Raw genomic sequence first — 144,179 nt, 5'->3', positions numbered from 1 at the left:
CCGAGCAAGTGGTGCTCAAACGAGCATTGTACACGCACATAAAACATGCATATGGTGGACTAGATGTGTCTAGTCATGTAAACACTCCAATATAGCATTGAGGTGGAGTGTTGAAAGGTAATAGCGATTGCGGTCATGCAATGCTATATTGGATGGGTGATAAGGTAAAGTAAACACCTTGCTTAAGAGGGGGTGTTGAGAATGTAAGCTTCGGTGTTTGCAGGTGCGTATATGTGAAAGCACTCTTATGTGCTTAAGATTATATGGTGCATGAATATAGATGAGAGATGTGGAGTGAAGTGTGCCACATTGGTGCACACATGTAAAGTGTGGGTTGTATGGTGTCACAAGGGGACACACATGGAAAGTGTGAGGCTACATAAATGAGGCCTTAACTCTTCTATAAAAGTTTAACCATTGTATGCAATGAAAATGAAAGAGAACATTTGTTGAGTGTGCATATTGTGTGTCGTCTGTCTCTAGCCATGGAGTTCCTTGTCTATTACAATCCTCCATGATAATGTGTTAATCATTTTGTACACACCATGATCAACCCCACATTGGGTTTCTTGACATAACTCCGTCCCTAATCCTCTACCCCCTTTACACACCCCCCACAATTGTTCAGGACACATCAAAGGCAGGACATACCTAGGGAGCTTGTCTCTCCTATGGTTAGACCTGACACCATGACCCACTTACACGATTTCTTTTTTGTATTCCACTTCTATACCATTGCAATCGATCGTGGTAAGCAATGCACAAACGGCCATGGAAAGTAAACCGTACTTGTCGAGCAAGCCCAATAGCTACTAACTACCAAAATTCAGGTGTCAATGTGTTCAATTATGCTACATCGTGTTGTCACAACACAAAGGATGTCTCATGCACCTTCATGGGTACCTCTCGTCAACATTGACAACTTTGCTTCATCCACATGTTGCTACGAGGAACCAGACCAGTGGTCTTCTAACTACGTAATATCTAAGTATGCATGAGCACTCACATAATATCTGCACCACAATATATACAAGTTTGGGTCCTCAAGTGTAGGACAATACTCTCAGCCTGCTTAGAGTTTGACCTATCTCCCAAACTAATCAAACTACATCTTGTGCACAATAAGAAGACTAGCACTACCACCAAGGAGAGACCACATATAAAGGTTTTCAATTGCATGCATTGAAGATTTCAACGAAAGTATCGTCAGCTCTTCATCAATACTCAACTTTAAATTCTTATCCTTCATCATCTTGCAAGCCCACCAATGAATTGTTGCCTGCCCCAGAATCCCCCGAACATCAACACCTATGTCAACCCATGAGTGCAAATCCCAACAAAAACCGGCCCTATCCACAAATTCAACAACCCTATCACCAACCAATGGGTAATGTTAACCCTCAGATGAACAAGGTGAAAAATTCAGAAAATCTAATGCAGAAGACAAAGGCCAAGGCAAAAGTGAAATGAAAGACGAAGGCGCGCCAAGAAAAATATGGAAACACAAGAAGTGTAGAAAAGTCCTAAATCAAGGAAAAAGGTGCACAAGAAAAGTGCAATTCAATACTTTTGTAAAAGAGCGCAAGGCGCATCATGATTTATTTTAAGAGTGCCAAGCTCTCACCCATGCAATTTGTAAAAGTAGATGGGTAGTAGGAAGGAAGCTAGGAAGATAGGAGGACAAATAGGGAAAACGGGCCTAGGCCATGATCGGCCATGTAAAAAAAGGGGATAAGGGGATGACCGCCCAAAAGGGATTTAGGGTTTTGTATATAAATTTGAAAAGTGAATGAGAAACTCATTTTTGTGTGTAGCCAAAAGTGGCTCTCATCTTCTTATTCTTTCTTACTTGAGCTTGTGCTTGAGAGAGGGAGTGTAAGAGTGTGAGGGAGTGAGTGTGTGAGGGTGAGGGACCGAAGAGGAGAAGCTCTCCATCTTCTCCTCTCTTTTTCTCTTCTCTTCTCTTCTCTTCTCTTCTCTTGCTCATGGCAATGGAACTTGGAGCTTGGAGCTTGCTTGAAGCTTGCACTTGGATCGTGGAGCTACCGAAATGCTCAAGAGAGGAGGTAACTCGATCGGGCATGGAGATAAGCTCACTACACCCATAGATATGAATGGCGCGTCGGCTATGTGAGAGGTAGCCATTAGTGCTCGGCTTGGAACGCTTGAAACAATAAGAGGCCCATGGGTCTTGGGGGTTGATCTTTCTCCTACATATTGTTTGATGGCTAAAATTACTATTTATCTCTACTCTCTTTATTTGCCATTTGTACTACCACAAGCATAGAAATATGAGTGTCAAGTTCGTCCAAAGAATCCTTCGTAGAAGAGGCAAACTTCTCCAAAGAATCCTTAGTAGATTGAGCCATATGCTCTATCCAATAATCCATAAAATCAATCCATACATGCTTGAATAAGATTGAATCCATGAAGAATCAATACCACGAGCTTGCTTGAACACTTGAATCTCCAATATGAGCTTCAAGAGGCTCAATATGCTGAAATCTTTGAAATGCCTTTAATCTTGAAGCCTATCCTACTCCAAAATGATGGTAGAGAAGCCTTTTAAGATTGGGAAGAGCCAAACATTGAAGAAATTGAAGCTTCCATGTCCGTGGCTATGGTTACCCTACTATGTATAAGGGTTTTTAGCCAAGAGAATGAAGTTCAAAGGTTAAGAAGTGTGTCACTAGGAAGTTACTATATGTATATCCAGTACATCACGTGCGTTCAAGGTCGATTTATAAATATTCTTATCTATGAATTTTTCTTGAATAAAACATAACCCTTTTCTATTCAATTTGTAAATAACCCCTTTATATTACACCCTTTTATATGTAAAAAATGTATAAAAATAATATTTTAAAAATACCTTATTTTGAACCCACATGATGGACACATATATTCATGAGTAACTTACCTAAGGAAGTGTGTATCCCTGTTGAGAATGACATATCAAACTTGTCCAAGAGGTAGGCAAGCAATAGGCGAGACATTATTGACTGTATCAACTGGAAAGAATGAGTAGGGAATTCTGCACAAAATACGATGTAAATTTTGGGAGTTGATCCGGCTATCTCCTGTGTGTCATGCCTCAAGTTTGGTTGTTGAAATATTTGCTATCCACCATGAGAGCTTCAGTCAAAATCTTGAAAGAGAGAGAAAACAGAAAGTCTATCTTGAAAAGTAACTGAAGTTCTAACCAAGACAAACTCTATTCACCCTATCTTTAACCATTTTACCCTCAAAATAGCTTGTTATTGATGCACAACCTACCATTTTGTTCCAGATGCCTCTAACTTTTCCTTCAAGTAATCCAATTAACTTTGACTAGTTGTCCTTGGTCTCCTTGGTCACTACACTTGTCCATTTTCCAAACTGACACTCTGTCCTTGAGTAACCAGGAAGTAACAAGACTGAGAAGGAAATCCAAGAAAGGATTGTACTAAATGGATCAAAAACCAATGCTCTAATACCACTTATCAAGGAGAGGGTTGAGAGGTGAGACAAAGGAGAGCAGAAAGAGAGAGAGAAAAGAGGAGAGAGAAAGAGTGACAAGGAGGGAGAAAAAAGATAGAAAAGAAGAGAGAGAAGCCATGAAAGTTGAGTACATGCAAGTGAAATGAGCGATAGTAATTGTATTATGATAAAAGATGTCAAAGATTACATGTCTCACACCTTGTATACCTATGTTAGTGTGACAAGGTATTATTAATAACTCTCTCTCACTAACACTTACATTGCATCTTTTGAAAGCAAAACTAACTTGTCCTTGAAATGTTAAGCAGAATAGAATAGTACAGAGCAATACATATCCCTATTTTATTTTATATGGGGGAATAACACCTTTCCCTATAATTATTTTTAAAAAAGAGATTTATGCCAACTCTTCATCATGCTATATAAATAGCATAGTTGTCTTTTAAATATATTGCTACCTTCCCATCAAGAACTTCACAAGCTACGTGAGTGGAATATAACGTGCTCAAAGCCTCTCATCTTCATCGCCATAATAAGACATGCTAGGTAAGAGAAAGTTACTCATGACTTTTTATTTGCATTAAATGTAGCTTATTTACAACCACTGCAAGGTCCCAAGAAACCTTACATTCTTCATGTACTCACTTTTGACTAGAGAAACTTACACTACAAACAAGTAACTTACTTGGAAGGAATTGCTTAGGGTTTTAAATTCACTATTGGCAATGATGTCCATATGATTTAGAAAAGTAAAGTGGCATACTTGGAAGGATTTTATTGGACCTTTAAGTTTCACCATCATGAATAATGTTGAAACATTTTTAAACAAGTTCACACATCGTGTAAAGTACTTGTGAACATACTAACTTCACACTCGTGCAAAACCCACAAGTTTAATCATTCATGCAATGATAGTAGCTTTGATATATGCATTAATGTAGGCCACTGTATGCATGAATCTATAATAACTTGCCATGGAAATATTACCCAAATCTAGGCACAACATTCATCAACAAGGGATCAACAATAGCCATTGTTTATGTATCAATATATGAGAACATTGAATATAAATAATACTAGAAGATAATTTGTTCCATGCATCAATGTAGATGTAAATTTAGAAGCTTGAATTCATGCATTCATGCAACAATGTAGTGTATACATTAAATAGAGCTATCTTTATGTTAGTTCATGCATTAGCAATAGTTTTGATTCATGCTAAACATTGCCACAAAACAATATTCAACTCATGCATGAGTATGCAACAACTTTACATGGAATAAATTGAAAGGAAGGTCAATTCATGAACTAGAAAGAGCTTCTAACCATACATCAATATATAAGAATGTTGCTTAGAAAAAAACTAGAACATGGATCATTTCATACATTGATATAAAGCTTTAATTCATTTATACATGAGAATGTTGCATGAAAAAAAAGGACTAAAAATGTTTCCTTCAAACAAAACCAAAACACAAAACGCCCTTCCCAACTCTAAGTGGGTGATGAACCATATTGAAGATATGCAAGTGTAGTTTTCTTAGTAGGTCTCTATGTAGTGCCTTAAACACACATAGAGCCTTGAATAGAGACTTGTTACTCTAGATAGAAAGGCTTGCTTCTCACACATTATAGAAATAGTGAACACCCTTTCCGATGTTTAACTACACGTGTCTAACTAGTGCCTTGAGCAGACACTTATCACTCTAGATAGAAAGACTTGCTTCTACCACATTATAAAAATACCAAAGGCCAATTGCTATGCTTAACTGCATATATCTTACTAGTTGAAAGTTGGAGCGAAAGGTCAAAGTACAATAGAAGCAAGAAGAGAGCAAGAGCTATGGAGGTTCAAGCAAGAAGAAAGAGAGCAATGTGTTGGAACTCCAACGGTTACAATGTGTGACCTGCCTTCCCCTTATTTTTTAGTCACCACACCTGCAATGTATAGGTGTGTAGGTCTATATATACAAATAGAGACAACTAGGCACAGGTAGCCTTTAACCCCCAACAATCTCCAACTTAAAGGTGAATGTGCCTTAGTAAGGAGTATGAGAACAATGAGAGAAGTACAACGTGTACATAGAGTACAATAGGATGAGGAAAGACGAATGTGCCTTAGTGAGGAGTTTTAAAAAAAAAGAAAAGAGAAATGTACAACATGTACATAGAGTACAACAGGATGAGGAAAGACAAATGTGCCTTAGTGAGGAGTTTTGAAAAAAAGAAAAGAGAAATGTACAACATGTACATAGAGTACAACAGGATTAGGAAAGTTGTCATCTCATCCTATGCCCAACAACTTCCTAAGGAAGGCATATTGTTCCACAGGGAGACTTTTACTAAGTAGATTTGCAAGATTGGTATTCGTAAGTATTACCACAAATCCTATATCCTACCATAGCAAATCCATACATTTACAATACCTTTAAGATATCTCATGATACCCTTCATGGCATCCCAATGTCACCTACCAGGTATAGCTATATAATGAGGGCACAACTCCCAATGCAAATGCTATGTCAGGATAAGTGGCTATTATGGCATACATCAAACTATCCACCACTGCGGATGCATATGGAACCTTGGACATCTCGATCTTCTCATCATTTGACTATATATAATCGGCCTGACTAACCTTCACATGAGAAGGTAAAGAGTAGCCAATAGCCTTACCATCCTACATATGGAATCACTTAAGTACTTTATGGATGTACTCCTTTTGAGACGAGTAGAGAAGTCTCTTAAGTACTGTAGATTGCTTTTTGCTGCTCCATATAACTGCTGCACTACCAAGGGAAAACATGAATCCACTTGTAGATCTTCTGTCTAACCCAATCTACATCTGTGTATCCAAAGATCTATACGTCCTTACCTGCCTCATAAAAAAGTCCATAATGTAAAGTGGACTTCACATACCTCAATATACGTCTAACTGCATCCAAATGAGGCTTTCTAGGCATCTGCATAAACTAACTAATAAGGCCAACAGCATAGCTCAAGTCTGGCCTTGTGATAGTCATGTAAATCAAACTCCCTACTATCCTCCTGAACATAGTAGGGTCTTCTATCTCATCCCCAACGTCAGCACTCAACTTCACATTTTTCTCCAATGGTACTGAAAGAGGCTTACATGCTGTCATACCATACTTGGATAACATATCCAAGCCATACTGCCTTTGGGATAGCCATATACCATCATCACATCTGATCACCTCAATACCAAGAAAGTATCTTAGCTCACCCAAATTTTTCATCTCAAACTTCTTCTTCAAGAAGTCCTTAACTTCAGCAATCCCATTGTCACTGTTACTTGTAATAATCAAGTCATCCATATAGATGACTATGATGACCAAACCTACATCTCCCTTTCTCACATAAAGTGAGTGATCAGCTCAGAAATACAAAATCCAATATTGACAAGATACTCTCCAATCTTGTCAGACCATGCTTTAGATGCTTGCTTCAGCCCATAGAGCACCTTCTTTAACCTGCACACATATGTGGGAAGCTCTATATCCTCATAACATGCTGGCTACTCCATATACACTTCTTCTTGCAATTCACCATGCTAGAAGGAATTCTTAACATCCATTTGTTGCAAACTCCAACCTTTGGCTATTGCCAAGGCAATCACACACCTAACAGTTTCCATCCTAGCAACTGGACTAAATATCTTGTCATAATCTATGCCATATGTTTGAGCATAGCCTTTTGCAACCAGCCTAGCCTTATACCTGCTAGCTTGTAACCTGCCCATTTGTCCGCTTGCGGGACACGTCTTAGCAGCCCATCGGGAGGAGGGTCTAGAAGGCTCCGCCTGGCACTCGCAGGGAATGACAGAGGGGCTGCGATCTAGGTCTTCCCGAGTCTGCCCCGAGCGGAAGTGTCCAGATGTTCCCACTTGGGATCGACCTGAGGTCAGGGTTCTTTTCCTATCAGCAAAGTCTCTAGGAAGGAGCTAGCACCGAGCTCCAGTTGTATCACTTGGTGTAGGAACAACGGAGTCGATGCATATTCATGCTGCACTTGCTTCATGGAGAATGGAAAACGAGAGGGATGCGAAGCTCAACCTCTCTGCCATATGGCATAGCCCCATTCCTTTCCCCTAAAACAAAATAAACCGAAAATTCTACATCTTCTAACATGAGGTCTTCATTGTCTTATCATCTCATTATTTGAGAAAAGTTCCCAGCTAACCGGGACCACCCTTCCGTAGGACGGACCTAAGTCACATCCACCGCACTTTCCTTAGTTTTCTTTAGTTATTTAATTACCTAACACATTATGTTTTGGCATGCAAAATCAGCTTCCTTAATTAAACAAATTAATCACGGGTTCCTTCACGTAACTTAGGAACTAACACAAAAACAATGTCAACCAAGTTCCTCTTTCTCAAGTATCTGTTCTTTATTTATCATAATCCCGAATTACATCCAATATCATGCCCGAAGGCCATCGCAGCAATCTACAAGATCGCTTTTCCAAGTTCCACCCGTAGACTAGTACAAGGGCCTCGAGATCTCATCTCGAGTCACGTCGGCCTCTTGTGCGGGATCTAGAGGCAAGGAATTTACAGCCAAAGCCTCCCTTGGCACCCAAGCATCCTCCCGCTCTAAGCAGTACCCATGGAGAGACCTCTCGTGGTGGCTTAGGTCCATATATCCAAAGCGGCTAACAACCCCCTTGGATAGGGCTAGGCAAACAGTCGGAGATAACTATTCCTGCCTCTCCCTCCAGGCTTTCAGCCTGAAGCATTAAATATTTTCCTTGAATTAGTTCCTTGAGCAAAGAGATCAAATAATGCACCTAAGTACAAGCACAAACATTTCCGAGGTTGCTTGTGCGACCGACTGCTAAGGTGTCACTCTTTTTTTTTTAATGCTCCCAACACCCGATCTTGGGTCTTTCCGCGACTTGGCGAGATCCCAATAATTTCGAACAAGATACGCAAGCAAATGGTCTTGGTAAGTTGACTTATACTTGCCCTTTTCCCTTGGGTTTTATCGTAGGGTATCTTGGTCAGTCAAGGCAACGGACATACCTCATTCGCAGCCCAACCAAGGGTCTTTTAATCTCTAATTCCAACCAAGCTCAGTTAACACACATGGTAACACATGATTCCTCATTTAAACTTTCAAGATGCTTGTCTAGATGCATGTGATCCTTCCAATTCTCTTAGTGCGGTTCTATGCAGGATTTCCCAACCATCATGCATGTTGTGCATTTAGGGGGAGTAAAACATTTTGAACTAGGGATAATAAAAATTTTTCTTTTCTTAAAAATCTTTAGGGGAGGGTTCCTATGGCCCATTACATTCTCTCCCCCTTAGAGGAATCAAGATGTCCTCATCTCGAGAGGACCTGGGGGTATTGCTGATTGAGAGTATCTTCGTCCATCAAGGTGGCATCCTCTTCGGGATAATCTTTCCACTAGACGAGGTATTCTCTCAAGGTCCTTGAACTCAAATGCCTCTCCCTAACATCTAGGACTCTATCAGGCCGTAGCTCAAGGACTCCTTGGCTAGGCATTACAACTTGTTGATTATCAAGTACATGATTTGGATTAGGTAGATACTTTTTCAATAGGCTAACGTGGAAGACATTATGAACCTTTAGGGTTTCGAGCAGCTATAGTCTGTAAGCATTAGGTCCTAGGCACTTAGTGATCTTATAAAGTCCACAATACCTTGGACTTAGCTTCTTGTACTCTCCCAAGGATAGTGAACTCTTTTTAGGGCGTACGCAGATGAAGACCATATCGCCTTCAATGAAGGATCTGTCTTGCCGTTTCAAGTCCGCGTAAGCCATCTGTCTATCCTTGGCGGCTTGGATGTCTTGTCTTATTGATTTGATTTGATCATCCATGTCTTCCAGCATCTGCCTCGAAGCTTCTACCCTCATGGTTGGATCCAAGAAGCTCAAAGGAGTACAACAATCGTGCCCATACAATGCTTGAAAAGGGGTCATCTGAATACTTTGTTGGTAAGAGGCATTGTAGGCAAACTCAACCAGTGGCAAATATTGAATCCACCTTTTGGGTTCACGACAGCAGTATGCCCTAAGCATATCTTCAATGACTTGGTTGACTCGTTCCGTTTGACCATCAGTTTGGGGATGGTAAGCTGAACTGAAATAGAGTTGAGTCCCAATGGCCTCGAAGATTAGCCCTCCAGAAGCATGATGTGAAGAGAGAGTCACGATCACTAATGATTCTTCGGGGTAACCCGTGCAGTTTGAATATTTCCTTGATGAATAATCTAGCGATGTCTGAGGCTTTATAGTTTGTCTTGACATGGATGAGATGTGCAACCTTGGTGAGCATATCTACTACAACCATAATAGAGTTGTATCCTCCCTGAACTTGGGGTAGGCCAACAACAAAGTCCATACTAATGAATTCCCATTTCATTTGGGGAATGTCAAGTGGTTGCAATTTCCCATGCATTTTGACATGTTCCGCCTTAATGCGTTAACAAGACAAACATTCCATGACATATTTGAGAACATCACCTTTGAGCCTATCCCAATAATAGCTCTTCCTGTGACCGCATTAACGGTCTTGGCATAGCCAGGATGTCCTGAGAAAGGGGAGTCATGGGCTTCCCAAATTATCTTCTGCTTGAGCGATTGGCTTGTAGGGATATATAATCTTGTCCTAAAGTAGACAAGTCCACTACTGGCAGAGAATTCTTGATACTTCGTCTTAAGCTTTGGGTCTTGATCCTTGATGGGAATCTCCCTTAGCAATTTCTGGTAGATTGGGTCATGACATGCCTCTTCTCTAGCTAGCTCAAGGATTGGGTTGTTTGGCATTGATACCTTTGTGGCTAGAGATCTTGCTATTCATGGATCTTGCAAAATAAGAGAATTCAAAAATGCCTTGTGACTGAGTGTATCGGCAACTATATTCTCTTTTCCAGGCCTATATTTGATTTCAAAATCATACTCTTATAGCACTTCGATCCATCAATGTTGCCTCATGTTAAGCTCATTCTAGATAAAGATCCATTTAAGGCTCTTGTGGTCCGTCACTAAGGTAAATTTGTTACCCAGCAAGTAATGTCTCCAAAGTTTGAGAGCATGGATGATAGCCAACAGCTCCAGATCGTGGGTGGCATAATTCCTTTCATGGCTCTTCAGTTTCCTTGAAGAATATACTACGGGATGACTTTCTTGTATAAGCACACATCCTAAGGCAAGTGCGCTAGCATCAGTTACCACTTCAAACTCCTTACTAAGATCAGGAAGTTTCAGGATGGGTGCTGATACTAAGCTTTGCTTTAGTTTGTCAAGGCTAGTCTGTTCGGCAAAGTGACCATACAATTGCTACTTGCTTCTCTAGTAGATCAGTCAAAGACGCTGCAATCAAAGCATAGTTTTTTATAAAGATCTTATACCATCCTGTCAATCCAAGAAAGCTACGTATTTCTTTGACAGAAGTTGGTGTTGGCCATTCCAGAACGTCTCTGACCTTGGTTGGATCTACTGAAATTCCTTCTGCTGATACAATGAATCCCAAATATTCAATCTGCCGCTTGAAAAATGCACACTTCTTCTTCTTGGCATAGAGCTTGTGTGCTCTCATTGTTTCAAGAACAATGCGAAGCTAGGGTTCATAATCTTTTTCCTGTTTGGAGTAGACTAGGGTATTGTCAAAGAATATGAGTACGAAGTCATCAAGATAGGGCCTAAAGATATCCTGCATTAACCTATTGAAGGTAGCAGGAGCATTTGTCAACCCGAATGACATCACTAGGAATTCAAAGTGTCCATATCTTGTGTTGAATGCAGTCTTCGGGATATCTTTTTCCTTGATCCTTATCTGATAATATCCAAATCTGAGATCTATCTTAGAGAAGATCTTCGCACCTTGAAGATGGTCAAGTAATTCATCTATTCTTGGAATGGGGTATTTGTTTTTAATGGTTGATTGATTCAACCCTCTGTAGTCAATGCATAGCCGAAGCATTCCATCTTTCTTCTTTTGGAACAGCACTGGAGCTCCCCATGGCAAACTACTAGGACAGATGTAGCCTTGGTCTAACAATTGCTTGAGTTGCTCTTTCAGTTCAATAGCTTCCGGGATGGACATCCTATACGGTCTCTTTGCGAGACAGGTGCAAATCCTAGCGCCAGCTTGATTTCGTGGTCGACTTCCCTTTGAGGAGGAAGTTCTATTAGGAAATACATCTGCGTATTTCTTTAACCATGAGGGTTCTTCCCCAGATTCTTGATTCTGATCTAGCTTATTTAGTTTAATCAGATAGATAGGTAGGCCCTTTCTAGCTCCTTTTATTATCCGTGTTGCTTTTGCCAGCTGAATTTTCGGCTTACCAGTCTCTCCTTGAGTTGTAACTAGTTCCCCTTTAGAATTTTGAAAGGAGACTTGGCCCTTTCCACAGTGAATGTGGGCATCATTGGGTATTAGCCAATCCATTTCGAGCAAACATTCATAGACACCTAGGCTCATTACCTTGAATCTCACCGAAGTCGGCTTCCCACCCAGTAGGAATTTCACCTTAGCAGTTTGCCTAGTACAAGAGACCTCACGACCATTTGCCAATTCCACAAGTAAAGTAGATGCATCTATTGTGGCTATCCCTAGCCTTTTTGCACAAATCAGTGAAATAAAGGAATGTGTATTGCCACAATCGATTAGGGTTTTGAAGCTTTTACCTTCATAATCTGATGGAGATTGGATCACCAAGAATTGGCAATTTGGACCCTTCTTGTGAAGAGCGGCGTGAACCGTTGCCCTCTTAATGTCAGCATCCATGGATGGATCTTCTTCATCACCCAGCTCCTTGTTGACAACAGTAGAGGTTCTCCCTCTGGCCATGATGGGGGCTCCTTGGCCATGGGCGGCTCCTTGGAATTGCCCTTGGCATTGTCCTCTGCTAAGCTTGGGATACTGCCTCTTGAAATGTCCAGGCTCGTTCCAATGGAAGCACTGGAGATTGCGGCCATTACCTTGTGTAGGAACAAAGTTGTTGAGAGTATTGGTCCTAGCTTTCTTCCTTTGTTCCTGATTCTGACCCTGCGCTCTCTTAGTCTGAGCCCTATACATTCCCTTGTTCTAATCCCTGTAAGGCCAAGTCCTATTGTTCCTTGGCTTGGTTTGCATCTCCTGTATTTTTGGTGCAGCTCAAATGAGTGAGTCTTGTAGTTCCATTGGGCGCATTGATTCTAAGCGGGTGTTTATGGGTGGATTTAACCCATCATAAAATTTTGACACATGTTGTGTCGTATCCATTGGAGGCGCGTACTTTAAGAGAGAGACGAACTTTGAATAATATGCATCAAGGGATAGTCCAAGCTGCTTCAATTCATAGAATTTGTTCATCTTCTGTGTGCGGTAGGCAGGTGGCAGATACCTCCCTCGCACAGCTTCCTTAAGCTTCTCCCAAGTGACTGTCCCTTCCGAGATCCCTTGATCTCTGCCCCATTGTTTCCACCAAAGTCTTGCTTTGCCTTTAAGCTTAAGTTTGGTAAGCATAGCTTGGTTAGTAGGTGCAGTTCCTGCTGCCTCAAAATAGTCCTCCATGGACTCGATCCAGATCTCGGCATCAGTTTGAACAGTCCTTCCCTTGCCATCAAATTTAGGTGGCTTGATTTGTTTGAGAAGAAACTTCTTCTCTTGAATCACAACTGTACTTAGTGCAGGGGTCAGACTTGGACAATAAGATTTTTTATGTTAAAAACTTATCAAACGTTTCTCATGTTACGTTAAGATGACTAGCACAACTTTTAGCCAATTGACCTAATCTCTTAACTCCTTTGCCAACATTTACAATCAGGATAGACAATAGTAAGAAGTCTTATTCATTCAAGAGGGCATAGCCCTTTGAGTACATTTATTTTGAGAAAGTAGAACAAACTGTTTGGTACATTAATTTAGGGAAAATAGGATTGTGTTACAATCGACTACAGGGATTGAGTAATAATATGGAGTGGGGTCATGGATTTTCAGGAATCGATAAGTCATAGGAAGCTTGGGGTATCCCTTCCTTTGATACCCATTCTTCTCATAGCGCCCTAGCACTTTGATTCTGTCGGCAGGGATCACCCGAGTCACTTCTTCATACACATACTTGTTCTACTTGACATGCCATCCGCCAACATACAAGGTTGCGTTTGCGTGAGCTTCAACAAAGATGAACAGCTTCACGATCTTTAAATCCTCCATCCACTTGATTCTCTTCAAGTTGATCTGAAGGTACGCAAGTCAGTGGGCTGCTATATAATATATTCCTGATTCTCCCATCCATCTCCGTTCCGCATACAGGGGTGAAGGATTATAGATGTGGTCCAGAATATTCATCATGCCTAGCCTTTGTCGATAATCCGAAGCACGCATTGTAGTCATAAACATAACCTGGAACACTAAGAATTTGTTCCATGCCTCATGACTCTGCAGCTCACCATCCATAAGTGAACAAGGAAATGTTCTCAACAGCAAACATTGCTCTACTCCACTCACCTTCTCCTGGCCATCCCCTTATTCCCTTTACTTTCCTCCATTAAGTTCCTTTGTAAATCTTAGATTCTGTTGGTTCGCTCTGATACCAACTGTAACGTGCCCGTTTGTCCACTTGCGGGACACGTCTTAGCAGCCCATCGAGAGGAGGGTCTAGAAGGCTCCGCCTGGCACTCGCAAGGAATGACATAGGGTTTGCGATCTAGGTCTTCCTGAGTCTATCCCGAGCAGAAGTGTCCAGCCGTTCCCACTTGGGATTGACCTAAGGTCAGGGTTCTTTTCCTATCAGCAAAGTCTCTAGGAAGGAGCTAGTGCCAAGCTCCAATTGTACCACTTGGTGTAGGAACAATGGAGTCGATGCACATTCATGCTACACTTGGTTCATGGAGAATGGGAAACGAGAGGGATGCGAAGCTCAACCTCTCTGCCGTATGGCATAGCCCCATTTCTTTCCCCTAAAATAGAATAAACTGGAAATTATACATCTTCTAACACGAGGTCTTCATTGTCTTATCATCTCATTATTTGAGAAAAGTTTCCACCTATCCAGGACCACCCTTCCGTAGGACGAACCTAAGTCACATCCACCACACTTTCCTCAGTTTTCTTTAGTTATCTAATTACCTAACACATTACGTTTTGACATGCAAAATCAGCTTCCTTAATTAAACAAATTAATCATGGGTTCCTTCACGTAACTTAGGGACTGACACAAAAACAATGTCAAGCAAGTTCCTCTTTCTCAAGTATCTGTTCTTTATTTATCATAATCCCGGATTACATCCAATATCATGCCCGAAGGCCATCCCAGCAATCTACAGGATCGCTGCTCCAAGTTCCACCCGTAGACTAGTACACGTGCCTCGAGATCCCATCCTCTTGCGCGAGATCCGGAGGCAAGGGATTTACAACCAGAGCCTCCCTTGGCACCCAAGCGTCCTCCCGCTCCAAGCAGTACCCACGGAGAGACCTCTCGCAGGGGTTAGGTCCATATACCCGGCACAGCTAACAACCCCCTTGGATAGGGCCAGGCAGACAGTCGGAGGTAACTGTTCCTGCCTCTCCCTCCAAGCTTTCAACCTGAAGCATTAAGTGTTTTCCTTGAATTAGTTCCTTGAGCAAAGGATCAAATAATGCACCTAAGTACAAGCACGAACATTTCAAAGGCCGCTTGTGCGACCGACTGCTAAGGTGTGACTCTTTTTTTTCCTGATGCTCCCAACACCCGATCTTGGGTCTTTTCGCGACTTGGCAAGATCCCAATAATTTCGAACAAGATATGCAAGCAAATGGTCTTGGTAAGTTGACTTATACTTGCCCTTTTCCCTTGGGTTTTACCGTAGGATATCTTAGTCCCTAACTCAAACATTAGCTGGTCAGTCAAGGCAATGGACATACCTCATTTGCAACCCAACCAAGGGTCTTTTAATCTCCAACCAAGCTCAGTTAACACACATGGTAACACATGATTCCTCATTTGAACTTTCAAGATGCTTGTCTAGATGCATGTGATCCTTCCAATTCTCTTAGTGTGGTTCTATGCAGGATTTTCCAACCATCATGCACATTGTGCGTTTAGTATAGTTATACCCCTAAACGACTTTTATCTCTCTTTATTCCTAGAAATGAATACTGATTTCTAATGCATTGGATCACATGTGATTTGCGTCTATGAAAGTCTAGGGTTTTGTCTAACAATGCAAGTGTATCTTATGAGCAGAAATTAACATTTCATGTGTTTAACCATGATTGCGAAATGTGAATTCTAAATGATTATTCATGCACTGAACTGGTTAAAAAGCTATCATTTTATGTGAAGTAAGGCGATAACCTTATCATTTTATGTGTGTAGAAGCTATCATTTCATGTGAGGAAAGGCATTAATCTTATCATTTTACGTGAGTAAAAGCTATCATTTCCTGTGAGGTAAGGCATTAACCTTATTATTTTACGTGCGTAAAATCTTATGCGAATTCAACCTCTACCGTTTCGCGCATACAACTTAGTTCTTAGAATAAACATAACCTTATGCACGACATTAATCCTTTCATCCCTTCCACAAGAAATAATTCCTAAATTAATTTTTAATGCTTAGAACCTGGGCTTGATTTGTGTGTGATGCGTTGGTCGTTCCGCTCGCCCCTCCAGCATTACCGGTGGCTTGGGCACCTATGCTTCCCGCGACTTTCTTCTTAGGAGCCATTCACCTCGCGGAGATTGGGCAGTCCAAACCTTGACGGTTTCGGTTTGACATGTTCGGTTGGGAAAGACTGTTGGATGGGGTTCGTTGCCGAGAGAGTGGTTTGGATGACTTGTGACGGTTACTCTCTTTCTCTCTCTTCTTCTTTTTTTCTCTTCTCCTCCTTCTTTCTTTCTCCCTCTCTTCTTCTTCTTTTTTTCTTACTCTCCTACTCTCTCTCCCTCTCCTTCTCTTCTTCTCCTTTCCTCTACTCTCTCTCTCTCCTTCTCTTCTTTTCCTTCTCTCTTATTTCTCTACTCTCTCTCATTCTCCCTCTTTTCCTTCTCTCTTATTTCTCTACTCTCTCTCTCCTTCTCTTCTTTTACTACTCTCCTCTTCTTCTCTTCTCTTTCTCACTCCTTCTTTTTCTATCTCCTCACTCCTTCTCTCCCACTACTTCCCTTTTCTCTACCACTCCTTCTTCTTCCCTTTTTCTCCTCCTCCTCTTCCTCCTCTTCTCTCTCTTCCTTCTTTCTCTTCTCTCCTTCTCCTTCTCTCCCTCTCTTCCTCCTCTTCTCTCTTTCCCTCCTTCTTTATTTTCTCCCACTACTTCCCTTTTTTTCTACCACTCCTTCTTCTCCTCTTCTCCTACTTCTCTCCCTCTACTTCTCTCTCCCACACCTTCTTTTCCTCTCTGCTTCTCCTTCTCTCCCTCTTCTTCTCTCTTCTCTCACCCACTCCTTCTTCTTCTTACCTTCTCCTTCTCTCTCCCTCTTCCCTTCTCTTCCCTCACAATCTCCTTCTTAGCCTCTCCTTCTTTCTTTTCTCCCCACGGCACAAAGCAACCAGGGGGGCCCCAGAAAGACAACTTGTTTGGGGGCCCAAGGAGGGTCCCGCAGCATTTTGTAATTGGGGAGGGGGGGGGGGGGGGGGGGGGGGGGGTGGGTTGACTAGGATCAAAGGCTGCAGATGGCCCGCATAGTGTTGATGGGGGGAGGTGACATGTGGAAAGCTGGGTGGTGGACCAGCTAGCCGCCGGACCAGCAGCCTAATGTTGCGGTAGGTCATGGGGGGGAGGGGGGGACACCATTTGGATGGTCAGGGTGATACAGCAATAGCGGCAGGGTGGCTACGGACAAGGGCCCAGGGCCTATTTGGCAGGATAGCGGGGCGATAACATGCGTGAAATGGGGCATAGCCTCTATCTCCTCTTCGGGGAGGGGAGAAGTCCTCCCCTTATATAGGGAAGGGGAGGGGATAGGTGGCATGGCCACCCTCCACCTGGAGGTTGCATTCCTCCCCCCCATCATCCACCACTCCCACTCTCTCTCCCCCTCCCCCGACTACCGTCGGCGGGGAGAGAGAGGGGGGAGTAAAAAAATTTAAACTAGGGATAGTAAAAATTTTCCTTTTCTTAAAAATCTTTAGGGGAGGGTTCCTATGGCCCATTACATAGCTGAACCGTCTGCATTATGCTTGACTTTATAAACCCACTTACAGCCAATAGCTTTCTTACCTTTAGATAAGGGTATCAAATCCCAAGTCTTATTGGCTTCTAATGCAGCCATCTATCTCCTCATCCATTGGTGCATCCCAATGAGCATGACCAACACCATCCTCAAAACAAGTGGGCTCAACATACTCAACGAGTTTCACTATATAAGCATAATGGTGAGCTGCATAACCTTCAAAACCAAATCTTTTAACAGGATATTTGACCCTGCTAGATCTATGTACCACCGAATCACTCAATGGAGCCTTTACATTACTATGAGCTCTCTGTACACCTAGTGTCCTGACTGAAGGAATGCCAAGCTCATCATCCAAACTCTCTGAACCACTAGAATCTCCATCAAATCCCAAATGACTGGTAGATGCATCATTACCATCCAGCACTTTCTTTTTTCATTTGTCCTTCCCTGCAACACTTATAGATCCACCTGAAGATGTGGGGCTACTCCTTAATCTCCCAGACTAAGGGCTCACTATAGGTGTAGTACCAAATGATGTTTCTGGTCCACTAAGACTCTATGATTCTTGTTTATCATTCTGCACATAGCTGTCCTGATCATTATCATCATCCAAAACATCACCAGCAGGTGTATACCAACTTCCCATCTCATCAAAGACAATATCCCTGCTCACTCTTAACTCACCTGTGGACAGGGTTATAACAGCGATACCCTTTCTGCTCTAAAGAGTATCCAATAAAAACACATTTTTCTGCCCATGAACGTATGCAACACAGCCAAATACCTTCAAGTGAGATACATCAAGCTTCTTGCCAGTAAAGCATTCTTCAGGAGTCATCCCATGAACTGAAGCTGTGGGAGTTCTGTTCATAATGTAGACAGTAGTATGGACAGCCTCAAACCAAAAATGTTTGGGCATATTCTTTTCAGCTATTAATGCCCGTGCAACTTCTGCAATATGCCTATTTTTTCTTTTTGCAACACCGTTTTGCTGTGGGGTATACCTACAAGTAAATTGCCTATTTATCCCATGAGTCCTCAAGAAGCCACTGAACTCATTAGAGAGGTACTCTCCCCCTCCATCTGATCTCAAGCACTTCACTTTTAAGCCTGTTTCTATTTCAACAGCTGCCTTAAAAGATTTGAAGTGCTCAAACACATCACTCTTTTCCTTCATGAAGTATACCCATAGCTTCCTTAAACAGTCATCAATAAATGTGACAAAGAATTTGCTGCCGCCAAGAGATACATTCTGTGTAGGTCCCGAAACATCTATATGTACTACATTAAGTATATTTATGCTCACTTCTCTATCATGTGAGAAGGATTGTCTCGCCTGCTTCCCAAAATGGCATGCTTCATAGACTTTATGCAATTCTGCAACTCTAAAAGAAGGCAACCATGTAACCAATCCTCTGGACTGCATTAATTTCAGCCTTTGCACATTTGCATATCCAATACATTTATGCCATATTTCAATATCTACAACTACTTCTTTTCCTTTAGCATACATAGCAGCATCCATTGTAAGAATTCCAGCATCTAAGGTGAACATTCAGCCAACTCTACTTCCTTTTGCAACCAACCTGCATTTATCGTTAAAATCTTCTACAAAACAACCTTTTGCATTGAATTGGACCTGCAACGCCTGCACTACCATTTGGCCAACAGACACTAGATTCTTTGTAATTGATGGAACATGTAATACATCTATCATACTCTTTGTCTGGCCATCATACAAGGACAAGGGAACCTTTCCAATGTGTAAAATTGGGTGGCATGAATCATCACCCATCTGCACATAACCTGGGTTTTATAAGTCCTACATCTCTCCAAACCATTCAACATGACTGGTCATATGATTAGATGCTGAATCAACATACCATACATCATCATGTATCCCCTTTCCTGTAACTGCATTCATCATATGCTGCATAACACACAGATGCTCATTTTTGTCTTCATTCTGTCTCGTGAAGACGATGCATAGTTTCCTTGCTGCAATTTACCACTGTGAATATCATCCTTCTTTGCATAGCAATGGGCTGCAATATGGCCTATTTTGCCACAATAATGGCAAACAATAGCAGAATTTCCAGAGCCTCTGTTCTGCCATCCACCCCTTTCTCTAGAGCTCCCCCTGCCTCTAAAGTTTCCTCAGCCTCTAAAAACCTGCATTTCACCAAACTGTTGATTGAACCTGTTTCGCTGGTTATCGCCAGCACGTCCTATACCATGGCCTCTAGAAGAGGATCTACCACGTCCCCTTCTTGAACTTGAGTAAAATGATTGGACCTGTTCACCATTTCTTTCAGACAAATCACCCTGCATATTGATGTCTTCAGTAATCATGAGAGAGATCAACTCATCAAAATCTGGAAATGGCTTCCGTACATATACTAAAGTAACAAATGATTTCCATGCCTTCTCATTGTCAAGGCCACTCAGAGTGGATGAAACCAAATCATCATCATCCGGAATTGCATCAATCGCTGCTAAAGCATCTGCAATGCTTCTCACCTTCAACACATACTCATTGATAAACATTTTCCCTTTCTTCAAGGCATTCAACTCTTGCTTGAGTTGAATCTTTCGTGCCTTTGTATTTATTGAAAACATGCTCTCAAAAATTGTCCAAGCTGCATGTGAAGTTTCTGCATTCCTGATATGTCCCAACATAGTATTATCAATGATTGCAGGTAGCCAGTACATCACCTTTTTGTCTTTCGCATTCCACTCTTTCCATGCTTTTAACTCATCTGTAGTCGGAGGGATACCCAACTCTGGCTCCTTTTCTTCACCTGAAACAAACTCATAAAGGCCCTTTCCAATGAGGCAGTTCGTCACACGAAACTTCCATGAAGGGTAGTTGTTCTTGTCGATCTTCTCAATAATGGGATTTCCACTGTTCTCTGTCATTATCACAAACAAGGATACAACACAGAAAGCTAGTCTTCTGCAATCTTTCACAACATGTGCACAGCAATACACCAAGCAACCTTTTTCACTAATTGCTCAATAGTACATGTAATCTGTAACATGTTTGCAAATAAACCTTATGTTTGCTTCCTAAAAACACCTCAAAAATTATAGATTCGCAATCTGTAACCTATGCACCCACTTTCGGTTAATACAGCCGAAATCATAGTGTACCTCGAAACTGTTGTCTGCAACCTTGCGGCTCTAAAATGGGGCCTGAAATGGCCTCAAACGCCCAAAATAAATGTGGGAAAGCCCTACATGGTTGATCTGCAAAATATACAATGATTTTCTCGTACACCAAATCTCACAGCAATCTGAGATTTTTGCTTGATCCTGCTTCCGATGCCTCCATAGGTACTATCCAAGAGAGAGAGTGGAAGAATGGGAGAGCTTCTTACCCATTGCTTGCTTGCTCGAACCTTACTAGAAGTGCAAGAAAATATGTAAAAACAGCGGGTACTAGAAGTGCAGGAAAATATGTGCCACCACATACAAGAGCAGTTGAGACACCAGGTAGTGGAGATCAAAATGGGTTAGATATTTGGTTGATAGATTGACATATAATGGGTTCATGAAGATGCATTATGCTTATATGGTTTCTTATATACAACATGTGGAACCTACTTGCTTTGAGGAAGCAATGGAAAGCAAAGAATGGAGACAAGCTATAGATGAGGAGATGGATGCATTGAAGAAAACAAGACTTGGGATTTAGTGCAATTACCTCATTTAAAGAAATTGATTGGTTGCAAATGGGTGTACAAAGTTAAGTGCAAATAGGATGGTTCTCTAGAAAGGTATAAAGCAAGGTTGGTTGCAAAGGGTTATGCACAAACATATGGATTGGATTATGAGGAGACATTTAGTCTAGTGGCAAAGATGACTATAGTGAGATCAATGATTGCTTTGGCTTCTATATATGGCTAGAAATTATATCAAATGGATGTGAAAAATGCATTATTGAATGGGAATTTAGAAGAAGAAGTGTACACAGATTAGCTTGAAGGATATGTGAATCCAAAATACCCGCATCATGTATGCAAGTTGAACAAGGCATTGTATGGACTGAAGCAAGCACCAAGAGCCTGGTGTGAGAGGAGTAGTAGATTCTTGTGCAGTATGGGATTTCAATAGAGTATGGATGATTATTCGTTGTTTTGAGACATACATATCCATGTCTCAATCACCTTCCATTGTGCATCTATATCGAATCTGTTATCTACTTTCAAAAACATGTTCAATAGACCCAAAAATAAGCAAAGGTAGAGGTTTCCAACCTTGACACCTCTAGCACAAAACAGGGCTACAACATGTAGTCTTCCATGAAGAATCACCAAAAGATACTTGGTATTTGTCATCATCCAACTATCCAACTGAAATAAGGCTTTCGTCCAAGCTGGGATATGATGTACATTATGAAGCATAAAAGAAGCACCAATATCAAACTACAGTTTAATATCACCTATGCCAATGATATCCAATGTAGTGTTATCTCCCAGTCTAACGAAACCTATAACAATACAATAGCTATGAAAATAATGTTGATGCAAGATAACATGGAAGGAAGTCCCCAAATCAAAAAGCCAACACTAAGAGTAAGTGGAAAATGCATCAGTTAACTGAGTAGCATTAAGAGATGAAGCTACAAGAATATACTAATTAGAACTATACTATAAGGCATTTATATCATTTATCTTCACACTAGACTCCAGCATAATCTCAATGGACTTTACATTTTCCTATACTTTTTCCTTGCCTTTCTCATTGCACCTATCATTGTGCATTTTATGGCTTACTATGGGATTGTCCACGAGATTGAACTTGCCTTTATTGGGCTGCAAGTCTCTACCATGGTTATTATTACCATTTCTGCCTCTAATAGTAAGTGCATGGGATTGTCCGCAAGATTGAGACTTGCCTCTATTGGGCTGTGAGTCTCTACCATGGTTATTATTACCATTTCCACCATTTCTACCTATAATACTAAGTGCATGAGAAGTGTATGCTACATCAATATTCTTCCTCTTTACTTTTTAGTAAGTAAGGCCCTCTCTAAAACACTGCATTTAAAACCACCCTCCAAGGGATTATCACTTATAGTAGTATGAAATTATCCCATGACTCTAGTAGTGTGACAAGAAAGAACATAAACTTTATGTTATCCTCAAACTTAATGTCCTATGAGATAAACTGGCTGAAAATAGAGTGAAACTCATTTAAATGAGTAGTATAGGCGTTCCCTCCTTCATGCAAAGGTCCACAACCTTCTTCAACCAATAAAATTGAGATCCAGGATTCTGCTTGTCATAAAGATCAAGGATCTTCTTCCATAACTCAAATGCAACACCCTCAGTAGAGATAACATTAAAGTACACATGCTTAGATAATGACACTATGATAGTGGACTTATATAACTCATCAAGCTCATCCCAATCGTCTCTATCCCAACCTTTTGGCTTTATGCCCTTTATTTTCAATGGCCTAACCTACTTCTTCTATATCAATACTTACCATCTTTGCATCTTCTAGTATTTAAAGTTGTTACCATCAAGGTTTTCAACGTTGAAAGTAGCACTATCGATTGGATGTATGAGAACTACCTACCATAATGACTGCAAAGTAAAAGAGTATGGACTATTGTAATTATAGCAAAATAACCCCAAAATTGAGCTAAAAGGGTGAGCAAGAGGTGGGAAACAAAAGAGTATATAGTTGTCCACAAACAAGGTAGAGTGCTTAAACAAGGTGTTTGTGCTCAAAGAAACTGCTCACAAATAGTATTCACTATTGTTGTCCATAAAACCACAATAAATGATCATGCATTAGTAGGAAAATTACCAAAGAAATAAGCTCCCACGTTCGGTTAGCAATCCGGGATCTATAGAATGCAACTAGTAGTGTAGCAATCAAGTACCAAGAAATGTCAAAGCATATAGAGTGTCGAATACATAAATGCATACAACCAATGTGTATCAAGCATCCACCATTGACAACCCACTAATAGTGATAGGTATAGGGTATCCAAGTACTCAAAAGCAAATCAGCCCACACGAGTCAATATCTACAAGAACAATGTATGCTTATATTAACTAAGTACATACATAGACAAGAGATTCCCACTACTATCTCTAAAGGGCCAAGCTCTGCAAAGTAAATAAAAATTTCTCAAATTAGAAGCAAATCTAGAATGTTTAAGAGTGCAACAATGCTTAATACATTAAGGATATAACATTCAAGAGTACATACATCCAATACATCTTCGATCCATAAGTGAAGAATCACTAAAGCAAATGGCTAACACCTAAATGCATCCAACATAGCTCAAATTCAAGCTTCAAAGGTCAGCATAAGCATATCCAAGCATAATCATCAATGTCGAGCATCAACATAAGTATATGGAAGACTCGAATAGTATGTAGCCATATAATATGTAAAGCTCTCTAATCTATAAGCTTGTTGTCCAAACTAGAATTATTATATTATGTTTAAAATAGAGAATTAAAATTGTACAAAAATAGGCCTATGAGTGCTCAAACTTGTAGTTCTCATCATGCTCGTCATTTCTAGCTATATAACACCTCAATTTGATATTGTATGCAAAAGTTATAGCCAAAATACAAAAGCGTTGTCAAGCTACCATAGTTGTCCACAACTTCTACATCATGCTCTCTATCCACTCAAAATGGATAGAATGGATGCTTCTAAGCTCAATAAGCACTCAGTAAGGCTTAGCTAAGCCTTAGAAAGCTTTTCAACCAACTTAGAACAAGTATTGAAGGTAGGGAATCCAATGCATACCTCAAATTGACTAAAATGGGGCTGCCATGAAAGTTGTAAGTCAAGCTCTCTACCCTGATTGAATACAATGTCAGTGAAGCTCCTCGCTCCAATACCAAATTGAAAGGTGGAGCACAAGGTGAAAGCATGAGCAGAAGCAAGAAGAAAGTGAGAGCTATGGAGGTTCAAGGAAGAAGAGAGAGACCAGTGTGTGGGAACTTCAATAGTCACAATGTGTGACTTGCCTTCCCCTTATTCTATTGTCACTAAAAGAATAAAAAACAAAGAGACAATGATGGGTGACTACCACTTGCAGTGTACAAGTTTGCGGGTTTGTATACGAGTAAATACAGGTGGTTGAGCAGAGGGGACCTTTAACCCCCAATACTACTTTAGTAATTCTATAATTGGGGTAAATATGTGATGTGTAGATGCAAATCTTCTCTCATCATTTGCCATTTTTAAAATGAATTTTATAATAATATGCTTTAAGAAAAACTTATTTTTCCATATGTGATGAGTAGATAGGCACCACCTTCTCCCTTGTCATCTTCATCCTAATAGAGTGATGTAGAATGTCTCGACCTTTGTAAGCGCTAGGGATGCCATCAATTGCTTTAGCTCTTCAATGACTTCTAGCAACTTATTTCCTAGTCTGGTGTGGCTACCTTCTTTTGTGCTTCGTTAAGGCATCATCAACGAAAATCAAGAATAAGTTTATCGTAGATCAAGCATCTCCAAATAAAAAAAGATCATGCATGTTAAATGGATAAGGGAAATTAATTATGGGTTTTCTGCAAGGGTCGAGCTTGGTGAAGTCTATAATGGTTCAATACAACCCTTTTAAGTGGAATGTGTTCATTTGGACAATGTTGGTGGGGTGGCCTCCCACTTGCTTGGCTCTCTTGAGACACACCATTTTGAATGCATCTTGCTTTTTGCACTATAATTGAAGAGGCCTCTTGGCATAGGTTTTTGGCTTGCCTAATCAATCAGATCATATAGTCTCTCCTATCTCAAGTTTGGAGTTTAGTTATATTGAAAGCTCCGGGCATCCACATGACCTACTTTTTTTGCATTACAACTGAAGAGACCTCTTTTCGTAAATTTTTCGCTTGCTTGATCAATTAGTTCATACAGTCTCTCCTATATTGTGTTTGGAGTCTAGTTAACGAAAGCTCTAGACATCCACAGGACTAGGTTTTTGGAAACTTGAAATTGATAGGACCTATGTAACCATTCGTGCTTGTGATCATCCACTTTTTATGTTTTTGGGGATGTTGGTAGCTTAATTGGACTACCTACCATGCTTTCATTTTTAACTTCCACTCTAGTGTGCACAATCATATGGGCCATTTGCAAGGTCTCCTTTAGTGGCAATTGAGCACCATTGAGTATGCAAGCCTTTCTAATGTCCCTGTTTGACTCAGATTGGGGCTTACGAGAAGGAGATGACTATACAAGACACATATGACTAGTAATACCCCCTCTTAGACCTTAGATGTGATTGAAGGTCAAAGAAGATGGAAAGGATTCGAGGGTGATAGAAAGTTGATCTTCTTTGGGAAGAGAAGGAAGCACCGATACTTGAGTAGAAGGTGCCATCATGGTGACATGAGTAGATGTAGCATGGGCCCTGTGAGAAACATGTAGAGAAGTAGGAGGAAGAAGGGTTCTCCGAACTTCTCGATCTATCAAAGCAAGATTGTGGCTCTAAACATCGATCTTCACATTGCTCTTTGTGACAATCTAATTGATGGAACCACCTATCGAAGGAAGACTCAATGATCTTCTCATATGAGCCATCAAAAGCATTGAATTGGTGGTACTCCATAACTCCAAAACATGCAAACACATAAGATTATGATGTGTTTTGGCGTTTGCTACTTAAACTGAGGGTAAACCAACTACATCCTACAAAGAGAATTTGTAAATGTCCCACACATTTTGTAAAAGCTTGAAAATGCAAAAAAATTGTATTCTTCGTGATATAGCAAAATGAGTGTGGTCTTCTCCTAGAATCTCAAAGCCCTAACTTTGGCTCTAATACTATGTGAGAGTGTGCCACATAGAAGAGAAACAGGAAAAGATAGAGAGGGAAAAGAAATACAAAAATCAAATAAGAGAATGGAAAAAGAAAATTTGCACTAAATTCGAATGAAACCTAAATACAAAGTCTGACTAATTAGTCCACCTTGCACATAGCCCAAGGCATCCACAAGGGCACTGAATCAGGCTAATGACAAAAGGTAGCACTTGAAGATGGAGGAGTGTCCTGGATATTTCAATCTGTTGAAGATCTACAAAAGAATGATGACTAGCCAACTAGGATACTCATGTAACTAGTAGAAATATGTCAAAATTGGTCAAGTGCTACTTGTACAAATAAAAATGATGGTTCATACAAATGAACATTGATCAATTCAATCTAGCTAGTGTGAAGGCAATCTAGATTTACTAATAAAAAAAGTACAAGCTTGAAAATAACAAGCCAATGTGAACACACCTAAAACTGACCAAAAAGGAAATGCATGCTCTAAAAAGGCATGCCTCCTCCATGAAAACACATGGCAACTAACTAACAAAGCTCCTAATATCCTTATATGAATCAAACTAAGGCTCACAAATATGAGATAATTGTGCAAGTTGACTCAAATGCCTAGTAATAAGAGCAACAATAGCACATTGACACACACACGCGCGTGCTCTCTCTCTCTCTCTCTCTCTCCCAATGAGATAGGAGGGTAGTAATTTTGGTGCGATAGATGGCATGCATGTAGCTTAGTTGTGCACGAGGTGATTGAGTGGTGTAGATGCGAAAAATGTAGACAATAATGCAAGGTAGGCATGATAGGTGGCGTGGATTAAGGCAGACAGGAAACCAATGATGATATTCGTCCTACTTCGACTGCGGGGCGTATTCTAGCTATAGCAGATCTTGGCTTATGCTAAGTTTTGTGAATTGGTTGTCATGGAGTGGAGCAGGGCTCGTCCTCGGAAGGATAGACTGAAAAGGGGAAAGGTGTATAGAAGGGGACAGTGCCCCGTCTACACCATTAGATATGTTGGTCAGGGCTTCCTATGGCGGTAATGAGGGTTGCATGCTCTCCACCTGGAGGCGGGAACGGTCACAAGACTTCTAGATGTGTGGTGAGAGGAGGACCTGAGAAGCTCAGCCTGTCAAACCCAACTCTTCTCCCTGCGCTTGACTATCATTGCTTGTGTGTGTTGATATTATCTACACAAGGTCACAAAACTCATTGTTTATTTATATACGTATTTATGAATCCATGTCACTTCATGAGGATAAAAACCAATTGTAAAACTCAGGATTGTACTAGAGTGTGGCACATGCATCCAGTACTCGTGGCAGCTTACTTAATAACGATAGATATTTTGCAACATCGAGTAGCATGGTACCTTGTCCGAGTCTACTGGCAACATGTAACTCCTCCTCAGTGAGAACCTTATCAGCCAGAGAGTTCTCTCGGCTAGTTCCAGCTAAGTCAGTACCTCAAATGGTAGTTAGTACTCGAAAGGAAGTCGGTGCCACATAGCTTGGGTCTCTTTGAGAATGCCATTTAGCCAATCACTCATGTGAGACCCATGTCCGCAAGGACGTATACACATGCAAATACTTTGAGTTTAGCATCCAACTCAATTAAGCATTTTGTGACACTTCTATATTCAACGAGGGCTTGCTCGGTTGCTATCTCATGCAAGGTTCTAGGAGTTTCCCTAGGCTTTAGCATAGCTGGGGGCTCAGGACTAGATGAGCAAGATTGGTCAACATTGGGATTGCTTATGCTCTCAGGGTTTCCACGTTTCTCCTGAGGCCTTGCTACTATCATGTAATGGTTCTCCTTGGATGTGGCCAGTATAGTCTTGTCACCCTGTTGTGACAGTGTTGTATCCACTCTTGATTGGTCAATGTGTGTTCTATTGTCGATGGATTGAGTGTTGCAAGCAACCGTTGATGGTAATGGTTGCTTTGATTTTTCAGAGCACATGGATGTGTCTAAGGTTTCACTGCTGTTAGGAGATATGGCAATGGGTTCATTCGTGGGTGGACTCGTTGCTTTATTCCTTAGCTCTTCGGCACTCTTGATCTCAATCTTCTTGAATTCTACAACCACTTGCAACTTCCATTGTTATTTTTGTTGTTTTCTCTTCTCTTTCTTAGGTAATCGATGTGTATCCCTGGAAGACTCGGGACCTTGAACTAGGTCAGTCATTGATGTGCTTCGTTGGGCCTCAGCATTCTCTTTCTCTAGTGTGCCCTCATGGGACATAGATGCGGCCTGCTGAACAGCCCTACTAGGTTGTGAGGGTACAACTGCCTCTCTTTTTGGAGAGTCTAGCTCTTCAACTAATTCCCCTCTCTATAGCTCTAGGGCTTTAGGTGCTCTGGAAGTGTTGGAGTTGTCAAGGATGTTGGTTGCGACACCTCCTCCACTCTAGTCACATTAGGTTGCATAGGCATATCCTTGGGCCAAGAGCTACGGGTGGTGTCATGTCCCACCTCTTGGACATCTAGAAGTTTAGATGGAGATAGGGGTTGGGATTGAGCAGCTACACGTGATGACTATTGTTGTGCTTCTGGTGTCCCTTTCGGGAAAGAGGGTGTAGGAGACTTGGGACTCCTAAGTGGCTTTGACACTAGCTAGGAGATTTGCTCGTGGCTATTAGATGATTCTGCCATTTTCTTTGTTGAGCATTTATTCTTGCCATGAGCAATGTTGTGCGTATGATGTTTGTTATCCACTTGGGAAATCAAAGGCTCCTTGGGCACTAGTGGCTTTTGCGTACCCTCAATGATTACATCTAATATCTACTTGTCAAGCATGCTAGGCTGAGGATCTACCCTTCGATTAGTCCCGTTTGGTTTCTTGATTTCGATCGTGAGGGGCTCGGTCACTCCAATGTTTTTGACTCTAGACTTGGTTTTTCGTTTAAATTTCCTCCTACGCTTCTTTGCTCTTGATACGATCTGGCCTTCACCTGATAGAGGAGATTTAGCAGGGGGTTTTGGTATCCAAATCCATCAGTTACCTGTGTAATACCCTTGAGCATGTAGCAACACTTTGGATAACCATCTCGATGTTATGTTGGCTCTCCATCGATGCCTTCATCTATAAGGCTTGGGCTTCTTTTGGGGTCTTTTACAATATTTGTAAGTCCAAAGCCCGTCCTTGGCATTGTCTCCTGACCTTCTTGTTTCAAGCATGGCCTCACTCAGTGGTTCTCGTTGTTTAACATGTGCTTGTATCAACTCTTTCAGTAGGTCCTTGCTCTCATAACTACGCTTGCCTGTTATGTCAGCACCTTCCTTGCCTTTCCCTCGAGGTTCGATGAGGTCACCCTTGCTAAAGGTTATGACTATCCTCACTCCTGGTAGTGTCAAGTGTATCCTTTGTGCTACATAGTCGGCCTCACACTTGGTCGCCCTTTTGAAGGGTCGTCCAAGGAGGGTTTCCTTTCCACAACTAGCACTATTTGGAGGAACATGGAATAGGACATGCGAGCTTTCAGTTTCAATAGTTACAAGGATTTTGCACTTTCCTATGAGTGCTTGTGGGTGTCCCCCGTATGGACTAATAGTTGCATTAGTCAGTGTGAGCTCTGGTTGACCTAGTAGAGTCCATGCTTCATAGGTCAAGGTATTAAAATCTGCCCCTTCATCGATGAGAGCATTGACACTATGCTCTCTTTTTGCAGTGATTTGACCCTAAGATAAGCAGGCGGTACTATGTCTTCATTTTCCAGGTCTTGGCTTATAAATTTAAGCCTTCTGACGAATGCCCTTGAGTCCCCAACTGCACGACCAGATGTGGATTCTCCACTGATGTCTTGGATCGTCTGTGCAGTGCTATTCAAGGTGCATCTATCTTCAGGACTGTCATGTCTAGTCATCCTCGTAGTTGTAGCTTGAGGTTGATGCATTCCGCTTTGACTAGATGTAGTCCGGACGCAATCTAGACATGTTTTTATGGTATGGCCTTTTTGCCCTTGTTGGCTAGATTGGCCCATTGAGGTTCTAGAGTCTCTATTTGTCTTTGCTCGAGTATGGGCTTTTGGTTGCTCTTTTGCAAGTGAGAATCCATGCTTGGGTAGAGCCATTACTACAATAGGATCTAATTTGGAGGACCTATCACGCTGCGTGTTTTCTCTCCAACCTACTTGGGGGAGATGCAGAGGGGGCAGCCCCCTCTGCGGGGGTCCCAGGGGACTTTCCCCCCGGCCCACAGGGCCGTTACAGTAAACACCATGCGCGATTTGAAGGACCATTCATAACCAAGTTTTGAACTACTTGCTCTAAATTTTAGTCTAGTGATAGGTCTATGATGTGCTTTTGGGTCTATATGGTCTCTGTGTCGGTTTCGGGGTTTATGGGTCAAATATCTTAAAAAATCCACATTCGGCCCAGTAGGTCCGAATTGCAGGGACCGAATGCCCGATTCGGCCCGTCCGAATGGCTAAGGGCCGAATGAGAAAGGGTCGAATGTAACTAGTCCGAATGTTAAATTTGACCGGTCTGAGTGCATTTGTCCGAGGGCCAAGTGGCCAAGTGGGCCGAGGGCCAAATGATAACTTGTTCGAATGGGGTTGGCCGAGTGGACCGAGGGCCGAATGGCCGAGTCAGGTGGGCCGAGTAGCAAGTGGTCCGAATGCTTCACTCGGATGGGCCCAGTGAAAGGCATCCAAGCGTAGTTGGCCAAGAGCCGAATACTAAAGGGCCGAATGGATTGAGTGGTCCAAGGGCCAAATGGTTGAGTGGTCCGAGGGCTGATTCTGGGACTCGACCTAGAATTGCCTTCACTTGGACGGGCCGAGCGCAATGCATTTTTTCGTGAGACTTCCAAGAATTTGTCACGTCGAGTGATCGAGGCCTTCCTACTTGTTGAGCACCTCCAGATCCAAGCTACTTATGTAGGGGAAGGTGTGGAATTACCTGTGCTGGGCAAATAACTCCTAGATGACAAGATCAAAGCAGGTCCACGCAATGAAGCTCTCTCCCTTTCTCTAGCTCTCCTGAAACCCTGCAATGCAAAATGTGGCCTTTCTTGCCACTCTTGGTCCCTTATCACCTTGCCCACGCTTGTACTCACCTTAGTCTTGCTTTCCTTACTAATATTTAACCCAAATTTTCATTTTTTGCCCTTCTTTTCCCTGTTTCAACCTATTATACAGCAACAGAAAACCCTATTGTGTGATCCAATATTTTGCTCCTATCCTTCCTAAATGCAAGAAAAAATCATAAGGGAAATACCTATACTACTCCACCATGCTTTCCCAAGTCCAAAAACCAAAAACCTACTTAGTAAGGAGATCAAATACCTCTTCAAACTCCCTCACTTCCTACCTACCTACCTCAAGCACCTGTTCGGGGAAAACCCTACTTCAATGCTCGATTCAAAGCGCGTAAGCGCTCAAGGCTAGAATTTATTGGTCCTGGCAATAGAACCAAAATGTGGGAGCTCTCGCTCAACCACCAAGACCCACGGACTGCTTATTGTTTCAAGCGTTCCAAGCCGAGCACTAATGGCTACCTCTCACATAGCCGACGCACTACTTATCCATGATTGTAGTGAGCTTACCTTCATGCTGATCGAGTTACCTCCTCTCCCGCGCACTTCGATAGCTCCATGATCTAAGTGCAAGCTTTAAGAAAGCTCCATCCTCAAGCTCCACGCTCCAAGCTCCATTGCCGCGAGCAAGATAAGAGAAGAGAAGAAGAGAGGAGAAGATGGAGAGCTTCTCCTTCCTGGTCCCTCACCCTCACACACTCACTCCCTCACACTCTCACACTCCCTCTCTCACGCACAAGCTCAAGCTAGCAAGAAGAAGAATGTTAACCCCAACACGACAAGAGCGAAAGAAGGCAGAGAAGACGTAGGGCAAAGGCGAAAAGAAGGTAGCCGACGGAAGGAAAAGAAGGAGAAAAGCCCAAAAGCACAAGGACAACCGTCGAAGACCAAGGCAACCATAAAAAGGGAAAGACGCATAAAAAGCGCACTCTAAAATCTTGTAAAAGAGTGCCGGGCTCTCACCCGTGCTATTTGTAAAGATAGAAGGGTAGTGAAAAGAAAGCAAGGAAGAGAAAAGAACAATGGAAAACAGGGCCTGGGCTATGACCGGCCATGTAAAAAAGGGAAAAAGGGAATGACCGCCCAAAAGGGAAGTAGGGTTTTGTATATAAAGTTGAAAAGTGAATGAAGAGCTCATTCTTTGGTGTGGCAAAACTAGTCTTCTTCTTCCTCTCTTTTTCTCTCCTTCTTCTTGCTTGTGTGTGCTCTTGAGAGAGGGAGTGTGAGAGGGTGAGGGAGTGAGCACGTGAGAGAGTGAGGAATCAAGAGGGTGAAGCTCTCCACCATCTCCTCCCCCCTTCTCCTCTTCTCCTTCCTTCTCTTCTCTTGCGCGCGCGGCTATGGAGGATGAGGCTTGGAGAAGGAGGAGGCTTGAGGATGCTTGAGCTAGCATCAAGAGTCGTGGAGCTACCAAAGTGTGAGAGAGAGGAGGGCACTCGATCAAGCATCAAGGTAAGTTCACTGCATTCGTAGTATCGACGGCGCGTCGGCTAGGTGAGAGATAGCCATGAGAGCTCGCTTGGAACGCTTGAACAATAAGCGGTCCGTGGGTCTTGGCGGTTGAGCGAAAGCTCCCACATTTTGGTTCCGTTGCCGGGACCAACAGATTCAAGCTCGAGTACTCGCGCACCCCATATCGAGCACCGAAGTAGGGCATTCACCCTGAAACGGAGCTTGAGATAGGTAGGAAGTCTGGTGTTTTTGATCTTCAGAACAGGTAAGTGTTTTTGAACAATCTGGTTATTAATGGCTGGAAAACATGGAGAAATTGGTTCAGTGTTTTGTTTTCGATTCAAGATGTGTTTAGGATAGATTAGCAGTAGGAAATCACACACGAAAAGGCAGAGGGATGCTACTGAGAAACAAGGGAGAAATCACAGGAACAAAGGGAAAAAATGGAGTAGATGCAAGGTAACGGCATAAGGAACACCAGGGAAGGAACTTGGAGGGTGTAGGGCAGAACTAGCAGAGTATAAAACTCTGGGGGGGGGCAGGAGGACCCCATTTCCAACCAACAGAGAGCGAAAGAGGCAGAGAGTGAGAGAGTGAGCGAGCTGGGCAGCTGTCTGATCGACTAGAGCTAGGAGGACATTGCATTCGGCGACTTCAGGTAATCGATCTCATCCGCCCCACTCCAACTTTGTCATGGGGTAATCGCACGACCAATAGGATAATACACCTAGTGAAAATCGAGCAAATCGGTGTGCCGGACCCATCGGACCGGCGGAATCGGACGGCCGGCCCAGTGTTCGATTCCCAGAATCGGACACTCGGACAACCGTCCGATCGGACCTCCCGTTCAATCACTAACTCGGACTAATTGGTCCGATCGGATGTGCCACGTGGCACTCGGACCGACCAGTCCCTTTTTTTAAAATCAGACGCTCGGACCAACTCGTCCGACTCAACCATTCGGACCACTCGGATGGCCCGACTCGGACCCACCCGGTCCGATCGGACGGAGTAATACACGCCACCAGTCGGACCATGTCCGATCGGACCTCCTAGAATCAAACCGATTCCTCGCACACTCGCCCGTCCGATTCTTGAGAATCGGACACGCGGACCCTAAGACCCCCACTTCGCCCTAACATACCTGGTCCGATCCCCACAATCGGACCACTGGTAAATCGGACCACTGGTAAATCGGACGTCCGATTCCCAGAGTCAACCCAGAACAAAACCTGACCCATCTAGGAGCACACTGGGGCACTCCCCCAGTGGTCCACCCCCCACATGTGCAACAGGAAGCAACATGGGGCCCTGTGACCCATGAGGCGGCCAGGAATAGAGTAGTAAAGCCTGTTAGGCCCAAAACGAACAAGAGTGGGCAAGACACAGGGAAAGCACTCATAGCACTTTGATCGAATTTCCGCACTTGAAGAACACTTAGGAAAGTCGAAAGCCTGCTTGAGCACGAGTGCACAAGGATAACACAATTACGAGTGGCCCTAAGTTGAGCACTGCATTCAAAAATTAAAAAGAACTCACTCAGATAAATTGCCAAAAAAACCCACCACTAGGAGAAAACCCAAGCGTGACAGACGCGCAGAGCACAGGGCAGGATCAAGCAAGGAGCAACAGCGACAAGGATTTGACTGACAACCAGGCGTAAAGATTTCACCATGACAGAGGGAGTTCTAGATCATCGGTTTGCGGGGGAGCTAGATGTTAGCACGTTTTCGGAAGCCATACAGCAAATGGTGAGCAGTTACGATGCGCACGCCCGGTACGAACACCATGGCAGGACAGCGGAGGCAATTATTGCAGACCTAGAGGAGGAGAGGAGGCTAGCCCGCAAGGCGTTGCAGGGCATAGCAGACTATAATAGGGACCAACAAGCCAGGAGCCTAAGGCAAAGCATGGAGTTGCATGAGGTGCAGCGAGTGCTGAACTTGGCTGGCCGAAACCGAACAGACCAGGAGAGAGCACTCGAGGGAGACCTGACGCTGGGCGAGCTCCTCATGAAACGGCTGTTCGATAACACCGCGGCGAAACAAAATGCCGCTGCACTAGCAACCTCGCTACTTGCAGGACTAGGGGCAACCCAGGGCTCAAAGAGCCAAGCCAAAATACCTATTGTCGCTAAGCAACTCGACAAGTACCAACCACCGGACGACCCGTACAGCTTTGTCGAGCAGTTCGAGCAGGTCTGCGAAGCCAATGGCCTCAATGACCAGACCCAGCGTTCGCAAGCATTCGGACTTTGCTTAAGCGATAAGGGTAGGACGTGGTATACAAGTCTAGATAATGTAGAACGAGCCAACTTCAATAACCTCAAGGATCTCTTCGTTAAGAGATTTACCGAACCCGGATACTCTGACAACCTGCTAGTGCGTCTGATGAACGTCAAGCAGAAGGAGAAGGAGGGCATCCGCGACTACGTCACCCACGTTAGAAGTCTCCTTAAGAGAATCCCCTTGGGCGAAAGACCGACCGACAGGGCAGTGTCAACCGTGTTCATCAGCGGGATTCGGGATGAAGAATTGTACAAAGCACTAGCGGGCAACTCGAGCTTGCAAAGGGACGTGGTGGCTAGAGTTTTCTAGGAGGCCATTAGGGTCGATGACCAGCTGAGGGAGCGGAGCTCCAGGAGCTCAAACCCGGAAGAAGTCAACCCACGGAGTTTAGAACAAACGCCAACCTCTAGCGAGCGATCCAACACGTCATCCCACGATAAGGGGAAGTCCGCCGAGGCAGACCATGGCTTGGCCGAGGTCAAGACAGAACTGGCCAAAATACAGGACATGTTAAGGCGACCTACGCGTCAGCACACCCAGTGCGTGTACTGCGGAGGAAACCACCTGCCAGCAGAATGTCAGGACCCTAGGTCGAGACCCTGCACCAACTGCGGAAGGTTCGGCCATGATGCCGCACACTGCAGACTACCACGAAGTCCGCCGTACACGCAGCCCTACGGCCAGCTCCATCCGGCTAACAGGCCACAGCCATTATACGGAAGGGGAGCTCCTCTTGCCCTACCAGCACCTAACGATACGAAGCCAGCGGTCCCTAGGCTGGACATAAACCCTACCGGTATCCCTAGGCCACCTAGTCCCTATGTGACCCACCCACCGAGCGATGCTCCTGTGCATTACGTAGAGGAGCCCAGTGACGAAGAACCCTACATATACCCGTACGTCTCGCATGACGACAAGGGCAATGCAATCCTCATGGATTATCGACCAGTACCGGTGATGGCACTAGGACGAGGACGGGGTAGAGGCCTGGGAGGGCAGCCACCGAATCCAGTCACTTGTTGGACGTGTGGACATCCCGGCCACGTCGCGTCAAGGTGCCCAGAAAGAGAGCAGCAAAATAGGGACAAAGCCGACCAAAGGTGTGCAGAGTGCGGAATCACTCATCTTTTTATAGATTGCCCAAAGCGGAAGCCGCCTTCTGGGACGGCTAATTTGCCATCCGTCCCGCTGGGACTGTTTGGTGTTGAAAACCCCGATGGGGAGGCCACACCTATCCCTCTACGAGTGATGACCCGAGCACAAACGAAGCAGGCCGGCGTCTCTCTGCCAGGACCTAGCAACCTCGACGCTGTCTCTGTAGGAAAGAAAAGCCGTAGGCGGAAGAAGAAGAGGTCAGAGGCTAAGGTCGCACTAAAAACCGACAGCATCACGACCTTGCCCCACGGCAAGAAAGTCTCAGATGCAGAGGCAGAAACTTCAGCCCCTAGAACTGCGCAACCGGAGAGCGCTAAGGTGGGGGAATACCCACACCCCAGGCGGCAATTGGAAGCCATAGAAAAGGTAAAGGCTTCTGTTTGTGTCCTTTAACTGAATAGAGGAGCACTAGGTCGCCCGGCTCAAACTCTCGTTGCTTGACGTGCTTGTCAAACCAGGTTTTGTGTCTAGCTTTCTCACAAATAAGCGCATGGGTGGCTAGCAGACGTACCTCCGATAGGCGTTCTAGCTCGACTAAGCGTTGTGTCCATGCCTCCCTCCCCTCCCATCGTTCTTGTAGTGCTATCCGCAGGCTAGGGACAAAGAATTCTAGGGGGAGAATAGCTTCGGTCCCATAGGTTAGCCTGAAAGGCGTTTGTCCGACGGCCGTCTTATAAGCTGTTCGGTAGGCCCACAGGGCCGCCATCAACTTGTTATCCCAGTCACTTCGTGAGGTTGAGATAACTTTGGTCAGGACAGTGATGAGAATTTTGTTGGTTGACTCAGCCTGGCCGTTAGCCTGAGGGTAGTATGGTGAGGATTTGCGATGGATGATGAGTAATGTGGATAGGAGATGGGCTATCACTTCGTTGATGAAATGCGTTCCCTGGTCTCGTTGACCAGTTCGATGGGGCACCCAAAACGCGAGATCACTTGTTCCCATAAAAACTTGGCAGTTGTCCTAGCATCGTTTTTCCGCGTGGCTCTCGCCTCCGCCCATTTGGTGAGGTAGTCCGTGGCTACCACTATATATCTAGCCTGTGAATATTGTGCCGCAGGGCTGATGGGTCCAATGAAGTCAATACCCCACTTTTCGAAAGGTTGGCGAGCGATGACCGGGGTTAACTCCATCTGATCTTTACGGATTGGGACCCTCGTCCGTTGGCACGCATCGCAGTGTTTGACAAATTGTGAGGCATCCCGGAAGAGTGTGGGCCACCATAGCTGGGACTGCAACACCTTCCGTGCTGTCGTATCCCCGCTAAAGTGTCCTCCTGCAATGCCGTTGTGCGCCTCTGAGAGCACATCGTGCATCTCATGCTCACATACGCATCTACGTAGCAGACCGTCTTGCCCTAGCCTATAGAGCTGGCCTGCAATCAACTGATAAGGCTGGATTTTCAGGATTAATCGCCTAAGTCATGCCCGTTCCATTGGTCGTTCGGGCAGCCCCTGCTCGAGTACTTGGACTATGTCGTCTGCCCAATATGGTATCAGGTCGGCCCTGAATAGGTCTTTTTTGCTGGACATGCGGAATAAGTGGCTATCTGGTAATTCGTCCACTATGCCTTGTCCAGCAGCTTCTCCTGTGGGTATTCGGGACAGATGGTCAGCCATGTAGTGTTGTTTTCCCTTCTGTACTACTACTGAGAAGTCGAACTCTAGGAGCAGGAGAAGCCATCGTGCTATACGTCCTGTAGCGCAAGGTTTGTTGACTAGGTAGAGTAGAGCTTGATGGTCGACAAAGAAGGTGAAGGGGGTGGCAAGGAGGTAATGCCGGAACTTCTTCACGGCGAACACCATAGCTAATCCCTCCCTTTCTTTTGTTGAATAGTTCATCTCTGTTTCAGTGAGCTGCCTACTTGCAAAACTCACTGGGTAATCTAAGTTATGCTCACCTGGTTGGCACAGCACCGCCCCCACGGCGAACTTAGAAGCGTCGATGTGTACGTGGAACGGCATGGTCCAATCTGGGGGTCGTAGGATAGGTGCTGTCGTTAGGGCTTTTTTCAGTTCCTCGTAGGCTCGCTGGCAGGCTTCGGTCCACTCGAAGGCAATTAGCAGCTTGTACAATGGCCTAGCGATCAGCGCGTAGTTTAGTACAAACCGCCGGTAGTATCCTGTGTGACCTAAGAAGCATTGAACCCCCCTATAATTACTTGGGGGTGGGAGGTCCACGATAACCTTGACCTTTGAGAAGTCCGTGGCAATGCCATTCTTGGACACCACGTGTCCCAAGATGCAACCGTGCTTTACCCAAAACTGACATTTCAGGGGGTTGAGAGAGAGACGATATAAACGGCACCGTTCAAAGACCGCGCGGAGTTTTTCGAGATGCTGGTTCCAAGCCGAATGGACACACAGGTCATCGACGAAGACCTCCAACTCCTTGCGAAGCATATCCTTGAATATGGTGCACATGAGGCGTTGGAAGGTGGCGGGGGCATTGGTTAGCCCGAATGCCATGACTACATAGGCAAAGACGCCCCACTCAGTGGCGAAGGCGGTCTTATGCCTATCTGCAGGGTGCACTTGCACCTGATTGTATCCCGAGAAGCCATCCAGGAAACTGTAGGCTTCCTCACCTGCCACCCTCTCAAGCATGTGCTCAGTGTATGGTAAGGGGTAGTTGTCTCTCTTTGTCGTTGCGTTTACTTTCTTATAATTGACGCACACTCGAATCTTGCCGTTTTTCTTCATCACAATGACTATGGGTGATACCCAGTCCGTGTGCTCAATTTCGTAAATGAACCCGGCTTGCATTAGCTTGTCAATTTCCTCCTTGACAGCATGGGCGTACTTGGGATTCATGGGGTATGGTCGCTGCTTGACCGGCATTGCATCCGTCGTCATGGGTATGTTGTGAGTCACAACACTCGGGTCCACCCCTCGTAGCTCGTCTAGGGACCAAGCAAACACATCCCGGTACTCCCGCAAAAGAGTGATGAGGTTGGATTCTTCCTCCGTGGTCAGGTCCTCGGCAATGAACACCGGTCGGGGGATTTCCCGTTCCAGGGCTAGGTTTATCTCCTTGACCTTGACTGGCCCTTCGATGGGTTCGCGGACTTGCCCTTGGCGTTTGGCACTTAGCAGAACCACCACCCTGCCCCCTTTTTTGAATTTCGAAAAGCGCTTAGGGAGGTCTCGCGGCTTTCGTTGTTCTTTCGATCGCATGTCGTTGGAGCGCTCTGTTTTATTCTGTCGTAGTCGTCGGCGCCTCAGGTGGATGGGCAGATCTCCCCTGGTGCGTCTGGCCGTGGGTGGCCTAGGGATTTCCGGGTCATCCTCCGAAGTAACTTTAGATTCAGAGTCGAATTCCTCATTTTCACTAGGGGAGGTGGTCTCTCCTGGCGGCCGCAGTTCGGAGGGCGACTCGGTTCTAAGCAGGGCTGCCGCTTTTGGTTGGGTCAGGCCGGCCTGCTTAAAATCTACAGCCCCCATTTGTTCCAACCACGCACGATTGCATTTCGCACACATGACCCCTTGGTCCATCCAGAGGGCCGGCCTTGGCTGTGGTTTTGCATCCGCTCGGATTTGTTCAATCTCTCGCCCTTCGGTATCATATTCTACCGGAAGATGATGGGTATAGGATGAGATAACATCTATTCCTCATCCTGTTGTACTCTATGTACAAGCCGTACTGGTAATGTCGAGCTGGAAACACTGGATGGAGAGGGAATCGGCTTCTTTAACGGCAGTCGAATCAAAAAGTACTATCTGCCCACGCACCCACTGCATGAACAACCAATGGTGGAAACGCTCGTTAAAATACGAGTAGCCACACTTACAGAAATCGAAGAAAATGAGGACGAGCTTGTAGAACCCGCCTACCTCCGCATCACGGTCACGGCCAAGCAAACGTGCTCCTTCAATGCCCTGATCGACGAGGGGGCGGATTTTAACATCTTGACGCATGAGCATTGGACCCAACTTGGCGCTCCAACACTTCATCCCACAGCAACCAGATTGAACCCATATGGGGCCCAATCCTACCTGCTCCTTGGCACATGCAGGGTTGCAGTTTCTATCGAGACTGAAACTATTCCCATGTTGTTCTATGTCCTACCCGATGCTAGGAAGGCATGCGCAGAGTCACTGCTCGGGTGAACTTTTAAAAAGCAGACCCGCTGCAATGTTGATTATGAGTTACAACGCATCCACCTAACAATCGGAAATGTGGCAATTGTCACAACTTTCAACCAGCGCCTCGTAACCCCAGCATTGCTCAACGGACAACCATTAGAAATGGTTGCACACAGGACTAAGAAAGAGGGCCGCGCATATCTACTACACCCAGATCCCCATGCACCGCAACCCGCCAAACCTAAGGCAAAACCCCAACAGACTCGCTTGCACTGGGTGCCGAAAAAGCTGTGGGATCAGTCTACAACTAGACGCGCGGATCCGCGAAACACATACAAACCTAAACTTAGAAGACCAAAACACCGTCATCACAAGCGCCGCGTGGATAAGAAAATATGGGTTCCTAAAACCCTGCTGCATGCACAAGGCTACTATGAAGGGAATGCCTTGCTGTGGATCCCCAAGGTCCCAACTGACACAGGCCCTGCTCCTACGTCAATCGTAAAGTCCGGTCCTCTGACACTTCAAGACCACGAACCGCACAATCCATCCCAGTCATCCGACTCCTTTGAGAGTCATCCCACAGGCGTCATACACGCCCAACGGCCCAAGCACCGGCCACTACTGCCGGCGGTATCACCCAACCACCCTGGCCCGCAACCCAGCAGCCCTGCCGACCGCCCTAGCACGGTTCCTAAGATCAACCCTGACCCATCCATTCAACCGTTGGCCAAGCCGCTGACTCAAACAGGCCCCCACCGGCAGCTCTGTGCCGACCGAACCTCTAGCCCCAGCAAACCTCAACCACCCGACGGCCTTAAGCCTTCCTATGAACGGAAGTCATTCCTAACGCTGGCCGCGGACCTCGCTGAGGACATGGGGGTTGATGTTGTGGACTGCATCAAACAACTCGACGCCACTTTTGTGGCACTGGCCCTTAGCTATGACCGCCTAGACTTGGGACTATTAGCGGAACCCCTTGCAACGGACGTGCGCACTATGCCTTGCTCTTGGGAGACTTTCAAATTTGCCTTCGCACAAGCTTCACGCTCTGCCGCTGAGCTACTCGCTCGCAAGGTCTCCGAAGAGCAAGCCATTAGGCAACGCCTCATCTCATTGTTTGACCCGTGCACGATGTCCAGCCTCACTAACCAAGAAACAGCAAGGTTGTCCCACCTCGCGGACACCGAATCTCCCTTCTTGAAGCAATGGTACGCTCTTCGATTAAAGTGGACAACAGAAGGATGCCGCACAATGACCAACGCCGAACAACGCCGAGCCATCAAGACGGCCGAGTATGATCCCACATACGTCGCGCCCACCTCGTATCGAGTGTTAACCACTCTTCGAGGTCGAACCATGGACGATCATATCTTAGGACACCCCTATCTCGATCGCATCCTGACAGAAGAGGAGCTCCACATCGCAAGTCGGATCAACTCCGGAGATTTCCTTACCGATGTCCTCACATACATCACCCACGTAGACATCCGACCCTGTGACCTGGACCACGCTGCACACCTCGAATATAACCCCAACTTCTACGATTGGCTCCTCCACAAAAAAACCTGAACACATGGAGCCCACACCCCAATCCTGGGACGGATTTTTCTTTTCCTCCAAGGAAAGGTGGGCAGGAAATTAGTGGGGCAGTAAATCAGTAAATCTAAAAAGCAAACCAAGCATGAAAGTTAAAACTAAAAGTGAACCACGCATGAAAAACCTCCAAATTAAAATGCCATGCAGGAACAGGTGAAAGAAGTTGAATATATATATATATATATAATGATTACAAATGATGAAGTCTGTTATGGTTGTCCTACAAATTGGTTGTCAAAAATACTAAGGAGCGAGTTGACTGGATGTACAGGTAGTGACCATGGCAGGCCAAGACAAAGTGGGCAAACTCCCTTTTTCGGAGGAGGAACAGGCGCGGTACGGCCTCATGGTGGAAACCAGAGCATTCAATCAGCTGAAGTTCCGCCATATATTCAACTTGGAGGATGTGGTTATTGAGGAACCAGCGGTGCGACGAATCATGGAGCAATGCCACTTACAACGGTACCTGGAAGCAGTGGGCCGGAGAATAGACTATGCCCTGTGCGCAGAGTTCCTACACACCTTCAACAAAAACAGAGGCACCATCACAGTACGGGACGCAGGAGCCACCAAACAGGTGCAGGTTGAGCTGACCCCTGAACTGGTAGAACGAGCTCTGGAACTTCCGAACAAGGTGGAGAAGAAGCCGAAAAGGGACGTCTACGCCATGTTGGGAATGGACAAGGTAAAAGTCCACACCAACGACGGAGTCAACTTGGCAGACATCCCTGATCCAGAGATCCAGCTGCAGGCAAAAATGATGCATGCCAGCTAAGGAATAAGCTAGCCATGACCCAAAATATCTGAAGATGATAAGGGAGATTTTGGAAAAGGACCAAAACTCCGGACTTAAGGTCAAGTAACAAGAATTCTCCGTCAATGAGGGACTTGTTTATTTTAGGACAAGATTATGCATACCCTCAAGCAAGAAACTCAAACAAAGAATACTTTGGGAAGCACATGACTCCCCCTTTTTGGGCCATCCTGGATACGTCAAGACCTCAACATGCTCAGCAAGAGCTAAAGGCTTAAGGGAGACGTGCTCAAATATGTCACGAAATGTTTGTCTTGCCAATGCATTAAGGCAGAGCATGTCAAGATGCCTAGGAAGCTGCAACCTCTTGACATTCCCCAAATGAAGTGGGAATTTATCAACATGGATTTTGTTGTTGGGTTACCTTCAATGCAAGGAGACTACAATTAAATTATAGTTATAGTAGACATGCTCACCAAGGTTGCACACCTCGTTCCAATCAAGACAAACTATAAAGCTTCAGATATTGCCAGATTATTCATCAAGGAGATATTCAAACTCCATGGGTTACCTAGAAGGATCGTTAGTGACCGTGACTCCCTCTTCACATCTCACTTCTAGAGAGGGATATTCGTGGCCATTGGGACTCAACTCTGTTTCAGTATAGCCTATCACTCTTAAACTGATGGCCAAACAAAGAGGGTCAACCAAGTCATTGAAGATATTCTTAGAGCACATTGTTGTCGTGAACCGAGAAAGTGGATCCAATATCTACCATTGGTAGAGTTCGCCTATAATGCTTCCTACCAACAAAGCATTCAAATGACACCTTTTCAAGCATTATATGGGCATGATTGTCGTACTCCATTGAATTTTTCAGATCCTACCTTAAGGGTAGAAGCTTCACAGAAAATGCTCGAGGAATTGAATGAGCAGATCAAGCCCATTAGACGAGACACTAGAGCCGCCAAGGATAAGCAGAAAGCCTATGCAGATCTAAATAGACAAGAGCGACTCTTCAAAGAGAGAGATATGGTTTTTATTCATATATGAGCCAAGAAGAGTTCCTTATCATTGGGAGAATTTAAGAAACTAAGTCCAAGGTATTGCGGGCCCTATAGGATCCTCAAGTGCATAGGGCCCAATGCCTACAAACGCCAACTCCCTGAGAACGTAAAATGTTCAAAATGTATTTCATGTTAGTCTACTAAAGAAATATGTATCCAATCCTAGCAAAGTACTCAATGATCAACAAGTTGTAATGCCAAGCCAAGGAGTCCTTGAGCTCTGGCCAGATAGAATCCTAGACATTCGAGAAAAGAGATTGAGGAGTAGAACTCTCAAAGAGTACCTCATCCAGTGGAAGGACTATCCAGAAGAAGATGCCACATGGATTGACGAGAGTACTCTCAACCAACAATACCCCCAATTCCTTTCAAGATGAGGACATCTCGATTCCTTAAGGGGGGAAGAATGTAATATTCTCCCACCTGTGACCATAAGGCCCTCCCTTTTTATTAATTAAATGATTTTTTATTTTTTCCCCCTCCACCATATTTTGCATGGCAGCCATCCACCTGGTCACCTTGATGGGGATAAAGGGAGGGGGGGCCTCCATGCCAGGCCATTTCCCTCTCCCCCCCTCGAATACTACTATAAATCCCCCCCCCTTAGATGAGAGAAGAAGGGCATTATTAATATTATTCTCCCCTGCTGAGACTGGCTGAAGGAGAGAGAGAGAGAGAGTGTGTGTGTGTGTGTGTGTGTGTGTGTATGTGTGAGAGTGAGAGTGAGAGTGAGAGTGAGAGTGAGAGTGAGAGTGAGAGTGAGAGTGAGAGGAGAGAGAGGGAGAGAGGGAGAGGAGAGAGAAAGAGAGAGGGAGAGAGAGAAAGGGGGAATCTCCTTGGAAGCTTTCAAGCTTCCTCTCCCCCCCTTTGAGAGGATTCCCACGTCTGTTTCCCCTTGCGGGGAGTCAACTCCTTTGTAGCTCATGTGTGTATCTGCGAAGAAAAAGCCGAACTTAATGCCAATAGGCATATTCCATGGTGGATTCTGTGAGGTTTTGCGGTGGATTCTGTAAAATTATATTTATTTATCGGGGTTTGTACACAAGGTGGATTCCTTGTGTGAAAAGTTGATGGGAACGCCTATCCTTTTCAGGCGTCACGTTAATTTAATGTGCAAGTGGGTGATTCCATAGAGGGTGATTCCGCAAAATACATATTTAAATTAATGGGCATTTATGAGTTTAGAGTACACACTCATATTAAATTAAGGTTATGACAGAATTCCAACCTATTTATTTATTTTGTACATGAAGACTGCTAGGTATTCACTTTTATCGATTTAATTTTATTTATTTTCAAACAATTGTGAATGCTTCAGTTGATGTAGAGCAGACGATGGTGGCACTGGGAAGCACTGGGCGATAGAGTGTATTCAAGTTATTTAGAAGAAATTATCATTTTTGATGGGCGTGCATCTTAGGCGTGGTGCCAATATTTATTTTGACGCACTTATTTATTGAAGCGCTTGACATATACTTATTATTTTGTATGTGCATGGACACACGATTTAAATATTCATTATTGGTCATTGTATTTGGGCACAGCCCGAATCTTGGGACGCCCAACCGCTTTATTATTTATTTAGACAAAAGCAAACACAAAAGCTAAAGCGTGCCAATTGTAAATTTGGGCTATTTTTTAGCTTGGAGATGAATAAAATATTAAATACATGCTTTGTGGAGCGCTCACACAAGGCATCGGGGGAGATTGTACCTAATTGGTCTTTTTGCTTCATGTCATGCAAGTCTATTCTCTTGGATTTTGAGCAAAAAGTAGAGTTCTTTGTTCTTGGGGACCTTCCAGTACTCGCTACATACGCATACGACATCTGATTTGCGCATTAGTGATATCGGAGCGAAGCTGAGATCGAGGGCTTCCAATCGCTTACCATCTCGTGCGAAGGCGAATCTCTTGGAACGAACGGGCTCTACAGTCAGTCTCGCGATAATCTGTCAATACCAGCGTGTTCTTGGTGGTGAAGAACCCTTTGCTACGCAGTCGGATCGTGAAGGACCAGTCTCTGACGGCGAAGGACTACCTCCCAAGCTCCTTTGCAAAAGTAGTCTTGTTAACAGAGAACCAGGTGATTAAGTTTGGGAGTATAAGCTTAATAAAGCTTAAGAAATAAACTTAAGCTTCAAAATTCAAGAATCGATGGTGGTAGGACAAATTGATCAGCGTTGACGTCGCCAAAAAGCCACTGCCGTCCTGGTCATGATGATTTAAAAAAGAACGTTTTAATTAAGCTTTTAAAGTTAAATCTTAAAACTCTTTAAGCTCTTAAGCTTAAAGCTTCCACTCTTCAATCTCTCCCATAGTAGCAGCTCACACTGGCTAATCTTGAATCAATTTTCGACCTCCCTGCAAGCCCCTGTTCACACCTGCATTGTGACAAAGACGAATTTCAGCAATCAGAGAATCACACGTAGACTATACGGAAGACGTATCCGCTCGGAAGAAGGCCGACATCAATTTTCGTAACCGCGGAGAAGAAAGATTGCTAAAAACCCACTTTTTTTTTTAAGTAAGCCTTGTAAACCCGACCTTGAGCTACGCTCATCCTATCTAACAGGATTTCAAGTTTTTGAGGTTGTTTAAAATTTTGTAGGATGACCGATCAAAATATGGAAGATTTTATGGCCAAGGGTGATTTATCGGAACCAATGATGGAGCAAAAACTGGACCTGATTATGATGCAGCTTCAAGAGGAACGAAGAGCACGTCAAACTTTGCAAGCTCAATGGGCCAGTCTTCAACGATCTACTGCCGATCAAGATGGACCACAACCTGAAGATACTATACGATGTACGATTGATGCGACACTTGAAGCACAATCTATTCGGAAAGAAGTCAAGATAAGTAAAAGAAATTTCAAATTTCCTACTTTCAATGGGTTACGTGATGGAAATACTGCACTTGCTTTTATCAGTCAGTTTGATGATTATTTCCATGAAGAACAGTATGCCGAAAAAGACAAAATTAAGTGTGTCACTAATCATTTAGTGGATAGAGCATCGCTATGGTGGACTGTTGTCCACAAAAGCATTGATTGTCCTACTACTTGGGAGACTTTCCAAAATAAAATTTTACAGAATTTTCTTGCACCCTAGTTCCACGAAAAAGCAATCAAATAGTGGGATCTTCTGCAACAAAGAGATCATGAGCCTATTTCACAATATACCGAGCGTTTCTAGAATACTTTATTGCAACTTCGAATGCTCGAAGATATACCTGAGGTGACCCATAAGTGCAAGTTTATGTCTGGTTTGCTTGGTCACTTCTATGTGAAAGTGAACATGTTCAAGCCAACGACTCTCGAGGATGTGATTTCCTTGGTCCATGATACTGAAGATAAAACTCAAGGACGAGAGAAGCGACCACAACAATTCTTAAACAATGGTAACTTCGATACAAAGCAATTCAATTCTAACTTTCAAAGATTCAATCAAAACCGCTGTGTTCCATCTTCATTCCGTAAATCTTGGACACGACCCCCTGCTTTACCATCAAACACAAATCCAAATCCTAAGTCATCTTTTCAGTCAAATCCCAACATTCCTAAACTTCCTGCTATTACCAATAATGTTTCTAAAGCCAAATCCATAGACTGTTATAAATCCCATCAACCTGGACATCTAGCGGTGAATTGTCAATCCAAAAAGCTAACTGTTCGCATCAACTACTTGGGAGCAACTGAAGATGAAGACCATGAAGAAATGCCAAATTTTACGAAAGACGATAATGATAACGGTACTACTTCAGATACTTTACCAGGTATACCAAATTCCCATTCTTTATTAACAATGAAATGTCTTGTGCATGGTAAAGAATAAACTGTTTTACATGATGATGGGAGCACACATGATTTTATTTTTGCAAAATTGGTCAAAGAATTGAATTTACATACTATTTCCACTCATTATCGCATCAAGGCTGCATTCTTAGGCACTAGATACAATGGAACACAAGAAGTGCATGACTTAGAAATTAAAATTGGTGATTATGTTGAACGTAGAAATTTCTTAGTTGTGCCTTTGCAATCCAGTGACATTATCTTAGGAATGCCTTGGCGTCATTAGTATAATCCCGATATAGATTATTCCACGCATTCAATGAAGATTCATTCTAATGGAAAACAAATCACATTACATGGTATGCACACTTCTGATAATTTTCCATTGCTTAGTTATACATAGACTAAACGTGCATTAAGAAAAGGTAGCAAATCCTACTTAATCTGGGTGAATGAAATTGAAGTTAAAGAAAATAAGATGCATCCTAGGCACGCACAATTTCTTTCACAATTTAAAGATTGTTTTGCTGCTGACTTACCACCTGGTTTACCACCCACACGTCCTGAAGATCATAAAATAGACTTAATTCCTTCTCAACCACTATGTAAAGCACCTTATAGACATAATCAAATTGAACAAAAAGAAATTCAAATTCAAGTTGAAGAATTGTTAATCCGAGGACTCATTAGGCCCAATAATTCTCCATTTGGTATACCTGTCCTATTAGTTAAAAGGAAAAACAACACCTATAGGATGTGCATTGATTATCGTGCCCTAAATAAGATCACTATCAAGAATAGATATCCGATCCCTAGGGTAGACAACCTCATGGATAAACTACAAGGGGCTGCAAAATTTAGCAAAATAGATCTTAAATCTGGATACCATCAAGTACGACTGGACACATCTAACATTTTCAAAATTGCATTTAGAACTCAATTTGGACATTATGAATTCCTTGTTATGCCTTTTGGTTTAACTATTGCACCAGCCACATTCAGACGTATGATGAATCGCATATTTTTGAAGCATCAGCATTGTGTCATTGTTTTCTTTGATGACATACTGGTTTTCAATAAGAATGAGAACGAGCATTATAAATATTTATTCTTGATTTTTAAATTATTGAAAGAAAATGAATTATATGCTAATCCTGAAAAGAGTGAATTTTTCCAAACCCAAATTGAATACTTAGGACATATTGTTTCATTTGAAGGTATTAAAGTTGACCTTAAAAAGATAGAAGTAAATTTGAATTGGCCGATACCTAAAATTGTACATGAATTACATTTTTTCTTAGGTCTTGCTAGCTTTTACAGAAAATTTGTTAGAAATTTTTCATTGCTTGCATTACCTTTGAAAAAATTATTAAAGAAATGTATTATATATAATTGGTCTAAAAATCAGCAAAAGTCTTTTGATTTATTAAAACATGCCTTAACACATGCTCTTGTATTACAACTCCCTGACTTTAATAGACCATTTTTCCTAGTAGTCACTAACGCTAGTGGATCTGGAATAGGAGCTATCCTTATGCAAGATTCTCATCCCATAGCCTACTCTAGCTGTAAGCTTAAACCCTCTGAACTCAAGTATTCTACCTATGATAAGAAATTGCTAGCTGTAGTACAAGCTTTACGTCAATGGAAGCACTATTTAATGGGATCTGAATTCATGATTAAAACTGACCAACAAAGTATCAAACATCTCCTTAGTCAAACACAAAATCTCTGACCGTCGTATTAAATGGGCTGCTTTTATTCAAAGTTTTCATCCACTTATCCAATATCAACCCGTAAAAGAAAATTTGTTGCCGATGCTTTGAATAGAAGACCAACTATTCATAATATCTCTGTAATCTCTTTTGATTCCCTTATCCCTATGAAAGATACCTATGACCAAGACCCTAGTTTTCAAGCTGATTGGAATAAATTAATTGCCAATAACTGGATTCCAATTGATTCATTGTCTTATGCTGATGGATTTATATTTTATGAGAAAAGTTTATGTGCAACTATTCCATTTAGATCATTTGTGTTGCACGAAATTCATTGTCCCCCATATCAAGGCCATAGAGGTATTATTTTCACTTTACGTACATTGGTTGAAGATTTTACTGGCCACAAATGGAATCTAATGTTTCTAACTTTATATCTGAGTGTTTAATTTGTCAAAGAGTTAAGCGACACCATGGTAAGCAATATGGTTTGTTAATGCCTTTACCAATTCCTGAAAGACCATGGGAACATATTTCAATGGATTTTATTACTGGTTTGCCTAACACTCAACTTAATCGCGATATGATTTGGACTATTGTAGATCGGTTTAGCAAACATGCATATTTCATTCCATGCAAGAAAACATTAACTGCATCTCAAGCTGCTCAATTGTTTTTGAAAACTATTTTCACTAACCATGGTTTACCAAAGGTTATTATTTCTTATCGTGATTCTAGATTCTGCAATAATTTTTGGACTACTTTGTTTCCTAATTTAGGAACAAATATTGATTTTTCATCTGTATTTCATCCTGAAACAAATGGGCAAACAGAAGCTACAAACAGTACAATCTTGAATCTTTTACGTGCATACACAATTTCAAAACCATAAACATGGGATACACACTTGTATTTACTTCAATTTACATATAATAACACTCCACATACAGCTACACGAAAAGCGCCTTTTGAAATCATTTATGGATATAGATTGCCTACACCTATTACTTCATTGTCAAACAAAGTTAAGGCTGCTGATGATATTGCCAATATGCATGCTACTATTTTTTATGAAGTTAAAGATATGATTGTGAAAGCCCAACAATCATATACTAAATAGGCAAACAAGAAAAGAGAAGCTATGAATTTCACAGTTGATGATTACGCTTGGTTATGCATTGAAAAGAGAAGACTACAAAGTGTTGAGAAACACCCTGTTGTAAAGTTATCTCCTAGATTTTATGGACCTTTCAAAATCATTCACAAAATTAATGACAATGCCTTCAAATTAGAACTACCCCAACATTGGAAAATCCACAATACTTTTCATATCAATTTATTATGAACTTTCAAAGGCCAATTACCTGTCCACCCCATCTATGAAAATCCTCCTTTGTTAGAAGAAGAAACTGAAATCCTTGAACTTGAGATTATTCTAAATACCAACTTTATGACCACTAGAACTGGCCGTAGATATTCTAGATATTTGGTGAAATTTAAAAATTATCCAGTTGAAGAAGCCCAATGGATGTACGCTCGTGACCTAAGTGCTTACCCCTCACTGCTCACTCCACATTGAGCTAATAGCAATTGAGCCTCAATTGCTATCCCACCCCGGGGGTATGATGCCATGAGGCATATTCCACAGTGGATTCCGTGAGGTTTTACAGTGGATTATGTAAAATTATATTAATTTGCCGAGGCTCGTACACAAGGTGGATTCCTTGTGCGAAAAGTTGATGGGAACGCTTGTCCTTTTTGGGTGTCACGTTAATTTAATGTGCAAGTGGGTGATTCCATAGCAGGTGATTCCACAAAATACATATTTAAATTAATGGAGGTTTATGAATTTTGAGTGTGCACTCGTATTAAATTAAGGTTAGGATAGAGTTTCAACCTATTTATTTATTTTGTAGCTGAAGATTGCTAGGTATTCACTTTTGTCGATTTAATTTTATTTATTTTCTAACAATTGTGAATGCTTCAGTTGATGTGTAGAGCAAGCGGTGGTGGCGCTGGGAAACACTGGGTGATAGTGTGTATTCAAGTTATTTAGAAGAAATTATCATTTTTTATGGGTGTGCATCTTAGGCGTGGCACCAATATTTATTTTGACGTTCTTATTTATTGAAGCACTTGACATATATTTATTATTTTGTATGCGCATGGGCACACGATTTAAATATTCATTATTGGTCATTATATTTGGGCACAATCCGACTCTTGGGACGCCCAATCGCTTTATTCTTTATTTGGACAAAAGCAAACACAAAGGCTAAAGCATGCCAATTGTAAATTTGGCCTATTTTTTAGCTTGGAGATTAATAAAATATTAAATACATGCTTTGTGAAGCACTCACACAAGGCATGGGGGGAGATTGTACCCAATTGGTCTTTTTGCTTCATGTTGTGCAACTCTAATTCTCTTGGATTTTGAGAAAAAAGTAGAGTTCTTTGTTCTTGGGGACCTTCCGGCACTCACTACATATGCATACGGCATCCGATTTGCGCATCAAAACTACATGATGCCTCCCAAGTGAAGTAAGGTCCAATCGAGCGTGAATCCCGCATCACTCGATGGAGCTACCGGTCAAGGAACCGCGACACTTGGCAACTAGGTGCATTCCATAAATCTGACTCTGGTAGGAATCTTTTAAAACGTAGATCGATTGCATTAGGTAGGGAAAAGTATTCATGCAAAAATCTATGATAGCTAACCACCAGCTAGGTTGTATTATAAAATCATGTTGGAAATTGTGTTTTATTGCACTTTGATATGTTATTGAATGAACAATTTGCACAAAGATTACGCATTGGTGCACACTGAAATAAAGGAATCTATTGTTTTTATTTGTAGAGCATTGGATTTATGCACTAGCATTGGCATGCTTGAGAGGTAAAAGAATCTGAAAAATGGTTTATCGGATAATAACGCTAATTCGACACTCTAGAGCCAGGTACCGTTACGATGTTAAGCCCTATGAACGGGACGATAAAGCATAGTCATCATTAGAAAGAAATCATACTTTTGCATCACGTAATTTGCAATAACTAGAAAGGTGGGTGTAAAGGCTTGAGTCAAGTCCGTGATGATCATGAGTTGCCATGAATCGGTTAAGTATCTATGGGTTGTTGCAATACCAAGCTAAGTATTAGGCTCTTTTTTTTTTTTACAAGTGCATCTTAGGTTACTAATGTATAAATATGCAAGACCGTGCAAGAGGATAGCATCCTATAAACCTTTAAAGGGAAGTAGCTCGCATTTGCATTAGGCATGATGATTTCTTGTTCCTCGCACAAGGAAAAATACAAGTCACAATTTATGATTTGCATAAGTGCATTGAAATAAACTTCCAAGAATAGAAGCTCCGCATTGCATCAACAACTCAGGAAAGACTCACACCTAGATTTATGTGGCATCGCGGACAGTTTTGGTTGCACTACATGATAGGAATTCATCTTAAAAGATAGACTTAAGATGCGCATGTGAATTGCTAAACTTAATTGCCTGAGATAGTTCAATAAATGAAACCCTATATGATACGTAAGGTTAGGGTTTAGCTCGACTTGTTTAGGGTTTAATTGTAAATAAGTCAAGCTATTGTTACAATCATAGGTTGACCAAGAGTCTAGTAAACCACTCATTGGCATCTATCCTACAACTGGCCGCGATAAATCCAAAACACCCTCGGAGATATCATCTTTATCCATGATACAACTCGGTGTCAATACAAGAAGACTCGAGTGTCGTATCCCCAAGACAAGAACCCTAGACTAAAGGCTAGCAAATTGGGGCAGCAACCATCCGAGAACTATCGGATATAAATCCAATAGCGTAGTTGCTCGCTCCTATCACATAGAAATGCAATCGGAATGAGGGTAATCTCTAACCCTCATAAGGTCATGGCAACTGTTACCAAGGCAAGAAAGACCAAGAAGGGTGAACGCTAAGCATTCAAAGATGGAAACTCCACCTTAGCAGATGCCATGAGCACTCGCCTTCACTATTGTTTGTGCTTGTAAATTTAGGAACACCGTCTGTGAAAGAAACGTATGACCCTAAACACACAAAAGAATTTGGTATAATGAATCAGGTTGAATTCATGGAGGGCACGCCAAACCACCCCTAGCTGGCTGCCAACCCTTTCCAAGGGGATTCTAGATAACCGTGACAGGAACGTGGACCAAACCCGCTATGAGAGGTCTCTCCGTGGGTTAGTTTGAACATAGGAGGATGCTTGGATGCCAGGGGGCTCTGGTTGTAAATTCCATGCCTCCGGGTCCTACTCAAACGATCTGCGTGACTCGAGATAGATTATCGAGACCCCTTACTAGTACAAGGGCAGAAACTTGGAGGAAACAAGACACATCCTCATGGACTGTGGGAATCATCGTTTTTGGACAAGATATGTATCTCAGCTAAGATGCTAATATAAAGTTTACTTCCAAGGAACCTGTTCGAACTGTTGTCGTGTCAGTGCCATAAGTTACGCAAATGAACCATGTTCCCTAAAAGGCTTAATTAAGAAAGCTCATTTTAAATGTGTTAACCGTTAGACGAACAAGGTGAAAAATCTGGAAAAGCTAAAGCCGAAGACAAAGGTCAAGGCAAAGTGAAACTGAAGACAAAGGCGCACAAGGAAAAGCGCAAGTCAATACTTTTGTAAAAGAGCGCAAGCGCATCATGATTTAATTTAAGGAGCGCCAGGCTCTCACCCGTGCAATTTGCAAAGGTAGATGGGTGGTAGGAAGGAAGCTAGGAAGATAGGAGGACAATGGGAAAAAGGGCCTAGGCCACGGTCGGCCATGTGAAAAAGGGGATAAGCGGATGACCGTCCAAAAGGGATTTAGGTTTTGTATATAAAGTTGAAAAGTGAATGAGAAGCTCATTCTTGTGTGTGGCCAAAAGTGGCTCTCCTCTTCTTCTTCTTCTTCTTGCTTGCTTGAGCTTGCGCTTGAGAGAGGGAGTGTGAGAGTGTGAGGGAGAGAGTGTGTGAGGGTGAGGGACCGGGGAGAAGAAGCTCTCCATCTTCTCCTCTCTTCTTGTCTTCTCTTCTCTTGTTCGCGGAAATGGAGCTTGGAGCATGGAGCTTGCTTGAAGCTTGCACTTGGATCGTGGAGCTACCAGAGTGCACGGGAGAGGAGGTAACTCGATCGGCATGGAGGTAAGCTCACTACACCTGTAGATATGGATGGCGCGTCGGCTATGTGAGAGGTAGCCATTAGTGCTCGGCTTGGAACGCTTGAAACAATAAGCGGTTCGTGGGTCTTGGCGGTTGAGCAAAAGCTCCCACATTTTGGTTCTATTGCCGGGACCAATGGATTCAAGCCTTGAGCACTTGTGCGCTTCCAATCGAGCATCGAAGTAAGGGTTTTCCCCGAATTGGTGCTTGAGGTAGATAGGTAGGAAGGGAGGCAGTTTGAAGAGGTATTCGATCTCCTTAGTAAGTAGGTTTTTGGTTTTTTGGATTTGGAAAAGCATGTTGGAGTAGGGTAGTTATTTGCTTTGTGATTTGGGTGCATTAGGGTAGGGAAAAACAAAGAAAAAGAAGAAAAACAAGCATCAGGGTTTCTGTTATCATAACAGGGCATGAGGGTTTGATTCGATTGCCGATTTGCATTTTGGAGTTTATTGGCTATTCCAGATATATACAACTCTTCCCCTCCATCCATAGCTTTGATCTGGAGGTGTGTGTGATAGGCCGAGACCTGAATCGTGTGATTCAAGCAATTTATCGTTGCGCCGGCCAGAGTCGCGCCGCGTTCGGCTAGTCTGAGTGACGACGATTTTGGTCCGAGTCCCAGAATCGGCCCTCGGCCCATTACCGCTCGGACCACCTGTCTCAGACCACTCGACTCGAACGCGTCGAAATTCAGCCCTCAGTCCACTCAACTCAGACACCCACCACTTGGCCAGTCCGAATCGACCATTTGGACCAACTTTGAAATTCGGCCCCCTCGGCCATGCCGACTTAGCCCAACCCCACTCGGACAAGTTGACATTTGGCCCGACCGAATTCACCATTCGGCCCTCGGCCCACTCGGCCCTCGGAGTGGTTGAATTTGACATTTGGACCAGTTACATTCAGCCCTTTCTATTCGGCCCTCAGACGGCCAAATCAGGCACTCGACCCCTACAATTCCGATCTATTGGGCCGAATTTAGAATTTTTCAAATTTTAACTTGAAGACAGTGAAATTGACCAAGAGACCATATAGAGCCGAAACCATATCATAGATCGATCACTGGGCTGAAACTTAGAGCAAGTAGTTCAAAATTTGGCTATAAACGGTCTTTTAAATCATGTATGGCATTTACTATAATGGCCCTATGGACCGGGGGGACTGCCCCCCTCCCCCCCCCCCCCGCAGAGGGGGCTCTATACCCAAACAGAGACAAACATAGACCCTAGAACCTTAATGGGCCAATCTAGCCAACAAGGGCAAAAAGACCACACTGCAAAAACACGCACGTATTGCATTCAGACTGCATCTAGTCAAAGCGAAAATCAACAACATCAAGCTACAACTGCAAGGATGACTAGATATGATACTCTTGACGATAGATGCACCTTGAATAACACTGCAAAGGCAATCTAAGACATCAGTGGATAATCCACATCTGGTCGTGCAGTTGGGGATCCAAGGGCATTTGTTAGAAGGCTTAAATTGATAAGCCAAGACCCAGAAGATGAAGACATAGTACCGCCTGCTTATCTTAGGGTCAAACTGACCGCGAAAAGAGAGCACAATATCGATGCTCTGATTGATGAAGGAGCAGATTTTAATATCTTGACCTATGAAGTATGGACCCTACTAGGCCAACCAAAGCTCACATCGACTAATGCAACTCTTAGCCCTTACGAGGGACACCCATAAGCACTCATAGGGAAGTGCAAAATCCTTGCGACAGTTGAAACTGAAAGCTTGCCTATCCTATTTCATGTTCCTCCAAAATAATGCTAATTGCGGGAAGGAAACTCTTCTAGGAAGACCCTTTAAAAGGGTGACCAAGTGTGAGGCCGACTATGCAGCACAAAGGATACAGCTGACACTATCGGGAGAGAATAGTCACAACCTTTAGCAAGGGTGACCTCATCGAACCTCGAGGGAAAGGCAAGGAAGGTGCTGGCATAATAGTCAAGCCTACTAACGAGAGCAAGGACTTGTTGGAAGAGTTGATGCAAGCACAGATTGAACAATGAGAACCAGTGAGTGAGGCCATGTCTGAAATAAGAAGGTCAGGAGACAATGCCAAGGACAGGATTTGGACTTACAAATATCATAGAAGACCCCAAAAGAAGCCCAAGCCTTACAGACGAAGGCATCGATGGAGGGTCAGCACAACACCGCCATGGATATCCAAAGTGTTGCTACGTGCTCAAGGGTATTATGCAGGTAACCAATGGATTTGGGTGCCAAAACCCCCTGCTAAACCTCCTCTGTTGATTGAAGGCCAGATTGTATCAAGAGCAAAGAAGCATAGGAGGAGATCTAAACAAAAGACCAAGTCTCGAGTCAAAAACATTGGAGTGATCGAGCCCCTCACAGTCGAAATCAAGAAACCAAACGGGACCAATCGGAGGGTAGATCCTTAGCCTAGCATGCTTGATAAGCAGATATCAGATGTAATCGTTGAGGATATGCAAAAGCCACTAGTGCCCAAGGAGCCTTTGATTCCCCAAGAGAATAATAGGCACCATAGGCACAACATTGCTCATGGCAAGGTTAAATGCTCAACAAAGCAAATAGTAAAATCGCCTAACAGCTACGAGCAAATCTTCCAGCCAATGTCAGAGCCACTTAGGAGTCCCAAGTCTCCTACACCCTCTTTCCCTAAACGGACACAAGAAGCACAACAGCAGTCATCAAGTGTAGCTGCTCAATCCCAATCTCTATTTCCATCTAAGCTTCCAAATGTCCAAGAGGTGGGACATGATACCATCCGTAGCTCTCGGCCCAAGGATATGCCTGTGTAACCTAATGTGACTAGATCAACTCATGCTCGATCTACACAAGTGAATGCTCAAAGGGCAACAAAAGACACGACCACTTCTGATTGCCCTAGGGACTTGACACTGCAATCTATTAACAGTAGCCAGTCCAGTGAAATAGCTGCTACTACTTCCAATCAGGGATCACAGTAGTCACAACCCCTGGCCGTGACAATGCCCCTTGTGGAACGTGTCCTTAGTAGTTCACTTATGGAGAAGGTGCCGCAACCAGCATCCTTGACAACTCCAACACTTCCAAAGTGCTTAAAGCCTAGGCTGGAGGAGCTAAACAGAGGGAAATGTGAGAGTGTGAGGTAGATGGGCGGTAGGAGAGAGAGTGTGTGAGAGTGTGAGGGAGTGAGTGTGTGAGGGTGGGGGACCGAGGAAGAGAAGCTCTCCATCTTCTCCTCTCTTCTTCTCTTCTCTTCTCTTCTCTTCTCTTCTCTTCTTCGCGGCAATGGAGTTTGGAGCGTGGAGCTTGCACTTGGATCGTGGAGCTACTGGAGTGCATAGGAGAGGAGGTAACTCGATCGGCATGGAGGTAAGCTCACTACACCCGTAGATATGGATGGCGCGTCGGCTATGTGAGAGGTAGCCATTAGTGCTCGGCTTGGAACGCTTGAAACAATAAGCAGTTCGTGGGTCTTGACGGTTGAGCGAAAGCTCCCACAAAATGTCACACATAAATGTGATAGGACTTAATTAGATAACTAAAGATTGCCTAATGAGGGAAGTGGGTAGGCAGAACTCTCGATGGGTCCGTCCTACAAAAGGGTGATCCCAAAGGACTGGGCGACTTCTCACAAGGTTCTACGATCGTACGACCTGTAAGTATTGATAGGTTAGGAACCCGATTCATGTTGTTTTAGAGGGACTAGAATGGGACTATGCCCTACAGGCAAAGAGGCTGAGCGATGCATCCCTTTCGTTTCCCATTCTCTTTGAACCAAGTGCGGTGTGGGTCTGCTTCAACTTAGGTACCTCTGCGTGAAGTGGGATATCTAAGTCCCGACACTGGAATGCTATCAGGAGACCTCATCCTCTAGAAATCCTAATTTTAGGTCGGTCCAGTGGGCTCAACCGTGAACGTTCCATTGCGAGGCGGACTCCGAAACCCTAGGTAGCAAACCCTATAACATTCCATGGGAGTGCGGGCGGCCTCGCTTAGATTCGTGTCCTGATGGATCGCTAAAAACGTGCTTGGAGGCGGGCACTTTACAATTATGAGGAATAATGTGCTTCTACTACATTGTAAAAACACCAAATGCCCTTTGCTATGATTAATTGCACATGTCTTACTAGTGCCTTGAAGAGACACTTATCACTCTAGATAGCAAGGCTCAACTACCACATTATAAAAATAGTGAACACCTTTTGCTGTACTTAACAACGTGACTTGCTAGTGCCTTGAACAAGCACTTGTCACTCTAGATACAAAGGGTCACTTCTACCACATGATAAAACCACTAAACACCCTTCACTATGCTTAATTGCACGTGTCTTAGTAGTTCCTTGAAGATACACTTATCACTCTAGATAGCAAGGCTCAGCTACTACATTTTAAAAACACTAAATGTCCTCTGCTAAGCTTAGTAACACTCATTTTACTAGTGCCTTGAACAAGCACTTGTCAATCTAGATAGAAAGGGTCGCTTCTACCACATGATAAAAATACAAAATGCCTTTTGCTATATTTAACTACACGTGTCTTATTAGTTTTGGTAATTTCGTAAATAGGATGAATAGGATATGACGAGGAGTGTTGCACCTTGCACCCGCCCATCGGGTGCATGGATGGAGTGGATGGGCCCCTTTGTGGGCACAGGGGGAGGCCCTTGAAGGTTTTCGGCGAGGGGAGGGGGTGTGTGTGTAAGGGCTTTGTAGCTATACCATGCCGTTGCTACCGATTGCACCTATATAGGGAGTAGTAGTGACTCAAAGCCCTGCCTTGTTTCCACTCTACGTGTGATTCCCTATACCTAGTGGTGAACCCTCTTATGTGCGGCGTCACGAGGGTGTAGTCCTGGGATGTGTCTACGTTGTCCCGCTTTTTGGATTGAATAATACAAGAGTATACCTTGAGCTTATATATCGTGTTACCTTTCTGTGCCGTGTTAAGTGCGTAACGAGTGCAGGTTTATCACACTTGGTATCAAAGCGACTCTTGCTCGGAGTGAAGGAGTGCTCACGGAAGCAGGAAGAAAGATCCAGTGCCCCGAAGAAATCGAAGTCGGAACGACCCACAGCGCGACGCCCCGCATCGCGTCGGCCCCCGTCGCGTCGCCCCGGCGTGACGCCCCAACATCGACATCCCACCGTCTGAAGACATGACGCGGCTTCCCCGCGTCGACACCACCACCCACCACATGGAGGACGAGAGGGAGAATGCCACCCTCCCAACAATGGAGGAGAGGAAGAAAAGTAGAGGGCAAGAATGGAGAGTGGCCCAAGAGGAGAAGGTGGCCGGACTAGAAAGACAATTAGATGGTATGTCAGGCATGCTAGAGTCAATATGGAGGAACATGCAAATGAAGGAAGAGGAGGAAGAAAGGAGGAAAAAACTAGAGGTAGAGCAGGGCTATAGAGAATGGGTGATTCAACAACAAGAAGAGGAGAAAAGACATAGAATGCAAGAGGAGATGGATAGAACGAGTAGAGAGGAGACATCTAGGAGGGCGCAAGATACAAGGAAGGAGAAGGAGAAAGTAGTAGAATTAGGAAGCAAAAGGAAAGACAAGAAGAAGGAGAAGAAGCACCATCGCAAGGAAGAGGAAGGTAGTAGTAGTTCAAAAGATGATTATGGAAAATTCAAGATGCCCCAACCCGCCAAGTACAAGGGAGAGAGAGATGGGTTAGTTCTGAAGAAATGGACCGCAGAGGTAGACAGGTACTTAAAGTACTCACGAATAACCGAAGACAGGAAGGCGGAGGTGGCAGCCATTTACTTGGAAGAGGATGCTGCCAGTTGGTACCTACTGGAACAAGAGCAGGGCCACACCATCTTTTTGTGGGAAGAACTCCAGGAAGAACTGAAGGACTACTTTATTCCAAAGATGGAAAAATTCAAAGTGACAGATGAATGGAGGAACCTCAAGCAAACACAGGGAAAGATGAAAGAATATGTCAACAAATATAGGCAGATCGTGCTGCAGCTACCAAACATGGATACAGACACTAAGCTACATGGATTTTTGTTTGGGATGCAAGAATGGGCTAGAAGAGATGTGGAGAGACAGGAGCCAACAAGCTTAGCAGAAGCCATGAGAATAGCTGGACGACTAGTGGACCTGGAAGGCAGAAGAACAACACAAGGGAATCAAAACAGGTTCAACAACTTCAACAACACCTTCAACAACAACAACTCATGGAACCAAAGGCACGGTGCTCCTAGAGGGGCATTCACAGATACAAGGAGCCAAAACACCACCACCACCACGACTGTATCACAGACCGCCTTAGTACCAAGAGGAGCAGTAAGAAGATGGGGAAACAATCACTACAGGCCAACCCTTAGCACATCGTATGGGCCCGCAGGATCAAATACGTCATGGTGGAGACCCCCAGGCCCGTCCGTCGGAATCAGATGCTTCAAATGCGGGGGTCCACACTACCAAAACAGATGCCCAATAGAAGATACAGCTTCATCAAGTGGATCAAGGGTGAATGCAACTAGTGCATATGGAGGAGAAGAACCACAACCACCGCGAATCCAGGAAATCCCTAATGGGAGTGAAGAAAGCATGGACCACCCAAGGGTACGGTCAGTTAGCGCCCGACCCCAATGCATGGCAGCCAAAGTAGCAGCAGTCCACCATCTATACATCAAAGGCCGAGTGGGCGAGGGAAACCAACCTATCATGGTGGACACAGGAGCAACACACAACTTCATGACACCAGGGTGTGCAGCAAAACATGGATTAAAATTGTCGAAGGCCCTAGAAGGATTAACAGTAACATTCGCACAAGGAGAAGCCAAGGAGGTAAAACAAGTCTTTGCAGTCCAAGTAGAAGCCGACAAGTGGAAAGCGAAACTCAACTTCTTAGTAATCCCCATGGATGACTTTGAAGTGATACTGGGCTTGGAATTCTATGACAAGTATGTAATTGCAATGTTTGGTAAAGGTGTAAATGAAATGATGCTAGATATGCAAGGAGAAGGTGTCAGAGTAGCATGTGAAAGAATGCAACTGCCGGGCAGGACCCCAATCAAAGTGCAAATGAAGGAGAATAAGCCAGGAGTATCATGCCAAACAGTGAAACCAACTACGACCCAACCAAGGGACCAGACCCAAAATGCACCGGTCCAGGGGACCATTATCAGACCACGTATCATGACATGCAGTGCCAAGCAGGTCGAGAAATTAGTCAAATAAGGAGATATGGTCTATCTGTGTATGATCCGACCGATTGAAGAAGAAGAAAGTGGCAAGAAACCCAGACAACAGGACAAGAAAACAGAGGTGATAGAAATACTTGAGGAATTCAAAGATGTGATGCTAGCCGAGCTGCCCAAGGGTCTACCACCCAAGCGAGATGTGGACCATAAAATTGAGCTGATCCCAGGGTTTGCCCCACCTGCCCGAGCTCCCTATCGCATGAATCACGCCGAGTTCATGGAACTGAAGAAGCAACTATATGAACTAGAAGAACAAGGATTCATTCGCCCTAGCAAATCCCCCTTTGGTGCCCCATTATTATTTGTGAAGAAGAAGGATGGGGGATTTAGACTCTGTGTAGATTATAGGGCCCTTAACAAAATCACAATAAAGAACAAATACCCCATGCCCCTAGTGGAAGACCTCTTAGATAGACTGCATGGGGCCAAGTATTTTAGCCGTATTGATCTTAGATCAGGATACCACCAGATCCGCATAGCCGAAGAAGATATCCCAAAAACAGCCTTCCGTACCCGATATGGTAGTTTTGAGTGGTTAGCATTAGGTTTCGGCCTAAGCAATGGGCCAGGCATATTTTGTGGCCTCATGGATGGAATCTTTAGACCGGAGATAGATATCTTTGTCATTATCTACATAGATGACCTCCTAGTCTACAGCAAGACCCTAAAAGAGCACAAGCAGTAGTTACATCGAGTTTTTGAGAAACTGCGGCAGCGTCAGTTATATGCCAAGCCGAAAAATGTGAGTTTGCAGTGAAAGAGTTGGAGTTCTTAGGCTTTATTGTAGGAGCATAGGGAATCAAAGTGGACCCTAAGAAAGTGGAAGCTGTCCAAAGATGGCCGGTACTGAAAATTGTAAGAGAACTGCAGGAATTCCTCGGCTTCACAGTATTTTGTCGGAGGTTCATCAAAGACTACAGCCTCATCACTGCCCCCCTCTCCCACCTCACCAAAGAAGATCACTCTTTTACATGGGGGAACGCACAACAGAAAGCCTTTGAACAGTTGAAGAAGTGCATGAGCCAAACTCCCGTCCTAAGGGTGCCGAACTTCACCAAACCCTTTGAAATCTCTACAGATGCATTTGACTACGGCATAGGAGGTGTACTGGTACAGGAAGGTCACCCCATTGCTTATGAATCAAAGAAATTTACCGATGCTGAAACAAGGTGGAGCACACATGAGAAGGAAATGTTGGCAATCATCCATTGCCTTAGAAAATGGAAGCACTATGTTTAAGACAAGCATACAATAGTCTTCACCGACAATATCTCCCTCAAATACTTCCAATCCCAACCCAAGTTATCGGCAAAGCAAGCCCGCTAGCTAGACTTCTTTGCCAAATTCGACCTGGAGATTAAGCACAAGCCCGGCTCCACTAACAAGATAGCAGATGCCTTGAGCCAGAAAGCTGACCTGAAAGCTGTCAGTGTGGTCAGCAGTTACTTCATAGAACTCATCAAAGAGGCCATGGAGCAAGACCAAGAAATGCACAAGATAATCAAGGATGTGGAAGCAGAGAAGACCTCCCATGGAATGTACACCTTAGAGGAGGGTATCCTATTTTTAGGCAAGAGATTGTATATCCCCAACAATGTGGAGTTAAAGAAGCTCATCCTGCATGAGATACATGATGGCAAGATTGGAGGCCACAAAAAAAAGCGAAACATTGGAGGCTCTTAGGAAATAGTTCTTTTGGCCAAATATGAAGGAAGAAGTGATAGACTACATCAAAACTTGCCCCACTTGCCAAATGGTCAAAGCACCACGATCAAGACAAGCAGGACTACTACAACCATTACCGGTACCCAACTGCCCATGGGACGTCATCAGCATGGACTTCATTGTGGAACTACCTGAATTCCATGGGTACACAATCATCTTTGTAGTGGTGGACTATTTCTCCAAACAGGCTCACTTCATCCCAGCCAAACCACCACTGAATGCCAAGGAGGTAGCACGCCTCTTCTTCACACATGTATTTAAACTTCATGGCTTACCACTGGCCATTGTATCAGATAGAGATGGAAGATTCATGAGCGACATGTGGAAGGAACTTTTTAGGACCCTGGAAATACAATTGAGATTCTCATCATCCTTCCACCCAGAGACAGATGGACAGATAGAACGAGTCAACCAAGGCATTAAAGATTATCTCTAAAGCCATGCCCGGGTGGACCAGAAAGATTGGGCCTTGTACCTTGATGTATTGGAATTCCACTATAACAGCTCCATCCACTCGGCAACGGGGTACACCCCCTTCGAGTTAGACACAGGAAAAGAAGTCATTACACCACTGGCCTTAGCATCCGGAGCGGCCAAAGCAGAAGATCAAGATGCAGAAGAATTCTTAAAGAAGTGGAGAGACCGCAACGCAACAGCTAAGCAAAGCCTTGAGCAGAGCAAGATCACCATAGACCCAGTGGTGAACCCTCTTATGTGCGGCGTCACGAGGGTGTAGTCCTGGGATGTGTCTATGTTGTCCCGCTTTTTGGATTGAATAATACAAGAGTATACCTTGAGCTCATATATCGTGTTACCTTTCTGTGCGGTGTTAAGTGTGTAATGAGTGTAGGTTTATCAAGGGGGGGAGGGGGGGACTTCCGCCCTGCAAAAAACACCTTTGGTTAATATATAGCATAGTAGTACATAGTATATAGATAGATTGTGCAAAGGCAAACATTCTCTAGTCATTTACCGTTTTGAAAACGAACTTTTTATAATAATCTGCTGTAGAACTCATTTTTCCAAAATACGATGAGTAGCCGGGCACCACCTTCTCCCCTTCTCTCGTCTTCGTCCGACTGAGCGGTGCAGGATGTCTCGAGCTTTGCAAGCTTCAGGGATGCTCTCCAGGCAGCAGCTGCTTCAGCTCTTCGATGACTTCTCGCAACTTGTTTCCCGGCCTGGTATGGCTGCCTTTTTCTGTGCTTCGTTAAGGCATTATGAGTCCCAGAAAGGGACAGATCAAGTGCAAAACAGTTCGCGCTCCTCGCAAATCCAATCTTTTTTGACATAAGCATCTGTCTACAATAGTGTATTAAGGGCTAGGCATTGACCATATGACGCCAAATTTTCTTCTGTTTGAAATCAGACGATATTGACATAGAATAGTGCATTAAGGGCTATCGCTACATCTCCAATCTCCCATGGAGAGTATGAATAATCCCTATCCAGATTCTTTGCAGTGGAAAAATAACTTAGTTACATCTGCAGCCCAAATGAACTAAGCAATGATATACTAGCAAGCAACTTCCATCTAAAGCAATGCTCTTGAGTCCGTTGTGCCTATAAGTTGTGTGGAGTGTGCCTACACGTAGTGTGGAGTGGAGGTCTTGCTCAATTGCTGGCCAATAAAGAAAAAGAGTGACTCTTTGGAAAACCCTTGTGTCCATGTGTTGGGCCTCTTAGTCATCCAAGCTACTATCCCCCAAGTCACTACCATACAAGACTATGCCATGAAAGATCATCCTGAGGGATCTCCTCCACATCTCTTGAGCTTTGGGACAATCTTGTCAACAACGCTTTTGGTCTCCTCTAACTCTCTGCATCTTGTACATTGTCACTGGGGCCTTGCCATAACCAAGCCATGTGCCAACTACTAGACTTATATTAGTTACAAGCCATAGGGAAATAGAAGTCTTCTTAGGCTTGAACTTGTTATCCAATCCGCTTGTGCAGATAATGAGTGTTGTTGGCTTTGCCCTTATCTTGCTTATCTTTATTATCCTCCCTATCTTGTTGGTATGATAAAAATGGCTAAATTGCAAAGTATTTCGACAAATGGGTTTCTCCAAACCGACTCTCCTAGATCCAATTGTAATGTGTGTAAGGATCCAATTGCAAGTTTAGTTGGACAGTCAGATTGACGAGAAAGCCCAGATGACTAAAACTTTTTTACTTGGATAGTCACATTGATTAGAAGCCCATATAATGAGTGGTTTCACAAAGTGAAACCAAATGCTCATGATGAAAGAAACAAACCATGAATCAGTGAATCTTTACAATTAAGCTCTTTAGAATCTTAATTTGGCAACTCCTAATATAGGAGATTACTATTTTTGGAAGTTACTCAAATGGAATTTTGTTTGCGTGAAAGGATCGAGAATTTTGCAAGGAACAATTTTGTTCTCAATAGCTATCTCAAATTCTCAACTATTTGAGAGATTTTTAGAGTAAAAGGTTAAGAAGCTTCTTTCTCTAGAAAAGTGACGTGTGGTATCTAGAATATGTGCCATTTTGAAGAGACAAGTGTCCCTACACTTGTCATTTTCAACAAATTCTTGTCATTTGTAGCCTTTACTTTCCGCTTTTGAGTACCCAAGCCCTATACCTATATCTTGGAGGTCTTTCTTTTCATTTTGAATAGACTCTTATGCTGAAATTTCAGCCACATGCTTGTACTCTTCTATCTATCACTCATCCAAGAAGCACTTGCTACTTAGGGTGATCTAGTCCAAGCACTAAAAAAAAAAAAAGCTTGCTACTTGGAGTATATAGAAATTGGGATTTCAAAATCCTAATTTTCAAAATTGTAGCAAATCAGCCCTTTGTATATGATTCAAACACTTGGTGCTTGTGGCTTGTTTCAATAAATTCCTATAAAGGGGGAGGTGCTGGTTTCCTTCTCAATGTGGTGTCGACTCTTTTATATATATATATATATATATATATATATATATATATATATATATATCTCTCTCTCTCTCTCTCTCTCTCTCTCTCTCTCGATTTTCATGGTGATAAGTGATCAAGTTGGTTAAGTTCAAAGTATTGTCATTCTTAGGTTCTTTCCCGCGCTTACAATGTATTGTCACATACCCAAAAGCCATAACATTTATTCCAATCCTTAGAGCACCAAAAGCTCTACTAAAGATCTCTATGGTTGCAATAAAGGCCCTAAAGTTGCTCTCATCTCCATCTGAATATACTGTTCAATGTTGCGTCATTTGCAATCTCCATATTGAGGAGCTTTTCAAACTCTAGTGATTGGATGCTTCTAATACCAATGGATTTGTTTGTCAAGAAAGAACTCATGGCCTCTACTACATATATGAATAGGAATTGGGTGTGAGCAAACATCCTTGCCTCACCGATCTCTAAATGTTGAACCTATCTCTTCTAGTAACATTGATGAGGAGTTCAAACTTGGCTATGAGCTGAGGAATAGAGAGCTGTGACTCCTTTGATCCATTGCTATGGAAATCCCATCCTCACCGAGAATACCCAATGCACTCAATCATGCGTTTTCTCAAAATTGAGAAGACATACAATGAGATCCCAAGTTGTGGAATGGGCAAGAGCTGTGGACTCGTGTAAGGTGAAGATGTTGTGCTCCTAGAAAAAACCTATTTGAGTGGGTTGTCATCAAAGGGGTCAATCTAAGATGGATTGCCTTTGCAATGACCTTATAAGTAGTCCCAAGAAAAGTGATTAGTCTGCATTGTGTAATCTCCAATCTCTCCTTGATACCCTTGGAATGATATGAATTAATTCCTTGGATAGTCTCTTTGCATGTCTCTTGAAAAGCTGTGATAAGGCATGTATTTATAAAATCCCAATAGCTCAAGGAAAAAGATTTGTTGAATCTGTAATTACCTAGGCATGTTTGTAAGGGCAAGGTGCCAAGCATCTACTCAAGCTCCTCCTCGATGAAAATATCCATCAAATGCTTGTCAATGGCCACTCTATTAGTGCTTCACTAGACTAACTTTGCCTTCCTCGTAATAATGAGGGGCTCTGTTTGTGAGTCCCAACAAAGTTGTGTAGTACTTTGTAGCTACATGCCCAACCTCTTGTGGGCTATATGGTATGGATCCATCAGCTCTTGTGAATATCCACATTCCTTGTCTATAGTGTCTTGGATCTCATAGAGTGGAAGAAGACTTTATTAACTCTATCTCTAGATTGAGTCCAAAAGGAAGCTCTCTCATGATATCTATACTTCAATCTAGCTTCCTTCATGGCATTATCTTTGCTTTAACAAGATGCATCAACGCAGGCTGAAAACAGCCCCAAAACAGGTCGCCTGGCTGCGACAGTAGTCGCCTGATCAGCAGGGGTACAAAACAGTCCTGAAATCAGCAATAAAACACAGCAGAAACACACATCCTGAAAACTGATACCATGTCAGAAGTGGAGCAGCGGTGGAAGCATAAACATGTGCTGAAATAAACTGCTGAAACACAAGACAAAAAGAGAAAGAAAGAACACGATACAGATGAGAACTCAGATGTATGCACGGGAAATGGAATCCATATATCTGAACACGAGACAGTCGCATACAACAGTGAGTCACTGGCTGCGTGGGCACTGGCACTGGCTCTGGCTCTGGCTCCTCTCTCCACAGAGTCTGCAGATGGTGAAGATGATGATATTAACTGAGGAGGAGCACTGAGTATAAATAGGTTGAAAAAGTGGGGAGCAATAATGCTGGTCGGACTGCATTAATGCTGGCCGACTGGTGCATAAAAATGCTCCACTGGCATAAAATGCCACACCAGAAAAATACCTAAAATACCTAATAAAAATGCCCAGCCCAGATCAAGCTCAGACTCACACATGAGCTGACAAATACTCTGCTAACAGGGTTATCCTCCACCAAAGGAGATCAAATTTAAAGCATTGCGAAATGCTTCAAATTTGTCACGAGGAAGAGCTTTGGTCATAGAAACATGAAACGGGGAACGGGAACGGGGACGGAGACGGGAACGCCAAACCTAGGGAACGGGGACGTGGGAACGGGAACGGCATTTAAAAAATCAAAATTCATGAAAAAAATTAATATTTCACTGATAATCCATGTGGACTCTGGGAGTCTGGAGTGTTAAAACTTAAAACCAAGGTATATAATCCACAAGGACAAATCATTTTAAGTTTTAACTTTAAGATATCATGCATTATTCTAAAACTACTCATTAGAAATTGAATTGCAACTTACAATGCTCAAGAGGTAAGCTATTCAATTATAAATAATAAAATCCATAATACATATGCCAAAAATCATAAATGATAAAACAATGAACAATGAACTAAACTTAAAAGTCTAAGCTAAAAGAACATGCCTATGGTACCATTGCCAAAAAACTTAAAAGATTACAAATATGAAATTGAAGTCTAATCTTTGAAAGAACATGCTCATTGCCCCAAAAAGGACTGCAAATATAAAGTCTAATCTCTAGATTAAAGTAAAATGCGGTATGCCGCATGCCAAAATAGCCCAAAGGGCAACTGCAAGACTGCAAGACTCAAGTACAAGTATAATATCGACATGGCACAACTGTCAACAACCCAAATGTCACAGTGTCATCAATGATCATAATATCATATATAATGTAAATGTGTCATGTATCATGAGACTCGTGATAAGTAAGCTAAATCAAAGATCATGATGGGGCTCTGAGGCTGCTCTAGCCACTCTTGAAGTGCCAGCCTCATCACCATGTGTACCATGAATTGCTGCATCTCCCTCAACATCAGCATGTGTCTCCTCTTCTTGCTGCATCTCCCACTCTGTGAATGGATCAGGCTTTGTTGTCATACTGTTACATAACATCCTCAAATTAGCACTAACGAATACTAGATCATTTGCCCTCTCCACACCAAGACGGTTCCTCTTCTTTGAAGCAATGTGAGCGTAGGTACTCCACAATTGCTCCAAACAAGAGGAGCTAACTGACTGACTCAAAATACGGATGGCTAGTTGCTGCAACTCAGGACCATCCGAACCATAGTCCTCCCACCACAAAGCTGCCCCAATCTTACAGCGATCCTCCTGTGCATCCCCACAACCAAAAGAACCCCGAAAGGTCCTATAACATGAAAGCTGATCTCTGATCTTTCGTCTAGTGCCATGATCAGGCACTAGACGAGACAATATAAGTCTCCATGCCCAGATCAAGCTCAGACTCACACATGAGCTGACAAATACTCTGCTAACAGGGTTATCCTCCACCAAAGGAGATCAAATTTAAAGCATTGCGAAATGCTTCAAATTTGTCACGAGGAAGAGCTTTGGTCATAGAAACATGAAACGGGGAACGGGAACGGGGAATGGGAATGGGGACGGAGACGGGAACGCCAAACCTAGGGAACGGGGACGTGGGAATGGGAACGGCATTTAAAAAATCAAAATTCATGAAAAAAAATTAATATTTCACTGATAATCCATGTGGACTCTGGGAGTCTGGAGTGTTAAAACTTAAAACCAAGGTATATAATCCACAAGGACAAATCATTTTAAGTTTTAACTTTAAGATATCATGCATTATTCTAAAACTACTCATTAGAAATTGAATTGCAGCTTACAAGGCTCAAGAGGTAAGCTATTCAATTATAAATAATAAAATCCATAATACATATGCCAAAAATCATAAATGATAAAACAATGAACAATGAACTAAACTTAAAAGTCTAAGCTAAAAGAACATGCCTATGGTACCATTGCCAAAAAACTTAAAAGATTACAAATATGAAATTGAAGTCTAATCTTTGAAAGAACATGCTCATTGCCCCAAAAAAGACTGCAAATATAAAGTCTAATCTCTAGATTAAAGTAAAATGCGGCATGCCGCATGCCAAAATAGCCCAAAGGGCAACTGCAAGACTGCAAGACTCAAGTACAAGTATAATATCGACATGGCACAACTGTCAACAACCCAAGTGTCACAGTGTCATCAATGATCATAATATCATATATAATGTAAATGTGTCATGTATCATGAGACTCGTGATAAGTAAGCTAAATCAAAGATCATGATGGGGCTCTGAGGCTGCTCTAGCCACTCCTGAAGTGCCAGCCTCATCATCATGTGTACCATGAATTGCTGCATCTCCCTCAACATCAGCATGTGTCTCCTCTTCTTGCTGCATCTCCCACTCTGTGAATGGATCAGGCTTTGTTGTCATACTGTTACATAACATCCTCAAATTAGCACTAACGAATACTAGATCGTTTGCCCTCTCCACACCAAGACGGTTCCTCTTCTTTGAAGCAATGTGAGCGTAGGTACTCCACAATTGCTCCAAACAAGAGGAGCTAACTGACTGACTCAAAATACGGATGGCTAGTTGCTGCAACTCAGGACCATCCGAACCATAGTCCTCCCACCACAAAGCTGCCCCAATCTTACAGCGATCCTCCTGTGCATCCCCACAACCAAAAGAACCCCGAAAGGTCCTATAACATGAAAGCTGATCTCTGATCTTTCGTCTAGTGCCATGATCAGGCACTAGACGAGACAATATAAGTCTCCATGCCCAGATCAAGCTCAGACTCACACATGAGCTGACAAATACTCTGCTAACAGGGTTATCCTCCAGCAAAGGAGATCAAATTTAAAGCATTGCGAAATGCTTCAAATTTGTCACGAGGAAGAGCTTTGGTCATAGAAACATGAAACGGGGAACGGGAACGGGGAACGGGAACGGGAACGCCAAACCTAGGGAATGGGGACGTGGGAACGGGAACGGCATTTAAAAAATCAAAATTCATGAAAAAAAATTAATATTTCACTGATAATCCATGTGGACTCTGGGAGTCTGGAGTGTTAAAACTTAAAACCAAGGTATATAATCCACAAGGACAAATCATTTTAAGTTTTAACTTTAAGATATCATGCATTATTCTAAAACTACTCATTAGAAATTGAATTGCAACTTACAATGCTCAAGAGGTAAGCTATTCAATTATAAATAATAAAATCCATAATACATATGCCAAAAATCATAAATGATAAAACAATGAACAATGAACTAAACTTAAAAGTCTAAGCTAAAAGAACATGCCTATGGTACCATTGCCAAAAAACTTAAAAGATTACAAATATGAAATTGAAGTCTAATCTTTGAAAGAACATGCTCATTGCCCCAAAAAAGACTGCAAATATAAAGTCTAATCTCTAGATTAAAGTAAAATGCGGCATGCCGCATGCCAAAATAGCCCAAAGGGCAACTGCAAGACTGCAAGACTCAAGTACAAGTATAATATCGACATGGCACAACTATCAACAACCCAAGTGTCACAGTGTCATCAATGATCATAATATCATATATAATGTAAATGTGTCATGTATCATGAGACTCGTGATAAGTAAGCTAAATCAAAGATCATGATGGGGCTCTGAGGCTGCTCTAGCCACTCCTGAAGTGCCAGCCTCATCATCATGTGTACCATGAATTGCTGCATCTCCCTCAACATCAGCATGTGTCTCCTCTTCTTGCTGCATCTCCCACTCTGTGAATGGATCAGGCTTTGTTGTCATACTGTTACATAACATCCTCAAATTAGCACTAACGAATACTAGATCGTTTGCCCTCTCCACACCAAGACGGTTCCTCTTCTTTGAAGCAATGTGAGCGTAGGTACTCCACAATTGCTCCAAACAAGAGGAGCTAACTGACTGACTCAAAATACGGATGGCTAGTTGCTGCAACTCAGGACCATCCGAACCATAGTCCTCCCACCACAAAGCTGCCCCAATCTTACAGCGATCCTCCTGTGTATCCCCACAACCAAAAGAACCCCGAAAGGTCCTATAACATGAAAGCTGATCTCTGATCTTTCGTCTAGTGCCATGATCAGGCACTAGACGAGACAATATAAGTCTCCATGCATCCATAACCTCACTGTCATTCTCTTGACCCTTGCCCTGGAACTCAGGATCCACAACAAATGCAGCTGCATGCATGGGTGAGCTATAGGAGTTTCACCTCGTCACAACTAAATGGTGTATTTCCTTATACGCCTCATCATTTGGTGCCAACTCCTGCAACTTTTCATTCAACCGGTCCATAGCCTCATATACCTTGCCAATGCAAGGTTGCATAGCATCCATAACCCTCAATAAATATACAATGGGTGATACCATAGCATCTATCAGCTTTACATCATCCCAAAAAGTGGAGTTATTTGCTTTCTCCAAGCATAAGATACCTGTAGGAGTATCTGCCAATGTTGATGAGATAAACTCATCACTAAGAAATAACTGCCTCAAGGCACCACTGCATTCTCTTAACCTGCCTAGCATCAAGAAGTTAAAGGCAAATCTGGTATCAGAGTATTTTAAAAGTGTCTTCTTCGACCGCAAAGAAAAGTGATGGCGAAGAAATTGGTGATTCAAAACAAAGCTAACCATTTGAGCTCCTTGCTCTATGACAGGTGTAATCCATGACAGGTTACCAATATCCTTTAGTAGGTTGTTCAAGCAATGAGCCATACAATATGAAACTGTGATATGTGGATAATATCCCTGAATAATAGCACCTGCTGCCCTATTTGCAGGCTCTCCATCTGCAACAAATCCCACAACATGCTCTGGGCCAATAAGCTCAACACCCGTAACCCACTCTGCTGCAAGTACATCTGCTGACTTTCCTGTCCCCGATGCATCATGTGAAGATATAAAATACATTTTCCCACGAGAATAAGCAACCATACCATGAATGGATCGCTTGCGTGTATCACTCCAACCATCAGCAATCAAGGAAACTCCATTTTTAGCCCACATGCTCTTTCTAGTCACTGCTGCTTGCTCAACAAGGCGCTTTTCCTTGTCGAGCAAAGTGATGCGTAAGGTCTCTGATGATGGAGGTACATACGAAGGGCCATACTCACCAATCTTCTTGCACATCAATTTAAAATACTTTGACCTGGCTGCACGAAATTGAATGTGGTCATGATAAAAAAAGCGTGCCACTGATGTATCCACCTCTTCCTTCTTCTTGGGATCCCAACTAGCATCAAGTGTGCTTTGTCTATGTGCAACATGTGGCGTTGTTGATGCCATGGCCGATGCAATACCTGTAGTAGGTGTGGAGGTAGCACTTCCTGATACTGACCCTGCTCTAGATACATCTGATGGGGATGGTGTCACAAAAGTTGCAGGGTCAACTGCAACACGTCGTGGTCTAGATGCAAGATAAGCTTGTTGACCTGCTACACGGTCACGAAGCTCCCTTTGCTTCTCCAAGGTCACATTTGGACAAAACTGCACCTCTGAATTGAGATGAGCTCGGACCTGATTATGCATAAATATTAAAATTTAAAATGGAACAAGTGGCAATTGGTAGTCCATATTGAATATTCTAATATTTAAGTAACTTTGAAAAATTAAAATCAATAAAAATTTGAAATACAAGTGCTCGGCTCAATGGATTACCTTGTTTGCTCCACTAGTTCGCTTGTATGGGCAAAGCTTGCAAGTCCATGGTCGAGATCCTCCACCACTCAAAGGGCGGTCAGCATTTACTTCTTCCCACCATGACCAATCATCAGACCTTCTTCCTCGACCACCAACCCGACGAGTGGGGCGGGAAGATGAAGCCATTTATGATTTCAGGCTGAAAATTGAAGGCCTTAGGTTCAAGAGTCGAGAGAAGGAAAATTTGAAGGCTGAAAATTGATTATTGAAGGCTCGAGAGAAGGGAGAAGGCTCAAGAGTCAAGACTCACTCAAGAGTCGAGAGAGAAGGGAAAGGGAGAGAAGGGAGAAGAAGAAGAAGGTTCATGGAAGAAGGAAGAAGAGAAGGGAGAAGTGAAGAGAAGGTAGAAGGAAGAAGAGAAGGTAGAAGGAAGAAGAGAAGGAAGAGAAGAAAGAATAAGAAGAGAAAGAAAAAGAAGGAAGAGAAGGAAGAGGTTGGAGGTGGGAGGAGAAAGAAGAGAAAGAAGAAGAAGGAAGAGAGGGAAGAGAAGGAAGAAGGTGGCTGGGCCTAGGGGCAGGAGAACTGGGCCAGGCTGAGGCGGGAGCAGGAGAAATGGGCCAGGCGGGTGCAGGCGGGAGCAGGCGGGACGCAGGCGGGAGCAGACGGGATGCAGGCAGGAGCAGGCGGAACGAAACAGAACAGGGCGAAAACGAAAACTGGGCGCGGGCGAAAACTGGGCGCAGGTCACTTGCCACGTGGCGTTCCCTGTCCCGTTTCAGACCTGTCTGAAACGGGACAGGGAACGTTCCATTTTTTGGAAACGCGGTCCGAGCCGGAAACATGCCGGGGACGGCGATTCTGCGTGCCGGGGGGCCATTCTGGCCGTTTCCTGTCACTATGGCTTTGGTGAATATGTCCGCCACATTATTAGTGGTAGAGCAATAGACAAGGCTGATATCTCCTGCATGTAGCCTCTCTTTGACAAAGTGATAATGTATCTCAATGTATTTCATGTGTGCTTGAAACATTGGGTTCTGTGCCACTGCAATGGCACTCTGATTGCCAGTGAACAAAGGAGTAGGCTCCGTGACAGATACATCCAGATAATGTAGCAAGTGTCTAAGCCATAAACATTCAACTGTGGTATTGAAAGCTGCCTTGTATCCAACTTCACATGACGATGTGGCAACAATGGACTGCTACTTGCTAAGCCAAGATATGCAAGATGAGCCTAGAAAGAAACAATTGCCACTAGTAAAGTGACGTGAATCATAATCCCCAGCCCAATTAGAATCATCGTCTACCTTTGAAAGGGATTGGGGACACGAGGGAACCATTGGAGGAGAGGGTGGGGCATGGGAAAGAACTTGTGGAATAGATGGCGCACAAGCGGAAACGACTATAGCAATAGACAACTACCTTAGAGAAACCTACATAAGAGGGGAATGAAGCCTGTAGAGCCCGCTCTCCTGCCAACCTATTACTAAAATAGCTCCTGAAGAAGAATCCTCAATAAACACAACCTGCTCGGTGAAGACAACCTGGGTACCAATCCTAATGAGGCCATAAATTGAGAGGAGTGGAAAGCCCAAGTTTGGAACATGTAGGACTTTCAAAATGGAATGCAAGGAATGGTTTGGCAATAACAACAAAGTGCCAATACCATTAATAGGCATTCTAGAAATGTCACTATTAGCGACGAAACCCTTAGATGGACGAACCATTGAAGAGGGCTCCTCCAACTCATGGATATAAAGGAATGCTAACTCTCATAGGTAACAATTGAAGTAGAGGTAAAGGAAGGCTCGGATAATTTAGCTTCATCCTTGGCTCCTGGACGAAGATGAGGGTATTTCTTTCAACATTTCTCCTTTGGATGTGTCCCCCTCCCATAGTAGAGGCATTTAGGCTTCTTTGAATCTATGTCAGAGCGCAAAAAATGCTCTTGTGTCTCCTTGTCAGGTTTGGCCTTTGTTTGCTTCTTCTTATTTTTCTCCTTCCCCCCTCCTTCTGTAAAGCAAGTTTATGCAGGATGGCCTAGAGCCATCTTGCATATTGTAATCATGTTATCTTGTACTTTTTTCATAATTAATACAATTACCTATTATGAGAGAGAGAGAGAGAGAGAGAGAGAGAGAGAGAGAGAGAGGGGAAGAAATAATGATCTAGTTCTTCCTGACATTGATGCTCCTCGGCTGGATATTGTTTGCTCCACACCAGCTGTTCTTTCTATGTGACATTTTTGTGTTAGAGTCTTGGTAGACTTTCATTTATGTCTATTATTTTCTATGCTGACATGATGGTTTGATGTAAATATTTACTACTTAATTCAATTATCTTCACGGAAAAAGGAGAGAGGAAAGAAAAATGCACTGATTGAAGAAGAATTCTGAATACAAATGAGTGGACTGATCGGTCCTTGCACATAGCCCAAGGCATTGGTTAGGGCACCAGATCAGGCTGAAGATAAAGGCAGCACTAGAGACGTAGGAGAATTACCAAGTCAGAATGTGCACTTGCCAAGGAAGAGAGAAGAATAATCTACCAACTAGTTGGGGGGGGGGGGGGGGGGCTATAAATAGTACAAACCTCCCAAATTTGGCTGACCAGCCTATGAGGATGCCAAAATCTGCCCAATTGCATTGGGAGGGTTGGTCACAGTTTGTAGGGGCTGCACAGGCCGAAAAATGCACAGTAAAGACCCACCTGACTAAAGGAAGAAATGCATGCTCAAAGAGAGCTGCCTCTTTGTCAAAGCACATGGACATATCAGAGCTTCTTATGTCTTGGTTAAGGCTCATAAGTAGGAGATGATAGTGCATGACAAACATGATTGCTAACAAATCTACGGGATCTCTAGACTTGTGGATAGGCACAATGGTATGCATGGTCTAGTTGTCTGAAAAGCCTTTCAGTAGTGCCCTATTAAACTTGAAAGTAACGAGAGGGGCCAAAACGTCCATTGCACAAATGAAATGCTGGCCATGTATACTTTGTATAATCCATGTATCGTCGTGTTGTAGGTGCTTTATCACTCTTCTCACCATATTGTGTGTGAAAGTGGATGTAGTAGGGAAAGGCTTTGGATGGTGTGGAATGGGTTGCTAATGTGAACATCATATAGTCTCTTTGCATAAGAGTGCCATAATCGTGGGTCTCTGATTTGTGTGGGATGGCATGGCTCCTATAATTTGCAACATGATGTGGCCACATTTCTACTCATTAACAGGTGGTATGGATCCCAGTATTGTGCCTTTTCGTATGCTCATTGTTTATTGTAAGGGTCCACATCTACCTATAAGCCTCTCTCTTTGCAATATGTCCTAGCCCTCTCTGGGTCCGAGGTGTCTGTATAGCTTCTTGCACTCATCATCTATGATGTTCTAGGGCATGGTCCTAGGTCGGGTGCGTCCATAGTATGTGTGGAGTGTGGGAAGCCATGGAGGGCAGTTGAGTGTTGAATGGAGGCAAGCTAGGGGATGAGTGTTCCTAGGGGATTAGTGTGGTCAAACTGGATGAGTCCATTATAGATGTGATTGTATATGTTAGCAAGCTCGTGTATACGAGAAGGAGTTGGGTGTGGGCAGTGGCTGGAACCTGTGGTTATGGGGAGGTGAATATGTGGAGGGATAGGTAGGTATGGTTTGCTCCAATCAAGCGGGAGGGATGGTGAAGGATATGATTAGCTCCATTGTCTTAGTTGAGCCTAGTCCAGTGAGCTGGAACCAGGTCAATGGTCTGGATTCAGCCACTTCACCATCTTGTTGTTGATAATGAGATGGTGTTACGACCCTAGATCTAATAGATATGGCCATATTGTGTACTCTCTCCTCTAGTGTCAGCTGATATTGTGCCAATGCCTACATCCTCTACATCCATCACTTGTAGTTGCCACGGGTCCTCAAAATCATACATGTCACACAATTTACTGTGTGTTTTGGCATTAAAATTTTCCACTAAGAGAATCTATCCTAGTTTGGAGTAGTGTACAATCTCACTTAAGAGGTCTATGAAAGGTGATTCTCCATTTGCTCCTTCATCACACCCTCACACTTGTTGTTGTGTCTCCCCAGTGGTATATCTTGAGCCCCTTCGAGGGATGTAACTTCATCTTTTCTAGATATGAGAGAGAGAGAGAGAGAGAGAGAGAGAGAGAGAGAGAGAGAGAGAGAGAGAGAGAGAGAGAGATCCTTACTTTCTTGGTGGCATGGAAGGTTTGGTCACTACTATTGGCCATTTGGTTCCGAGTGGTTGGGCTATGGATGCTTCCAAAGGATTGGGTCTTTGGACATCCCAAGTTTGTGGACCTCATGCAGTTTGATATGAAAGTGCTCTTTTCTTTCTTACGCTTTTGGGGTGGCTGGCATATATGGATCATAAGGAATGCACTCATATTTGATGTTTCACCAAGCATGCAATGTCATATAGCTTGCTTGAAAGGACTTCTTCATTGGCAACTTGACTTGATCGAGTTAACAGATATTCTCCCTAGACAGGATGCGCTTGCTTGGCACACTACAATTTCTTCTGCCTCCCTTTAGTCACTCTGCTTCCTTTGTACCTTGATTGTGACGTCTCAACCTTTACGCACGATGGCCTAGGGCCAACCTTTACCTTTAACCTTGTACTTTTTTCGTAATTAATACAATTACCTTTTATGGAGAGAGAGAGAGAGAGAGAGAGAGAGAGTTACGAAAAAAAGAGAGAGAGAGAGAGAGAGAGAGAGAGAGAGAGAGAGAGAGAGCTTATAAATTCATTTTTTTCTAGATGTAAAAAAGAGGATTGCTGATGCTGTGAAGCAAAGACATGTAAGTTTGTGTTTTCATTGCAAACTTTTGAACAACAAATTTTGTTTAAGGACTTTTTTCGAATATGAAGCATTACTGAGTGAGTTATGTTTTGAAGTGTTTGATTGTTGATTAGTCATTGTAATACTCTAAGATTGAGCTCAGATATTCTAAATGTTAATCTTCCAAACTTTACTCAATTCTCATTATATTGATATAGTAGGAAAAATTTAACCTCAATGAACATACTATGGAAGTTATTGAAAAGTAGAATGATCAGTTTGAGAAAATGTTAGACAAGAAGATGGTCTATCTGAGGACACTAGTTTCATGTCACAAGGAGCAATTAATTTTCTACAATATGATGTGACTATTGGATTCATCATGCTTGTTTCATGATACATACGACCATCTTTTTGTCTATACATCATCCAAGAGTAAGTATGCATCCTAAACTGAAGGGAGGCGTACAAAAATCCAAAAGTGCTTGCCAAGTATGCCTAAAGTGTGCCCTCAAATACTTCGATAACTTGTCTATTGGCATGTGAATTTGGGGAAAACCTTAATATATTAGGATATGTGTTTCTGATTTAAAGCATTATGTGGGCTTACATTATGTGGCCCACATTAATGTGGGCTTACATTTCCTTTTGCACAAGAAGTGTAGTTAAAGGCAACTTCCAGCCAAGCATTCACCCATAGAAGTTGAGGTTTAAGCGGTGGCTTGCTCTTCCAACAGATTGTCTTGGGGGTAGTTATATGTCATATGGGTGAGGGCATTGACAAGATCTAGGATGGAGCAATCATGTGGAAATCAAATGGTTTGGTGTTCATGTCTTGCAAAGATATCTTGGTGTATCACATTGTAAACTGTAGTCTTTGAATATAGTGTCACTGTGTTTGCTATTTGTCTAAAGACTCAAATATATATTTTGGCAATCATCCCTAAATATAACAGTTTGCTTACTTGATGTACCACACTATAACCTATAGTCCCTTAGGATATAATGTCTACTAGTAGAACTTGCTCAAATTTATTTCCCCCCAAATGGGTTTGTAATGTGCTCCAAGTATGAAGAAACTACTAGGGTTTGCATTGAGGAAACATAGAGTGTAAAACCATGACAAAAACACAAAGACACAAATAGTGATATGCAAAACTCAAAACTCAAAACGCAAAAACACACACACAAATAGAGAGAAGAAGAACTATGAAGTGAATGAATCAATGCAGTAAATGATTGTAAGAGTGTATAGAATGCTCAAGGGTAGAGCAGTAGAGTGTCGGAGTGTGACGTCCATCGGAGATGGATCATGAGTGTTGTAATGACCAGCCAGAGATGTTGGGGAGCGGGAAAGATAAAGATGCTGATCACCTGAGGCAAAGGAGCACCAAGCAACAATAGATGTGATAAGGATGATGTAGGTGGTAGCCTAGATTGCAAAATGTAGAAACAAAAGGAGCCATTGGAAGGAGAAACCTGACACCAGGTGCTGGGGCAGCAAACACAGGCACGAACAGGTGGAGAGGCTGGTGATGGCTGAGAGACACCAAATGCAGCAGTAGGATGGTCGCCAGGCAGAAGGTGACAGCTGGAAGGTAGTCGCCAAGAGCTAGAGCAGTAGATGGAGTGGTGGCTACAGTTGCAAAGGCTGGACAGCCACATGGAGAAAGGTTGATGGCAGAGATTTGCGCCACCTGAACATGAGAAGCCTGCACAGAAGGGGATGGGCTGAATGATGGGGAGCTTGTTTATTTATAGATGTGGATGGACCTTCCTAAATAAGGGTTTCGAATAGTTCCCCATTTTAGGGATTTTCATTAATTAAGCATGTTTTGGAGCTGTTGAAGGGGCTAATTGTTATGTAATGCATTTTGTACTCAACACCCCATCTTAGGCCCAAAATATCCCAAAGTATCTCACCTCAAAGCAGCTAGAGCATCGGACAAAGGGTGCATGGTGGCTGCCCAGTGGCCTACCAAGACTATAGAGGCATTGGTTATCTTACCAAGGGAGTCCAAGTAGTCACCCTAGAGAGGCTAGGGCATCAGATAAAGGGTGCAAGTCGGCTGCCCAGTGGCCTACCAAGTCCTATAAAGACGGATGGAACCACATTGACTTTTTTTTGTTTTGTCTCTTACTTTTTTTTTTGGATTGAAAGATGTGATTAGGTATGGTTTGTAGTCAATGAAGTAAATGTACCCATACGGAAGAATGATAAGGGATGGTCAGATCCAACACACCATAAACAAACAAGCTAACCCAACCACTCGAGGGTGTTGATGATGAGGAAAAAGGGCGATGGAGGACTAAGGTGGTGGGGTGGAAGAATTGTTAGTGGAGACAGCTCAAGATCTGCTCAGGTGTGCTCTGCACAATGAGATTCATAGTATGCTACATGTTGAAAATGCTCATGTAGTAGGTGCCACTTTGACAGTGTCCCTCGTGGGAAAATTGGTCATGTTCCTAAGCGTCCTTTACAAAGATGATGAAATCATGTAAATGCCAAGGAGAGGGTACAACAGGGGGGGAGGGACGATATCAAAGATAAATGCCAAATCCCATAGAATACCATGAAAGGGTAGGAACCCCCTCTCAACCCTAGATGTCGATGCTGAGGAAGGAAGAGGAGCCTAGTGTCAGTCTTCATGCGGTGCCGAGAACCATGATGATGAAGAGGAAGATGAAGCATCCCGACTCGAAGAGCAAGGTAGAAGTCACCACCATGATAGCATCAAGAGAGATGCCACACAAGTTTTCTCAAGAGGGGAAGCCTTCATGCTAGTAGAAGAGAAAATCTCCTAGGAAGATGAAATCATGAAAGGAATGGTGCGGATCCCATGTCGCTAGCCCTGGAAGGACCAGTTCAAATTTGCATGTTAGACCTACACTGAAATACAAAACCTTGCAAAATAATAAAAAATTTGCAAGCACAGAGGTCAGTAGTGAGATGCTTCAAAGCAAGATAAAATAGAAAGTAAAGCTAAATAAACAATGCAATGAGCATATACATGTGAGTGTATGCAATGGAAGGCTAAAGAAGGAAAAACTAAGGATGAGGCCACCATTGCGAACGTCCATCAACAAGTCTATGCCAAGGAAATAGACGAGGGGGAGAAGTAATCCTAGATGAAGATGTAGAGGATGACCTAGGAATGGATGCAAAGAGTGCAATGGGGGAGGAGCTAGCAGACCAAATAGCTAATCCTTTAGGAGTACTGAAAGATATAGATTGCTAAGGTTGGTCATGTGCCACATGCTGAGAAACTATGGGGGTAGATGGGGCAGCAACAACGAGAGGTGTAGCCTCTTTGAATTGTCTAGTAGGAGTGGAGGCAAGTGCAGCGGTTTGCTTTGGTTTCTTAGGAGGAGGACCTTGGGCCTTGGTATGACACTCCTTGTCCACATGGCCCAATCTTTGGCAGTGTTTGCAAAACCATTTTTCTTAGGAAGTTGTTGCCAAATGGGTTTTGTTTCTTTGGTTCCGTCAGAGGAAGGAGTGTCACCCTTGTTTTGAGATGCCTTCACATCTTGTTGGTTCTTGCCACCTCTGGTTTTACCTTGTGAAGAAGAGGCAACTAGACCCCTTTTTGAATACAAGTATGTGGAGGATTTCTCGTGGACTTGATCGTGCAGCCTCGCATAATGCAATAATTGACACTTGAACTCATAGAAGGTTGGCAATAGGGCCAATGAAATAATGCGCTAAATGAAATGGAAGTATTTTTTAGAGAGCTTATTAAAAAAGGATGTAACCTAATGGTTATCTGACTTCAGAGAGCCAATAGTAAAGCTCAAAATCAAGATTGATACGTGACATGTCGAGTTCAATGTGCGATCTCTTGTAGCATAGCAATCAATGAAATGACCGCAACACTTAGATGTGAGGGGAAAATGCTGCTCTCAAGAAGCAACCCCTGCATTAACTCAATATTGGCTGTGGCATTGTAGGCTCTCCATTGACAGATGTGATCATGGTGAGCTAATTGAGGGTTTGGCTTAGGCTCTGTGAGAGTGTGCAATGGAAGAGAACCACAAACATGGAGAGAGAGAGAGAGAGAGAGAGAGAGAGAGAGAGAGAGAGAGAGAGCAAGAGATGAAGGAAGAAATTTGCACTAGCTGAATGGAATGCTGAATACAAAGGAAAGGACTGATCAGTCCTTGCATGTAGCGCGAGGCGTCAGTGAGGACACTAGATCAGGCTGAAATGATGACAACAACACCAACGATGACATGACGGTGACAGTGATAGAGATGGAGAATATCTAGCTGGCTGTCCACACCGGAGATGGAGACTATAGCCACTTGATGGAGCACCTACCAAGGAACAGAAGAAGATGATCTACCAACTAGTGGGGGGGCAGCTATATATAGCAAAAGACCCAAAAAACTGGCCAACCAGCAAAATGGCCTCTAAATTTGGGGTACCTGCTGAATAATACCTTGGGGCTGCAATAAATGCAGTCCAAATGCATAGAAAATCTGGCAAATAGTGACGTGGCATTTTGGGCAGTTAGGCAAGCAATGGTAGGGGCTGGAAACTGATTGGAAATGCAAGAAACGCATGTAAAACTTGAATGAAGAAATGCATGCTCTAGAATGAGCTACCTCCTCCGTCAAAGCACATAACAGACATGTCAGAGCTCCTTATGTCCTTGTCTGACTCAGACTAAGACTCACAGGCAGGAGATGACCAAGCATGACTAACATGACTGCTAATACTCCCTCATAGATCAAGAATAGGGCTAAAGGCCGAAGAAGAGGCGGATCCAAGGGTGATAGGAAGAGTGTCAATGTTGATGAAGTTTGTTGATATATCCATTGTTGAAGAAGCTCCTCGTGATCCTAGAAACCCCCCTTTGAAACACTAGGGACCTAGACCCCCTTTGAAACACTAGGGGCCTGGAAATCCACAGCTGCATCATCGAGATCGTTTCCCTCTGAAAGCGATGGGGGAAACAAGGGAACCCCACCAGAGGAGAGGGTGGGGGATGGGAAAGAACCTGTGGAATAGGTGGTGCACAAGCTAGAATAGGTATATCAATAGACAACTACCAGAGAGAACCCTGCATAAGAGAAGGGGGATGGAGCATGTAGAGCCCGTTGCCAACCTGTTGCTAAAGCAGCTCCTGAAGAAGAATCCTCTATAAGCATAGCTTGTTGGGTGAATACAACCCGAGCACCAAGTCTAGTTAGTCCATAAATTGAGAGAAGTGGAAAATCCTAGTCTGAAACATGTAAGACTTCTGAAAGGGAGTGCAAGGAACGGTCTGGCAATAATGGCAAAGTGCCAACACCACTAATAGGCACTGAATAAATGTCACCAACAGTATCTAAACCCTCAAATGAATGAAGATCCTTTAGTATATCACGTTGGGAAGTCATATGACTTGAAGCACCATTGTCAATGAGCCTAGTACTCTTTGAAGATGAGTCAACGATTGAAGAGGGCTCCTTCAACAGATGGATATGAAGGAACACGGCCTCATGGGTAACAACTGGTATAGAGGTAGAGGAAGGCTAGTATGATGTAGCTCTATACTTGGCTCCTCAATGGAGGTGAGTGTACGTTGTCCAACACTTTTTCTTTGGATGTGTCCTCTTTCCACAGTGTGTGCATCGAGGGTTGTAACCGACCTTTTGTATATATCAATTGTTTCCAAGACATATGGGCTCAATTATCCAAATTAGTTTGATGCTGATGTACTTTGAAAGGCGATTTGTATTATGTGAGTGTTTCAAAATATGATTAAATGTCCATCTTTCTGTTTAAGAGTGACCAATGGCGAAAACACGCTATAATTATGCTTGGGTTGCCATTGACGAGATGCCCAAGAGAAATTAAAAGTTTAGTCGGGTAGTCAAATTGACTAGAAAGCTTAGATGACTAAGACTTTTACATTCAGATAGCCACATTGACTAGCAGCCCATACAATGAGTGGTTTCGGAAAGTGAAACCAAAACAAACCATGAACCGGTGAGCCTATATAATGAAGCTCTCAAGAATCTAAATTTAGCAACTCCTAAAATTTAGGAGATTACTAAATTTGGAAGTTGCTCAAATCAAAATTCTGTTAGTGTCAAAGACTTTGTGCAAAGAACAATTTTGTCCTAGTAGCTATCTCAAAATCTTAACCATTTGAGAGATTTTAAGAGTAGAAGGTTTAGAAGCTTCTTTCTCTAGAAAAGTGATATGTGGCATCTAGAATAGGACATGTGTCATCTGGAAGGGACAAGTATCCTTACACTCGTCATTTTCAGCAAATACTTGTCGTTGGTAGTCTCTACTTTTTACTTTTGAGTACCCAAGTCCCACATCTATATATTGGATGTCTTTCTCTTCATTTGAAAGAAGCTCTCATGTTGAAATTTCAGCCACATGCTTTGTACTTTCTTATCTTTCTCTCATCTAAGAATCACTTTCTACTTAGTTTGATCTAATCCAAGCATGAAAGAAGAAAATCAGCTTGTTGCCTAGCAAATCAATCCTTTTGTATAAGGTTCAGGCACTTCGTGCTTGTAATTTGTTTGAATAAATTCTTGTAAAGGAGGGGCCAGTTTCCCTCTCAATGTGGTGTCAACTCTCTCTTTCTCTCTCTCTCTCTCTCTCTATATATATATATATATATATATATATATATATATATATATATATATATATATATATATATTCTAATATTTTCATAGTGATAATTGATCGAGTTGGTTAAATTCAAAGTATTGTCATTCTCACGCTCTTCCTCGCGCTTACATTGGTATCAGAGCAAGGATTTTTTATTTGCAAGAACTTTTTTGGGGTGACGATCTTTGGGCTCAACTTTCTCACCATGTCAAGAGATGAAGAGGAGAATTTGGGTGAATAATTGGAAGACTCTCGATACTTTGTATTTGTATATTTCTCTAATTATGAGAAGATATGGAGATACAAGGAATTGGAAGCCAATCTAGAAATTCAAGCTTGGATGGAGAGAAGGTCTATAGCATGGGCTCAAGCGAAGATCTTTAAAGATTTCCTTACTGAGAAGGCTCTTGAGAGAGCTGGTATTACGGTTATGAAGGCCTATCTCAGTATGAAAGGTATCAATGTTACTGATGTAACTAAGCCCATGAAAGGTAACACATCACCTATCATTCGAGGATCCACCCAAGCAGTGACTTCAAAGTCTCATTATACACAAGCTACCTCCTCTTGCCCCAAGATTCTATCCATGGAGAAGGGCAAGGAGAAAGGGAAGAACGGACTTTCCATGGTAGTTGAATCTCCAAGGATGCTTTTAGCAAAGGAAAACAATGCTAAAAGAGACTTCAAGCCCAGAGAGAAGAGTGTCAAGTGTTTTCTATGGTAAGAGAGATTCTCAGAAAGCTATGTCTTTTACTAGACAATTTGATGTTGCTTTTGGTGGTGAAGATTATGTAGAAAACTCAAAGATTAGGATGGTTAAAATGCATTTGAAGTACACCGCTTTAAATTGCTGGCTCAAAGTTGTTCAAGAGAGAAAGGAACCTAAGTCTTTGAAAATGTTAAAGGAGATGGATGTGCAAGAAGAATGAGATGAGCTGAAGCAAAGCCATGGAGACAATGTTGAAACATATGTCAGTAGGTTTGCAACTGTTTCTTTTAAATTTACATCTCTTAATGAAGTTTGTTTCAATATGGAGATGAGAATGCTTATCCATGGATGACATCCAACAGAACAGTGAGCTATCGAGATGACAAAGCCTAATACTTTGGAAGTAGCTCAAGATGCGGCCCTAGAAGGTTAAGGACTGCATATGCCATGGATGCAAGCCTTAAAAGAAGAACCACAAAGGAAGAAGACCAAGATGTTTGACCAAAAGAAATTAGATAAACAAGAACCAAAGCACAAAGATGGAGGTACACCACATTTGCTATCCAAAAAGAAGCTAACATATCAGCAATTAGCGGAATATACAAGAGAAAGATGATGTTTCTCTTGTGGAGAAAAAGAACACATGGCTGGTCAATATCCTAATAAGGCAAAAAATGGAAAACTAGTCTCAAAAGACACCTAAGTGAATGTTGTATCTAAGGAATCCTTGCAACAAGATGAAACTTCGTCAAAGAAAAGAAAGCTTGTTATGGCTTGGGGTAAGATTGCTAATCAACTTGTTCTCATTCATTTTGATACAGGGGTAACATATCATTATATCCATCCTCGGATTGTTGAAGCTCTACATGTACCAAAGGAGAGGTTTGGAATACGAGAAATGTTGGGTGTTGCTTTTCAAGGAATGAAGTTTGAAGTTACTCTCATTCTTGGGAAACTACAAATTGACATAGACGATTATGTAGATCATAGAGTTTTGTCATGGGAGATCTTGGTCATTGTGATATTGTATTAGGAATACCTTGGCATAAAAGAATAGATCTAGCCATATATTGAAATCAAAATAAGTCTAGATTTCCTTTGAAGGATAAAAATACGTCTTTTGATGTGAGAGTGAAAGGAAAGTCTATTCCTATCATATGCCATGTAAAAATTTATAAAGCAATGAAAAAGTCTATTTCGGATTGCTCCTCAAGATATTCATAAAACAACATTCAGGATAACTTTTGGTTTGTATGTGTTTCTTATTCTACCATTTGGTCTCATCAATGCTCCTACAACCTTTAATAGAATAATGAAAAGAATCTTTAGAGCACATTGGAAGTTTACATGTACTTTCTTTGATGATATTTTGGTTTATTCGAAAGATGAATAAGATCATAAGCAACACTTGAAGATAGTGTTTCAAGAACTCCGCAAACACAAAATTTTTGTGAATGGCAAAAAGAGTGAATTTTTCCTAGAAGAGATTCACTACTTGGACCATATTGTATCCTAAGATAGGATTTGGTGATCGAGAAAAAGTCAAGGCTATTGTGGAATGGCTAGAATTGACTAATGTTCATGAAGTTCAAAGTTTCTTGGGATTATGCTCTATTATAGGAGATTCATTAAATGGTTTGTAGTGGTTGGTGGGCCATTACATAATTTAACCAAGAAAGCAATGGCATTTTGGTGGACCAAGCTAGAGAAAGAAGCTTTTGAAGCTCTAAAGTTCTATATTAGCAAAGGACTTGCTTTGATTATACCTAATTTGTAATTTTTTTTTTTTTTGGAATGTGATGCTTCAGGAGATTGCATCGGTGCAATCTTAAAACAGGAAGGGCATGCAGTTGCCCATGCAAGTAGAAGGTTGTACAATGTAGAAAAGGATGCTACTACCTATTAAAAGGAGTTAATAACCATCATTCAAGCTTTAAAAGATTGGAGACACTATTTTTTAGGTGGAGAATTTCTCATCAAGATGGACCAGGACAATTTGAGACATTTTCTTAACCAACCAAAGATTTTTGAGGAGCATATTCGATGGGTCAACTATTTAGCTCAATTTAACTTTTAAATACGACATATTCGTGGGAAGCAAAACAAGGTAGTTGATGCTTTGTCAAGAAGACCTTAGATTTATGCGGTGTCCATGATTCATCGTTGAAATGATACTTTGCCACATCCAAGAAAATACAAGAAAACTAACAAGAAATGCTTCCAAGAAATGCTAGAAACAAACCATAGCTTGCCATTCATATTCAATGAGAAGGAGAAATACAAATGTTGAAGCCATGGCTGCTTGTTGAGAATACTATGATGATAGTTGCTGCAAGGTACACACCCTTTGCAATGGTGGGAAGGAAGAAACCTTCTAGCTTCAAGAAGTGGAGTTTCAAGAAATGAATTGACAAAGATATGTTACATTGGCACTCTCTTGTCTTTTATACTCTAGCCTAAAATAGACTAATTGGCCTAATTAAAGTAGCATGAAAATTGCTTTATTACAATCCATCCCTGCCCAAAAGTTTTGTCCTCAAAACTTTGAAGACTGAAATGACAAGTGGATGGTAAATGTAAAGGAACGAGAGACCAATGCTGAATATCCTTGTTGAAGTTGTCCTTTGAAGAAGATACTCTTCCATGAAAAGAATCTTGAAAATAAACTCAAAACAGTGGAAATCTGGAATGCTGTCCTGAACAGGGTAGTGATAGTAAATGACCCATAACTTTGGATAGAAATGTCGGAATGACGCATATGAGGTATAGAAATAAAGTTTACTTCATAAGGTATCCATCCATGCCATCAAAATCCAATTTTGATGTCGATAGGTCAATTATTTTCATGACAGAAATTTATAACAGCAAGCTGTCCACTGTGTAATGAGCTAAGTATCTTCTTGAAGAAGCCATGGATATTGATCCAAATATGAAGCATGTTGCCAAGATGATTCTTCCATAGGCAATCATTTCCATTTGACAAGGTATTCCATAACAATACGGTTCCTTAGAACCTTCTCCCTCTTGCCAATAATCCTTTCAGGCTCATAGATGATTAAGCCATCTTCATCAAGAGGAGGTAGTTCTTTAAGAACTTGTATATTAGGGCCAATATACTTCTTAAGTTGAGACACATGAAAAACATTATGAATGTGTGTGGATGAAGGCAAATCAAGTTGGTAAGTAAGATCTTCAACTTTTCTTGTGATTTGATATGGACCATAATAGCGATGAGCAAGCTTATTATGTCCGCCCTTGAGAGAAGCATAACGAGACTTAGGTACTTTAAAAAATACCCATTCTTCTTCTTCAAAATCCACATGCCTTCTCTTATCATCTGCATATAATTTCATTGTCTCTTGTGCCTTCCTGATGTTTTCTTTGCATTGCTTCATTAAGGCTTCCATCTTTTCCAACTCTTCTCGAGCAAGAGGATTCACTTCATCATGAAACAATGCTGAAGGTACTTGGACTTTGTATCCATACAATGCCTCGAATGGTGACATACCAATACTCATATGATGAGTATTATTATAACAGAACTCCGCAAGATGAATCCAATGATCCCATGCATTTTGCGTATCATGGCAAAAATGTCTCAAATAGATCTCTAACCATTTATTGACCCTTTTAGTTTGGCCATCTGTTTGTGGATGATAGGTAGTACTTGGAGTTAATTCGGTACCCATGGAAGTAAAGAGACTTTTCCAGAAATTTCCCATGAACTTGGAATCCCTGTCAGAAACAATCTTCATAGGTAATCCATGAAGTCTGAAAATTCCTTCCATGAATTGATCTGCCACCTGTTTGGCTGAATATTGGACTTTGGTAGGTAAGAAGTGGGCTGATTTGGTTAGACGATCAACCACAACAAAAATGCTATTCCAGCCCTGCTTAGTGGTAGGAAGTCCTGTAATGAAATCCATACTGATATCAATCCATTTACCATGAGGAATAGGCAAAGGCTGAAGTAAACCACTAGGCAATAAATTGGAATCTTTATTCTGCTGGCATGGTAAGCACTGTATCACATACTCCTTGACATATTTCCAAAGTCCCTTCCAATAGAAACATTTATGGATCTTATCAAAGGTTTTAAACAAGCCAATATGTCCTGCCAAAGGAGAAGAATGCATCTCTTGCAAAATACGTGGCCTAAATGATGTGACTGAGGGGTCAAATAGACTCTTCCTTTGAACCAAAGAAGTCCATTTTGCCACTTGAAATTGGGAAATTCAGATCCATTGTCTTGCTGTAATTTCTTCATAATGTTGGCAGTGTGTTCATCCAAAAGATATTCTTCTTGAATGTCCTGAATCCAATCTTTATGTATGGTAGAGATAGTAGAAACGGAACATGCCCACATCCTGGATAAGGCATCAGCCACTACATTATCCTTGCCTACTATATAGGATATCTCAAAATCATATCCTTGAAGAGTAGCTAACCACCGTCTTTGTTTGGGAGAGAGATTTGGCTGAGAAAGAAAATACTTCAGCACTCGATGGTCACTCTTCACCTTAAAATGACTGCCATAGATGTAGTGATGCCACTTCTTAATAGCATGAAGAATGGCTAACATTTCCTGCTCATAGACATGGAGTTCCCTTTCTTTATCATCTAACTTCGTGCTTTCATAAGCAATAACTCCATGGTCTTGGCATAAAACTGCCCCAATGCCTCTGCCACTAGCATCTGCATAGATGGTAAATTCCTTGGAAAAGTCTGGGCACACTAAGATAGGTGCTGAAATAAGAAGACTTTTCAGCTCATTAAAGCTCATAGTGGCTGTAGCATCCCAAAAGAAAGCTGCTTTCTTCAATCTGTCAGTAAGAGGAGCTGCTACATGGGCATTCTTGATGAATCTCCTATAGAAGGAAGATAATCCAAGAAATCCTCGCAATGAAGTAGAATTTTGTGGTATGGGCCAATCTTTGATGCACTGTACTTTCTTTGGATCAACCATGATTCCTTTCTCACCAACTATATGACCCAAATATTCCACTTCATCAGCCATAAAAGTACACTTGCTTTCCTTTGCAAAAAGCTTGTGTCTTCTCAAAGTAAGGAGAACTTCTCTGACATGTTCCAAATGTTCATTTCTATTCTTGCTATAGATGAGAATATCATCAAAGAATACCAAGACTGATTTATACAAGAATGGTTGCAAACTCTTGTTCATAAGTGCTTGGAAGGTTGCGGGTGCATTGGAAAGTCCGAATGGCATGACTAGGAAGTGGTAGAGACCTCTTTCTGTCCTAAAAACTGTCTTGTACTCATCCCCTACTTTCATTCTGATTTGATGATACCCTGATCTTAAGTCGATCTTGGTGAAAACCTTTGCATCCTTGAGTTCATCCAACAAATCATCTATGCGGGGAATTGGGTATCTGTTTTTCACAGTGCTCTTATTTAGATCTCTATAGTCAATACACATCCTAAATGACCCATCTTTCTTCTTGACAAGTAGTACGGGAGAAGCAAAAGGTGATTGACTAGGCTGAATAAATCCCATTTCCAGCAAGTCTTTAACCTGTTTCTCTACTTCTTCTCTCTCACACTTGGATAATCTGTAAGGAGCTTTGTTGATGGGTTTAGTGTCAGGCATTAAATCAATAGGATGATCCACTTCTCGCTGAGGAGGCAATGATGTAGGTGGCTGAAATATGTCCTTAAACTCTTCCAAAAGTTTACATAGACATGGATCTTGCTCCTTAGGTGAAGTAGATTACTGATTTTCATCTGCCTTTGATAGAAGAAGTGTGAAAATGCAAGACATAGCATTGATTTCCCTCTTCATCTTCTTCTTACTGATTATTTCCACTTGTTTCCTCTCAATGCCATTAAGTTTTACTTGCTGCCCATTCCAAGTAAACTCCATAAACATCTGGTTAAGATCCAAGGAAAAATTTCGAAGCTGTTTAAGCCAATCGCAGCCAATGATGATGTCAATAGGACCCATATCTAGGACAATCAAGTCTGTCATAATAGTGCAAGACTGTGATAGTTCAATAGGAGTCTGCCGGCATATCTCTTTACTCAACTCTTGAGCTCCATTTGCCACTTGTACCTTCAATAGGGAATCCATTTCTTGTGGTAATAACTTCAGCTCATACAATGACTTAGCATTGACAAAACTATGTGTGCTGCCCGTATCAATGAGAATATGAGCAACCTTTGAATTTATAGTACCTTTGAGCCGAAGTGTATTTTCACCCTTACAACCCATCCATGCATCCTGAGATATGGAACATAACATGGGTTGACAAGAAACCATAGAACCACCTGGATCATAGGGAAAGCTATTGACCGGCTCTAAATCCTCCTGTACATCTTGGTCCTCTTGATCATGCATATCTTCATATGTGGGGGCTGTATCCACTTGCAAAAGAGCATATTCATTTGCTTCTTCATCCTCAAATTCTTCTATATTCAGCATGTTTGACTTTGCTATGTATCCCTTGCACTTCTGTTTATGTTCAGGAGACCACTTCTCCCCACACTTGTAACATAGACCCTTGGTTTTGTCATTGGGAAGTGCTTTATTGTTGTTGGCAATGGGATATGGTTTGGCTGCAGCTTCAGTCTTCTTGAAATCCCCTTTTGAATCAGCATTACTCCTAAAATTAGTGCCCTGTCTTGAAGCATAAGCTGTAGGATATATAGGCACCCTGCTGAAATTATTTGAGAACCTATTTTCAGCTCTATTTCCTTCTCTTTGTTGGTTGAATTGCTGTCCAAATCTCATGGGCTGATTTGCTTGATAATGTGTCCCTGTTTTGGGCTGAAATGCAATCAACTCTCTTCTATACTTTTGGCTATACCTTTCAGCATATTGTATGGCTGCATGTACACTAGTTGGCTTGTCTGCTCCAACTTCGGCTGAAAGGTTAGGATCAAGACCAAAGATGTACTTATTTAACTTGGCTGCATCGGAGATACCTTCGACATACATGGAAAGATTTAAGAATTGGTTGGAATAATCCCTTATGGAAGATCCCCTTTGCCTAAGATCGTACCATCTTCGTTCAAGTCTTTCCTTTTCCATGGGTGACACAAATACTTGAGTCATGGCTAATTTAAACTCATCCCAAGATTGAAAATTTTCCCCTATCTTGCACATGTATCTCCACCGAGTATGTGCATACCCTTCTAGGTGTAGGGCTGCATAACAAATCTTTGCTTGTTCGTTGCGAGGGTATAGAGTGAAGTACATTTCCAATTTATTGATCCACTCCTCAAGCTCGGTCGGTGAAGGGTTATCTCCTTTGAAATTTGTTATTTTGATCTTATCATTGTATTCTTTATCATAGTGATATTGCTGCCCACCATGATTGTTGAAGCCAAAAGATTATTGTCTATGAAAAGAGTCACTCCTTGCTTACTGCCCATGATTGTTTGTATATGATTGCTGCCCATTGCGATGGTTTCCATGAGATTGATGGCCAAGCAATGAATTTCCATGTGATTGGGTATGATTAGAAACACCATGTGGCATTCTATCCTCATGAACATTAACATGCTGAAAACTATCATGAGCATTCACATGCTGAAAACTGTCCCCATGTACATGCTGTCCATGATCTTCCCTCACATTAGGTTCTCTTACATTAGGAGTTTGAGCATGATGAGTATCAAACTCTTTATAAAAGGGGTGACATCCATGAATAAACTCTTCTTCATCTTCATGCAGTGAATGACCTTGCTGTCCATGTTCTCTTGAGATAGGAAATTTAGGCCTGCCTCTACTCCATGAATTAGCACGTGGCTGAGCGGTTTCATTGACTCTAGAAGGACCTCCATGTTCATAAGTCGATGGTATATGTTGATGAGCTGTAGTAGATCTTACATTCCCATGAGTAAGTGATACTTCTTCAACATGGGGTGGTGGTTTACTTTGGAATCTATCTCCCAAATTGCTGAATATAGTGATCAGCTGATCAAACTTGGTATTCAATCGACTACTTTGTTGCTCCATATGAGAAATCATCTTGCTAAATTTGTCATCCATGGAGTGGGTAAGCTGAAGTAAACCATCATTCATATTGCCAAGTTGCTTAGACATTTGTTGGAAGTCGTTAGAATCACGTGAGATGTTTACTTCATTCCCATGATCTATGACATGGGGGTTCTTTGGCCATTGCACTTCGTCATTGGTGGTACTAACTCCCATGAATTCTTGTCTCTGATTTGTGGCTCTATTATTGTCATTTGTCTCAGCATGATACTCCTTCAAGCCTTCCTCAATGTGGTCTAACATTTGCTTTTTCTTCTTGTTCCTTGCTATGTTGTAATTTTAGCACTGTCAGTCAAATATTGGTCTATATCTTGAGCTATGCTTCCCCGATCCAAGTGCTTTATAGCTCCAAACGGAGCTTACAATATGTATATATAGCAGATTTACTGAAATAAGCACTTTGGAAAAGGTTTATAATGGTTCCAGATCAAAACAGTGTGTCTCTGCCTGCCTGTCAAAGTGCAGTCTACAGTGACCACCTGTCACAAAATGGGCTATAACTTGAGCTCCGCTACTCCAAATGAGGCGTGCTATAGCTAGGATCGAAGAGGACTTCGAGCTCTACGTACTGAGCACAAGAATCCTTATTGCAGAATTAAAAATGCATTTCCTATAGGTTCTTTATGACTGTCCAGAATGGGACTGCACCTTGTAAAACCCTGTAAAAGCACTGTTTCATCCCATATGCATACAGACCATGGTAAAACTCATGTGGGCACTGAAGGGCAACCTGTAGGCTATAATCACCACCTGGAATCAAATCTGTAGCACCTGTAGACCTGTCAAACTGTTCAAAACTGTGACCAAACTGCCCTGTTTTTCCCTGTTTGTACCAAGTGTCTTCAAATCTTTTCCACTCTCATCCTGAGTGGTCTTCCGTGGTCCACCACCTGTGGTGAGGGATAAAACGGCGGACAGGCACCTAAATGGGCTCTGAAACTCCGGAAGGTGTGCAAAGTTCCTTCCGGGCCAGGTTGTGCACCCTTACAGAGTCATCAATAGCAAGGGAGGGTCACCTCACTATCTTCTTGCAATCTCATCCGACTTCGACCTTTTCCTCAGTCGGGGCATTGAACATGGCAGAGCTAGTATTCTAACAAACAAGGTATAATATGCAAGACCGAATCAAGACATTAAACCTTTCATGATATGCATGAATTGGAAAGATATCATGAATGAAAATGGGCTGAGATAGGCTTACCAACACAAACTCATGGGTTAGGGTTAGGTAAATCTCAATCAAAATATGAAGGATTATATGATGAATTTTGAAGTCTTCAATCAATCAAATGCAATAGATCAATGGGATGATCAAAACTCAATCAATGAATGGCTGAATGACTGAGTAGATACTCAATCAATGCTTGACAATCCAAATTGAAGGCTCATTGTATAAAATTTGATGATTCATTATCAATCAATGCTGAAGGTAAAGTCTATGAAGCAAGTCATTGCTTAGATTACTCTCTTAATCTCTCCTTCAACAATAGGAAATGCAGTCAACACAAGTGGATTAATGATTGGAGAGATTAAAAAGAATATTAGAAGTACCTCTTTCAATGCTTGGAGAAGAAGATGTTGCTTGTCTTAAACCTCAGCCATAAAGAGTGATAGCCCATCTTCATAAGTCCTCCAATTGATCAAGAGAGAGTAATACTCCATAATTCCATACAATAGCTCCAAGTATGATCCAAGGATGATGCCTTGAGTGAGTATTCAACTCGAAGAAGCCAAATGAATGGAAGATCCTTTGTAATTGGAGCCTCTTTGACTGAGATTTCCAAGAAATTCTTCAATCCCTGTCATGCTTGAAGTCCAAGAGAAGATTGGCCTTCAATCTTGAATCCATTGCTTAAAGCCTTAAAAATCTTGAGCGTTTGGAGTAGTAGGAAGGTCCTTGAAGTCATTTAAGACCAAAGCCCCATGAAATAGAAGAGAATAGACCAAAAATTTGAAGCCTATAGCTTGCTGCCCTGTTTTGACTCCATAGTCAACTCTCTTTGAAGCTTCAAGTCCAAGAATGCTTCAATGTCGGTTGTAGATGCTTGCCTTTGACCTTTGGAAGCTAAAAGGCACCAAGAAGAAGCCAAATCTCATAGCTAGGGTTTCATGTAAGCTTCAAGAACTCCAATGTCAGTGAAAAAGAAGATGTTTGAGGCCAAGATCTTCAAGATAATGCTCCAAATAGCCATGCCATAGTGCTCAAGACTTGAAGCATCAAATCGTTTTGATCATGTGGTAAGTAGACATGCTGAAAATTGGCGCAAAATTGCTGATCACATACTCCTTTACCATCATGAGCAAATCGATGAGAAGTGTACCATATAGGTACTCTATGGCAAGCTTATAACACAAAGAAAATTCCTACCAAGCCGTTTGATGGATAGAAGCAATGGGAGGAAGATATGAGCAAAGATCTCTATGGCAGTTTGTAGGGAAGCTTGAGAGAAAGAGGAAAGAGAAGAAGAAACCCTTGGTTAACAAAAAGTAACCCTGTTTACTCCTCCCTAATCCCTGTTTAACTCCAATGAGTCCAATCTCTCTCCAAAATGACCTATGAATTGACCAGGAGCTGCTATTTTCACCATAGAACCTCCAAAATAGTGACGACTTGATGCAGATAGCCATGGCTAGTCACAGTTTGAACTGTAACTAAGCCTGTGACCAAATCTTGTCCTCCCAATTACCCTGTACCAAGTCTGTGACTAAAATTCACCATGAAAATGACCCTTCCCATGGATCAAAATCCATGCACTGATACCAATTGAAATGATACTTTGCCACATCCAAGAAAATACAAGAAAACTAACAAGAAATGCTTCCAAGAAATGCTAGAAACAAACCATAGCTTGTCATTCATATTCAATGAGAAGGAGAAATACAAATGTTGAAGCCATGGTTGCTTGTTGAGAATACTATGATGATAGCTGTTGCAAGGTACACACCCTTTGCAATGGTGGGAAGGAAGAAACCTTCTAGCTCCAAGAAGTGGAGTTTCAAGAAATGACTAAAATTCCCACCATTGCAAACTATCATCATAGTATTCTCAACAAGCAACCATGGCTTCAACATTTGTATTTCTCCTTCTCATTGAATATGAATGACAAGCTATGGTTTGTTTCTAGCATTTCTTGGAAGCATTTCTTGTATTTTCTTGGATGTGGCAAAGTATCATTTCAATTGGTATCAGTGCATGGATTTTGATCCATGGGAAGGGTCATTTTCATGGTGAATTTTAGTCACAGACTTGGTACAGGGTAATTGGGAGGACAAGATTTGGTCACAGGCTTAGTTACAGTTCAAACTGTGACTAGCCATGGCTATCTGCATCAAGTCGTCACTATTTTGGAGGTTCTATGGTGAAAATAGCAGCTCCTGGTCAATTCATAGGTCATTTTGGAGAGAGATTGGACTCATTGGAGTTAAACAGGGATTAGGGAGGAGTAAACAGGGTTACTTTTTGTTAACCAAGGGTTTCTTCTTCTCTTTCCTCTTTCTCTCAAGCTTCCCTACAAACTGCCATAGAGATCTTTGCTCATATCTTCCTCCCATTGCTTCTATCCATCAAACGGCTTGGTAGGAATTTTCTTTGTGTTATAAGCTTGCCATAGAGTACCTATATGGTACACTTCTCATCGATTTGCTCATGATGGTAAAGGAGTATGTGATCAGCAATTTTGCGCCAATTTTCAGCATGTCTACTTACCACATGATTAAAACGATTTGATGCTTCAAGTCTTGAGCACTATGGCATGGCTATTTGGAGCATTATCTTGAAGATCTTGGCCTCAAACATCTTCTTTTTCACTGACATTGGAGTTCTTGAAGCTTACATGAAACCCTAGCTATGAGATTTGGCTTCTTCTTGGTGCCTTTTAGCTTCCAAAGGTCAAAGGCAAGCATCTACAACCGACATTGAAGCATTCTTGGACTTGAAGCTTCAAAGAGAGTTGACTATGGAGTCAAAACAGGGCAGCAAGCTATAGGCTTCAAATTTTTGGTCTATTCTCTTCTATTTCATGGGGCTTTGGTCTTAAATGACTTCAAAGACCTTCCTACTACTCCAAACGCTCAAGATTTTTAAGGCTTTAAGCAATGGATTCAAGATTGAAGGCCAATCTTCTCTTGGACTTCAAGCATGACAGGGATTGAAGAATTTCTTGGAAATCTCAGTCAAAGAGGCTCCAATTACAAAGGATCTTCCATTCATTTGGCTTCTTGGAGTTGAATACTCACTCAAGGCATCATCCTTGGATCATACTTGGAGCTATTGTATGGAATTATGGAGTATTACTCTCTCTTGATCAATTGGAGGACTTATGAAGATGGGCTATCACTCTTTATGGCTGAGGTTTAAGACAAGCAACATCTTCTTCTCCAAGCATTGAAAGAGGTACTTCTAATATTCTTTTTAATCTCTCCAATCATTAATCCACTTGTGTTGACTGCATTTCCTATTGTTGAAGGAGAGATTAAGAGAGTAATCTAAGCAATGACTTGCTTCATAGACTTTACCTTCAGCATTGATTGATAATGAATCATCAAATTTTATACAATGAGCCTTCAATTTGGATTGTCAAGCATTGATTGAGTATCTACTCAGTCATTCAGCCATTCATTGATTGAGTTTTGATCATCCCATTGATCTATTGCATTTGATTGATTGAAGACTTCAAAATTCATCATATAATCCTTCATATTTTGATTGAGATTTACCTAACCCTAACCCATGAGTTTGTGTTGGTAAGCCTATCTCAGCCCATTTTCATTCATGATATCTTTCCAATTCATGCATATCATGAAAGGTTTAATGTCTTGATTCGGTCTTGCATATTATACCTTGTTTGTTAGAATACTAGCTCTGCCATGTTCAATGCCCCGACTGAGGAAAAGGTCGAAGTCGGATGAGATTGCAAGAAGATAGTGAGGTGACCCTCCCTTGCTATTGATGACTCTGTAAGGGTGCACAACCTGGCCCGGAAGGAACTTTGCACACCTTCCGGAGTTTCAGAGCCCATTTAGGTGCCTGTCCGCCGTTTTATCCCTCACCACAGGTGGTGGACCACGGAAGACCACTCAGGATGAGAGTGGAAAAGATTTGAAGACACTTGGTACAAACAGGGAAAAACAGGGCAGTTTGGTCACAGTTTTGAACAGTTTGACAGGTCTACAGGTGCTACAGATTTGATTCCAGGTGGTGATTATAGCCTACAGGTTGCCCTTCAGTTCCACTGAGCCTTCTGGAGAACCAATTTTCAGGAACATACCAAATGAGCAAGCAGGGATGATGAAGGACTAGAAAACCGAGTCTGCATTAAGAATATGCCACCAGGAGCTCCGAATTTGGGTATTACCATGCACAAGCCTATGGTCCTCAAGAAACAAACGGGCTATAAAGACCCATGGGTGATGATCCAAGCACATGGCACGAAAAAGAGACCAACGGAGTGCCAATGTATGAGTTTCGGTATCCAAAATAGCCCCACCATCCATGCATGTGGGGGTACATGCATGCGACCAAGAAATCCATGAAATGCATGCATGCAAGGAGTCATTCTTCCATAACATAAAACGAATGTACTGAGTAAGAGCATTCAATGTAGTAGTAGTTCAAGGCAGCAATGGCAAGAAATATGTGAGCATTGGCAACATAATTGTCTGAGCCACTTTGAGGCGAACATGGAAGGGCCAAGCCTGCGACTTCCAATACAGAAACTTAGCTGCCAGTTTCTGTGAAATCCACTCTAGTAGTTGCTTTGTCCGAACATCAATACCCAAAGGGTACCCAAGATGCCTGATAATGGAACCACGGGGAACAACCATTCCTTGCCAGTCCAATGACTGCAAATCTGACTCCGTGCAACTGAGAATGGCTGATTTCAAAGCATTGATATGAAGACCAGAAGCATGACCAAAGAGAGTTCAAACATCCAATGCTTTGCGCAGATTATCCTTGTCCGCACGCAAAATCATAAAGCTGTCATCAGCTAATGATTGATTAATGAAGTGCTGTCCAAAAGGAAGAGACAATCCAGCCAACTGAGTAGAAGCTGCCATATGAGATAACATTGAAAGAACCGGATGAGTCGCAAGGGCAAAAAAGAGAGGACTCAAAGGGCAACCCTGTCTCACAGAGCGTGCAAGGACAAATGTCTTAGTAACACCATCATTCAGCATAACTCGCGAAGAAGCCGTAGCACTAATGGTGTAAATCAAACGAGACATCCGAGTACCAAAGCCCATAGCAGACATAAGTTTTGCAATGAAAGACCAGTCTAAATAATCAAAAGCCTTTTCGAGGTCCAATTGAATCAATACCACCTCCTAATTAGAGTGCCTTGCATAGTCAATAGCCATTTGCACATTTAAGAGAGTCAATAGCCATTTGCACATTTAAGACATTATGCAGAATGTTTCGGCCCTTAACGAAACCATATTGAAGAGGATGCACAATGGCAGGAAGATGCTTATGGAGCCGATTCACCATCACTTTGGAAAATATTTTATACATAGAACCCATCAAAGAAATTGGTCGCCAGTGTTTCAACATAGACGGCGAAGGAACCTTTGGAAGCAGTTTGATAAGTTCCTCTTTCCATGAGGAAGGCATGAACCCCGTTTCCCAAACCTGCTGAAACATAGCTGTCAATGGTTTCACCAGTCGGGTAGCAAAAACTTCAAAGAATTCATTGGTGAGACCATCCCAACCGGGACTTTTATCCTTGGGCAAGTGTAATAAAACATCCATAACCTCCGCCTCACAAATATCTGTCTCCAAAGTAGTTTGCATGTCATGTGGAACCTGATTGCGGACCAAATCATAGAAAACTGAGCGGGCATGAGTAATTTGGTCAGAAGGTGAAGGAGTAGAACCAAGAAGGTCTAGAAAATAATTCCTACACATATTCACAATAGTTTGAGGATCAATGACTATTTGACCTTCTGCATCCTGGAGTCTAGTCATATTCTCTCGAGCAGGAGATGCATGGAGAGCTCGAAAAAACTTATGAGTCTGACAAGCACTATCTTGCAAATTCTCAATCAAATTTTGCAAATTGGCCTGCTGATAAGATTTCAACTGAAACTCTTTAATAAGATCAGCCAAACGCATAGCCAATGGCAGCAGAAATACATCATTTGGAGTCTCCACCAGTAGACAACGAACCAAAGCTAGTAATTCCTCTGCTGCTTGTTGACGCCGCCGACAAAGAGAGGCATGATGGATCCTATACTGCCGAACAACCCGTTGCACATTAGAGAGCAATCATTCAAAAGAAGCATTGCCCTCAGAGGAGAAGTCCAATAAAAATCTATCAATCAATTGCTGCATATAACCCTGAAAAATTGAATGCTTCAAATAAGACGAGTTGAAACGCAAAGGGAGTCTATCCAGAAATTGCTTAAAAGGTGCAATGGGTTGTACAAGCATCTCAAACTGTAGAGGAAAATGGTCCAACAAGGCATATTGCTGCAACACTTTTATTTCCAGCATCTCAGGAAGAAAAGCATCATCTTTCATGATGTACATGCGGTCCAACCATGACCATGTAGTTGTATACTGCGCAGAATGAAAAGTAAACCCTGTAGAAGAAGGGTGTAGCCATGACTAGAGATCTTGCTTGAGTACGGCAAGAGCAAACACATTCCACACACGGCTTTCCGGAGCATCTATCACCGAATTCTCTGATGTGGACTGTGAAGGATCAACACACACATTAAAATCCCCCATCAAAAAACCCCGTCTACCAAGTGACAAAGAGGTTTGCAAAGTATTCCAAAGATCCCGGCGGGATAAAGGGTCATTTGGAGCATAGAGCCCAAGTAACCATAAGATCTCTCCTTCAAATAAAACTTCAATCACCACAAAACGACCATGTACATTTTTATAAGAATAGGTTGATATTTCTCATGTACAATCATAAGCACACCAGAATATTGCATGGCATGTGTACCTGCATAAAACAAGTGAAACCCATGGCAATCCACAACTTTTCCTGCTTCACCCTGACTCTTGTGCTCAACAACATACAAGACATTCCACTGATTCTCATGCAATAAACTCCACATGGCATATTGCTTATTGCGAGAACAAATGCCCCGCACATTCCACGTGGCTATCTTCATGTGTATTCAAAAAAGAAAATCAGGAGTGACGGCCAGATTTAGAGGTAGACGGTGTATCCACTGTCTTGGGGATGGAATGGGGATAACGATGATCCCATGGGGTAATCACGTTACCTCTAGCATCAAAAGCCAACTTAGCAGGTGGGCCCTTCGGACCATCTGTATATACTTTCCTAGTGGGCTGATTGCGAGGAGCAGAAGAAACCATAGCATGAGTGGTGTGCTCTGAAGACAACATGTCTTTCCTGCGCATATAAGTACGCAAGGAATCTTGTGAAGCAGTAGGCACAGTATCCGCCATGCCAGCATCAAACCTTTTACCTTTTTTGGCATGTATATCTACCCAGTCATTGTCACGGGAATCCAAACCCGAAACATGTTGTTTGCCTTTATCCAAAACTTTAGGTGGCTGGGTTGCATCCTGCGACGGAGCATCAAGCACCATATCTTCCATGGGAGGCAAAACATGCTCAGCATCTGAAGTCGGTTGCTTCGCTGGACATTCAACCATAAAATGCCCCAATTTTCCACATGAAAAACAATGCCCTGCAAAGTTACCCCATTTCAAACGAAAGTGCAAAGGATGCATACCAGAGCAATTAAGACGTAACCAAGCAGGCCTTTTTCGAGCACTGTCCCATAACATACACAAACGGTTACGATTCGTGGCTCTTAGGCTCGGGGGAACCAAAACTGTGCCCACAACAGCCATGGCATCCTTTAACAGTGGCCAATAGACAGCCGGACAATTTTCCACTTCAACCCACACCGGGCATTCGTGTTGAAGCAAGCACTGAGAATTTGCCATTGGGCGCCATGGCACAACATGGACCAAACGGCGATCAAGAAACAATGGCAGTTTAGTTAGCAGATCGGCACGATGCTTCTCGGATTTCAACAGCACCTCATAAAAGCCTCGGGGCCCAACAAAATTCTCTTCAACACACTTCCCTTGTAGTAGACTTTGCAGCCATTGGTGAATTTAAGAAAGCACTGGGATCCTACTAGTGAAGAAGAGTATAACAACAAGTTCATAAAACACTGAGAATGAGCGCAAAACATTTTTAGGATCCACAGTGGCTTCTAGAACATCTTCAGTTTCAGAGTCAGAAAACGCTTCATGATTATGTTGAACATAATCACCAAGCAGAGTGTTGGCAAACTCCAACAAATGCTCCCAGTCAACATCCTGAGAATCCACAGAATCAGAAGCAACTTGAGCATAAGAACGTTCCTGATGATCCATCGTATCTTCCGAAGTATGCTTGGTGCGTTTGCCCACAGGCTGGAAGTCAGAACCAGGTGGCATCTCCTCTGTGCAAGGAACCATATCCTCTGGTTCCTCTGTTTCAGAATCCGGACCAAGGGCTGCCACCGTTTGGTCAATAAAGGCCATGTCTAGACCAGCCATGTTGTATCACCACTTTAACAAGAGATCTGAAGCTATTTGCAGGGCGTTCTCTCTCTCTTTGCACGTGACCTGTGTGATCAGGCACTCCCTTTCTCAGACGATGCCACTTGCTGGCTAGGGTTTACTGCAGGGCGGTGCCACTCCAGATTTAAGACAAGCACGATCATGAGAGCAGCAGGATGGTCGAATCTGGTGGGCATCTGCAGGGCGAAATGTTATAGGGCAGGAGATCGGCGCTTTAAGCCGCAGCTCTGTCCAACAGCCCAGGATTAGAGTAGGTCGTCAGATCCACGTAATCAGATGAAGCAGAAAAGGGCGTCAAGGAATGTCTGAACAGGTCGACGATGATAGATGCGAGTAGGGTAGGAGATAGACGAGCAGGGCAGAAGACAGGAAGGCAAGAGGTAGTCACACGACAGTTTGTAGGGAGTCCTGTCCTTCCGCAGGTAGGTAGGCGTCCGCAGGCAGGTAGGCGTCGCAGGGTAGAGAGTGACAACGTCCGTCTTATGCAGACTACGCGAGACGATATAGGCAAGGGTTTGATTAGGTCGGTGCAGAAGGGTAGCTGTGAGAGGTCGCCATCTCTCTTTCTCTCTCTAGCCACTTCTCTCTCTCCTCTCTCTCTCTCTCAAGCCTTTACTTCTCTTATTTGTATATTGATTGATCATTCATGTATGATTTATGCACTCTCATGTATGCATTTTATTGTATTGTACAATATCATACCTAACAACCATCTTTGTAATAGTGATGGCAATTTTGCTAGCTCTAGTGCTGTAGGGAAGAAAGAAGTGGGAGAAGCTGATGGAACTTGTGGATCTCGCTCTACTACTGCTGCTCTTGCTGCATGGGAGAATGAAGGCATAGGGACTCTCTCTCTCTCTCTCTCTCTCTTTGATGGCAATGGTGCTGCTGTTGTATGGGAGGATAAAGGCATAGGGACTCTCTCTCTCTCTCCGATGGCGATGATGCTACTTTTTTGCTTCTGTTGCATGGGAGGGAGAACTAGGGGGTGATATCTTTGCAAAAAACACAAAGCATTGAATTTAGTGATATCTTTGTAACAGTAATGGCAACAGTGCTAGCTTTGGCACTGTAGGGGAGGGAGAAGTTGGGGAAGCCAATGAAACTTGTGGATTTGGCTGCTATAGGGGATGGAGAAATGGGGGATGATATCTCTACCAAAAACACAAACCTAATCTAGTGCTCTCATTGACACCTTGGGGTGTGTGAAGGGACTATTCAGTCCCCCTTGTATTCATCATTCTTCCATTGTCAACCCAGTTGCTAAAGCACGATTTTCCATGGACGAACCAAATGTTAGCATTCTATCATGGCTTCGTGCCAACCCAATTTCTGAAGCTATACTAACAAGTTAATGGAATCAAAGAAAACACAAAAATGAACAAAGATTTCTAGTAGAGAGCTGTTGCGGAAGCTATGAAAGGAATAACATACATTTTAATATAATCTTCCATAGATAGCTCCTACAACAGTTCTCATATGAAAATGCCTTTTTATGTCTCAATATTCCATGATAAATGTATTGCAGAGAGCAATCGTGGCTTGTAGTATTCGTGGCTTCTGCAAGCTTGGGAAGACTAATAGGAAGAGCACCTGAATCTAATAGACAACCCATGGGGAGACATTGATACCTATACTTCTATATGTAGATGATATAGTCTCATCTCTAGCACATCGGAGGGGCTGCAACACCACCTAGATGCACTATAGGCTTTTTGTCACGATAGGGACCTCACGGTGAACCTCGCGAAGACTAAGATTATGGTGTTTGACACCTCTACTCAGTGGATTAGACGATTAGTGCCCAAGTTTACCTATGGAGAGGAGATTTTGGAGGTGGTCTAGAGATATGTCTATCTGGGGATTACATTCTCAGGACTGAGACTCACCATGAGGAGAGCAGCTGACGATAGATTGACACAAGGCTATGCAGCCCTCGGATCTATGGTGAGCCAATGTGCATGCATACAGTTTTAAGAGCCTTGGACGAAGTTTTGGCTCTTTGACACCTTGGTTATTCCAACACTCTTATATGGGGTTCCCATATGGGGATTGAGCCTATACCATAATAGGAGAGCCACACAAGATGAGCTACTTACCAGAGGGTAGAAGCACTATGACGGATGGGAGCAAATGGAGAGGCCACTAGTGTTGATGATTTCACGAATGGCCCGGAGTAAGCCCTCAATCCCGCACGAGATTGTTAGAGTTGAGTTGGGAGCACCGCCCATAATGGCAAAGGCCCTCTTTTAGACAATGGTTTTTCTGCATAGGCTCTAGAGCCTACCGAGACAGCCCGACTTGCTCTAGAGTCATCCAAACAGCTAGCTAGCCTCATAGGAGGACACTAAGTGTCGGTACGCTTGGGCATAGGCATGGCTAGAGCTACATGGATTACAAATGGATCACCTCCCACCCCTACAATACAACTTGGATTCCCCTCACCTGGAGCTTAGTAGGGGGAGCTGATTTGCATCATTCAAGCGGACATTATTCAGCCACACATAGCTAGGACGTGGGTGACACCTACTGAGGATTTGGGGACGAAGATGGCTTTCTACTGAGAGCACCTCCAATGCTTATCACTTGATGGATTTATCATACACCCCAGGTACCTGGACACACACTTGTCTCATAGTGTACAGTGTTCCGTTGGACAGCTCCGCACATCCTCACACTAGCTACGAGTTGAGACAGGTAGATATGGAGCAACTTCCCTCTCCCCAACGGACCGGATTTGCCAGCTCGAGCCAGAGACAGCGGAGGACTATATATGCAGATGTTGTATTACTATTATTAGATGAAAATAATCAGAATAACAAGTACAAGAGTCACAACAGTGTGGCTAAAGAAACCGCTATATGCCAAGGAACTAAATCCTCCTTCGGGAGAAGGCATGCGTGCTAAATAAGATCCAACTGCCAGTGAAGAAGACCTTTTAGCTTGCCAATGTGACTTGTGATAGAAATACGCGGGATCTAGAGCATGGCAGATGCGGAAGCTATGGAGGTTGAAAGAGAAAGAAGAAACTCATGAATACATTGACCTTGACAAAGACAAATTGTCACACAAGTGAATTAGGTTCCAAGATTGAGACTTGGACTCATAAACACAATCTTGTGTATGGACAGTGACATTGACACTTTACTAGAAAGAAAAGAGTACTATCATTGCATTAGAAAAAGAGTGCAAGTACAATGCTTTATAGGATTTGAGTGGTGGTACTTTCTCCTACTGTGCATATGGGATTCTGGTCCTGAGCCCTCACTGCTCCTCACAAAGGGACAGAAGTAGGTGTGATTGCAAATATCTCAACAACTTTGAATGCCAGAGGCTGAATTAGAGATGAAGGCATTCCTGGTAGTCCAATTGTGCCAACAGCCCCAAAAATGAAAGAAAGGGAATAATATTTTCATATGGGGTTGAGGTGGAGTGTGATATTTGGCCCTTCCAAAGACCCAATCTTAAGGACGAAGTGAAGAACCACAACTCGCCAGACAACATGGATCAGATATTTGTAGCCAGTGGGCATGAGATGCATCTATGGTGGGAAGATTCTCTCTCCTTCTCATTTTACCTAAAGCTTCAGCAACAACTTGCGGTGCACCTGCATTTACAACACACAAATTACTGCTTTAAGTGAACATTAATAAATAATGCTTTCTTTATTCAGATTATGAAAGATACCTCCGTGTCACGTTTCCAAAAACCTAAGGTCAATGACCTCAGGTGGTGTGACAAGATGCATCTGAACAGATGTGGGGGGACCAAGTGTATCAAGGTTTGCTATGGGCGTCAAGGGCACCTCAAGCCCTACAATGCAAGGACGAAAGAGGATGCATGACCAAGACACACGGGTTCCTCATTGAGTACCATAGCCATCAATCCAAAAGTCAAGGAGTGGCTAGACAAGTTCGAGGAGAAGACTGATTAGATCCTTGTGGAAAGCCATGATAAAGACCTTGTAAAAAGTCACCCTTTTAAGCCTTAGAATGCATAAAATGATGTGCCCAAGACATATACATAAGGGTTGGGGAAGCTTCTTTCTAGAATCTACACTTGAAATGGGCTCTTGCACGTGTGAAATCTACTTCAAAGAGGAGCCACGAGTTCAAGCTGGCAGGGGGGGGGGCACATTTCATGTAGTAATAATAGGAAAGACACATGTCAGGAAGGGGTGAGCTTGCTTTGTAGTGTGTAAAGTGAGGAGAACAAAGAACAAAGGAGGGATGGAAAGCTCGTGGGTCGAGGAGTAGGGAAGAAGAAACAAGAACAGGTCATATCTACTTGCTCAAGGGTTGGAATGAGGTCAGTAGGCAAGAGTGAGTCTTGAGATTTTGGGGCTTGCTGGACACAAGGGCACAGTAAATTTCTTCAAATCCTCTTTGTAGAATTTTCTGCAGCAACCTCAATTCTGTCATTGAAGCTAGGGGAAGCGTTTTTGGAGGGATTCTATGTTGCATCCGAGAGGCATATTCAAGGAGGAGTGAAGTGGCTTGTGTAGCCTGCCTATTTTCACCAATTAAGCTTGTGGATGCATAGAAATGAAGAGACTCCTCTCTCTCGTTGTCATCCTCTTTTATCATCCTCTTTATGCATTATGGCAAGTGAAGCTATGTTGTTATAGAAGACATGCAAACGTGAAATGTAGTGTGTGGATTCCCTTGCAGTAGAGAGGAAGACTTATGGTGCTACGAGTAGAAAGGAATGTGCCTTAGGTGATGGGATGATGTGGAAGTATGTTGGAGTGGATGGAAGTGTTGGAGAAGATGGAAGCTAAGGTGGGCTGCCTAATGAATGTGAAAATGATATGGAAACCTGTAATCTTTCATTTATCGAGAAGGCTGCTCTCCATCTTTCATTTCCACATTCTTGCTTGTGAGGGTGTGCAAAGTTGCAGTATATTCTGTCCTCCTCTTTGAGCACTTTCTTAACTTTGAGTTCTAGTTGCTTATGATCGTAGCCTATATCTTCTCCATCGAGGTCGTTTTGTAATGCTTCGAAAGTACGGGGGCAGTAGTGGAAGTGTGAAAATTTGTTGTAATAGACTACAAAACACAAAAGAAGAGAGAAACGCTACAAAGAGAGATGAACAATGCTGCAAGAAAGTCAATGCTCTTAGCTTATCTTGCATACCACTGGGGGAGAAGGAAGCCTATTGCCCTTGTCCTGTCGCATTGCGCGATCAGCCCAGCCAAGAAGCAAGACCCCCTCTCCAGAGATCAAATGGGACACCACTATAGACCAATGGACTCAAAGATGCGCTCTCAAACATAATGATAGTAAATCTCATGCAAGGATGGAACACCAAACCCATTTCCATGTTTATGCCATGTGTAGCAAAGATTCCTGCAACTTAGTTGTTGTGTCATATGTAGTTGTCTATTTGTAGCATAGCAACTAAGAAACACGTTTCTTTCAATATGAAACTTATGAAACGTTTCTAAGAGTTTAAGAACATGGTTGGGCAATGTTAAACATGATGATGATGATGATGTGTAATGACTCGTAAGGGCTCAAGATTTGGATGAGAGATTGATTTTTTTGTGATTTTGTTTAGTTATTGGACTTTGTCAATCTAGTATCTATTCTTGTCTTGAGAGTTGATTATTATATGACTTTAGTCTCATTTATGAGTTATTTATGATATATTATGATTCATTCTCGATTTGGACATTTTGTCAGCTTGTTTTGAAATGAGAATCATGATGTTGCAACTTGACTCAGTCCATATTGTAGATAGGCTATTTACATGTTTATTTCAATTTTCTCTGTATGCTATATATGAATCATAATGTTTGAGTCCTAAACTATAGTATAGCTTGTCCAAAGACTAACTTTGACATAAGTGACAAGTCAATAATGGATCATGGATATGTAATGTATTATTCTCAATTGACTATTATCACTCAAGCTCAATTGGCTATTCTTTGTTTAAGAGAGTTCCATAGAGGTTTAGAACCTCTTTTCTTAGTCAAAACTATTAAAAATCCCTGTATTAAAAAACCCGTGCTTCTTATTTTATCCCCTCTTGAAAGAAACTTACGAAACACTTTTTTGACGTTTCTGGCTGCTATGATTTGTAGAAATTCACACACTCTCCTAGATATCCTTTGTGGCCTCTAGTTGAGCTTTTAAAGAGCTACAAATACTACATTTAGAAAATTTACTAGACTAGCTTAATGCCACATGCTAATATTCTTTATTCCAAATTCTATATGGATGTTGATTTTGATATTCCCTCTTTGTAATCTTGTTTTTGTAGTGAATTTCACCTTGTGTAGAATATCAACCTAATTATATGTGTCTAGAAAAACCAATTGAATCTCTTTCTCTACTTGAAAAACAAATGAATGTGACCGGGGGTGGTCAGCCTATAAATAGGCCAAAAGAATAGGGAAAAACTAAACAGGTTGGGTAGTTAAAACTGGCCGACTACTGCATAAATCAAATTGCAGCAATAAAATATAATAAAAATGTTGCACAAATAATGCACATGCCGCGTGGCATCCTACATAGCCTCTCTGGCCTGCCCGACTGCCTGGAAATGCTGGAAACCATCTGATGACTGCATGAAACGGTCTGACTTATGTCTATTACACTGCCTAAGCCCATCTAGGGGATGACTGAATCTCTAACAAGGAGGTGTTATCTCTTTAGTGTGCAAGCATTCTAGAACCAGAGTTGTTAGTTTATTGTTTGGTAAATTCCAGTTTGGGCTTTTGTGCTTGTTAGCCTATGCTTTCATTGACCTTTAGTTTCACTGAAGGCTGGTTTCAAGGAGCCTTTGTTATGATTGCATGGAGAGGGAGTAAGAATGCCATTGAGCTAGAGGATTTGATCTTGAAACTTTCAAATATGGAGAAGAAAGGATCTCAATCAGGAATAAGAAATAGGGATTGGAAGTTTGAGAATGACCATTCCGTGTCTCTACATACACTATATAAAGACATGGGAGTAGGAGCACATTGGCATTCCTGCCATTTCAAAGGCTGAAAATGACCCTTTCTAAGAAGCCATTATTTTGAATGCATGGAGAGGGGGCAAGGATGCCATTGGCATTGGCTTTGTTCTTGAAACCCTCAAACATTGAGAAGAAAGGATTTCTCTCTTCAAAACATAGCAACCAGGAACAAGAAATAGAAATGGGGAAGCTCAAGAATGACCATTCCGTGTCACTACATATACTATGTAAGAAATGGAACAAGAACAAATTGACATTTGCTGCCATTCCAAAGGTTGAAAATGAAGAGGGGGGCAAGAATGGACCCAAAGCATGGACTTTGATCTTGAAATCTTCTGACATTGGAGCAAAAGGACCTCTCTCTTCAAAGCATAGAAACCAAGAACAGGAAATAGGAGTGGGGAAGTTCAAAAATGACCATTCATGTCATTACACACTATGTAGAAGGATGGGATGGATGCACATGAGCATTCCTGCCATTCCTAAGTCTGAAAGTGACCATTTCTTGCTGCTATGCAAGTTCAAAAGGATAACCCTTACGTCATAGATGGGAGCTCAATTTCAGCACCTATGACATTTGGACAAGATGCAATGCAGCCATAGAACAGCAACATATTTCTACTCTGGAGACCTCAGCCATGTATGGACAAAATCATTCATGCTGCCAAAGGCAGATGGGAGGGATTGCAAGGTGATGCAGCTCGTGTGAGCAGGATACAGCAAGCCTTCCTTCATACTTGGGAGATTGGCAACTTCTTCACTCAGGGGTGCCCCACACTGTGACATTACAATTCCTAGGCTGGTTGTCCTTTCAACCTTGTATGCGCTCTTAACATTTTCCCCTGAGTAGAGAGCTAGGGTGCTAGCATTCTCGATACCTGTTTTCTTTATGGCCAGAGGGATCTTGAATGTATTTTCCCCTCGATGGTGATTGTAATTTGTCACTGAGCTGTGCTTTTAATAGAATTTCTCTTCTTGGAAGAAAAAAGGTGGAGCTGTAGCATGTGATTTTGAAGCGAACAGCAATTGATATACTCTCGCACCATTGTTTTTTGTATCTTGATATCCTTTTTCCAAGCTAAAAACAGTGCATACCATATCACATGGATGAATAAGGAGTTGTTTGGGTGGGGGAATTATGTGCTACCTTTTTATCACTGTAATGTTGAATGAATGGTGCAAACAGCATTATAGAGAATGAGCTTTGTGCCTGTTCCACCCAAGCATGTATTAAGTATATTCATGGAAAACACATCAAGTTCGTGATTGAAGCAATTATCTTCATGCTTGAACATTTTGTTAGTTTTATTGCCTTTTTAGAGCACCACCTAAAATTCCTAGGTTCATACAAGAAAGAGTTAGGTTCAGGTTAATCATTGACTGTGTCTTGATTCTTGGTAGTGTTTTGCAAGGCACAGTGTGTTTTGCAACTGTGTGTTGATTCTAGGTAGTGTTTTGCAAGGCACAGTGTGTTTTGCAACTGTGTGTTGATTCTAGGTAGTGTTTTGTCTCAAATCTTGGAAAAGATCTAGGCCTGAAAGATTAGGTGTTTTACTTGAACTTTCTCAGTATAGCCATGCAAAACTACTTGGACCTGCTTCCCAGCTCTCGTGGTGTTTGGCATAATAGGAAGTTATGTTTTAGGTGATTTGCACTCATAAAATGTAGAGTTCAAGTCACGTAGGGACTACTGTATCATAATTATTTTTAGTGCTTTCAATTCTAGGAAGCTGTTGCTGTGACAACGGAAATACAGGAGGAGCTTCTTGAACAAATGGGTGTTGGTATATACTCTCATATTGATTGTTCCTTTCTCATTAATAGAAGCTTGAATAGAACGTATGGTCATTATATGCCGTTGTTTGTTGAAGTTACTAGGAAATTAGATGACCCTACTCTGTTTTGAAATTTCCAAAAGGACCATGATAATTTTATTTTGAAATATTTCAAAAATGCATATTGCTTATGGAAATTGTTTCTCAGTATGCTCAAACTGACATCTGAATTGGCAATGTTGTCCACGTCGACTATAAACAATCATGTAAGTGACATTCAAATTGCTGCTTGTGGCCCTTAAGATCCATCTAAACTGCAAAGAAGTTAAAAACCAATTGTATCAAAGGTACAATCTTCATCATCTTCAAAAATGAGGCTTTTGTCCAACCATTTAACAGTCTTCTTGCAAAAGGATGTTACCTTTCTAGATTCCCAGAAAGGGTGAGGAATGGATTCCTCTTCTTGCAGATCAAATAGACACAAGAGACCTGCCTGATTTGCAAATCCCATCTTTGGTGGGCAAATTATCCTCCATTAAAATGGTATTAAGGTTGTAAGAAGGGACAGCTTTCAACACTCTTGTGGCTCTGAGCTTTAAGACCTCAAATTTATCAAAGGAGATCTCTTCCTCCAATGTTTCAGGAATTTATTGAAGCAAGCATTGCTCCTCTGCTCAAAGTCTTCCTGTTTACTGCAGTGCATTAAGTACTTCACAGCCTTATCGGTCTAAGCTTTAAGACCTCAAATTTATCAAAGGAGATCTCTTCCTCCAATGTTTCATGAATTTATTGAAGCAAGCATTGCTCCTCTGCTCAAAGTCTTCCTGTTTACTGCAGTGCATTAAGTACTTCACAGCCTTATCGGTCTAAAATTTACCAGCATGCTGCCTATTAAAAACAAACGCAGTCAGCCCTACTGGCCCCTCCTGCAACTCTATTCCCAGCCACTGAGCCGCTTTAGCAGTGATTGCTTGAAATGGGCAAATTGATCTGGTTAGGACATTATCTGGAACTTTGAGAAAAATCAGGTGAGGTTATGGTTTTTGCCCTCTTCAGATCTATAGACGTTTTTGTTTACTTCTAACTATTTTATGTCATTCAATTATTGCCTTGTTGCTTCATTGGGATTTTGGCTAGAACTTGATTCTATCACGATCCCATGTATCCAACCAGATCCATATGATATGTTGGCTTATTAGAGAGTGGACTTCAAATGAGATAGGATTGGCTGGATATCAAAGAACATGCCAAAATGCATCATGGACAGGTGACAGCTTGGCATAAGTTAGATGGCGAACAATGTACATGTAGCCATTTGCTTGGCAAGGGACTATGATTCGACTAGTCAGTTTAATAATTGATTAGATTGTGTAAGGAGTTGGATGAGTGAAATCAAGGTTTGGGCAACATTATTACCAATTACTTCATTCAGAGATGTGCCTATGTCAAAATAGATTGAGAAGTGCTGCTGTGGACTACCCAAGGAGATGAGAGATTATTGTACACAGACAAAAGCGACCAGCATGGCTCAGTTGATTGAGAATGCAACAACAGCAAATGCACTGTTGAAAGGTCACATAACATGTTTCAACAGTAACAATTCTGTGTTTACCAATAATAATGAAGAAGTTAGAAGGCCTTTTAAGGCTGGTTTTCAGCTAGCAAAGAAGTTCAAAAAGACAAAGCTGCTAGAATCCAAGCTGAGCGTAAAGCTTTACATGATGCAAAAAAGTGCTTTATTTGTGAACAGGACGGGCACATGGCATGCGGTTGCTTTGTGTTGAGTGGATGAAACCACTAATTGCAAAATATGAAAAAAAAGGCAAGAAGTCTAGACTATCTGCAGGACTGGTATCAGATATGGTTGATGAGTAGCCATACGGAGATGCCACAGAGTTATCTTATGCTTGGAGTGAGGTTAAAGATCAACAGACATTGATTTTTTTAAATCTTGGTGGTCGCATGAATTTTATATCTGCAGAGTTAGTAGCAAAGCTTGGCATCCATGAGGATGTGATGGATCTTTGGGTGAGGTAGATTTCGCATGTCCTGGTCACTCAAAGTCAGTTACTCCCATCATTGGAAAGCTCCATTTGCATGTCCAGAGTTATGTTGACAGTGAGGAATTTCACATTATGCCTTTGGAAGACTGATGTTTTATTGGGTATACCTTGGTGTCACTGTGTTCATGCTTTGGTGGATGCATTTAATAGGAAGATTGCTCTTGAGCATAGAGGTAAGAAACATGTGCTTGATGTAAAAGTAAGGGGGAGTTAGTCCTTGTTGTATTGGCTTCAGCCATTGCCTCAGTAATGAAACATCATCTATTTGCACACTTGTTTTTTGCAAAAGAGGTTGATAATAATGACCGTAAGTTGGATTGGTCCAGTTGAATAAAGCAAGGACTGAATTCTTAAATGAATTTAAGGATTGCTCTCAAGAGAGTATGCCAAAAGAACATCCACGTGAGCGACTTGAGGATCGTGGTATAGAGCTAGTGCTAGGTAATTCACCACAGAACAGACCATAGTACAGGAACAGACCATAGTACAGGGTTAGTGCAGCCCAACAACATGAAATCATGAGTTAGGTGAATGATTTGTTAGAGAAGGGGCGTGAGGATGTACACAAGACAACTGTTGGGACTACATTTTGCTTGTATGAGTTTTTGGTTATGCTAGTTGGGCTTACAAATGCACCTATTTTTTCTAATCATATGATGGATTGTATTTTTAGAGCACATCACTCTTTTGTTGTCGCCTTCTTGGATGATAGCATTGTGTATTCAAAGAATGAGGTAGAGCATAAGAAGCATTTCGCAATTGTATTTGCAAAACTCAGAAGGCATAGGCTGGTCATTAATGCAAAGAATGGCCTGGTCATTAATGAAAAGTATTTGCAGAACTTAGAAAGCATAGGCTGGTCACCCTAATGCAGAGAGTGAATTCTTCTTGTAGGGGACTCACTTCTTGGGGCATATAGTATCGAAGGATTGTGTGCACATAGACCCAGCAAAAGTGGAAGCAATACATAGCTGGCCTCACTTGAAAAATCTTCATGAGGTACATAGCTGTTTAGGCTTGTATTCGTACTATGACAGGTTTACTCGATACTTTGCAGAGATTGATTCTCCTCTTCATGCTTTGTAGAAAAAGGGCGCATCTTTCAAATGGGCTGAAAAAGAAATTGCAGCTTGTGAAAAGCTGAAAGAAAAGCTTACTTCTGGTCCAGTGTTGATCTTGGTAGGTCTTCAGAAAGCTTTCACTGTCCAATTGATGCATGTGGGAACAACATTGGTGCATCCTTGATGTAGGAAGGACATGCAATAGCTTATGAAAGTATTGTGTTGCAAGGTGCTAAAAAGAATCTGAGGTCGAAAAAACAGTAGAAATACTATTTGCTTGGGGCTGATTTCAATGTGGAGACAGATCATTAGACGTTGAGATATGTCCTCACCTAGACAAAGTTGTCTAAGAAGCATATGTGTTGGGATAATGCATATGTGCATGTGAAAGGTGAAAAGAATATTGTGGCTAATGCATTGTCGAGGAAACCATAGGTTTCAATAGTGTCCATTGCTTATCATCTGGAGTTAGATAAGATGAGGACACCATATGCAGAGGATGCTGACTTTCCCTAGAGTATGTGATCAATTATTTGATTGTCAATATCATGAGGATTACACTATGAGAGATGGTTTTCTAATGATGCATGAATGGTTATGTCACATGTGTCACAAAGCAACTTAGAGCTAAGGTTTTGATTCAGGGCCTTGTTGCACCATATGCAAGGCATAGGGGCATTGATGCTAGTGTTAAGGCGGTTTGGTATTTCTTTTATTGGCCAACTTTGAGATGTGATGTTGATCACTATTTTAGGACATGCATTGTCTATGAGAACATTGAATTTGATTGTTAGAAGGCACTTGGCTTGTTATAGCCCTTGCCTATTCGGTGGGAAAGCATAGCCATGGATTTTATATTTGATCTTTTGAGGAAACCTACAAGGAAAGATGGGATATGGACTGTGATATGGAGGTTTAGCAAGAAAGCTCATTTCATTCATGTGAGGAAGATCACAACAAATCATATTGCAAGGAGTTCATATAGAACATCTTCAAGTATAATGGTAGGCCTTCGTCTATCATTAGTGACAGGGATTCGTGAAAGAATGGTCTATTTTGGAGAGGCATATTTGAGAATATGGACATTATGCTGAAATTTTCATCTTCCTTTCATCCACAGACTGATGGTCAGTCTAAAGAGGCAAACTCTAGTATAGTTTTTCTAAAAACCATGTATATAAAAGAGGGTGTCGTGTCCTGCATCGATAATGAATATCGTGTCCTGCATCCCAGTCTCATACAGAAGGTAACGGCCCTGGCTGACTACCTGCTAGCAGAAAGCTTCCCAAGAGATACATCCAAGGCTGGGAGCCATGTGGCGAAGGATGTGGTATGCTCCTCTCCACACTAGCTGCGCCGCCTCGCACGACCAAAGGCAGTGCTTTGGGGTTTCTAGAGGCTGTTGTGTGTAGCGCTTACAACCTCCCTCTTGCATCTGGGCAAGCCAACTTCCCACCGCCAAGCCTCCATATGCCACCAGCCATAAGAAATACGATACCCTTCTCGGTCTCCAGCTATCCCATAGGCTGTGCCAGAAGGTTCGTCAGAAAGGCTCGGTGATGCTGTGCTTCGCCCAATGCCTGCTACGTGACGGCGCCCAATCCATATCCTTCTGCATCAGTACGTGTTTGCCAATCCTGGCAGCGTACTCCAGGAACCTCGGTGGCTTCTTGGCGAACGCAGTGGCTAGCCATAGCCACTCCCTCGGATCCCACTCCAGCTCATCAAGTGGCCTGCCCTCCTAGATCCAGAGGCACCACTCCCTGATCTCCTCCCAGAAGACAAAAGGGTCCAGCTGCCATGTCTTCCCCTACAAGCCAATTACTCGGATCCTCCTCCATGAAAGGACAACAATCCCCTCATCCTGCTGTCCTTTGTCAAGAGCGAGACGCCCCTGCTCCTGCAAGGTGAAGAAGGTCCGAGGTGGAGCGCCGCCCACTCTACCTGCCACCTGGAGGGGGATGCCTGCTAGTGAAAACCTAGCGAGTATCAGGCAAAACAGAACACCTCAAGAGTTAGCCTCACTCAGCATCCTCATCGTCCTCTATGTAGAGTGTTGTATCATCTACATACTCGGAGTCTAGCAACTCAGTCTCTTCTCTCACTCGAAGTCGGAGGCCGCGTAATCCGCTCACTCGTGACTTGAGGAAGTGAGACATTGCCTCTGCAAAAAGTAGGAACAGGTACAACGCCAGAGGGCAGCCCTGCCAGAACGATCTCTCTAGCCGAAACTCCTCCCCTCGCCTACCACCTATGAGAATCCTGTTGGTAGCCGATCTGTAAAGTGTGGAGACCCCGCAGATCCACGCCTAGGGGAAGCCCTGTTAGCGATTGTCATCCCCTGGACAGTACGGAGCAGGCAGCCACGTTGCGGAGCAGGCAGCTGGACAGTACACGGAGTAGGCTGCCACGTGGCAGTCTGGTACAGTCGGACTGTACCAGTCGGCTGCATTAAATGTCATATTTGATCGCATTATTTTTAGCTATTTATAGCCGACATTCTGCACATTATTCCATACTTGTGTTTTGCAGATTTCAGGCTGGAGATTCGTACAGACTGTAGCGTACTTCGAGGTGAACAACAGGTTGCATCGTCGAGGTGGAGACATGTAGTCCCGCGCACTGCGCTCGTGTATATATCTGCATATCTTTGTATACAGCACACCTTATACAGCAGATCTTCATCTTCCACTGTCTCTTTCTCCCTCTCTCTTCTCTCTGTATTCACTCTCTCTCTCAGTCTTGGTCCCACGCTTCCGCATCGCTGCACTCTGACATGGTATCAGAGCAGTGAAGAAGGGCTGACTGAGTGAAGAACCTGCCTGAAGAGGAGATTCCATCGCGACACAAGGCTGTGTTTCCAGCGTTCGAGGGCGAGCGAGAGGGCTGCGCATCGGAACAAGGCTGAAGCGAGTGTGGGCGCGCGGGAAAGGAGTCCAGTTGGTGGATTTGCTGCTGTTTGCTGCTGTTTGAAGAAAGAGCCCTAGCAGGCTGCGTTTTCACAGTCAGAGGGGGCTGCTTTTGCGTTTGTGTAGGCATTACAGGTGAAGATGTCTATAGAGATTGACTTGGAGTTCTAGACGATCATGGATGGGAAGGTGCCTGTCTTACCGGCTCTTCCCTCAGATCAAAAGCTCGATGGCGACAATTACCGCATCTGGCGCGTGATGATGTTGGCCATCCTTGAATCGTACGATTTGGCAGAGCTTGTACAGGAGGAGATCGACCGGCCCTCGGTGAGAGATGAGTCCAAACTCTCTTCCGATGCTCGTGCGGAGTTGGCCAAGGCCCAGTCTCACTGAGACAAACTGAATGCCCGGATTCGTTCTTTTCTTTTTCTGTCTTGTACTACAGCCGTGATAGCCCACATCGAGTACTTGGCGGTGGCTCGGGTGACATCGAGCACATCAACAAGCTTAGACAGCTTCAGATGCAGGTTCAGAATGCGGGGAAGCTGATTTCCTCCGAAGACTTGGCGATCACACTCTTGTTCCAGTTGCCGCCACGATTCGGTGTTTTTTACTCCGCCCTTATTGCTTCGGGGCGTGAGTCCACTCTTCGGTGGGAAGAGCTGGTTCCTATGGTCTTGGACCAAGAGGAACAACTGAAGGGACAACATGCTTCCAAGTCGGAAGCTTTGACAGGTCAAGCCTCTCAGAAGAAGGGGAAGGACCAAAAGAAGAAGAAGGAGGACAACAAGTCAAAGAAGGATAAGGAAAAAGAATCCACATGCCATATTTGTGGTAAGACCGGCCATTGGAAGAAGGATTGCCTCGACAAAGACAAGAAGGACACCAACAAGGACTTGAAGGATTCTGGAGCGGTGGCTGCACCCTCATCAGCTGCGTTTCTTCATCTAGCAGTCATTGAGGACTCTACACCAAAGGCTTCTGATGCTGCAATGACGGCCCCCCAGGCTCGAGAGTGGATCGTTGACAGTGGTGCCTCCCGGCACATGAATCCTTCATCAGTTGGTGTTTCCCAGTTGCAACCTTCGTGTGGGCAGATTCTCATCGGAGATAGCTCTTTGGTATCTATTGCAGGACGGGGTGAGATGCAGCTTATTCGAGATGGACGTGGTGGTACCCATACCTTAGAGGTGTTGCATGTGCCAGGTTTAGGGTATCATCTACTTTTGGTTCATAAGATTTGTTCACTTGGACTTTTGGTGGAGTTTGACAGTGATTCGGTACGAGTCCTTGATCGTGGATCCCGGAAGGTTTCTCATCCGGATATGAGGAGAACGGCATCTACAGATTGACGTCTTCTACCGCTCTCCCTACTCTTCTTCTTAGCTCTCAGACACAGTCAGAGCTATGGCATGGTCGGTTTGGTCACCTCAACTATGATTATCTTCGGAGGGCGTCACGTGGACAGCTTGTTCGAGGGTTGCCGGACATAGTGGTGAGCCAGCAGCCTTGCGTCTCCTGCATTCGTGGGAAGCAGCATAGGGATGCGATTCCCAACAAAGCTTCGCGGCGGTCTACTTCCCCGATGGAGCTTGTATCTACGGATCTTTGTGGCCCTATGCGGAACGAGTCCTTGAAAGGGAGCTCGTACTTCATGTTGATCGTAGATGACTACAGCAGGATGACTTGGGCCTACTTCTTGGCGCTGAAGTTAGAGGCTTTCTCCCACTTCAAGGATTGGCTTCTCTTTGAGAAGAACCGATTGGGCCGGCGATTGAAGAACTTGCGTTCCGACAAGGGTGATGAATTTATTTCTAATGAGTTTGCTCGTTTTTGTGCAGATAAAGGCATTCACCAGGAGTTTGCTAACACCAACACTCCTCAAGAAAATGACATTCTTGAACGGAAGAACCGAAGTGTGATCGAGATGGCGCGCACCATGATGGAGCACCGACAGACACCTCAGTTTCTGTGGGCCGAGGCTGTGGCTACTGCAGTTCACATCCTTAACCGATCCCCCACTTCGGCCGTTGATGGGATGATACCTTTTGAGGCTTACTTTGGGACTAAGCCCGATGTTTCTTATTTTAGGGTTTTTGGGTGTGATGCCTATGTTCACATTCCCAAGACTCATCGTGATAAATTTGCAGCGGCTTCCCGAAGACAGGTGTTCGTTGGCTACAACTCTCAGTCCCAAGGCTATCGTTTGTATGATTTCATAAAGCGGGATGTGTACACCAGTCGAGATGTGCGGTTCGTGGAGGTTCCGGCCATAGCAGCGGGTGAGGAGCATCCCGTTCTTGGAGATCCAGGGGAGAGTTGGGCTCCTGAGACAGTTCCTTTAGAGCCAGCGCCTTTTGATTCCGATACAGAGTCTACTGTTCCACCGGTCACCCCCGAGAAGTTACCACTGGTGGATATCCCAGAGTCTTCAGCTGATGGAGAGTGACGAGGAGAGGTCCGGCCTCCTCCTCGTTGGGCCTGTGACACACTCCGAGATTCAGGGATCGAGGGGGTCCCTGAGGAATGGGGACCGCAGGATGGTCCGTGGCGGTCACGGAGGCACCAGGCACATTTTACGGAGCTTGTTTGCTCTAACTATTGTTTGATGACCCGTGTTATGCAGGATCGAGAGCCCACCTCCGTGAAGGAGGCTTTACAGTCCGCACCATGGAAGAAAGCTATGGAAGCCGAGTTGGAGGCTATTGAGAGGAATGGCACTTGGTACCTCATGCCTCGCCCCTCTTATAAAAAGGTGATTGGTGTCAAATGGGTCTTCAAGACCAAGTACCTTAGCGATGGTTCTTTGGACAAGCACAAGGCTCGCCTTGTTGCTAAAGGTTTTGCACAGCGCCTCGGGATTGATTGTCATGATACTTTTGCCCCCACTGCTCGTATGGCGACTATTCGAGCTGTTCTTGCCTTGGCTGGCCATAGGAGATGGCTTGTCTACCAGTTGGATGTGAAGTCAGCCTTCCTCAATGGTGATTTGAAGGAGGAGATCTATGTAGAGCAGCCTCTTGGCTTTGGATCTTCAGATGGGCAAGTCTACAGGTTAAAGAAGGCCTTGTATGGCCTCAAGCAGGTTCCGCGTGCATGGAACGAGAAGATTGACTCGTTCCTTCCCCACAGTTGGGATATCGGCGTTCCAAGGCCAATCCGCAGCTTTATGTACACACTTCCAAGGCTGGTTGTGTGCTTTTTGTGTTGTATGTTGACGATTTGATTGTCACAGGTGATCATGTACAGAAGGTCAAAGAGATGAAGGCAGCTTTATATCAGACGTTCGAGATGGCGGACTTGGGTCTCCTCCACTTCTTTGGGCCATGAGATTTATCAGTCTCCGAGGGGGATTTTCATCTCTCAGCAGAGATATGTACAGGAGCTCTTGGTTTCTTTTGCGATGGAGGATTGTCGGACCATTTCTACTCCTATGGATCCAAACTGGAAGGCCACTTCACATTCAGATTCTCCCTTGGCGGATGCTTCTCGCTACCGTCAGTTGATTGGATCATTGATTTGGCTCCTCAACACTCGTGTTGATCTTTGTTTTGCTGTAGGTCTCTTGGCGGGGTTCATGAGTGAACCTCAGACGGTGCATTGACAGGCTGCTCAGAGGATACTTCGGTATTTGAGGGGGACCTATGACTTAGGGATTCATTATCCAGCAGGCACAGGTGATTCAGATCTTGTACTTGCAGGTTGGAGCGACTCAGATTGGGCTGGCGATGTGGACCATAGGCGGTCTACTACAGGCTACTGTTTTACCTTGGGTTCAGGTGTTATCTCATGGAGTAGCAAGAAGCAGCCCACGGTAGCCCTTTCGTCTACTGAGGCGGAGTATCGGGCTGCGTCTTCCACCACATGTGAGGCTGTGTGGCTTCGGAGATTGTTGGAGGAGCTTGGCTGCCCCTAGACTCGTCCTACTTTTCTGCGATGCGACAATGAGAGTTGCATTGCCTTGGCACGGAATCCTGTTTTCCATGCCCGGACGAAGCACATAGAGATCCAGTACCATTTCATCAGGGAGAAGCTTTTGGATGAGACCATAGCTGTGGAGTACTGCAAGATGGAGGACAATCTTGCAGATTTGTTTACGAAGGCGCTTCCCCAAGCTCTACTTCGGAGACATGCCAGATCCCTCAGGCTTTTGCCCCGTCCAGGCTCTGAGAGGGGGTGTTAGCGATTGTCATCCCCTGGACAGTACGGAGCAGGCAGCCACGTCGTGGAGCAGGCAGCTGGACAGTACGGAGCAGGCTGCCACGTGGCAGTCTGGTACAGTCGGACTGTACCAAATGCAGCCGACCTGTCATATTTGATCGCATTATTTTTGGCTATTTATAGCCGACATTTTGCACATTATTCCACACTTGTGTTTTGCAGATTTCAGGCTGGAGATTCGTGCAGACTGCAGCGTACTTCGAGGTGAACAGCAGCTTGCATCGTCGAGGTGGAGACACGCAGTCCCGCACACTGCGCCCGTGTATATATCTGCATATCTTTGTATACAGCACACCTTATACAGCAGATCTTCATCTTCCACTGTCTCTTTCTCTCTCTCTCTTCTCTCTGTGTTCACTCTCTCTCTCAGTCTTGGTCCCACGCTTCCGCATCGCTGCACTTTGACAAGCCCAACCTTACCATGGTACCTTCTAGGAAATCCTAGTCCACCCTATCATAAGCTTTCTCGAAATCCAAGAGTAGTACGGCCAGTCCCTGCCCACTGTGCTGAGCCCACTCTGTCGCCTCAAAGAAGGTGAATACATTGTCTAGGATGCTCCTATCCTGGACAAAGCCTGTCTGTATGTCATGAATGATGTCTGGAAGCACAGGGTGTAGTCGCCTACCAATCATTTTCACCAGTGGCTTATAGGCCATTGACAATAAGGTGATCGGTCTCCATTGGGAAAGCTCTAGCCGGTATTCCCCTTTGGGGAGAAGACTAGTGAGGCTTGCCGAAAGACTCCTTGGCATGTGCCTTGAAGTGAAAATCTCCTAGAAGGCCATCACTAGAGGGTCCTTCACCACCTCCCAGTAGGTACTGAAGAAAGCCCTAGAGAGGCCATCCTCTCCTGGGCATTTCTGCCCGTCCTGTGTATAGAAAGCCTCCTCTAGTTCCTTCTTTGTGAAGGGGGACTAGGAGGGAGCGCCCCATCTCCTTTGTGACTAGGGACGGGATATGGTCCCAAACCAGTTGGCTACATCACTGTCCTTTAGCTGAGGCTGTCTCCTATTGGAAAAGGCGTCTGTAGTAGTCGGTGGCAATCTCCATCACCTCGTCTAGGCTAGAACGAGTCCTCTCATATTGATCCCGAAGGCAGTGTATCTGCTTTCTTGAGGTGTGAGGTTGATGCACCTGAAAAAACTCCCTGCACATCGTGTCCCCCTTCTGCGCCTAGAAGGCTGTTGAGATGCAGAAAGAGAACTTCAAGCGCTTGTCCTCTAGGCCAGTGATGGCTGTTCGCGCGTGCACCTCCTGTGCGTGGAGGTGGGATCCCTTGGTGCCGCGTGTAATAATCTTTGCGTAGCTGCAAGGTCCCACCGGAGTGCTCTCTCCTCCTCCTAGCTCTACTGCTTGGCCTGTATGGTTGCCTCATGGCATATATTGCTCGACTCGGCTAGGACCTCTGCAACCTCCTCTGCAATCCGGGCCCTCCTGGCCTACTCCTTGGTCCAAATCTGCTCAATTTGTCTCTTCACCTCCTCCCTCCTATAGATCGAGTTAGGGATTCGACAGGATCGTGTGTCTAGGGCAGATGCTGGGGAATCAAGTGTCAGGAGAACCGGGCAATGATCGGGCGGCATGGTGTCCGCCAACTGCCCAATTTCGCCTCTCTGAGAGCATCCCCACTCTCCCACATAGAACCTATCCAACTGCTCCAGCAGGACTCCACCTAGCCGCTTGTATCCCCAAGAGAAATCCAACGACCTCTCCCTCCTGTGGAAGGCAGGATCTCTCTAGGCATCACATGCTCCTGTTGCCAGTAGGAAGACCTCCTGTGCCTCCTGCACCTCCCCAGCCATGCCTTGGTAGTTTCTACCTCTGCCCTGCTGGTCCTCTAAAGCCTCCAGATTGTTGGAATCTCCTCCAACGATCCAAGAGTCCACCTCTGGGAGTCCATCTGCGATCTCCACCTAGAACTTGTTGCGTGTCCTAACCTGAGTAGGGGCATAGACATTGAGGACTCCAAAGCATGAGTCCCCATTATCCAATCTGATCCATAGAACCCTCCCTACCACTATCGTCCCGTGGTCTCGTACACAGGCGGTGAGACTCGGGCCAATAGAGGTGTATACGCCTTCTCCTGCTGTGGGCACCGATGGCATGCTCCGAGTAAGTGTGCGAGCTGCCCAAGAGTACCTTCCCTACCCTCTGGGCCTGGGTGAGAGTGAGCTTGTGCTCCTATAGAAGTAAGATGTCGATCTGTCTGGCAAGGGGAGATGTCAAAAGATGACTTACTAGCGAGACAATAGGGTTGGTAGGAAGGAACACGGAGTGAACTTGGCAAACATGGAGAAGAGAAGAGAAGAGAGAAGAAACTCTGATGAATGGAATGATGAAGATCTGAATCATGGAGTGAATGTGATACAAGGGAACAAGGGTGCCGTAGCACAAGGAAGATGATGAAGGAAACCATGAACCACGAACCACAATGTCCTCCTGAAGGGGTGTGAGGGTAGTGGAGAGGTTGGAGAGAAGAGGTGACGGACTGAATGAATCAGTCGTGAGGAATGAATGAGAGAGTGGCCTATAAATAGGCACAGTCAGTCTAGGATGGCACCCCTTTTTGGGGCTGCAAACCCTAAACACAAAACGCAAAAACGCAAAAACACAATTTGTGGGTGAAGGGTTTCTCAACACCCCCTCTCAGGCCCAAAAAGGGGAATAAGAGAAGAGTGAGGTGGAGATGCGATGCTACATGCTGAAGAATGCTCATGCAGCAAGTGCCACTTGGACAGTGTCCCTCGTGGGGAAATTGTTCACTTGCCCTAGCGCCCTAGTACAAAAATGATGAAAACATGCAATGCATAGGAGGAATGCCAGACTTTGTGTGGTGCCGAGAACCATAAGGATATGCCCGTACTCAATCTCGGGAGGTGGTTCCATGCTGACCAAGGGACGAAGGCAAGAAGAGAAGAGGAGGAAGAAGATGTAGAGGATCCCTAAGATCCAAGATTTCCACCAGAAAGGAAACCTGCAGTAAAGAACAGTAGATAGAGTGAATTGGAGAATCCGAAACTCAACCTCGGGAGAGAAGCCACTAGCTCCATGCATCCATGCTGGAAGGAATACGAAGGCCTTGTCACCAAGTCGCGACTGAACCTCCGAGGTTCCGATCTAGGTGGTACCTGAAGATCTTGGGTATCAGTAGAAGAGGTCATTGGTCGAATACAGCCACCCCAAGAAAGTAGAGGATGGGTGAAGAACTTCATGTGGAGTAGGTTCCCTCTCTGAGGTGGCAGGTGGAGGGCCCCCCGTTGAAGTCGAAGAAGTAGATGCCCCCTCTGAGGGCAAAGAAATAACATCCCTCTTTGAATCCCCTTCTGAAGTAGATAGGGAATCCAAAAACTCATGGATCACGGACTCCGAAATGTTTGATGATGAAGGAAGTACCGCTGGTCATGCCGGAGAAGGTATCTGGGGCACTGAAGAGCTCCCAGAGGTAGCCTCTCGAACCTGAGTAGTCGAGGGTGGGGAAGGGTAGGGCTGAGAATGAGTAAGAGGTGGGCAACAGTCGCTGTCTCTCAGTGGAGCAGACTGGGTAGCTGAAGAAGGAGTCGAGCAACCATTGTCTCTCGAAGGAGCGGACTGATGAGGAGACAGTATGAAACAATCACTATCTCTTGATGGAACGGATTGATGAGGAGACAGTATCAAACAAGCATTGTCTCTCGGTGGAGCACTTTGCAGAGCCATAGGTCGTATAAGCCACTATACCTGAAAATAAGCGGGAGAAGACTGCTGCTGGCATTGCGACGATCTCCAGGAGGTTGTAGCGCCAATCGATCCTCCATGTGCTTGAAAGGACTTAGTGCGCATCGGATACATCTTATTGCCTTGAGCATAGTACTCTGATAGCCGATGTAGAATGATCTCTGTGTCCCAGAAAGAAGAGGTGGCACAAGGATTGCCTGGAGGAAGACGCATATACTCCAGGGGGCGGGGGGGAGCAAAGGTCGAACTCGGCAAGCATCGGTGGTGTGCCCGATGATGCCACAGTAGGAGCACCCAGTAGTCTGGACATCTATTGGTAAAGAAGCCATGGATACCAGTGTGCCTTGTTAAAGAAGGAAGAGGTCAGCCACCATGAACCATGAATTGCAATGTCCGTCTCAAGGGGTGTAAGGGTAGTGTGAAGCACGAACCGCAATGTCCGCCCTAAGGGGTGGGAGGGTAGTGGAAGGGCTGAAAGTGAGCTGCCAGTGGGAGGAGGATGCGACCAGCAATAAGAGGTTGCAACCAGTAGAAAAACGCAGGTGAGGAGAGAGAAAGACCAAAAACGCAGGCAGGACAGCCTGTATGAGAGAGAAAGACTAAAAACGTAGACAGCAGGTGAGAGAGACTAAAAACGGAGGCAGGATAGCTTGCAAGAGAGAGAGAGACTAAAAAGCAGGCAGCAGGACTGTGATGATGTGGCAGGTTATACGGCAACAGGTCTGCACAGGAACAGCAGTTGCCTAGCTGGAATCAGCTCCAAACTGCGTGAAGAGGGTTGGAAATCAGGCGCCAACTGATGGAGACATCAATGGACAGCTTCGGCTGAGATGTCCTCCACAAACAGGGTGTGGGCAGCAAGCTGAAACATCCGAAATCTGCAAAAACGAGATTTTGATGCAGCGGAAGAAGAAGAGAAGTGGATGCCGAACCCGCCACCGGTCTTTGCCTTCACTGGAGTGGAGGATCTTTGTTGCTAGGTGAGCAGATCCAGCTCTGATACCATGTCAAAAGATGACGTACCAACGAGACAGTAGGGTTGGGGGGAGGAACACGGAGTGAACTCAGCAAACATGGAGAAGAGAAGAGAAGAGAAAAGAAACTCTGATGAATGGAATGATGAAGATTTGAATCATGGAGTGAATGTGATACAAGGGAACAAGGGTGTTGTAGCACAAGGAAGATGATGAAGACAACCACAGACCATGAACCACAATGTCCTCCTGAAGGAGGGTGTGAGGATAGTGGAGAGGCTGGAGAGAAGAGGTGACGGACTGAATGAATCAGTCGTGAGGAATGAATGAGAGAGTGGCCTATAAATAGGCACAGTCAGTTTAGGATGGCGCCCCTTTTTGGGGCTGCAAACCCTAAACGCAAAATGCAGAAACGCAAAAACGCAAAGTGTGGGTGAAGGGTTTCTCAATAGCAGACTGCAGCTCCTGTCGAACAATCTACTTTCTGGAACCACATGCCCCACTAAAGTGGAGGCTATTCACATTCCAAGATGCAAGGTGTAAACTCATGGGGAGACCTGTGACTGACGGAACAAGCATCTGTTCGGTGTGGAAGCTGCTGTGACGAAGAAGAGGAACTATGAGGCATGTAGATACACTTTGCTGCCGGCTTGGATGGTGAACTCCATTCCCCCATGGTATAGCCCTCGGGACCATGGGGGTGATGGATGCGCCTGGTAGTACCACCAGAGCATCTATCAACCAGGCTAAGAGGCGAGACTCCATACATTGGTAGAAACGGCGGGCCGCTTGTGCCAGGGGCCACTCTATCACATCTACCGATGCTCTCCACTGTGGGGGGCCTCGAAAGATAGTGCACAGATGAGGGACCTTGGCCCTTGCCCACCAGTTGATGTCCATCATGCAACCCGACCACTGTTGGGAGAAAAGTGTCAGTCCACCTTCTCCCATCCATTGGGAAATGTGGTTTGCCACCTGGCTCTTCACCTCCCTCTCTACTTGAGTCGTCGTCCAGCCTCCTGTGTGAGAGGTTTGACAGAAGAGGGCGTAGTTTGGCCCATCTGGTGGTGCTAGTAGATGGACCTTTTTGCTCCTAGACTTGCATACCACGAAGATTCCCACCTCTAGGGGTAGTGGAAACACTCCGCGCTCTGCAACTCTCAAATAAGACCACGGCCCACTGCGAAAAAATTGTGGTAGCAGCTACGCTTGTCTCGGGTAAGTGTGGCGGGCAGGCATGGACGGATAAACTGGTGGCTATGTGAGGAAGGGAGGGGGGGCTAGATTGCCGGTGGGTGGAGGATGTCGGCGTCTGGGCTCCTCACCTCCTGTGGGAGGGGCAGGGATAGGTGGGGGAGGGGTCACCTGTACTAGGTGGGGATCGGCCGCGGGGGGGGGGGGGGGGGGGGAAAGGGGTTGGTCGGTGGGGGTGATGGTGGGGGGGGAGGGATCGAGAGACAGTAGGGTGGTCGGAGGCACTCAGCGGGTGTGGGCGGGGGGCCAATTGCTTTATGTTCACCCAAGCCTCTAGAATCCCCTTGTCGGCTGTTGCTTGCAACAATTTGCTTTTCTCTGCTCAGAAAATGACTACCAACTCCTCTCTCTCTCATAGGCAACCAATCCACTGAATGTCCTTCCACCAGCCCCAAAATTTTTTTTCCCAGTTTGCATGGGTATTTGTAACCAGGAGTGGTCTCTAACCTCTATTGACTCTTAGATAGACATTAATTAATTAATTAATGCTAGTCCCTAGTGTCACCCCATTGACACTTCATGGCCAAACAACTATCCTAGGGTCAAAACTGATACCAATTGACAAGCAAAACCCAGTTGGCATAACTTGTCACAACTTTTGCCTTTGATACCTCCTACATCCTCAGAGCCTTGGAGTCCTTGGCCTGTTACCATGAAATAACTGTCATGTGTAAGACATGTTAAATAACCTTGCGCATTTGATTAGTAATTTAATCAAATGTTACACATCTCAAAATTTCACGTCCCCGTGACACAATATCTGCCTCCCCATGCGCATAGGTGCCAATTCCCACCCACATCCAACCCACCACTTTCTATTTCATGCACGAGCTAGTTGGCATATACAACCGTCACATCTATAATGGGCTTACACAATTCAAGCATATTGCCTCCCTAGACATGCTCATCTCCTAGCTCACCTCATCCTACACTTACCAACTCTCCAAAGCTTCCTGCAATCCACACACACTAGCAAAATCAGAAGGCCTAGGACCATACCCTACAATAGATGGTACAATGATGAGTGCAGGGAGCTATAGAGACACCTTTGGATCCAGAGAGAACTAGGGTAGGCAAATGAGGACCTTGGTTCGCTGTAAGTAGTGGGCATGTGAGGAGGCACTATATTGGAATCTATACCATTTATTCATGAGGAGAGATATCGCTACAATACGGCACAGACTACTGACGCAAGGCCGCCCCACACCCATCAACGACCCAAAGACATGGCACTCCTATGTAGAGGGACTATATGATGTACCACACCAACCATCAATTTCTCACCCACCACATCCACCTTCTTCTCACATGACATGGTAAGGAGAGTGATAGTGTGTCTACAACATGGACAATTGATGGACCACACAGATATATTGGGCGAACACTTCATTTATGCAGTGGATATTTTAGCTCCTCTCATTGCTTTTAGTTCAACAGGCGGAAGGCTTCCTAGATAAGTGGTCCATGCATACCATTGTGCCTATCCATAACTTTGGAGATTCCCTAGATCCTGGTAATTACAAGACCATTATGAAGGTCACACATTGACTAAGATATATGGAGTAGTGATGGAGATGGAGCTGAGTGCATATACAGAGAAAGGGAGTTTGAGGGCAGTAGGATAGTGTGGATTCAGATGAGAATTCTCTACACTTGACCACATCTTCACCTCGAGGGACATAATTGAGCAGGTTAAAGTGAGGAAGAAGAGACTCTACTATTGCTTTGTAGGATTTCTTGGAAGCCTTTGATACAGTTCCATGAGATAGACTACTACAGAGGTTGCAAACATTGGGGATCCCATCGGACATGATCTAGGGCATCTATGCATTGTACAAGAGGGTGGTAGGCAAGGTGAGATGCCCAAGAGAACTTTCAAATAGGGTCTATAGTACCACTGGAGTGAAGCAAAGATATCCCCTTTCCGCTACACTTTTTGGGCTCTACATCGATGAGATAGAAGACTACATCACACAAGGAGGAGGTGATGGGGTGGCGATGGTGGGTGCGTCTCTCTATTATGCTTTACGTTGATGATATTGTTTGTCTCTGAGTCGTAGAAGGGTCTAGAGTGACATCTCCATGCCCTTGATGACATTTGCACACAACGTGGATTGACGGTTAATATTGGGAAGACCAAGATCATGATCTTCCACACATCAGCCCGAGTGAGGAGGAAATCAATCTTCACTGTAGGACTAGGATAGGTAGAGACTGTGGATGCATATGTCTACTTAGGGTTCACATTTACTGCATCGGCTGGGATATTCATCATGGCACAAGCAACCAAAGATTAACTCACATGAGGATATGCAGCATTGGCCATGATGGAGAGAATGCCAACAAGCACACTTCTAGGAGTCTCTGCACACGAAGGTGGCTATTCGACACATTGGTCACACCAACCATGATGTATGGTGCACTTATTTAGACCCCCAGCTTGGCTACATACCTTTGGGCATAGATTAAGAGACTACAAGTCATCAGGCTCTCATGGATGATCCGCAACAAAGTATTAGTACCACATGAAATTATTACAACCGAGTTTGTTGTGCATCCCAAGATGGAGGTCCTTTTTCAGACCATCAGCTTCATACACAAAGTACGTGACATGCATCCAAATAGACTACATGGGAGAGACTTCAAGGCCTCTCAACAACTAGCTCAGGCAGGACACGAGACTTCATGATACGCATTGGTTCAACAATGGCTCACAAGATATGGGATCGACATGGATCAGCTTTCCCTTTTTCAGTATGATCCTAACTCCCTCTTCATATACCTCTCCCTCACTAAGAGGAACTTGGTCATGCAACAAAGACCTTTCCCATGTGTACATATAGCACACACGGATTTCACCCAGTATCCTCTTCCACCGAAGATGTCATACTACTAGGATCACTTTATGGGGACTACAGGGGATGGCTTCATTGTGAGATTGGGATACCTAGATGTATATATGCCACATGAGATGTTAAGTAGCCATTGGGTAGCTTAGGGTATCCTCTCATGAGCTTGAGATTGAGATTGGGAGGGTAGTCCACATCACGAGTGTTGAGCGGATCTACAGACTATGCCAGGAGGAGGTGGAGGGAGAGAAGCACTACATATACAAATGAAGAGCCTATAGCATAGTTTGAGCTAGATTCCCCATGCTGTTTGGAGAAGACCCCTTCCTTAAACTAGTCATGGAGTCCCAGACTAGTGCCACCTGGACGAGTTCGTAGTCGAGATTGAGAGACTCTGTACATCATTATTATAGGCAAGCACCATACGTAGAGGGGGATGTCACAACTTACGATTTCTTCTAGATAATAATTCCACATACAAGAGCCACACGGAGAGGGGCGACAATCAAGAGAGCTAAGGAGATTAGAGTAGCACACCAACTATGGATACGCGGATACCACACATAGATGCTATAGTAGAGAGATGAGGGAGATCTACCCGCGATATGAGTAGCGCATGACAAAGGTGAGGGCTTAGTCTAGATACTATCCCTTTGCTATTTCATTAGGGATGTATGACATACTCTAGCCAGTGATCCTGATTGGGTGGAACTAGATATATTGATATCACTTGGCCACACAACTAGACATGTACTCCTTCAGCCTCTAGTTGTATCCCTACATGGGCACTATTTTGTCTCATACATAACTTTAGGTTCTTTTTACAATACATCATTGATAATCTTTTAAGAAGTCACACTTGGATGTTTAGTTATGATCAACATTGTACATGGTTTTGTCTCATAGGCCAAGTTCGGCCTCAAAAGATGTTAGTATTCTTTTGTTTCTTTATTTCTTTCTTTTGCGTTTTTGAGTCTCTTTATCACAATGTTTGCCATACACACTTTGTGTTCCTTCTTGCAAATCCTATTGTTTCTCAACTTGTTATCAAAGTAGAGGTGCACATAGAGCTAAAGATCCTCTTTGTCAGTGAAGGCGAATAAAGGTTGCGGGAGGAGCAACACTCTTAGATTCCAAATTGTTATTTATTCCCTTGCGTTATTTGGGAGATACCATTATCTTCTTATGCACTATTGCTATGGCTTCTCCACAGGTTTGGCACACTAATGCTATGGCTTCTCCACAGGTGGAAGCACAAACCATTGACCACACCTATTGCCGCAAGGATTGTCACTCCACCAAAGACTATTATCATCGGCCTTTGCTTCCTATGCCATTGAAGTATCTGTCTATCCCTAGACACTCCTTGTGCCACCTCATTGTTTTGGGTGAGAAAGATTGTTGTGCATTGGCTATCAGAGTTTTTGCTCAAGGCAATAAGAGGCATACAATGTGCACTAAACCCTTGTGAGCAAAGGAAGGCTCTAAGACCTCACAAGGTGATAGGCCCTCTTGGATACCATTGCAATGAGCTACGGAGGTTTTCCCCACTTATTTTTGAGTAGAAAGGCTACTACAACCTTAGTTTGGTAGTTTGTTCCATTGAAGATATAGGCTTTTGACTCCTTTGGCTTCAAAAGCTACTTCATTGCAAGAGAGTGGCTGTTTGCCACCACCTTCAGCTCTAGAGTCTGCTCCACTAGGGAGACAGGTTGTTGGCCATTTGTGGCTCTAGAGGAGCTAGAAATGCCCACTCCCCCATATGATTCCATGGGCACTGACTCTGACGAGAGCATTGAGGAGATAATTTGTGATATCCCTTCCTCCCATCCTTCTTTTGCTCAGTTTTGAGAGGCCACCTATGGGCACTATTTAGAGTTCATTCCATCACAGCTTCAAATACCTTCTTTGGCAATACTGACAGTCCATCATCGAACACATTGGAGCTGGTGATTCATGAGTTTTTAGATTCCATATTTCTTTCAAAAGGGGCTTCAGAGGGTAATCTTCTTTTTCTACTTTAAGAGGGAGTCACTATTCATCACGCATACATTCACATGCCTGGCAATGTGCCTTGGCTTTCTTATCTACCATTTTCAAAACCAACATCCAAGATCTCCAGGATTTACCCACACTAGAGCCAAGGATACTTGGTGGTTGCGCCTTCACATCCTGCCTAATATAGAGACAGGGATAGTGTCCTCTCTCTTGAGGCCCAGGATTTGGCACACCTTCCTATACCCCCTAGCATGGACACCCGGAGCTAGTGGCTTACTCTTGAGGTTGACTTTTGGGCAATGCTAGATTATCTTATAGAGAAATTCCCTAATTCAAAGATGGCAAAAATCTTTGGCAAGTGAGGGTTTTCACGAGAATAGATCCCAACATTGCCATGGATGACATGTGAAGTGTCAAATGTCATCTCAACACTACCTTTACTAACAACTTTTTGCACACACACACACACACACTCTCTCTCTCTCTCTCTCTCTCTCTCTCTCGTAAAACTCTCTCTCTCTCTCTCTCTCTCTCTCTCTCTCTCTCTCTCTCTCGCAGAGTCTCTCCCATTCCCCTTGCCCCTATGGATCTCAAGAAGGTCAAGTTTTTACCACAGAGCAATAGCATTCCATATCATCTACAAAAAGGAAGCATTGAGTATTGGCTGGGCCTTTTTGTTGTTGGGCTTGTTCTTAACGACCACTTTGTGCGTAGACATTGAGGTAGTTAAACTTACTAAAACATTACTCGTCATGCCTTTTCTTTACTTTTTTCCTCTTTGTTTGTTTCCTGTTTAAATTCTTCGTTAGCAGTAAAAATGGTTCCGTTAACAGTAGAGATGATCTTCCTATTATTTAATAATCAAATTCTTCTTCTGCTGTGTGTGTGTGTGTGTACTGTGATATAGAACCCAAGTTTGGAATCGCATGTCTTGGCAAGGTCAATGCTATTTACAAAGATGATAGAGAGTTGATGCTTCACTTCTATTCCTTTGTTACAAAGTAAGTAAAAATTTGCTTTCCGAATTCTCCAAGATTCTTATTGCACTTGGATATATACAATTTTTGGTAGTTTGTATTGAATTTTAATGATGATCTTTGAGGCATCTTTTATTTAGAAGCTGTGATCTAAAATCATATTTCAGAGATTATGAAAATGAGCTGAATGTACTTTTGCTTTTTCCTCCCATTTGGGGTCCCTTTCCTGGTTTTTCTGGAGTACCATATTTTTTATTTGGACTGGATTTTTTACTCAACATAGATAATAAAAGCTTGGGTTTTGGACAAAGCAAGAGCAAAAGCATAACTATTGGAAGCTTTCAATGTAGATATTGCATGTTAGTGTGAGAATTCTGCAATACGCTATAATGGCTTACATACAAATTCTGGTTATCATTGGTAATCTGGATGACCTATAGTTGTGAGAGTTCCCATTATGCTTTAACAGTAAGCTGCCTTTGGGGCTATTTCCCACACCCTTATGACTAGTTCCACACCTTTGTATAGAGACCAGAAGGAGGAGTGTGGTGGCTAACCAAAGACAGCTTGCAACCATTCTGTACGTTTGAATATCATCAATCCTATAAGATCTAGAGGTGCTTGGGGATTTTTGATTCAAACTGTTGGGGTAGACTTTGCTAGTCAAGCTCGAGGCAGAGGTTTTCTTCCTTGTGTAGAGCCATGAAAGAAGTTGGTTTTTGCAAGCTTATAGCCAAAGTTTTTCTTCTATGTATGGAGCTGTGAAGAAGTTTGTTTTTGAAGAGAGATGATTCCCTACAAAGCTTCTCTATGGGCTACTAAGCCCATGCAACATGTTTCCATTGATTTGTCTAGACATACGAGGAATGAGTTCCTTAAGGAGAGTCTTTGTGAAACCAGCCTTCCTTTTTAGCAGGGCTGGTAATAACCTGATTAATCAATAATTACAGCTAGCAATTAAAGCACATAAACCTAAATGCACACTTTACCACTTATCTTGGACAATGGATAGCCCGTGGGTCCCAAAAACTAGCACCCCTCCTGAGATTCTTCAATCTCCTTTGCTGATCTAAGTGCCTCTTGTTGTCATAAATGACCAGCATGCATTGAAACCAATTTGCCTCTTGGTTTGTTTAGGGATTGGCCTTCAATTGTGCTCTATGGGTGACAAATTCAGCCCGAAATGTTTGTTGGCTCAATGTCCACTTGAATCTCTTGAAGTTACCCCCATTCAAGTGATTGAAATTCAAGTTTCTAAGTCTATTCAATGTACTCTTTTAGAGGTGGTTGTCAAATCGTAATTTTTGCTGGAAATTAGGGTTACAAGAGAGATTAGTCAAAATCTCCACCTTCAATGGCTCATCTTGCTGAAAATTGCTAAGGAAGAATGGAAATAGGATGGAGTACGAGAGAGAATGCCAAGGAGAGAAAAAATTCTAGTTTCTATCACAAGAAACTAGAGAAAATCAGCTACTTCCCTATTTACACAGCCATGGAAGCTATCACAAACTGCCAAGTCCTCCCAAATCCGTTGTCCCATAGAGCTAGATGTTGTTGCTTGCATTCGTAGGGTCTTGGGCTGTAGTTGCTTGGTCTAGAAGCCTCTCGTGATGGCCGCAAATGTCCCCTAACAGCTATTGATGCCTGTAGCAAATAGCTACTCCAGTAATTCTCCACCTTCAAAAATTTCTAGCATTACCCAATCTTATTAAATTTATTTTCATAGTATCAATTTTTAAAATTAATTTAAAAATTATTCATGGCTCAAAAAAATAATTTGACAGGCCAATAATTAATTTGGCTAGGCCAATTTATCATACAAGTAATCCTCAGCACTCATTAGCTCAGAACTGGCATTAATTAATTACATAATGCCAATTCTCTAGTGTCACCGTTTGTAAAGAACGCTCAAGCAAGGACAACCCTTGGTTTGTATGCAAGTTGAGAATTTTTGGTTCTATGAAGTCTCTAGAAGATTCTAGAACATCGTAGAAGATATCTGGATCATTGCTTATGTCATTGTTGCCATCAGTACTCTGTGTGTTAGTATGCATGTCATGCCATATGTCGACGTGCATGTCATGCCATATACCATCCACTTGTAACGAAATGTGTTCCCCTTAACCTCCCTAGGCTGTAGTATAAAGAGAGGTCATGGGCTACAAGCCTTTCGGTCTTGCCAACACCAATTGTGAAGCTCTTGTGAGGTAAGTCCTCTTCCAATTCTTGTCTTGTTCTAGTCTTGTCTCGTAATCAAGACACACTCTTGTGAGCATTGTGTTGTAATCAAGTTCTCTTTTAATCGAGTTATCTTGCAATTAAATTCTAGTTCAATTTCTCTTTTAAGTTCTTCTCTTGCAAGTTGTGAGAGCAATCTCTTGACTCTGGAAGAGCACTTGCCGTGCCCATAACAGTTTGGCGAGACTCTCCTACCACGATCTTACCTAGTCATAATGGAGTCGCTAATGGAACGTATTGTTTCTTTTTTACAAAGCATTTAGCAGCAAATTCAAAAGCTTCAAGAAAGTAATGCATAGCTACAAGCAGAGCAACCACAAGCTTTGGGCTTAGCTATGCAAGACCTACAATGAAAACTTCAAGAAGGCAAGTCTACATCAAGCTAGAGATCCATGAGCTATTGGCAACCTTCATGATTAACATAAAAAAGAACCAAAGTTAGTCTTCCAAATAAATTTGATGGCTCAAGGTGAAAATTCAAAGGTTTCCTCTAGCAAGTACAATTGTTTGTACGTGTGCAACTAGATCTTTATCCAAATGATGCTTCTTGTGTTGGCCTCGTAGGAACTCTCGTCTCCGGTATAGCTCTCTCTTGGTTTGGCCCCTTGCTTGAGAAGGAATCCCCATTGCGCACCCCTCCCAAAAATTGGATTATCAACAACTTCGGCCCTTCAAGATTCTTGGCCAAGTAAATCTAGTCACCTATTGTCTCCAGCTTCTCCAGTCTATGAAAATCCATCATGTATTCCATGTTTCAATCTTGGAGCCATATCATACATCTAGTATCCTTGAAAGAATACCAAAGCCACCGTCTCCAATCATAATTGAAGATCGCCAAGAATTGAAGTAGACGAAAACGTGGATTCTAGAATTTCAAGAGGCAAATTACAATATCTTGTTCACTTGAAGGGCTATGATGCAAGTGAATGAACATAGGAACCAACTTCACATCTTCAAAGAGCTCATCCTAAGGTTCACGAATTTCATCTTCAACACCCAAATAAGCCATGGCCTGTTCAAAACCACACCATTGCCCCTCTTGGGGGGATAATGTGATGGACACTCAAGCAAGGACAACCCTTGGTTCGTATCCAAGCTGGCATGAAGTTTCTATAAGATTCTTGAAGATTCTAGCACATCCTAGAAGATATCTGTATCATCTCTTATGTTATCGCTGATGTCAACGTGCCATGTGTTAGTATGCATGTCATGCCATGTGTCAACGTGCATGCATGGCATGTAGTATTCTCTTGTAACAACATGTGTTCCCCTTAACCTCCCTAGGCTATAGTATAAATAGGGGTCATGGACTACAAGCCCTTTAGTCTTGCCAACACCAGTTGTGAGGCTCTTGCGAGGTAAGTCCTCTTCCAATTCTATCTTGTTCTAGTCTTGTCTTGTATTGAGACTTGTCTTGTAATTAAGCCATGCTCCTGTTAAGGTTCACGAATTTCATCTTCAATACCCAACCTATTCAAAAGCACACCAATATCCCTTGTGGGGGGTAATGTAATGAACGCTCAAGCAAGGAAAACCCTTGGTTTGTATGCAAGCTGAACACGAAGTTTCTAGCTCATCCTAGAAGATATTTGCATCATCGCTTATGTTATCACTACCATCAACGTGCCGTGTGTCGGTATGCATGTCATGCCATGTGGCATCCTCTTCTAACAACATGTGTTCTCCCCTTAATCAGCCTAGTCTGTAGTAGAAATAAGAGTCATGGGCTACAAGCCTTTCAGTAAGTCCTCTTCCAGTTCTTGGCTTGTTCTAATCTTGTTTTGTACGGAGTCTTGTCTTGTAATCAAGGCAGGCTCTTGTGAGCATTCTCTTGTAATCGAGTTATCTTGCAATCAAGCTCTCATTCAATCTCCCTTTCAAGTTTTTCTCTTGTAAGTTGCGAGAGCAATCTTCTCACTCTCAAAGAGCACTTGCCATGCCCATAATATCATTGCTAAGCAAAGCATCAAAATTTCATATGCTTGAGACAAACCTTATCCTTGAAATCCTTGCAATTGCCATTAATTGCATTGCAATTTGTGAAAAGGATCTGTTGCCACTATTGGAAATACATGCCAATATCATAATCAAACATGTGCATCTATTGCTTAACCATGCTCGTGCCCTTTGCATGTTTGATATTCTAGTCACTAATTATGATTCACACACATGAATCATAACCACTGTCAGAACCATGGGGGTGCATCTACATGCCAAAACCTAACACTATTTTGACTACCAAGGCAAAGTAATGCATAAATTAAGCATAGACAATGCGACATAGCAATGATGTGCCACATGATACTCGTGTAAAGTATACGTGTGCTACAAACCACATGTAACTCATACAATTGTACTTTTCTTGCATGGCCTACAAATGTACATTGCAAACCATCAATTGTCCCACTAGCATCATTTGCCTATACTCATTACTTACATTTGGAACATCATGTTGCTATATTGGCTCGTCCTTCAATGCATCTTGTTGTCTTGAAGCTCTTTGATATTTTCTCTTCTTGCCTTTGTTGCCTTCCCTTGGGGAATTCAAAAAGCACATAAACTGAGGTTCATTTGCTAATTGCACATGCATTTCAACTGCTGTCCTTAGTTGATCTTTAAACTAGCTATTGAATTTATCTGCCTCTTGCTAATCATCAACTTCAAGAGGCTTAAGAGGATTCAACTCTTATTTAATTCCCACATTTTTTGCTTATTGCCCATGTTGCATGTCTCATCCAAGATCAGGCATTTCCCCCTTCATTATGTGAATTTTCAGATTGAGAAGTATCATCATTGGTTGATCCCATCTCACTATCTGAAGACATTCTTGTTGTAAATGCTCATCTGCTTACATTTTCAGCACTAGAGCAATGCTTCTACCTTCCAATCAGGTGCCATCGGCCCACCAATTGAAGGGAATTAATGGTATCCCGACGATGGAACCATGAAACCAACCTTCCTTAGTAGGGGTGGTAATAACTTGATTAATCAATAATTACAACAAGCAATTAAAGCACATAAACTGAAATACACACTTTACCATTTAATGTTGGACAATGGATAGCCTATTGGTCCCAAAAACTAGTGCCCCTTGCAGTATTTCTTTATCTTTTATTGCAAAATGATGGATTATACTAAGATTCTTCAATCTTCTCCGTTGATCCAAGTGCCTATTTCTCTCATGAATGACCAGCAAGCCTTCAAACCAATCTGCCCCTTCGCTTGCTCAAGGATTGGCCTTCAATTGTGCTCCTTGGGCGACAAATTCAGCCCCAAATGTCTATTGCTTGAATAGCCACTTGAGTCTCTTGAGATTAACCCAATTTTAGTGACCAAAGTTTATTTTTCTAAACCTTAATTCAGAGCATACTTCATGAGGTGGCTGTCAAACCCTACTTTTTGTTGTAAATTGGGGTTTATAGCAGAGATTAGTCACAATCTCCACCTCCAATGGCTCCTCTTGCTGAAAATCGCTGAGGAAGAATGGGAATAGGCTGGAGGAAGAGAGAGAATGCTAAGGAGAGAAATTTATGATTTCTGTTGCAGGAAACTGGAGAAAATCAGCTGCTGCCCTGTTTAGACAGCCATGAAAGCTCTCATAGACTATCAAGACCTTCCAGAACTGCTGTCACCTAGAGCCAGATATTGTCCCCTGCATCCATAGGCTCTTGGGCCACAGTTGCTTGGTCCAGAAGCCTCCCGTGATGGCTTGAAATGCCCCTTGACTATTGGTGCCTCCAGAAACATCTCGTCCGTTGATTCTCCATATTAAATATGCGCTCTCTCTCTCTTTCTCTCTCTCTCTCTCCAAAGCTGTTTTTCCCACTTGTATGGGCAAGTTTTGCAAAGTAGAAACCTTCCAAAACAATTTTCAGCATTATCTAGTGTGAATGCATGTTGACCTATCTAGAGTCCAACCACCCCTACACTCTAATGGTCATGTAGAAAGAATTTAAAAATGAGAATTGAACCAGGGTCACAAGGTTTTAGTCCCAACTGCATACTATGCATAAAATCACAAAAGAAGAGATGACAAAGGTGGAAGGTGGTGATATTGCTGTTACAAAGGGAGGGGAACAAAACAAAAGGGAAAGTTGGGACTAGGGAGAAGGGGCATTGTAATGAGCTATGTGTGAAGAGGAAGGAGTGGAAAGAAGTAGAGATGTTGGAAAAGGAGGGGCAACTGTTGGCTGGCAGGGGCAGGCCTAACATGCAAGGTCCAAGGCAAATGCAGAGGTTAAGGAATAAGAGTTGAGAGAATGGAGGGCAGGGAGGGGCTGGAATGAGGTTCAAAGTGGGTCTCTGGTCATTACTTCTCGGTGATGATCAGGGACTCTGGATGTTGTATACTTGGTAAAAAGTAAATTAATCAAACTGGTAAATGAGGAGTGGTAAGATTATAAAAGATTTGCCTTCAGTTAACCAAAGTTAAGTGCATCCCTTTGCAACCGGTATCAAAAGCATGCTCCAAAAGAGTGTTAGCAAGATATTTGGCTTGTGGAGCTGCATCCATTTGTTGACTAGGAGCATATACACTCCTCATTGAAAGTTTCATTTTAGTTGTCAATACCTCAGATTAATAGTTTTCCTCCAGTAATGCATAGAAATATTTACTAAGCTACTTGACTGTCACAGGGAGGAGCTCGCCTGCGATGAGGCTGAACTCGGAGCAGAAGCTTTTCACCAAAAGATGCAACAGTTTGAGAAAATTCAGGAACAGGTTTGTATGTCAGAAAAATGCGTTTATTTTGTCCGGTTTTAAGAGGTTTTGAGTATGTGATTTCCAATGTTTTACATGCAGCAACTAGAGATGTTGCAAAAGCTAAGGACCCTGCCAATAAAAGAACAACAATCTTTTTTACAAAGGGTAGGAATTCTTGGAAGCTGATGTTCAGTGATATTTTCATCATGTGACAAAAGGCTTGATTGCTCGCTACTGTGATGATGTGCAGTTGCATGACCATATGGAGCAGTCACAGTATGAACATGGCTCTTCAATAATGGATTCAAAGGAGATTCTAGACTTCTTTCAGAAGCAACAACAAGACATTGCTTAGCATTGCTTGCACTAGAAATTCGAGAGTAGTAGTTGCCTCTGAGCATATATACTAATGATGGACTACACTGTTATGGGCCTAACAAGCGAAGGTCATGTATACCAAATTTTTCTCAATTTCTCTAAATACCCAACTTATCTCGTCTTATATAGTGTGACTTTCTAGCTTGTTGGATACTCTTAGTCTTCTAACCATATCATGAGGATATGGATTGCCATACATCACAAAACCCCCCATGGACAAAGATCAAGGCGATATTGTAGCAGTGTTGGCATGTTCTCCGACTTGAGAAGATGGATTGTATAATCGCAAAACTAGAAGTAAATCGCTTGGTCATCATGCGCTTTACAAGACTGGTCGTTTATGTTGGTTGAATACATTTTCTCATGTATGGGTCGATCAACATGCTCATCATATGTGGCATAGCGATAATGAATTAAGTTATTCAAAAGACACCTTAACAATAATTGTAATTATGCAAAAGTAGTTACTTGAAGCAATTACTAATCTTATCCATGGAGATTTCATAATCTTGGGGGGCATCCCTTTTAGTAGGTTCTCATGGTTTCCACCTAATTAGGAGCCTTATTAAGGATACTTGTATCAAGATCAACATCTCATGATCAACATGATTTCAACAGTGGTCGCATCATTGAAAATATTGATCAAGAGGGTCGAGAGAATGTGCTTGAAGGGTTGCAAAGTTTGAAAGTACCAATTCTAAATGATTGTTCAGTGTCAAATTCTTGCCTTATTTTGATGAAATTTAGTAGCCATTTGGAACCAAAACCCAAACTTGTGCCTGCGTAGAATATCCACTTAGACCAAAGCCCCTCCATGAACCAAATATAGAAAATCAAGATTGGAAACCCCAAGTTTCATCTTGAGTTCGTCCTTTAAAGTTTATTGAACTTGCTTGAGAGCCCAGTTTGAGTCTAGCTCTAGTATCTACAATGCCTCATTGCATTAAGACTAGTGACTATGGCCATTTGGACCTCAATGTTAGAGGCTAGATCGTTGTGACAACCTTGTAACCTATTAAGGCTAAAACATAGGTTGAACTTCATCACAAGTTCAACCTAAATTTATATTTGAAGAAATCTAATTTTATATTTCATAAGATCACCTTGAAAGTTGGCATTCATTTGTTCTCTTAGTAAAATTATTGGTCTTTCAAGTATTTGAGGACCATCGTATATTTTTCTTTTTAACTCATTTTCTTTAAGGAAATATGAACTTGTAGGAGTAAAAACCTTGATTTTCACTTCAAGTTCATATTTCATAGGTGAAATCCAATAGGAAGAGCTCATGAAAAGCACAAGATCTAGATAATTCGTCCTTATGGTTGTAAGTCACCTATGCAAGTGCAATTGACCTTTGCATGCTTGTCATAAGTTGAAGAGGCATTGATTGATTAGCTCAAACCTGAATTAGTAGTTGGTTGAACTCTAAAATGCCAAAACTTTGCAACCTCGATCAAAAGATACCCAAAAATGTACTAGTGTCTTATAGCCACACATTGGAAAGACAATCTTCAATCACCTTATAGAGACCAATGCCAATAATTTTAAATGAAATAAAAGAAACCACAAAGAGCCTAACTATTAAAATAAGAAATCAAACCTAGGACCAATAGATGCAATTACGGGGTGGATGTAGCATCAACTCACTCAAACCATTTATGCCTACTAGTCCATCATCTAATCTAGACCACCATAGTCTCTTCTTGAGAGATTCTTGTTGAGAACCTTGTAAGCCAGATCAAACTTCTTGTAGCTATGGGTAACCAAGATATGGACCTAGTTGTCAAGTAGGCGTCAGAGCTAGATATTCCTAAAAGAGCCAAGGACTCCATAAGAATTTTGTATGACCTACCAATAGGGAAAATGATAGAATTATCATGGAGGAATTGAGAAAACCACTAGTTCTTAGGAGTTAAAGTTATGGCATTGTAGTAAGAGTGGTGTTGAAAGAACAAAATACCATCCAAATGTAAGAACTAAAGATATTGCATTGTAGTAAGAGTGGTGTTGAAAGAACAAAACACCAGCCAAATGCATGTAGATGAACTCAAAATTTAAAATAATGTGTTGGAGAGAATCCAAAGTTTATTGTCTAATGCCAGTATATTCATACTTTAGCCCTTCAAAAAGTTCCCTCGAACATGAAGAAATAAATGTGAAATATGTAAAATCCGGTAATACCTGTAGCAAATGAAGTTCCGGTTCCTAAATAAGAAGAATAGCCCCAACTTTTGAGGTCTAGTAGCTTTTTCTTCCATTTCATCAAAAGACGAATTTTCATCATCAATTTTTAATAGATGGTATTGCCATATTAGCATCACAACTCCATTGAGAAGATAGGCTTCTCTATCCTCCAAGATTTAGTCATCCGGAGATTATTAGAGTTGGGATATGGGAAAGACTGCATATACCAACTTATAAATACAAAGCAAGGAAATAAGAATTGACCCAAGATTATTTGTCTATGATTTAAGGTTGGTTCAAAAGAACACCAACTATTGAACAACATT

At 43.0% G+C, this 144,179-nt stretch overlaps 1 protein-coding gene and 1 pseudogene across 1 annotated transcript; one reads left to right on the top strand and one right to left on the bottom strand.

Annotated features, from left to right (window-relative positions):
• The first annotated feature begins 64,477 nt into the window (after window positions 1–64,477).
• Window positions 64,478–142,101, top strand: LOC148019336 (plant/protein). The gene is made up of 7 exons (XM_087701359.1): window positions 64,478–64,664; window positions 78,663–78,703; window positions 112,282–112,339; window positions 134,282–134,375; window positions 141,225–141,309; window positions 141,391–141,456; window positions 141,542–142,101. Exons 1-7 carry the CDS (start codon window positions 64,574–64,576, stop codon window positions 141,644–141,646), a joined length of 540 nt encoding a protein of 179 aa, XP_087557485.1. The 5' UTR covers window positions 64,478–64,573; the 3' UTR covers window positions 141,647–142,101.
• Window positions 71,823–74,081, bottom strand: LOC148019337 (uncharacterized; annotated as a pseudogene).
• Window positions 142,102–144,179: the final 2,078 nt, after the last annotated feature.

This window comes from Lygodium microphyllum, chromosome 20, assembly GCF_053477565.2.
Source record: "Lygodium microphyllum isolate KBCC chromosome 20, Lygodium_microphyllum_v1.1.10, whole genome shotgun sequence".
NCBI classification, from domain to species: domain Eukaryota; kingdom Viridiplantae; phylum Streptophyta; class Polypodiopsida; order Schizaeales; family Lygodiaceae; genus Lygodium; species Lygodium microphyllum.
This window is presented reverse-complemented; position numbering and strand designations above follow the sequence as displayed.

Excerpts from the sequence above, each read along its gene's own strand:
- LOC148019336 (XM_087701359.1), top strand. The coding sequence starts at position 64,574 with ATGTCTCGAGCTTTGCAAGCTTCAGGGATGCTCTCCAGGCAGCAGCTG. Across the intron at positions 78,704-112,281 it reads ATGCTGTGAAGCAAAGACAT|GAAGCTGTTGCTGTGACAAC; the intron begins GTAAGTTTGTGT and ends TTTCAATTCTAG. Across the intron at positions 141,310-141,390 it reads TTGAGAAAATTCAGGAACAG|CAACTAGAGATGTTGCAAAA; the intron begins GTTTGTATGTCA and ends TTTTACATGCAG.